Source organism: Panthera onca, chromosome A2 (assembly GCF_046562875.1).
Source record: "Panthera onca isolate mPanOnc1 chromosome A2, mPanOnc1 haplotype 2, whole genome shotgun sequence".
Lineage (NCBI taxonomy): Eukaryota > Metazoa > Chordata > Mammalia > Carnivora > Felidae > Panthera > Panthera onca.
Window position 1 is genome coordinate 156838761 of NC_138340.1, and position 121896 is coordinate 156960656.

Genomic DNA, 121896 nt, shown 5'->3' on the forward strand with positions numbered 1-121896 from the left:
TGCTGGCAGCTCAGAGCCTGGAGCCTGTTTCAGATTCTGTGTCTCCCTCTTTCTCTGACCCTCCCCTGTTCATGCTCTCTCTCTGTCTCAGAAATAAATAAATGTTAAAAAAATTTTTTTTTAAAAAAACACTTTCTCTTTCTCAGAATATGTGAAGAAGAAGGAAAGGGGGGAGAAGAGTACATGTCTTCCTATCAGTTTCCCAGTGCTCCAACTTAGACTGTCTACCTGACTGCCAGTCAGAGCCACATTTGAAAATCACAGTACAGAGGGGCACCTGGGTGGCTCGGTCAGTTAAGCGTCCGACTTCGGCTCAGGTCATGATCTCGCGGTCCGTGAGTTCGAGCCCCGCGTCGGGCTCTGTGCTGACAGCTCAGAGCCTGGAGCCTGTTTCAGATTCTGTGTCTCCCTCTCTCTGACCCTCCCCCGTTCATGCTCTGTCTCTCTCTGTCTCAAAAATAAATAAACGTTAAAAAAAAAATTAAAAAAAAAAAAAAGAAAATCACAGTACAGAACCAAAGGTATCTGGGAAATGAGAGAAGACCAATCTCTTCGGGGATCACACGATACAGACAACCAGCCCCTCAAATAAAACCCAGTGTAGAGCACAAGGCTAATAATGCCCAGCACACATATGGGAGAAAACAGGCTTCCAGTGGCCTAAAAAAAAAAAAGAGGGGCACCTGGGTGGCTCAGTTGGTTAAGTGTCTGACTCTTGATTTCAGCTCAAGTCACAATCTCCCACCATTATGAGATGGACCCCTGTGCCAGGCTCCAAGCTGAGCATGGAGCCTGCTTGAGAATCTCTCTCCCTCTGTCCCTCCCCCCCTAAAATAAATAAAATAAAGTAAAATAAAATAAAATGAAATAAAATGAAAGAAAGTGACTTTAAGGCAGGGCAGTAAATGAAGAAAGCACAGGCTCCTTGGGTTTGACTGTATTTGTGCCCCCAGAGACAGGTGACTTGGCAGCTTTTGGGGAAGATCCACATTCCTAGGGTCCACGAGCTCACAAGTCACAGCAGCATTTCTCAGACTCACTCGCAGAATAAGAACAGCTCAATCCCTCCCACCACACACCTTGTAGATCTGGCACCGAAGTAGCCTCCCTGCTTTTTCTGTCACAACCCAAAGGCTTGGAGCGCTCCTCACAGAGCTAACCTTCTCCATGATCTTCTGTGCCACTTCTGGAAGCACACACACAGAGAGGCAAGTCTTGATTTCCTCCCTCCTTCTGTCCTTCTGTCCACCCCTCCCTCCCTCCTCCCATCCCTCCCTCCTTCCTTCTTTCTCTCCTCCCCTTTTCTCCTTCTTCCTCCTTCCCATCCTTCTGATTTGCCTTCCTCCTACCTTTCTGCCTCCCTTCCCTGTCTCCTTCCTTCAACAAATTACTTATAGAGAGCCTAACATGTGGCCAGGCACAAGCTTCTTAATTTAGAAAAATAAGACTTTACTGCATCCAACTGAAAAGTAAAAAGCACCAGTCCCCAGGTAGCTCGCTACAAATACACAGAGAGAGATAGAACCCAGCTTCAGTTGGATACTTCTGCCCACCTACCTAAGGAAAAAGGAGAAATCCCAGGTCGTTTTGTTGCTGGACGATCGTGGGTAAGACTTTGGGCATGAAGACCGCATGCAGCCACAGAAGTAAGCACAAAAACAACATCCTACTTCCAATATGTGCCATGCACCTGCAATAGCGTTGGAAAAGCTCATTCCTACTTAGAATCTAGAGAAAGGTGAAGCCTGTTTAGGGCCCCTCCCTGCCCCTGCCTCTCCTCGGGTCAGTCTGGCGCCTTCTTTCTGGACCCTTTACTCCGTTCAGGGTTGGGTCCTCTTCTGTAGCTCCCCCGCATCCTGTACCGGTGTGGAAATCACAAAGTACCTTCATCATCCGCCCCACTCTACCTCGACTAGTCCACTCCACTCAGACACATCAATGACTCTCTTCCTGCACAAAACACACATCCATTTTCAGTGCTCCAAAGTCTACCCCTCCTCCCCAAAGTTTTCCTCACCTCAAATCATTATATCTCTCTTTGTGGAAAAAAATGTTGAGGACTATACTTGTCATTTTGATGTTCTTTAAATGGTCATTAAAATTATATATAAATACACCACATACAAAACTAGAGGCAATTTTGGTTTTAGCCTATGGATTGCCACTCACCATTTTTAATCTTTGTGAGTGTGGCCTGCTCTGCTGTGTTTCCATGTTCCAGAAGGGAAGGATGCAGGCTCATCCAGCCAGGACGGAAGAAACGTGGGCTTGGATTATCTAATTGGTGTCCCCAAGAAACCCATGAAAGTTTTCCAGTTATAGTTTTAGGGTTCAGGCAGGCCATACACTGACACATTGGGAAGCGTTTTCAAGTCTGACTCAGAGCCATGGAGCCGCAAGCTGCATCCCTCCCCGTGCGAGGGGCCATATGCCCCAGCTCCTCCTGCCAGCACAGATTTGAAACGCTATCTGCTTGCTCTTCCCCACGTGAATGTTGGTAGTTATCAGCCCAGGTCTGTCTACCTTTTTCCCATTCTTCTCTCTCCTTCCTCTACCTCTCTCCCCAAATTTCTAGGCAAGAGCAAGACCATCCAGCGTTCCCAGGAGAATCATGGGCCTCCCGATGCCCCCACATCTCTGCAGCCGGAAGTAGACACACTCAACACTCCCACCTCTCCCTCTCTGGGGAGAGGGTCTTCCCAGTTGTGGGGTGACACAATAGAATTCTGAAATCCTCTCTCCACCAAAACCTTCTTGCACCGGGTTTATTCAATGTACTGGATTCTATGAGGGACCAAGAGCAGTGACTTTCTCTCTCCATCACTGCCTTCAGGTTTACTGTTTAACAGCCTCCTTGCTCGCTATCCTTCCAGGTAGAGCCTGTCGCTTTCCAGACAAGTGGGGAATCAAAATAGCATAATTTTCCATTAAAAAAAAAAAAAGTTCAGGGGCACCTGAGTGGCTTAGTCAGTTGAGTGTCTGACTCTTGATTTCACTCAGGTCAGGATCTCGCCAGTTTGTGGGCTAGAGGCCTGCATTGGGCTCTGTGCTGACAGTGCAGAGCCTGCTTGGGATTCTCTCTCTCTCTCTGTCTCTCTCTCCTCTCTCTGCCCCCCCAAATAAGTAAATAAACTAAAAAAAAAAAAAAAAAAAAAAAAGTTCAGTCCCATTGTAATCAAAACCATTATCTCCCAAATGATTTCAAGGTCTCTGCAGCTAGGCCCGAGCACACCTCCACGCTGGGTTCCAGCGATGCGGAGGGGAGGGTGAGATATCTCTTTCTCACCCTCTTTTCCCACTTGGCTCAGCTGCTTCCAGTTCCTGGGAGGTGGCAGAGGGAGAAGGAAGTAGAAAGCACGAGGTATTACTTAACTAGTGCTGGTGCATCTGGCCACTCAGTGTCCTCTGGCTAGCGGGAGCCCACGTGTGGTACACAGAATGTCCTCCCCAACCATGTCCACCTCCTAATCTGTGAAGCCTTCCACGCTAAAAGGGACTTGGCAGATAGGATGAAGTTTAGAACCTCCAGATGGGAAGATGAACCTGGGCTGTCCAGACAGGCCCAATGTAATCACAACGGTCTTTTATCAGAGGGAGGCAGGAGGGTCAGAGTCAGAGAAGATGTGATGATGGAAGCAGATGGAGGTCAGCGTGAGGCCATTACTGGCCGGGAGTAGGGCACCAGGAGGTGAGGCAGCACCGTAAGCTGCCAAGGAAAGGAATTCTCCACCAGAGCTCCCAGAAGGAACGTGGGCTTGCCGACACCCTGATGTTAGCCCAGTAGGACCCAGCTTGGACTTCTGACATCCAGAACTGTGAGATCAGAAATGTGTTGTTTTAAACCACTAACTTTCTGGTAATCTATTAGAGTAGCAATAGGAAGTAGCTGACTTGTGGGACTCTTTGTGGGGTTTCCAGACCTCCACAGAGGGACTCTTGGCATTTATCTTTCCCAAAAGCAGTACTTCTCAACCAGGGTCAATTTTTTATATCCACTACCCCCCCCCCAGGGGAGATTTGATCATGTCTGGAGATATTTTGGATCATCACGACTGGGGGGAATGCCAATAGCATCTAGCAGATGGAGGCCCGAGACGCCAACTATCCTACAACACACAGGACAGGCTCCTACAACAAAGAAGTATCAAGTCCAAAATGTCAGTAGTGTCAAGGTTAAAAACCCTAATCTAAAGCAAGCAATGAACTTGTTGGCCTCTTGCAATCTCTCTCCTGTCCAATAGCCAGCACCTCTCTTACCTTCAAGAGGGTCCTTTCGGAACAGCTTGAGCCTGACTCACTTCTACAGTGTGTGCGTGAAGGGAAAGCATTACCCTTCTTTGCTCCACCAAACACTGGCAGTCAGGCAGCCCCTACACCGCCCACCTTTTCTCTGTGCTGCACCATTAGTGGCAACAGTAGGCAGCCTCTTCCCTTCTCATTTCACCAAGCAAAAGTCAAGCATCAATCTCTAGATCGCTACTGCCCTCTAAAACTGGGCAATGGTTCTTAGCCGGAAGTAATTTTGCCCCCCACCCAGGGGATGTTTAGCCATGTCTGGAGATGTATTTTGGTTGTCACAATTGTGGGAGGTGGGGACATGCTACTAGCATCTAGTGGGTGGAGGCCAGGGACACCGCTGAACATTTCTACATTTCATGGCAAAGATTTATCCACCCAGAATGTCAATAGTACCGAGGTCTAGAAGTTCAGCTCCAGGAAGTCCAGGTGAACCTCTCTGAAGAACATTCTTGCTGTCTCCTCTGACAGCAACAAGGGCAGATGGTGAGTAAGATGCTGGTCTCCCTTTCTGCCAAGGGTCTTGATTCTACCAGTGATGCCCTGGCATCTCCCAACCTCCCTTGTCTTTGTTGGGGGAAGCGGAGGACAGCATTCTAGGGACACAGACAGGAAAGCTGCATGATCTCCTCTTATACAAATTCCCTTTGAAGGATCCTCTCTTATGTAAATTGAAGGCAGAAGATGAATTAAGGATTCTGTCTCTAGATTATGTGGTCACATATCACTGACTGTATCCCACCTAGACTGCTTAGCCAAAACTTTAAAACCCTCATTTAACGTCCTGTTACACACCTTCCATAAGATGTTCAAGGCATTGTTAGGACTTAGAGATTTCCCTGTTAATTCTTCAGGGAAGGAAGCACTGTAGGCAAGCATTTTCATCAAAAATGACTTTCATTTTCTTAATGTGTCTTTCACACAAATTTATGGCACAGGAGTGGAGACATGCTCTAATAATGTAAGTAACAGAGAAAGGACATATACAAACAAAAGAAGAGAGAACAGAGAGCACAGTGGGGTTTGTGGGCTTCATCCATTCATTCATTAATTCAAACGGTCTGCTGAAATGTTGCCTTCCTGTTGAAAGCCTCCCTCATCACAGTGTTTAAATAATCTACCACTGCCTTTTGCCCACTTTCTCTGTCCGATCATTGTACTTTTTTTATTATGATGTAATCCTATGTCACAAAAATTCACTCTTTTAAGTATACGATTCAGTGGGTTTTAGCATATTTACAAGACGTATGCAACAATCACCACTATATGATTGTAGAACAGTTTGATCACCCCAAAAAGAAATGCTATTTATTTCACAGTTACTCCCGATTTCTCCCCTCCCTAGTTCATATCAACCACAAATCTACTTATCTTCTATCTGTATCATTTGGCCTGTCCTGGACATTTCATATGAGTGAAATCACATGATATGTGGCCTTTTATGTCTGGCTTCTGTCACTTAGCATTTCCCTAATGACTAATGGTGCTCAGTGTTTTTTCATGGGCTTATTAGTTATTTGTATATCTTATTTGGAAAAATGTCTATTCAAATCCTTTGCCCACTTTTTAAATTGGATTGTCTTTTTATTGTTGAGTTGTAAAGGTTCTTTATATATTCTGGATACTAAACTCTTATCAGATATAGAATATGCAAATATTTTCTCCCAGTTATATGAGTTGTCTTTTTGTTTTCTTAATAGTAACCATTGAAGCACAAAAGTTTTTTTAATTTAGATAACATCTAATTTCTCTATTTTTTCATTGCTTATGCTTTAAGCGTCATATCTAGGGAGCCAGTGCATAATCCAAGGGCATAAAGATTTACACCTGTTTTTTTTTAATTTTTTTTTAATGTTTATTCATTTTTGAGAGACAGAGTGCAAGTGGGGAAGGGGCAGAGAGAGGGAGACACAGAATCCAAAGCAGGCTCCAGGCTCTGAGCTTTCAGCCCAGAGCCTGACATGGGGCTTGAACCCACGAACTATGAGATCATGAGCTGAGCCAAAGTTGGATGCTTAACTGACTGAGCCACTCAGGTACCCCTACACCTGTTTTCTTCTAAGAATTTAATAATTTCAGTTCTTACATTTCAGTCTTTGATCCATTTTGAGTTAATTTTTGTATATGGTGTGAGGTAGAAGTCTAACTTCATTCTTTTGCATGGAGTTAGTCAATTGTAGGTATTAGTTTTTTAAAAGACTATTCTCCCCCCATTAAATAGTCTTGGCATCCTTGTTGAAAATCAATTCTTTACTTTTTTATGGAAGCTATCATCTAAAATTATATCATCTGTTAACTTGTTCATATCTACCCTTCCCAAATTCCCAAACTCTCTCACTCCCCTCTGTCTCCCCCACCCCCCAAACTAAACTGTAAGACGAAGACAGGAAGTTGTTTGTTTACTATTTATCTCTACTGCCTGGGACATAGTAGGCACTTATGTATTTGTTGACTGAATAAATGAGATTCCAGTTTCCTTTAGAAACAAAGGTCATTGTGTGTATCTATACCATTTAAGTGCAGGAACTCATTTAATTTAAGGCAAAATATAAAATTAAATTAAATTAAATTAAATTAAATTAAATTAAGTTAAATTAAGTTAAGTTAAAAAGTTGTTGAGCCCTGTGTTGAAGTGAGCTTTCACGAACATTTCTTGGATTGGATACGAAGAGCCTAATAAGGCAAGTAACTACCCATTAGTAAAGAGAGAGCCTGCAGAGAAGTTAATAGAAATCCAAAGGCAAGTTTAAAGGGACCACCAAGACCATTACCTGATACTCCAGTAATGACCTCAACAGGTGAGTGGCCCCAAGCAATTCTCTTGCCTGCTTAAGGCCTCAGTTCTCATCCCCAACACCAGCTCTCAGGTCACCTGCAGTACTAGCATTCTGATAATCTGGAGTCTTTAGAAACAGGCTCTGTAGTCAACTCAAGTTAATCTTTTTAAGGGACATAGTTTTTATTTGCAAGCTGTCTTTAAAAATAATTATTATTTAAAAAATAAAAAATAAAAATAATTATTAACAAAAAAGATGCTTTATTAAGAGACAATATGAGTTTCCTCATGAAAGCTGTCTGACCATGACCACAACTCTAACCATGAATATAAAGATTCAGAGCTCTCCCTAAAAGTGGGTAGGTAAAACTCTTAGCCAAATGCCTAAAAGAGAAAAAGGTTTTCCAGAAGCTCCTGTTGAGAAAGAAAGAGCATGCCCGCCCACTAGTGGACAAATTAAGTAATTGCCAGATTTTCCAAGAAGGATTCCCAGGCTCCACCTTACCGTGAGTGAATGAATACTGTCAGCTAAGCTCTAAACTATCACATAACTGCCCGCACAAAACACTCGTTGAAGAGGTCACTGAAAACTCCAGGGTTATAAAGGTCTATGGGTGAACACGGAAGAGGTAAGAAAAACTAACCAAGTGCCAGGAGCATAATCAAACTTTATTTTTATGAACCAGGATTACAACCATACCACATAATGCATACACATGATATTGACAATGGTAACTTAAATTCAAAATTGGAAAAAAAAACATAAAATAGAAATATTTTACTTTTAACATTTTCTTTCACAATTTGTTAACTCTTGTTTTGGAACCAGAAATCTGCGACTTTTTCTTTAGCAGATCATTGTTTAAATCTTGTACCAAGTTCCACGCGAGCACGGAATTCAGCTTTGACTGGTAGCCTTGACTTCAATAATTGAGAAGAACTGTTCACAAACGTAGGCATTTTCAAAGAGTTTTAACAATCTTTGCACAACTGTTCAGATATTTGCAGGAGGTTGGGGCTCTGGTGTCACTGTGCTAGATGTCCAGTCCTATGTTGCACCGCAGATCACCTTTCACACTGCAAGTATGTATGAAGAGATAAAGGAGCACTGAGCAGGGGAAGGTTACCTTCACAGTGCTGAAGTCAACGACAAAGTCAGCTTTCAGCATCACAGAATTTCCATCACAGGGCTCTGACCATCAGCTACAGTTCTAGAGCTAATTCTAGCACAGAAAAGAGGACCAAATAACGCTCTGCCAGATCACTGTCTCCATAATGTTTCATAACTCTAATGGATGACTTTGCAGGGCGTTCAAAGTGTTTGCCAACCCAAAAGGCCAATTCTGTGATAACAATCTTTGCTGCTTAGCATAAACAAAAATTTCTTTTCCTCCGTGATGAGGAACGAGTTCATTTCAACAGTTCAACACATCTCCTTAGCTTCAGTGGTGACTGAGCCTCCCAACCTACGTGCAGTGAGCAGACCTCTGTGTTATGTGTCCAATTCATTCAACGGCGCCTGAGATGCTCTGTGGCCCAAACCCCAGGGGGAGACCCAGCTTACAGGTGGTGAGCTCTGGGTCTGTGATGCATTCCATTTTTAACTTCCAGCAGAAAGCAATTCCTGCTGAGTAATGCAAATGAGTAGAGGTAAAGCCTGTGTCCTTGCATAACTTGCCACATGGAACTTAAGTGTTACCGCAAGTCCAATATTAGCACCATCCATCCCAGGATCATCATCTATATTAAATTGTTTGAAAGTTTCCTCTTGTTACAGAAATGAATTTCTTAATTACTTCCTAGTGTTGTGCCTGTCATGGGCACACTGTCTAAAATATTTTCAGTCGTATAAAAATTCTCAAACCCACGGTGAATAAATAGAGCTAATTATTACATCTAAGTATTACTAAATATGTCCCCTCATCAGCTGCAGAAGCAAATGTCACAATGTTTAAAACTTTTTTCACACAATTTTTCTTTTAGTTTCCTAGCCATATTTCTAGTACATTGAGCAACAGTGTTTCTGGTTACACTTCTATTTTCACACGTCTGTATCTTCTCAGGACATACAATTTCTACCCCATTCAATAGACACTCCTTTACAACTTGCTATCTGTGAAGAATTTGATGGCCCAGGCAGATTTTTCACTAAAATATATAACTGCTGATTGTACTAAAAATCAAAACAAACCTTGCTGGCTTTTCAGTTCTCTTTGCAGCTCTTAGGATTTGATCAGACATCTTTTCCACATCCTTGGTCTTTTTTCTTACAGTGGTTTGTTTCATCACGCCACCTAGGCTGTTGTCTTAAATTACATCCTTTGCCACATAAGCACACAGAAGTGGCCTTCAGTTTACAAAGTGGAACATAGGACTCTCTACGTCTATGTTCTACTTCCTCCTTTTCACAGAGACGTAAGAAATATTCGCTTTTCTAACACGATACAGAAGTGACCTTCACAAAGCACAACTCAGTTTTGCAAAATACATCTCTTCTCTGTAATTCAACCTCTGGATCTGATCTCCCTCCACCTGATGGAAGAACATGTCCTCAGTCTTGTCCAGGAAGGCATTCAGTCTCTTCCATAAGAATGCCCACACCATAAACCATGCCAGTAAGTACCCCTTGCCTGTAGTGGTTCTCAACCCTCTCTTGCTCCTACTGGAGCCACAACAGGGAGCTTTGGAAATGCCAATGCTTAGCTTTTCTCGAGCACGGTTACTCAGAATCTTTGAGGATGGGACATGGGTATGATGTCTTTTAAAGACCCACAGTGTTAATTCAGGCAATTCTGGCATATAGACAAGGTTGAGAAGGACAGATGTGGAGCAAGCAGACCTCACATGGGCTCCTCACAAGACAGCCGGTACATGATGCCTGACCCCCAGAGGCACGGATGGCCAGATGATGTCAGGGCAGTAGCAGCAAGCATAAGGGGATGAATTTACCATAGCAGCCAATGAAATACAGCTACCACCCGTCCCCTCTCCCACAGCAGCACCCTGGAAGAAGAGAGAGAGACAGGTGTCCCAGACCCACCCAGTCCCCCTCCAATCCAAGCAGATGTGGTCTCAGCTCAAACTGTGCTGGGGGTGGGAGGAGGGGAGATGGTAAGGTTTAAACCAAGCATGAAACTAAACTGGATTGAATATTAATAACCAAAAAAGACTAGGAAAGATGAAATCTGCGCAACATGTCACCATGGGATGGGAAAGGGAGAGTCAGAAGCATGGAGTTGGGCACTACAATCGAAGGAAAGAATCTTGGTCACGTTTATCCTGCTTAATGACTTGACACCACTTTATCAATGAATCATACTTCAGTGTTTTCTCAGTCACACAGGTTTAAACACTATGATTATAAGATTTTCTCAGGATTTCTTCTTCCTGTCTTCTGGGAAGTGACACCCATGTTCTGTGGGCATCAAACAGACTTGGAGGGAGGTGGGGAGTGGGGAGCCTCTTCCATGGCCATTCCTTTGTCTTTGCATTGGCTTCATCTGAACCCAAGCTTGCAAAGCCTCCTTGATAAGACCACCAGACCCCTTTGGAATCCACTAACTCCCGCAGCAAATTTTTAAGCCTTTTGTGTGAACACAAGGTTTAGTGGCTCTCTCAAGTGTGCCTGGGGAGACTCTGGAGCAGTCCTGCAGCCCCACTTTGCCTTTGCCACCCCCTGCAGCCATGAGCGGTGGGCAGGATCCTAGGTCTCTTTCATGGAGATGCTTACCTCCTCTGACTCTTCCCTGCACTTCTCATTCCTCCCCAACTGGGAAAGCATCTTCTAGTCTGCATGGTGGTGTTTGAGAGAGAAGTGGAGGAAATGGTTCCCCCAAACACATAGTCTTCCAAATCTGATTTATCTGACACCTGCACCAAAGCTTTTGAACCCAATAGCCAGGAATATGAAACCTTTGGTCTTTGCTTCCCCCATGGACCTCCTCCATAGTCTCCTCCAAAGGAGACTCCATTCTAGCTTCCTGAATGAGAAAGGATCACAGAATAAAAACCGAATTGGCCCCACATCCTTATTGATATGGCACCAGTCATATCATCAGCCCCCACTGCTCTTCCTATTAAGATCAGAGAAAAAGGTGAATAAATGCCAACAGAAGATAGTACTAGAACAGTAGAAAACAATTGTGTGCAAAAAATTTAGGGGGATATTATTTATCACAAACTGATATAAGTTGGAACAAAATACACAAAAAGATGAGTTTGGTGCATTGGAATTCACGAAAGCTGATGATAATTACTACTCTATTAGCAGAAGTAACAGAAGTTAATGACTCTCAACAGATATGCAGAACTTGTCAAGGAACCTTTTTTTTTTTTTTTTTTTTTTTTTAGAGAGAGCACACAAGCAGCGGGGAGGGGCAGAGGGAGAAAGAGAGAATCTTAAGAAGGCTCCATTCTCAGCCTGGAGCCCAGTGAGGGGCTTGATCCCCTGACCCTGGGATCACGACCTGAGGCGAAATCAAGAGTCAGAGACTCAACCAACTGAGCCACCCAGGTGCCTGTCAAGAAATCTTGTTGTTTCCTGTTTCTGGCTATTATGAGTAAAGCTTCTATGAACACTCTTGTCCAAGTCTTTGTGTTGACATGAATTTCAATTTCTCTAAACAATGCTTTCCTAATTTTGCAATATGTTGCTTTTTCTAGTGCTATGTGTATGCAACCATGATTTAATAATAAGAGGCAATTTTATAATAAAAATAAATCTCTGAGTTTAATTTGAGATAAAATTAATTTGGAGATGGAGAAATCCATTTTCATCATCTCTCCATTTCTATTAGAAAAATTACAACAGGGCCATCACACTGGCATGAAGCCTCAGAATCAAGAAGATTCTAGGAGTTGGTGAATACTGTGACAAACTGAAAAGTACATACATAACCTTGTTTTAAATGTGCAGCCACATTGAGGAGGGCACTCATTGGGTTGAGCACTGGGTGTTGTATGTAAGCAATGAACCATGGGAATCTACCTCAAAAACCAAGAGCACACTTTACACACTGTATGTTAGCCAATTTGACAATAAATTATACTAATAAATTATAAACATTTTTTAAAAGTTTAAAAAATAAAATAAAAAATAAATGTGCAGCTACTATTCTTCCTCAACCAATTCACTATGCGGTCCCAATGTTCCCCAATCTTCTAATTTTTCAAGGGCAGACAGACTTTTTGTGCATATATGCAACCTCCTAAATTTGAACGTTGACCAGCAGAAAGTAGCAAGCACTGGCGGTGGGCCTAATGCCGTCCAGTCTCAGGCTGTGCAGGATAAAACACAATGGCAGGCCAGATTTGGCCCCAAGACTCATTAATCTGTAGCTAAGATTTTGGTTCTCAGTCTGGCTTTGAGCAATATGAACTTTTAACTTTTTAAAAATACATGTCTATGGGACGCTTGGGTGGCTCAGTCGGCTGAGCATCTCACTTCAGCTCAGGTCATGATCTCACAGCTCGTGAGTTCAAGCCCTGCGTCAGGCTCTGTGCTGACAGCTCAGAGCCTGGAGCCTGTTTCAGATTCTGTGTCTCCCTCTCTCTCTGCCCCTAACCCACTCTCATTCTGTCTCTGTCTCTCTCAAAAATAAACATTAAAAAAATTTTTTTTTTAAATACAACATGTCTGGGCCCTAGCTCAGATTCTGACTTAACTAGATCAGGAATGAGGCTCGGGCATCTGCATATGACTTTAAATTTCAAGTTAACAGTGTCTGGTCACATTTCTCAACTTCAGCACTGTGTTCAGAACACCCCACCACTTGCCCAAGCTAATTCTAACCCGATTCTGAGTTGAAATACTGATGTGCATCGTGGTGTAAATTATAATCAGTGATAAACACACAAACAATGAAACTGTCACAAGGCAGTTTTTCTAGTCTCTAATTAACCCAAATGGCATCAAATTTTGGCTCTTCTGTGTCTGAGGACATTATAACAGCTGACCTTTCTGGAGGAAACTTGGGTCTAAGTAAAAATGTTTGCATACAAACTGATGGGAACTTCTTATTCATGAACATGCTAACCACAGGATAAAAACGTCTCTGCAAATAAGGGAGACAAAAAGAAGCAGGAGAAGGCAGATCAAAGGAGCTGTTGTGTTTTTACAATTTGGCAGGTAACAGGTCTTATGAAATGAGCACAAATGCGTGAGCACAAAGACTCCTAACGTGGGACTCTTGCCTGTCAGGTGTATATGGGCTTAAAGTAACTAAGGGAGAAAGATGCCATGATAGGAACCTATCTCAAATTTTTTCCAGTGAGCTTCTGCAAGCCCGAGGCAAACGGGTCTTTATGAAAAACAGAGACATCCAGTAACAAGATCCTCCCATCATTTGCCTTTCAAGCCTCTGACCTGTAGTCATGGGGCAAACAAATGAAGAAAAATTGGAAATAACCATTAACTGGGGAAAAAAATTATAACAACATTGAGCGAGGATCAGAAGACTGCATAGCAGGTACCAGGCCTTGGCATGGTACTGGGCCAGGGCCAAAGAGAATGGCGACAGTGAACACAGATGCCATGGATTGAGACACGTCCAGGTTTAAAATCGTCCTCACCGGTGCTCTCTGGAGTAGAGTGCATGACTGGCATGATTGGGAATGGCTTCATCACTGCCATCCATGGGGCCGAGTGGGCCAGAGGCAAAAGGCTCCCTGTGAGTGACTGTATCCTGTTGAAGCTGAGCTTCTCCAGGCTTTTGCTGCAGATCTGGATGATGCTGGAGAATATTTACAGCCTATTCTTCCTGGTCACTTATAACCAAAACACAGTGTTTATAACCTTCAAAGTCATCACCATGTTTCTGAACTATTCCAACCTCTGGCTTGCTGCCTGGCTCAACATCGTCTCTTGCCTTCGAATTGCAAACTTTGCTCACTGTTTGTTCTCCATGATGAAGAGGAAAATCAGAGAGCTGATGCCTCGGCTTCTGGGGCTGTCACTGTTCATCTCCTTACGCTTCAGCTTTCGCTTCTCTAAAGATATCTTCAATGTGTACATAAATAGTTCCGTTCCTATCCCCTCCTCCAACACCACTGAGAAGAAATACTTCTCTGAGACTAACATGGTCAACCTGGTTCTTCTCTATAACCTGGGGATCTTCATTCCTCTGATCATGCTCATCTTTGCAGCCACTCTGCTGATCATCTCTCTCAAGAGATACACCCTACACAAGAGATACACCCTACACATGCCACTGGCTTCAGGGACCCCAGCATGGAGGCTCACATGGGGGCGATCAAAGCTATCAGCTACTTTCTCATTTTCTATATTTTCAATGCAGTTGCCCTATTCATTTCCATGTCCAACATCTTTGACATCAACAGTTCCTGGAATATTTTGTGCAAAATCGTCATGGCTGCTTACCCAGATGGCCACTCAGTGCTACTGATCTTGGGCAACCCTGGGCTGAGAAGAGCCTGGAAGAGGTTTCAGCACCGTGTTCATCTTCATCTATAAGAGCAGACCCTGTGATGGAATCCAGAGTGCCACAGGACCGGTTCAACCAGCTCTGCCTTTCCCCCACCTAAACCTCTCTCCTCACCCCTCTTTTCTGCTTAATCTTATTTCTCAGGTAACTGGGTTGTTCCATGAATGGGACACTGAGTTTTTAACTTGAGATTCTAAGCTGAAGTAGCTAAGCAACTCTAAGATGGATTGTGGAAGCTCCTTGATCTATGTTCATTCATCTCCTGCCCTGAGCCTTAAGTAAGGAGAGGATGGCTGGACCTCTCCATTTGCCGGGGATGATCTCAGTGTGTGCCTGTGGTCACCGGGCACCCTTTAATTCTCAAAACTATCTTGGTCTGGATGAAAACTTACATGGTCACCCTACTGAAGGCACCCTACTAACCCACAGTTAAGAAAAAGGAGGGCTAGTGACAAGCATTGTATGCAGTCCAACAGGCAGAAGGGAGGCTAGCATACCTACAGGGAAAAGGGACTAAGAGAAAGCCTGGCCAGAATTACCAGGTGCTGCAGAGGTTTCAAGGAAAATGGAGGCTGTGTATACTATTAGTGCAGTGACAGGTAGCATTCATATTACAGAAGTTTCCAGAGTAGGTGATGAAAACAGTGAGGGAGTTTGTAAAGACCAATAATTTCAGGAGGTTGTCTGGAGAAAAACATGAAATACAGGGCGGCAGATGGATAAGTGGATGGTCAATTGAATGCTTTATTTTTCCAAATGGCAGGGCGGTGTGGGGGGAAGAGTGGCATGTGCAGCCCCAGGAAGAAAACAGGAAGAGTCCAGAGCAAAGGAACATCTATGTTGCTGTGCTCCTGTGTTGGGGGCAATGCAAATGGCATCTGCCTCTGGCGATAGCAGTTCTAGGTTCCCTTGATGTGACCATGGTGCCAGCGCAGGTTACCTGGCAGGGGCTGTTTGACAAGAAAGAAAATGTCACAGTTCACTGCCACTCTTCACAATGATGGCATCAGCACCGCCTCAAACAGCCTTGTACAAAATAAGACACCACTCCTAGATATCTTGGAACTAGAAAGTTAGGAACTTGGGGTTTTCTTGTATTTGGTGTTTTCAAAATCAGAATTACTGAGCAAAGTATGAAAAGAACGCCACTCACCACACCAAAGCTTCCAAATGAAAATATAAGGTTGGTAGCAAAGACTAAATGCTGAGCTTCTGGGCTCTCGAGCACATTTTTCAGAAAGAGCCCTTTATATCCGTGAACAGAAAAAAATCACACACACACACACACACACACACACACACACACACACACACAGAGGCATGTACACACTCTCACATACACCCCTTTACAGTTCCAACAGCATGGGATGTATTCAATTAGAAGGGAAACTGTATTCATGGAAACACACATTTTTCATTGTTTTCCTAATTGATATTTACTTCTATGACTATTTGAGGTTGGTATAGTTGTTATGGTGGGGCAAATTAGATTTTGAAGTTTCATTCCAGTACCTAAAGAATAGAGAAATATACATTTTCCCAATAATACGTGCACACCCATCCAATGAAAAACAGAAAATTGATTTAGAGCCAGCATGTGATTAATATGAACCACACCAAGATAACAAACTATGTAATCCCTCTCTGTGCTTATTATGAAGAAATAACATGTCATTGTTTGTAAAAGCCAAAAGCAGCAGAGAGCTAACCAGAGCTTCAAGGATGATGACATTAATAGTGTATGTTGCCTTACCTTCAACTAGGTAAAGTTCCCTCCAGTTCTCTCTCCCTCCCCTCCTTCTTTCTTTCTTTCTTTCCTTCCTTCCTTCCTTCCTTCCTTCCTTCCTTCCTTCCTTCCTTCCTTCTTTCTTTCCTTCCCTGCTTCCTCCTTCCTTCCCCCCTTCTTTCCTTCCTTCTTTTCTTTCTTTCTGTACAACCCACCTAGATTTCTATAATGGGCACCCTACCTTCCAATTGGTTGGCTTTAGACAGAAATCAGAAGTCCTAAAGGATCTGCTTTGCAAACTCTACATGACACCCCTGTACCCTGAGAGAGGTCTGAAAGTTGGTGTGAAGGGTTCCTTTACTCACAAAGTCACTCTGGACATTCACCCACCACGTGGAGCAGCTAGGGGGACTTGGGTTGCCACGGGGACTCCAATGTGGAAGGCCCAGTACAAGGCGGGGTGTCTCAAACACAGCTGAGTCCTAGTGAAGGAAGACTAGAGTAGAAGCCAGGGTCAATCTAAGGGCTGGGATTTGTGGGCACCAGAGTGCCCCACAATCCAACACGATCTTCACCTTTTAATCTGCTAAATGCCACCATGGTTCCTGCTTTTCTGGGAGTGGACTCTGCAGGAATTCTCCTTTACTATTCTCTCAGACATCCTTTCCTTTGGGCTGCTAGGACAGAAACATCTATTGAATAAAGGGAAAGGAACTGTAAATTCAACCAACCAATGAGTCTTGAGTTGGAGGGGGAGAACAGAAACCAAGGGCAGAAAGCTGAAGCAATCATGGCAGGATGGACAGAAATGGACTCCTTAGAGGAGAGGTGAGAGGTATGGAAATTCCTTACATGCTCGGGAAGGTTGGTTTTCAGGAGAGAAAGGAGGAGTAAGCAAGCCAGGGCACCAGCCCTTAGTGTTAGAAGGCTGGGGGAGCTCCCTGGACCCCTCCTTCGCTGCACTGGAGACAGTTTGCCTCAGAGAGCAAAGGTGACAGTCAGAAGGAAATGCTCATTTCCGTGTCCTTTTGGGGAAGGTAACATGCTACATGGCTAGAAAGTTGTTGATGGAAGCAGGACAGAAGCCTCTTAGAGCCTGGCATGTGGCCCAGGAGGTGAGGCCAGAGCAGAGAAGAGCAGCAAGCACAAGAGGTGTGGGGTGGGAGGCCAGGGCAGAAGGATTGGGAAAGGGAAGGTGTGAAGGTGCTGAGTGCTTGGCCAGGCTCATCTGGGGAAGCAATCTGCTTACCGCTCCTGCCTGGCCTTTGGGGGCAACAAAAGATCTTCTAAGAGCTTTCCAGAGGAATATTTCTGGGTGGGACTCTATACTGCACAGGTGCCCTGTGTCTGCAAAGCTAGCCTATCAACCAGCCTCACTGGGGAGGAAATGGATTTGGGGGGTGGGGGTAAAGTTTCTTGTTTCTCTCATTTGGTTTCCCTTAGTTTTTTAGCAAAGTGTCTTAAAAATGTTCTGTCCTCCCTCAGTTGTATCAGGATAAAATCAAAGAAAAGCCGCTCTGAAAACAGTTCAAAAAGAAAAGGAATCAACAATCCCCTGGGTTGGGTTGGGTTCGGATGTGGCAGCAGCGAAGGGAATCCAAGGAGAGAATTCCAAGGTGGAAGATTAACGGGAAAATGTCACGTCGGGTAGCTGCCTTGCCCCTCTGGCCACGCAGTTCCTGGAGTCCAAACGACTTCAGTTTGGGTCCTGGCTCTGCTACTTACTGGTTTTTGACGCAGGCATGTTATTGCAACTCTCTGAACCTTAGTTTCTGTACCTGTAAAATGGGAATAATGATAATAATCCCTCCCTCCTGGGATTACCTATCTCATCCTAAGAAATAAGTGAGATAAAACTTATTTTTGGTTATCTCAACTTATTATTGGTTGAGAGTAAGCTCTCAACCAATGTTAGCTGTTAATATTCTTAAGAGAAGGGATGTGAGGCTGAGGGGCCAGGAGTCTAGAATGAGGATATACAGGGGCGCCTGGGTGGCTCAGTTGCTTAGGCATCTGACTCTTGATTTTGGCTCAGGTCATGATCTCATTGTCATTAGTTCCAGCCCCGACTCAGGCTGGGCTCCTCGCTGAGCATGGAGCCTCTTAAGATTCTGTGATTCTCTTTCTCTCTCTCTCTCTCTCTCTCTCTCCCTCCCTCTCTCCCCCTCTGCCCCTCCCCCACTCTCTCTCCCAAAAAATTAAAAAAAAAATTTTTTTAATTGAAAAAAATTTAGAATGAGGATATTTAGAGCAGGCCAGATGTGAAAAGGCCGAGATTGGGCTGGACACACACAGAGGGGTGAGCCTGATCCACAGAACCAGGCTCGATCCATAACAGCTCATCATCTGAAGTGGTAGGTGGATGTGTGGGGCAGGGGTGCAGGGGTTGGGGAGGCATCCTGAAGTATTTGGCTCCCACACACCCTTCTGACAACATCAGAAAGACATCTACTATTCCAGGGTTTAAACCCTTGGCAATTTTGAAGGAAGGGGGGCACTATGTCACGGGTCAGCAAACTCTGTCAGGGGCCACACACAATAAATATTTTAAGCTTTGTGGGCCACATGCAGCCCCTGTCACATGAGCCATCTGAAACAACACATAAATGAATAGGAGTGGCTGTGCTAATAAAGTTTTCTTTACAGACACTGAAATGTCAATTTCATATAATTTTCACATGTCATAAAATATCTTTTGATTTTTTTTTCAACCATTTAAGCATGCAAAAAGCATTCTTAGCTTGTGGGCTCTACAAGACCAGGAGGTGGGTCACATTTCACCCCCAAGCCACAGTTTCTCCAACTCAAGGAGGCACCAAAACCCACCACAAACCCCAGTTACCTTTACTGTAAACCAGAGACGCATATCATGATAATTTTGCCATGTCGTGAACACAGCAACTTTCTGAATATTTCTGCCACTTTCAGTTTGTCCAGCTTGGGTCTACCCCTTGGTGATCCCTAAATCACAACTCTTTAGTTCTTTGTGAAAAACAATGAGGACCCTAGTCCCTCTCCTACCGCTGCCACGCTGTTAAGGACAGACACAGGGCCCCAAATAAGTTTGTATCTAAAATTTTAAAAGATACCACCTTCAGGGGTGCCCGGGTGGCTCAGTTGGTTTTGGTTTCAGCTTGGATCATGATCTCATGGTTCATGGGTTTGAGCCCCCAGTCGGGCTCTGTGCTGACAGTCAGGTGCCTGCCTGGGATTCTCTGTCTCCCTTTCTCTCTGCCCCTCTACTCATGCTCGCTCTCTCTCTCTCTGTCTCTCTCTCTCCCTCAATAAACATTTTTTTTAAAAAAAGACTCAAGACTTCACTAATATAGTAAGTGGATGGAATTTGAAGATAAAATATTATAAATAAATAAATAAATAAATAAATAAATAAAACCACCCTGAATCTATTCAGTCAGTAACAAGGAGTAAAAATCATTAAACAGGTTCCTACAGGGTCCTCAGGAATGTTTTGAAAGCTATGTCTCTAGCTCTGAAATGATCATGCTCCTACAAACTCCCGCTGTGAGACTGGACTGGATGGTAGGCTGCAGTTCCCTGTGTGGTTCTGACCCATCAGGGCAATATTTATATCTTTGTGTCTTTTTCAGCTGGTTTACTAAGACAATGATGGGAAACATCTAGAGTCAGTGTGGCACACGGGAAGAACCTAGACTTTGGTGTCAAAAAGTCTAGATTCGAGGGGCGCCTAGATGTGGGCATCCAACTCTTGAATTTGGCTCAGGTCATGATCCCAGGGTAGTGGGATCAACCCCTGCATCAGGCTCTGTGCTGAGTGTGGAGCCTACTTGGGATTCTCTCTCTCTCCCTCTCTGCCCCTCCCCCTGGCTCACTCGTGCTCACATTCTCTCTCTCTCCAGAATAAAGGGAAAAAAAAATTTTTTTAAACAGTTAGATTTGAGTGCCCATTCTAGGTGATCTTTAGAAAGTCACCAAACCTGTTTTGCCTTCAGTTTCCCCATCTGGAAAAACAGAGATGATCAGAATATCCATTTCACAGAGTTGTTTTGAGGTTCAAAGGAAATAATATATATGTGCATAATAAACTAGAAATCACCATAAAAAAGTGAGTGCATTTATTCATTCAACACACATGTACTGAGAGGACTGCTCATTAAATGAGACACAGAATTCAAAGGTTAACACAGCTAAACTTTCAGCCTCCAAGGGCTCAGAGGCTGGTAAAGAACAAGAGGTATAATTACAAGGTGGGAAACACTTCAGTGTAGGTCTTTGTACTATGGGGTCAGGGATGTACCTCACACCTCAAATGTTCACAATTAAAATTCCTCTCCAAAAAATAAAAAATTAAATCCTGAAATTTCCTGCTTTATTTCCTTCTGTGACAGAGAAAGGAGAACTCAGGATAGCAGAGAAGCATGTTCCACTGACTATCCTTCGAAATCCTCATCACAGCCTGAAGATGCAAAAAAGAAAGGGGTCCCATCACACCCAGACTTCCCTACGGAAAGCTGCTGTTTGCATCTCCTGCCAAGAGCTCTTGGAGACTGAAAACAGATTTGTGATTTATTCAAACCAGATGCTGGTGGCCCTGAGTGCAGCTGGGACCAAGAATGACAGAAATGCTTAGCCGGGACAGGGTGGCAGTCTGACTCTCTGAAGACAGGAGACCTCAGAGGATCCTAACCTGGTTTCCTGTTCACCTTACTTCTCAGTGGAATGGGACCTAATATTCACATTCTATTCATGAATGCACAGAGCAAAATTTGCTTGCCTTTGGACTCAAAGGCCAAGAAAAATACCTTGAACAAGTCAGTCTAGCCACTTGGAGGTTGTGGTTGTGTCTGTACAGGGCCTGCACCCACCCTCCATTTCCTCCTGGCCACGACCTGCTCTCCAAGGAACAATGGCAGATGTGCCTGGAGGACTCTATGGGGACAGAACGAGAGAAGCTAGGGTTTGTATCCTATGCTGAGGTTGGAAATAGGAGGAAACATGGCCTAACTCCTATCTCCACCCCCTCTCTCCCCACCAGCCACCCCCAATTGCCTGCCCTTACACTGGACGGATACCAGATTCCCCACCCCACCTGAGCAGGTCCTGATAGGCAGTGGCATCAGGAGTTAGGACTGGGGTAAGCATACATTTTCTCTGCACTCATGGAGTGTGTTCAGATAACAAAGGGAGTAGATTAAGCCAGAGGTAAGCTCTGGACATAAAATGATTGAAGTATAAGGAAGGAAAGGTCATGACACAAGAACAGACACTCAGATCAATGGAAAAGAATAGAGAACCCAGAAATGGACCCACAAACGTATGGTCATCTAATCTTTGACAAAGCAGGAAAGAATATCCAATGGAATAAAGACAGTCTCTTCAGCAAGTGGTGCTGGGAAAACTGGACAATGACATGCAGAAGAATGAACCTGGACCACTTTCTTATACCATACACAAAAATAAACTCAAAATGGATGAAAGACCTAAATATAAGACAGGAAATCAAAATCCTCGAGGAGAAACTAGGCAAAAACCTCTTTGATCTTGGCCACAGCAACTTCTTACTCAACACATCTCCAGAGGCAAGGGAAGCAAAAGCAAAAATGAACTACTTAGACCTCATCAAAATAAAAATCTTCTGCACAGCGAAGGAAACAATCAGCAAAATAAAAGGCAACCGACAGAATGGGAGAAGATATTTGCAAATGACATCAGATAAACGGTTACTATCCAAAATCTATAAAGAACTTATCAAACTCAACACCCATAAAACAAATAATCCAGTGAAGAAATGGGCAAAAGACACTTCTCCAAAGAAGACATCCAGATGGGCAACCGACACATGAAAAATGCTCAACATCACTCATCATCAGGGAAATACAAACCAAAACCACAATGAGATACCACCTGACACCTGTCAGAATGGCTAACATTAACAACTCAGGCAACAACAGATGTTGGCGAGGATGCAGAGAAAGAGGATCTCTTTTGCATTGCTGGTGGGAATGCAAGCTGGTGCAGCCACTCAGGAAAACAGTATGGAGGTTCCTTAAAAAGTAAAAATAGAACTACCCTACAACCTAGCAATTGCACTACTAGGTATTTATCCAAGGGATACAGGTGTACTGTTTCGAAGGGACACATGCACCCCCATGTTTACACCAGCACTATCAACGATAGCCAAAGTATGGAAAGAGCCCAAATGTCCATCAATGGATGAATGGATAAAGATGTGGTATATATATACAATGGAGTATTACTCGGCAATCAAAATAATGAAATCTTGCCATTTGCAACTACGTGGATGGAACTGGAGGGTGTTATACTAAGTGAAATTAGTCAGTCAGAGAAAGACAAAAATCATATGACTCACTCATCTGAGGACTTTAAGACACAGACCAGATGAACATAAAAGAAGGGAAGAAAAATAATATAAAAACAGGGAGGGGGACAAAACATTAGAGACTCATAAATATGGAGAAAAAACTGAGAGTTACTGGAGGGGTTGTCGGAGGGGGGATGGGCTAAATGGGTAAGGGGCACTAAGGAATCTACTCCTGAAATGATTGTTGCACCAGATGCTAACTAATTTGGATGTAAATTTTAAAAAATGAAAAATAAAATTAAAACAATAAATAAATATATCCAATATAAAAAATAAAAGAGAAGAAATAGAAAAAAAAAAAAAGGAAAGGCCATATGACTTTTCAGATCTCTAGCTGAGGTGTGTCTGAGAAGACAGGTCAATTCTCCAGTGAATCAGTGCCTACACAACTTTGGTGAATAAACCCTAAAGTTCAAACTGCAAACCCCACAGACTATACAGCCTGGGGGATCTCTCTACACTGCCAGATACAGCCTCCTGACAAAAAAAAAAAAAAAACAAAACAAACAAACAAAAAAACCCGTCCACAATCATATTGAAAGACCCTAACTCATCTTTCTATTCCCCAAAACCCTTAGTGCCTGGGTGGCTTAGTCACTTAAGCATCTGACTCTTGGTTTTCACTCAGGTCATGATCTCACGGTTCATGAGATTGAGCCCCATGTCATGCTTTGCACTTACAGCGTAGAGCCTGTTTGGGATTCTCTCTCTTCTCTCTCTCTCTCTCTCTCTCTCTCTCCCTGCCCCTCCCCTGCTCATGCTCTCTCTTGCTCTCTCTCTGTCTCTATTCCCCAAAACCCTTGGCCAAGGACCTCATTCATAGTGCAGCATAGCCAATGTCAAGTGGACTCAGTCAATTAACTAAGATTAGCAAGTAGGGTTAAAATTACTTGCTCTGGAGTATGTAAGTTTGCCACATGTTTATGTTTTATATTTATATTTTTAACAAATATTTGTTCAGCTTTCTGTGAAATTTATTTTAATATAGTAAAATATATATTACAAAAATTAAATACTGTGAGATTGCCTTAATCTTTTTATGAAAGAATCAGAGTATTAAATGATAAAATGCCTCTGCCTTTGCAGTTTACCTTTTCATGAGTTACTTAGCTAATCAATTTCTGAATCTGTATTCTAACATCTAAAAGTACTAGTGAGACTACATCTTTGGCACTGATTAGTTGTATGTGCTGTGAAGTGAGGTTTTGGTTTTGGTTTTTGGTTTTCAAAGGCTGGGTAACTGAAGAATATGTCTGGCAAATCCTGATCTAAAGAGGTCATCCTAGAACATCCGATTCTGTGGTCTGAGTCTCCTTCCTCTCGGCTCCTCCATGGCCTGGGGCAAGGCTGACTACCCCCTTTTTATAAACCCTCCATTCCGGCTTCTGTTATCTGTTCAGCTGCCTGTCTTTATCCTATTTCCTTATCCATCAAGCACCCTTTAAACAAAGAAGTCACACTCCGCCACCACCTTTGGGGCTTAAAACCCCAAATCCCAAATCTCAGAAAAACCTCAGTCCTGGGCAAACCAAGACAGTTTGTCACTTGAGCACCACCCAAATGACTGAGACTATATTCAGATTTTATTCATTATTGTCGTTCAACTACAGCTATGATGTTCGTTCGTCCCAATCCTTTATGAACAGACATACACAGACTTGAACTTCGAACACATACACACCCATGCCCAGGCACACATACCCCTGCTTAAAAGCCTCCAGTGGCTTCCATTACCTTTAGATTTTCAGATGGGCTTGCAAAGCCCTCCGTTCTGCGTGCATCTCAGACCTACCTCTTCTGACAGATTTTGATCCTTTATTTTATTCACTGTACTGAATACAATCATTTGAAAAGTCTGATGGCTTGGGTTTGGGTTTTTCTTCTTTAATTATGGAAAATTTCAAACATACAGAAAAATAGAGAAATAGAACAGTGATCCCTTATGTATTTTGGCCTCAACAAATAACATTCTGCCAGGACTGTCTACGGAAGGCTTTTGAGTAGGGTTATTGTATGATTCAAATACTTCTAGGAGCTTCAGCCTAAAAGGTTTTGTTCTAAAGTGGGTTCTAAAGTGGGAAGTCATGGCAACTTTGTGTCATTTCTCCTAAATACCATGGCCATTCTGTCTGTGATTTGATTCCCTTCAAATCGGCATACATGTGTTTGTTCCCTGAACTTTCTAATTCTACTTTGCCCATTTGACAGTCCTTAAGTTAGTCTGACTGTATTTAGCTTAAGTTCCTCTAAAAATGGTTCTGCTGGTTCTTCCTGACTCATCTGTTTCTTTGGCCATTTTTTAAAGTAATTCCTATGACCAACATGGGGCTCAAACTCAGGACCCCCATATTAAGAGTCACGTGCTCTACCAACGGAGCCAGCCAGGTGCTCCTCTTTGGCCATTTTTAATGTGTGATTTGCAACAGAGACCCTGCCTTCCTTCCTCATAAAGTGGTTGAGCAACTCAACATTACTCTCCAATAGACCTTCACTTTAAAGAGTTCTATACTAGTCATAAACTACCTGTTTCTATTTTAATACCAAGAAAATCAAGAAGAAAGGTCTTAAAACCTCTTTCTCTTTTTTCCCCCCAAAACTGGGTTTTAATTACTTTTCAAATCTCTTGCCCAATTTCCCTAAAGAAAGCCTAGGGCTATGTCTCTGAATTTTCAGTCCTCCTCACCTAGGGTATGTTGGCAAACCAGTTCTCTGGGAAAAAGAGAGACAGAAAGAGAAGGAGGGAGACAGAGAGAGAAAGAGAGTAAAGCTTTGATATGTGGAGTATTCTCATTGTGAATTTTCATTGTGTAAATACTCCCACCATGATGTCACTAAATGGGAAGTTGGGAAGAAATGCACACCATCCATGCTTTCTATCTGGTGGCAGCCAACTCCAGCACACCACTCCCTCTTCCTCTTAAGCAAAAGAACAAAAAGACTGAGCATACCAATTCTGTAGCCACACAGTCTAGATTTCAACAGAGTACTAGCTCTGTGACCTTGGGCAAGTTGCTTAATTCCTCTGAGACTCAATTTCCTCATCTTTACGACACGGGTAATAAATACCTCTGTCTTGTGGGTTTTTCTGTGATGTGCAAAATTCTCACAACAGTGCCTAGCTTCCTGTTGGCATCATAATATTATTTCCTGCTATTACCCAGGACGTTAGATCAAATGGTGCTGTGTGGATTTATTGCCACTAGATGGCATCCTCCTCATTTCTGTAGCACAAACCCTTTCTACAAAGGTATTTGCAACTCCACATTCAACAGTAACTGGATCAAATGAATTAACTGACACAACTTTTCCTCTCTCTCATATCCTGGCTTAAGCTTTATATTTTCCTTTGAAAATCCATTAGGGATCCAGCTATTGACCCTTGTCTGCAGCCACCTCGAAAGCTCGACGCAGAAGTTATTTTCAACCAAGAGGGTCTAATCTTATTTAGTAATTATAGGAATCAAAACAAAAGCTACAACTGTCCCTGTTACAGAAGGGGTCAGTTCCCTAATCTTTGCTTTCCTCATCTCTCTCCTCTCACTCAAAGGAAGGCAATATGGTTTTAAATGTGCCCTCCATTATCACATCATCTGTTTACTGCCCAGTCACTTTGAAAGGGGACACAAATCAGTAGAAAAATAGATCAGTTCTATAAGTATTTATTCAGCCACTGTATATGTAAGCTGCTGTGCCAGGTTGTAAGGATATAATGGTAAATAAGAATCACATAGAAGAACTTTGGAAAACAGTATGGAGGTTCCTCAAAAACCTAAAAATAGAACTACCCTATGACCCAGAAATTGCAATACTAGGCATTTATCCAAGGGATACAGGTGTGCTGTTTTGAAGGGACACATGCACCCCAATGCTTATAGCAGCACTATCAACAATAGCCAAAGTATGGAAAGAGCCCAAATGGCCATCAACGGATGAATGGATAAAGAAGATGTGGGATATATATATACAGTGGAGTATTACTCAGCAATCAAAAAGAATGAAATCTTGCCATTAGCAACTACGTGGATGGAACTGGAGGGTATTATGCTAAGTGAAATTAGAGAAAGACAAAAATCATATGACTTCACTCATATGAGGACTTTAAGAGACAAAACAGATGAACATAAGCGATGGGAAACAAAAATAATATAAAAACAGGGAGGGGGACAGAACAGAAGAGACTCATAAATATGGAGAACAAACAGAGGGTTACTGGAGGAGGTGTGGGAGGGGGGATGGGCTAAATGGGTAAGGGACACTAAGGAATCTACTCCTAAAATCATTGTTGCGTATATGCTAACTAATTTGGATGTAAATTTAAAAATATAAAATTAAAAATCATGCTCTAAAAAAAAAAAGAATCATATAGAAGGAACTTGCCTATCAGTAAATCTAGATCTTTCCAGAAATAAAATATTAATTTTTTTATCAACTCAAACAACTTATTTTAAAACTTATACAGATGAATAAAAGTCCTTGAATAACTAATCTCTTCCAGATATTAAGGCATGCTACTAAGTTATTGTTAAACTAATATAACAGGAAAATGAAGGGGCGCCTGGGTGGTTCAGTTAAGCATCTGACTTGGGCTCAGATCATGATCTCATGGTTCATCAGTTCAAGCCCCGCACCAGACTTTCTGCTATCAGCACAGAGCCTGCTTTCAGATCCTCTGTCTCCCTCTCTCTCTGCCACTCCCCGCCCCTCAAGAATAAATAGACATTAAAAAAATAGGAAAATGAACATAAAAATAGACTCATTTATACATAGGAACTTAAGATATGATAAAAAGTGAACCATATATGAGTGAGCAAAGGATAGAATATTTATTAAAAAATACTGGGCGGGGGGGGGGGGGGGGTGGGCACCTGGCTGGCTCAGTCAGCGGAGCATGCGACTCTTGATCTTAGGGTTGTGGGTTTAAGCCCCACATTGGGTGTAGAGATTACTTAACAAAATAAGATCTTTAAAAAAGTAAAAATAATAAAAAGTACTGGGAATGATGCTCACTGTTTGGAGAAAAATAAAGTTGAATCCTTTCCTCTTACTTTACACAAAAGTAAATCTAAACAGATAAAAGACCCAAATGTGAAAGGTAGTATTATAAAGTTAATAGAAGAAAATTTACAATTTTGTGACTAAAGAATAGAAAATGCCTTATTAAACAAGATCCCAAAAGCTCAAAATTGATTGCATTTCCATTCAGTGAAAGGTAGTGATGACAGTCAGGGAGAAGGCGTTTACAACATCCAAAAGCGACAGGAGACCACTAACAAGACCGTACAGGAAAACTAACACACACACACACACACACACACACACACACACACACACACACACAAACACACACACGCACACACATAAAATACAAATAGGTAGAGGAAACTCAAATGTCCAACAAAAGGTGCTCATTCTCACTTGTAACCAGGAATATGCAAATTAAAACAACAATAAGGTATTATTTTATATTAGTCAGAATAACCCAAAATTACCAAGCGTTGGCAAGGATGTGAAGAAAGGGAAACCTTGGTGCTGCTGGCAGGCATGTGAAATTGTACCGCCATTTCAGAGACCAATCTGTCAGCATTGGTGAAATAAAATACTCACATGCACTTTGACTTAGAGATCCACTCCTGGGTACATCCCCAAGAGAAACTCTAGCACAGGTTCTTTAGGGGACTAGACAGGGTGTTCCTTAAAGCATTGCTTGTGGAGGTAGTGAGCTGAAGGCACCCAAACAAGAATGGGTCATAAGGTGTGGTGGGTGCCCAGTGCAAACTAGCACACAGCAGTCAGAAGCTGTGCACTAGAAGTACAAACAGCACACTGGATATTTTCAAGAGGAAATACAAGAAGCAGAGAAAACAAAACAAAACAAAAGAAATCGAAGCAGAATAAGACCCATAGCTGAGCCCCACTTATGTATATGAAAAGCACACATCAAACAGCACTGCACATCTGAGGAGTGATATTCACGTTCAGGGACATCATCCATCACAGCAGCACATGTACCTGGGAGAGCACATCGCACAGTAGTTAAGAGCATGGCTTCTAACACCAGACCACTTGGGTTCAAATCCTGGCTCTGCTGCTTACTGGCTCTGTCACCTTGGGCAAGTCTCTTAACCTCTGTGTTTAGTTTCTTCACTTGAAAAATGGTAGATAATAATAGCAAGGACTCTACGGTGTGGTGAGGATTAGCAGAGTTAATAAAAGTACTTAAACAGTGCCTGTCAGTAAATGCTCCCTAACTGTTGTTGTTTGCTATCATTACCCATAATAACATGAGAGGGGGATTAAGAGTAGAAGAGAAAAATAAAATGAAAAAAAACAAGGGTGGAAACTTGTGTGTATGATAATAGTGAGCTATGGATTGAAGGGAATATTTAATTCAACTCTCTCTGCACCTGAGATTAACACACACACACACACACACACACACACACACACACACACATTTCCTCCCTGTACAAGCTTACAGAACAGTGGGAGATACTGAAAATTTCAATCTACTATGATAGGGGCCATGGTAAGAGAATGCACAGGGCAGCACAAGAACCCAGAAGAGAGACAGGTTAGCCTCCAGGTTCACAAAAGGATTCTGGAGGATAGGCATGTTGGGGGACAGGATGACTTCGAGTTTAAGATTTGGGATCTGAGTTAGGATCACAATTTGCCTTTCACTATTCTTTATGATTACTGGCAAGTTACATTCCCAGAGTAATCACTGTTAGAAAACACTCAGGTTCTAAGAATATACTACTAGAATTCAAAGACCCCAGCAGGACCTGGCATAATCTTAGCTATGATTAAGCCTCTCACAAGTAGTTCCTATCTCTTTAAGAACAATCCTGGAAAGTGCATATTGCCAATCATGTATAAGTTAATCTAAAGGCCTAAAGATGGCATCTCCTCAGTGGTTGTAGAGCAAGCTGTTGCCTTTTTTGTAATTCTCAGCAAAGGAAGGGTGCTAAAGGGGGTGATCACATCGAATCTTGGAAGCAGAAGGCGGGTGCTGACTTGGCTGGCCTTTAAAATCAGGAGGTAATTACCAGTCAGAGCCAGAGGGTCTTTTGAGCGACTGGCCCATGCATGGCTACCAGCCCACAAGCTATTATTGGCATGTGCACTGCAGGGCACTGCTGCTGTGTTTAAAGGAAATCCACCAGGCACACACTGAATCAGTAGCTATAATGGTATTTTGTCCTAAGAAGGTGGTTCTTGGCCCAAGAAAGGGGATTTGCTCACTGGAGAGTTTATAAATCCCAATTGCAAAACACTCACTAGGTTTGTTCATTTTTCTCACAGAAGAAACACAAAAATAAAAATACTTGAGTGCTTGATATTTGCTTAGGGAATGACCTTGGAAGGAAAGAAGAAAAAGGACATCACAGACATGCCTTCAGGCAAAATTCCCATGGATAGAGCTGAAAACAACATGTTCTCCAGCAGTTCTTAAGCCAACATCAGGTGAGGGAAAGCAGACAAACCTCATTCTTTGAAATGGAGAACAATTTCCAACCCAGAAAGTGGCCAACGAAGTTTAGTGCCAGGGTCACAGAGGCAACTCCAAACCACACAAGTTCAATTATCATTCCCACCACTTACAGGCTTTATGATTTTGTGCAAGTTTCTGCATCTCTCCATGCCTCAGTCTTCCCATCAGCAGAACGAGGACCAACGTGATAATAGTACCTACTGAACAGACACTTGGGAGTATAGTTTGTCAGTTTCTTAAAAAGTTAAACTTACCATTAGATGGAGAAATTCCACCCAAGAGAAATGAAAACATATGTCCACACCAAGACTTGTCTGCAAGTATTCACAGCAGAATTGTTCTTAATGGCCCACAACTAGAAATAACCCAAATGCCCATCAACTGGTGAATAAACAAAATGTGGTACATCCATACACAAAATACTATCCAGCAATAGGAAGTAAAAAACTACGATCCAGCAAATACTATCCAGCAATACAAAATACTATCCAGCAATAGGAAGTAAAAAAGCCACCTGGGTGGCTCAGTTGGTTAAGCATCCAACTCTTGATTTTGGCTCAGGTCATGATCTTGAGATCCACGAGTTCAAGCCCCATGTCAGGCTCTGCGCTGACGGTGCAGAACCTGCTTGGGATTCTCTTCCCCTCTCTGCCCTCTCAAAAATAAACAAATAAACTTTAAAAAATGGAAAAAAAAGAAAAATTACTGATATATGTTACAACATGGATGAATGTCAAAAATATACAAAGTGAAGCCAGAAAAAACTATATATTATGTGATTCCATTTATATAAAATTTCCAGAAAAAGCAAATCTATGAAGACAGAAAGTAGACCAGTGGATTCCTGAGATGAGGGCTGGGAGTGGCATTAATATTCCAAGACAGGATCATGGTGATGGTTGCGCAATTCTACACATTTAATAAAAATCACTGAATGGTATGCTTGTAACAGGTGAATTTTATATATGTAAACTATACCTCAACAAAGCTGCTAAAAAAAATAGCAACTACCTGGTAGGGTTGTCATGATGAGTTAATTTTCATAAAGCACTTTATAACGGCATCTAACATGCAGTAAGTAATGTGAGTTCGATGTGTACTTCCTAAATAATAAAAATAATTATTTGTGGCTATGTGATTCATCACCTGAGTAAATTCCTGACAGTTCTTATATGTTTCCCCATACCTCAAGAGGCACAACATCTGAGTACTTAAGCAATGGAATTCCTGCTCTTCTATAAAATATGTTTTAAAAACTATACTAAGCTTGAGGTCATTCAAGTAGAGACTTTGAAACTTGTCACATGACCTGGCCTCTACCTGCCACCTTCCCAGGCCACACTGCCTTCTTCGCCCAAAAGAACTTTGCTCAGTTCCTCAAGACTCTGGACCACACTGCCTTTTTTTGTACCTGTTGCTGGCTCTGGGTGCAAATCTACCTGTGCTCCCTCTCAAGGGTCTAACTCCTACTTAACCCCTACCCACCTTTCAAGTCTTCATGCAAGGTCACTTTTTCTAGGCAGTTTTTTTGATTCTTCCTCGTTGCCCCCAATGCACCCCACCCTAACACACACACACACACACACACACACACACACACACATTTATTTTTTATATCATTTTTTGAAAAATATTTATTTTTGAGAGAGAGAGACAGAAGGGGAGGGGCAAGGAGAGAAGGGGACAGAGGTTTTGGAGCAGGCTCTGTGCTGACAGCACAGAACCAGACACAGGGCTCAAACCCAGGAACTGCAAGATCATGACCTGAGCCAAAGTCAGACGCTCAACCCACTGAGCCACCCAGGCACCCCCACATACACTTTATGTTAGACCAATTTTATGCCTTTTGATTCCCACATCAACGGATGAATAATGCTTGTATCCATCCCCACAGTATGGATGGGCACTCCCAACAGTATGTGGGACGTAAGGGGCCTTCAATAAACACTAGTGCAATGATTCTCAGCCGGAGGGGATTCTGATCCCGCAGAAGACATCTAGAAATTCCATCACCTCAAATAGTCCTCTTGTACCAATTTTCAGTCACTCCCCCTCCCAGCCTCAGGAGAAACCACTGATCCACTTTCTGTTTTCTCTGAAAATTTCATACAAATGGAATCGTACAAGGTGGAATTCTTGGCACCTTATTGATTTCATAGCTCTTTTTACACACGGATAATTAGCTTTTTGACTATGAAATGAACCCAGATATTTTTCCCAGTTATTTTTTGACGTAATGGAGTTTGCCAAACGGATTTTTAAAGTTATGTATTGAATGTTAAAATCTTTTAAGGTTTCTGCATTTAGTATCACAGCTAGCAAAGCGGTCTCTACTCCCAGATTTTTTTTTAAGGTTTTTCCATAAATTCCTCAGGTACTTTAGTGGTTTCTTTCTTTAACCTAAAATATTCTAGGGGTTCCTGGGTGGCTCAGTCAGTTAAACCTTCGACTTCAGTTCAGGTCATCATGTCGGGGTCCAGGGGTTCGAGCCCCGTGTGGGGCTCTGTGCTGACATCTCCAAGCATGGAGCCTGCTTTGGATTCTGGGTCTCCCTCTCTCTCTCTCTGCCCCTCCCTGGCTCGCACTCTGTCTCTCAAAAGTGAATAAATGTTAAAAAAAAAAAAAAAAATTTAAGAAATAGCCCTTAAAAAAAACAAAAACAACAAAAAAATACTCCATCAAGCTAGAGATGTTCCTTGTGTAAGGTGTGACGTATAGGTCAAACTACGTTTTGCTTAAACCTCCCAGTTGTCCCAATACCACTTATTAAACAATCCATCTTTTACTTACTTGGAAAGGCAATTTGTCTAAAACATCTGTGGTTTCAAATACTTAACTCCAAATTACATGATTAAAGCTCTCGTGATGTTTTGAATGCAGACAATATTACTGATGAGGATTTGGTTTACATATACCAGCCCTTCTTCACCCCTCCAAAGTTTGATAATTACATCATATTTAGTTCCTTTACTAGTTATTTTTGCTACTTTAAATAATTGGCTTACATCACAATTTCTTGTTCCAATAACTCTAGTCAGTGCCTAGACACTCCCCTCAACAATATGAAATAATGGTGTAAAGAAGTGTAAATATTTTTGTTGTTCCCACTCTGTATTATCCACAGGGCCCAATATAATAATAATATTAATAATAACAGTGTATGGAGGCAGGATATAGAGACTCAGATTATGTTTTACCATGCTATGATTTGTAAAATAAATATCCATCAGTCCATATGATATAAACGAATGATTGAATAAATACATACACAAATACATAAATGGAACAATTCTCTTTTCAGAATTTCAATTAATAATTGTAGAAGAAACAAGGGAAATAGAAAATCACCATTAGAACACCACAGTAATAACTGCTGCAGGCAGAATCTACTGATGAATGATAAAACTGGTAGGTGAAAGTTTAAGGAGGAATAGGACATTTCATACCTTCAAAGTATCTCTCCCAAAACATGTCTTAAATACTATGGTGGTTTTAACATACATCCACAAATTATTTGATGTCCTTCACAACCAACCCCACCTCCAGACTGGGCTGCACTTAGCGACTCCCTTCTAAAGAATAGAGTAGGGAAAGGAAGAAACAATGATTTTTACAGTAGAGAAACTTGACAAGTTTTCTCCACCTTACCCAAATGGTCAAGGTTAACATGGGTAATAGTAAGTCATGTTGGTATCAGGAACCCCCTGACACAATTCAAGGAAAAGGGCACTTCACCTCTGTGGCATACTTCCAAAAAAAGCAGAATTCCAGCCTAGTCATGAAAAATCATCAAACCGGAAATTGAGGGACATTGTACAAAATATGTGACTAATGGTCTCCAAAAGTGTTAAGGTCAAGAAACACAAGAAAAAAATCAAGAAACTTTCATAGATACGAGAGGAGACTAAAGAGACATGACAACTAAATGCTAGGTGGTACCCTGGAACTGATCCTGGAACAGAAAAAGGACATTAGCGGAAAACATGGTGAAATCCAAATGAAGCCCATTATCTAGTTAATAGTACTGTACCAATGTTAATTTCTTAGCTTTGATCATTATACTAAGGTTATGTAAGTTGTCCACGTCAGGGAAAGCTGGATGAGGGGTATGCAGAAACTCTCCGTACTACTATCTTTACAATTCTTTTGTAAGCCTAAAATTATTCCTAAAAATCAAGGTTTTTTAAAATATGGGATATTATTTAAAATAAGATATTATCATGGAGCTAAATTTACTCTTGGATACTTTTAAATTAATATTAACTGAAGAAATGTGTAATTTTTCAGTTTCAGTGATTGCAAAGCAATTAGTTCAATTTTCAAGTAGGTGAAAATAACATTCTATCTCATTTCATTTCATACTTTCTACTCTAGGTAAATGTTTACACTGCCCTTGTATTCTGATGGCTTAGGGTTGCTTTTTCTCCTGAATATGCATGAGACGTAGAATCTTTATTGTTATGTGTTTTCCCATTCATAAAATCAGAAACATTAAGAATAATTTTAATAAAATTAAATGGAACTTTAAAAATTTGTTTCTTTGGGGGGCCTGGGTGGCTCAATCTGCTGAGCATCCCACTTTGGCTCAGCTCATGATCTCACCGCTGGGCTGGTGAGTCTGAGCCTCAGTTGGGCTCTGTGCTGTGACAGCTCAGAGTCTGGAGCCTGCTTCTGATTCCCTGTCTCCCTCTCTCTCTGCTCTTTTCCCACTTGCACTCTGTCTCTCTCTCAAAACTAAACATTAGAAGGAAAAAAAAAATTTTTTAACTGTTTCTTTGCAGTCAATGTAATCCCAATATAAGACAATACGACATATTCAGGAATACAGATAGGACACACCATTCCCCATTATTCCTCTTATTATTGTTGCAGGGAGGCCTCCTTCTCTCCTGCACTCACTCTCAGAACATGCACTGATTGTCAAATATGTTCCAGGCTAAGCTCTGAGAAATGCAAAAGAAATGTATAATTTGGGCACTTCTTACTCGGCCCTGGTCCCAGGAACTTCCTGCAACTTCCAGGTAACACAAATAACTAACACGTATCAGCCCTTTTCTTCTCACAAGGCTGTGTGAGGTAGGGGTTATCATTATGCATCCCCATTTTTTAAAAAAAAATTTCATTTTATTTATTTGAGAGAGCACATGCGCAAGCTGGGGAGGGGCACAGAGAGAGAGAGGGAGAGAGAGAGAGAGGGAGGGAGGGAGGGAGGGAGGGAGGGAGAGAGAGAGAGAGAGAGAGAGAGAGAGAGAGAGAGGGAATCTCAAGCAGGCTCTGTGCGTTCTGCGTGGAGCCCAAAGCGGGGCTTTATCTCACAAATTGTGAGATCATTACCTGAGCCGAAATCAAGTCTTGACTGACGGAGCCACCCAGATGCCCCAAGCAACCCCATTTTGGGGAGGGATGAGGAGGGGGTCCTCTGTGTGGCTCCCACAGGTAGGCTGACGGGCAAACGTGGAACTCTTGATTTCCGCTGGCGTCATAATCTCAGGATGGTGTAATCCAGCCCCGGCTTCTGGCTCTGTGCTGGGCCTGGAATTTACTTGAGATTTTCCCTTTCCCTCTGCCCCTCCCCCACGCTCGCAGGAGCTCTCTCTCAAAAAAAAAAAAAAAAAAGAAAGAAAGGAAAAAAAAGGGATGAAGAAGAAAGTGAGGTTCAGAGACGTCAAGTGGCCTGCCAAAGGAGCACAGCTAAACGAGAAACACAGTCCACACCTCAAACACCCGCCTGGGCCGTAGACTCAGGACCAGGCCAGAGACAGCCCCGCCCTCACGCGCCAAGCGCTCCCCAGGGGGCGGTGCCCACCCGCTCCCGCCAGACGGCCCCGCCCACACGACCTTCGGCCAGACTTGGCCCAGGGCTGTCTTCCTCGCGCGGCTGCGCGGCGGCGGGCGGAGGGCGGAGGGCGGAGGGCGGAGGGCGGAGGGCGGGTCTGCCATAGCACGCCTGGAATCCCTACGCGAGCTCGGCGCGCCAGAGAGGACCTCGGCTGCTGCAACATGACGCCCGCGCCGCGCACTCTGGAGCTCTTCTACGATGTGCTGTCCCCCTACTCCTGGTTGGGCTTCGAGGTGACTCTGGGAGCCCCCTCGGCCGGGGCTTGGAGGGCAAGGGCGGAGGCAAGGGCGGGAGCGGGGCGCGGGGACCGAAGTCTCGTGAAAGGCCTGGCGCTGCCGGACGGGGTTTAGGACACGCGATAGAGAGGTGAAGCGCTGAAGGTCACTTTGTGTTTTTAAACGGGATACGGTCGCTGGGTCCAGGTCGAGCCTTTATATTCTAAGGCAGTGGTTTCCCACGGCGGTTTGGAAGAAGACGGGTAACTCCAAAGTATCAAAGAGAATTCCATGGCACTGCCACCACTTTTGGGGGGCTGAGAGTGAAAAGTATGGAAGCCGTCCACAGAAAGATCCTGCGATCGATTTCTTGGGACGGAGCAAAGTTCATGGGATCGATTTCTAGCAATGAAATTTAGGGTATCCACAGAACCCCTACTCTGCGCTTAGCCATCTTCACTCTCTCCATCTGACACAGTGGCTCCCCATCTCTGTCTCTGCAGGTCCTGTGCCGATATAAGAAGCTCTGGAACATCAACCTGCAGTTGCGCCCGAGCCTCATTGCAGCGATCATGAAAGACAGCGGTGTGAAGGCGGTCGCCTTTGGGACCGCGATTTGAGGGAGGGATGGCTTCAATTGGGTCTTTACATTGGCACCTGTAGCTCGTAATCTGCCCTCTGGTCAAAACCCAGGTAGCCGGCCCCCAAGCCTGGGACCCTCACGTGGTCTCTCACCAATGTCCCCAAATTGCCATTTGCAGGAAACCAGCCGCCAGCTCTGCTTCCCCGCAAAGCCCAATACCTGCAAAATGACATCAGGCTCCTGGGACAGCATATCCAGGTTCCCATCCAGCTCCCCAAGGATTTCTTCTCTGTGATCCTTGAAAAAGGTGAAGACAGTGGGATACAGAAGGGGTATCTAGTGAAAGGCAGCGCATTTGGAAACTAGTGGCAGGAAGTAAGGGCTGGCAACCACATGAAACTGAAACAAACCTGGGGGAAACGCAGGTCAGAGTTGAGTCAGCAGAAGCTTATGGGGACAGAAGGGGAGAAAGAGCAGGTCAAATTGGCTATGAGAAATTTGGGTGGGAGGCTGAGGGCAACTGAGCTCTGGGGATGTCAGAAGCATGAAAGAGCTGGTCCTTCATCAGAAACAAGCCAGGAGAGCCCACCTCTGAGTACCTCTGCCCTGCAGGAAGTTTATCAGCCATGCGATTCCTCACCGCTGTGAACCTGGAGCACCCAAAGATGCTGGAGAAAGTGTCCAGAGAACTATGGATGCGCGTCTGGTCACGAGTGAGGACAGAACTCTGGGAACCTGCTTGGGAGACCCTGGATGGTGTTCTGACCCTCCCCAGAACCATTTCCAGCATCCTGGTCCTGCCTTTCCCTCTTGTTCACTGGCCTACTTGTCCCCCATCTCCACCCTCTCCACCTCCTTCCTGCTGAGTGTTCTCTTCTTCTCAGGATGAAGACATCTCGGAGCCCAAGAGCATCCTGGCTGTGAGTATCCTGGCTTGTCCCCACTCCTCTCATAGCAAAGCTGAGAACAATTGGTGTTTAGGGGCAGAGAGGGCACAGATTTCATATTCAGTGCAAGAGGTCATAGTTATTAGGGGAGAAAGCAGGTCTGTGTTTGGGAAGCCAAATTACTGAAAGGTTGGAACTAGGAGGACACACAGAAGATTATCTCATGGTTGAAAGGGGAAGTGCAAACTTCTGCATGGGTAGAATTTATCTCATGAAGGAGTCAGTGGGAGAGAGCTGTTAAATGGTGGCATCCCCAGATGGGGAGGGATGAAGCATTGGCAATCTTGGCCCCAGAGACTCCAACACAGACCACACCAACATAGCCAGAGTAGAAAGCAGGAGACTTTACAGACAGACTTTAAAGAGACTAAAAGAGATAACCGGCTCAAGCCAGAATTATACAAAAGCCAGAGTGAAAACAAATAGAAATAGCTCAAAACATTGGAATGTGTGCCAGCCATCGATGAGGTATATAAAAACTTAAGTTTTTCATTGGAATTAAATCGGGAAATTCAAAATAATAATTTCCCTGCAGTTTACAAAATGATAGTCGAAGCATATTCAGATTTAATACATAAGATGGCAAATCACCAAAAGTACACATACAAAGAATGGCCAATATATTCCTCCACTGTTTTTATTCCTGCAGAGTATATGCCCAGGCTTGCCTTTCCACTTATGAACAATCCTTTCCCATGCCATCATAAACTCTTTGAAAGTACCATTCTTAGTTTCTACGTAGCATTGCATTTAGTGGGCAATTTTGTTTTTTTGTTTTTTAAGCATTTTGTTTACTTAACCATTCCCCTGTTGTTGAACATTTGGTCTGGGACACAATTCTCTCATGTAGACAAGTACGAGAAAGATAGTGTCACGTTAGAATACACTGCATAACTTTGTGTTTCCTCCTCCAGGTTGAGGAGGTCAAGCAGCAGTGGTTCTCATCCTCAGCTGTATATTTAAGTCCCCTAGAGCACCTGGACACTGCCTACCAAAAGTTCTGATGTAATTGTTCCAGGGGGTGATTTGTGAATGGGATTTTTTAAAAGCTCCCTCGGGAGATTCTAACGTGCAGCCAAAGTTAAGAACCCCTAATCCCAAACGATACCAACAAACCCCATACTGAAGCCTTTGTTATTGTTAGCCATGCAGGAAGCTGTATCCCTGTGCTCTGCTCAGAAGTCCTCCAGAAATTCCATGAGAATTTGTAGCCTAGCCCTTGAGTCAGAAGAGCACAAGATATTCAAGAATTCTGAGAAATAAGAAGGCAAAAGCCCAGACTTACTGTCAGGGGACCTGGATTCTAGCATTGGCTCTGCCACTAACAAGCTCTTTAATGCCAACCAAGTCATGGACTACTTCTGGATAACAGTCCCTTCACTGGTTTCTAAGATGCCCCCTGGCTTTAAATTTCTACAGCTATGACTCTGCCACCTGTTCTTTCCACCAGTCTCAAGATTTTGCCCCTCTTAGCAAAGCTAGACCTCCACTTGTGGGTGGACAAAGGCCTTACCATGAAGATGGGAGCAGAAAATAAAAAGACCAGAATTTTCTGGTCCCACTAATTCAGACACAGTTGTGTTCCCTACCACATGCCCTCAGGCTGCAGAGAAAGCTGGCATGTCTACAGAACAAGCCCAGGGACTTCTGGAAAAGATCTCAACACCAAAGGTGAAGAACGAGCTCAGGGATACCACCAACGCAGCCTGCAAATACGGGGTGAGCAACTCCTGATGTGGGTCCCCAGCCCCAGTGCTGGAGACAGGATGAGAATCTGCTGGGTCCCCATGCACCTGTCCCAGAAGTTGCTCCCAGCATGAGTCCTCCCAGCTCCCAGTCAACCCTCATCCTCTCCCTTCCCAACCCATAGTCCATGGAGAAAAAGGGAGGGAGCTGGATGGCAAGAAGAAAGACAACATCTGAGAGTTAAAACCAGAAAACTCCTTAGAGCCAAGGAACTTCTTAGCAATCACATCTTTGGCTACTTTGCTTCTATGACCTCAGACAAGTATTGACTCTTAGCCTTTGACCCCAGCCTAATAAACACCTGCTCCATCACTGCTTTCTCCAGGCCTTTGGGCTGCCTGTCACCGTGGCCCATCTGGATGGCCAAACCCACATGCTGTTTGGCTCTGACCGGATGGAGTTGCTGGCACACCTGCTGGGTAAGTTACAGGTTCGTGGTGAGCTGCCCTTGACCCCAGCCCCACCCCATTATATCAGTGGACCAGAATGACAGATGCAGAGCAAAACATATTCTATGCATTTCCAACAATGAAGCCTCATACACAGGGGTCCTCAAAGTTGAATGGGGAGAGGCCACCTTCACCCCCACAGAAAAGAAGGAAGCCAAGCAGAGGTCTCCTTAGAAAACCCCTGAGGCTTGTGGGGCCAGCCTCTAACATATGTGATTTTCTCCATCTAGGAGAGAAATGGATGGGCCCTGTGCCTCCAGCCATAAATGCCAAAATTTAAGGATGGCCAAGGGAAGCAAAACTACTGGAGTAAAAAAGTAGATAATCTGCTTACGCTTCTTCCACTGTGTGACACTAGCATTCTGGTTTTCCTGTCTGACAGCGGTTCCTCTGTGGCCCTGGGGATGCCGGGGAGGGGGACTGCGTGTTACATCATCTACCTTAGTCTCATGACTGCTTTTACTTGCGTGCCTCACAAGTGCCTTTCAAGAGCCCCAAACTCTACTTTCTCTCAGAATAAACCTAACATCATCAGGCAGAATATTTCTGTGTCCTGTCTGGTGTTTGTGTGTTCTTCCTACTGTCATATTCTGTCCACTCTGAGTGTTTCTAAACAGCTTTTTCTGTACTGCCAGCCCCACTGCTGCCCTCAGGGCAGCTTGTGTGGAAGGAGCAGGAAACCATCCCTCTTCAGGGACCGAAAACTAAATAACCAGTTTGGTACCTACTGCCTTCTAACCAGTCATGGTGCCTGAGAGGGAGCCAGAGCATGGCTGAGCTTCTACCCAGATATTTGAACAGCTCCAGCTACACTGACCAGCAGAACAAGGGCAAGGCAGCACAGGGAGACAGGCTGGAGTTGCCATGGCCTGGGCAAGGTGCTCATCCCACAGAGTTCCCTCACCCACAAAGCAGATTTCGAGAAAATCCCAGGGCCTCTCTCCCTGGAACCCCTGTTCCTTCCCATACAAACGTATAGTTTTCCCACTCAGTTATTTATCCAAAGGCCCGGCTCTGTGCCAGCTATGCAATAATCAGAATACCCTGTGTTTCAACAATCTTTGGACTTCTTTGAGAATACTCTTTATTCAAAGCTGAAACCACACTTAGGCATCTGTTGGAAACCAGGTGTGGAGTTTTTGATGGCTCAAAGGTTGAGAGGCTTTAAGAGGGGATGCCTTGTTCCCTCCCTCTGGCTCTTTCTAATCTCCAAGCTCATTTGCCCCTTTTATTCCCCATCATTTTCTGTTTTCCTCCTCTCCCCTTTTCCATTATTCCAGCATACTCTTGGATTTCAAGTTATCCTTACTAGGCTTAGCTGCTAACTAACCAGAAGTACATTTCCAAGTACACACTCCATCTTTCAAAAGAGATATCGTGACATGTACATCTAATATTAATTTAAAATACGGGGAAATGTCCAATAGTAAGAAACCTAAGAGCAAATTAAAATGTTACGTCTCATGTATTTATGTTATATATTCAAGTATATAGAAGTTCTCATCTATGCTGAGAGGACAGTAGTGGAGACAAAGTTTTATGAATAAAGGTGCTGATCTCAGCATTGTTTGTGGTATCAAGTACCTTAAATATCTAACAATAGGCAGATGCTTGAATAGTTATGGTACATCCAGGATGTAATGTTTCATAACTATCAAAAACTACACTTGTAAAGAATTTTAATGCTGGAAATTCTTGGGATATATTATTAATTGGAAAAAAAAGATTAAACTACATGCTATGATCTCAATTACATGTTGACTTATAAAAAAATATTACAGAGGAAATCAATTTATTAATCCTGGAATAAAATATGCCAAGATGTTTCCATTTCATTTGTAGACTTTTTGAAATGATCATCTTTTCTGGCAAACAAAAATGTATATATTTAATGAAAAAATACAAGAACTTCTGGATTCACATTTGGCTACAATTGTGCATCCTTCCCATTGTTTTTGAAACATTATCAGTTGCTTAACTTAATCCCAAATTTTATCCCAGGCTAATGTGAACTAATCTCTTACTGTAGACGCAGGCATTTCCCAGGTCTGCCCAGTCTTCCTTCAAAGGTCTAACATCCTATTTTCCTAATCCAATAGTAAATGTAATCTTCTCTGGAGGAATGAGACAATTTCTAGACTAAACCTTACAAACACGCTCTGGATTATAATGTCTGAACTTCTGCCAAATAGAATCCAAAACAAGTGTATTAGGGTTCTCCAAAGAAACAGAAACAGTACTACCCTTGAAATCATTGTTGCATTATATGCTAACTAACTTGGATGTAAATTTTAAAAAATAATAAAATTTTTAAAAACATAAAAAAAAAACAAAAAACCCAGAAACAATAGGGTATTTACCCATGTATATAAAAGAGATCTATTATCAGGGGTTGGCTTACATGACTATGGAGGCTAAGAAGTTCCACCATCTGCCATCTGCAAGCTGGAGGCCTGGGAAAGCGGGCTGGTGGTGCAGTTCTAATCCAGAATCCAAAGCCTGAGAACCAGCAGCACCTGTGTCTGAGGGCAACAGAACATGCATGTCTCAGTTCAAACAGAAAGAACAAGTTTGCCCTTTGCTTTTTTGTGCCATTCAGGCCCTCAATAAACTGGATGATGCCCACCCACACTGGTGAGGGCCACCTTTACTCAGTCTACCGATTCAAATGCTAATCTCTTCTAGAAGCACCCTCACAGGCACACCCAGAAGTATTGTTTTATCAGCTCTCTGGGCATCCCTTAGCTCAGTCAAGTTGACACATGAAATTAACCATCACAGTGAGAAAGGGGAAAGCCCCCAAATGCAGCTGTATTTTTAAAATAAAGGAACACTCTTCTAATCCAAAAGCTTCATACTTAGTTCCTTCCTCTCCTCCCCTTCTGATCAATAGTTGTAGTGTAATATAAAATTCATAGTTATGTCAATACTTAGAATACTGAACCACTATCTTGCACTGGAGTTCAAATTCCAGGCTTACCAAAATAACATTATACTTCTAAAACAAACTTAGGTAGAACTTCTAGAATGGTATTTTTTGACAGACTCGAAACACAAGTGTTAACAAACAACAAAAAGTATCACATTCATGTGGTAAAACAAAACAAAAAAAAACCCAGCAAGCTATCAAGTGAAGAGTCTCCCCTTTTTCATTTCCATTTGTACTCTCTGGTTTTTTTGTGTGTACCCAGAAATGTTTGTATTTTTTAACACATGAATGTCAGCCATAAGTCAGTGATTCAATATACCCTTCATCCAGTTTCCCCAATGGTAACATCTTGCACAGCTATAGTATAGTGACACAAACAGAACATTGACATTGACGCGATCCATCAACCCTATTCAGATTTCATCGGTTTTTCGTGCACTCATTTGTGTATATTTAGTTCTGTATTATTTTATTGTGCATGTGACCACCATCACAAGATATGAAATATTTTGAGCATAAGGGATCCTCATGCTCCCCCTTTTATAGCTAGCGCCACCTGCCCTCCCCACTTCTCTAAGCCCTACCAATGACCAATCTGTTCTTCGTATAGTTTTGTCACTTCAAGAGTGCCATATAAATGGAATCAGATTGGCTTATTTTCACTCAGCATATTCCCTTCAGATCCACACAAGGTGTTGCGTGTCTCTGGTTCTTTTTATTGCTGAGTAGTAGTTCGGGTATGGATGTGCCAATTTGTTTAACCTGTTGAAGGACACTTAGGTTGTTTCCAGTTTGGGGCTATTACAAATAGACCTGGTATGAATATTCTTGTACAGGTTTTTGTGTGCACACAAATTTTTGTTTTTCTGGGGTAAATGCCCAGGAGTACAGTTGCTGAGTCATATAAGTGCATGTTTAGTTTTATAAGAAACTGCTATACTTTTCCTAAGTGGCCATGCCACTAGAAATGCACGAGTGATCCAGTTTCTCTGCATCCTCACCAGCATTTGGTGTTACTGCTATTTTTTATTTTAGCCATTCTGATAGATGTGTAGTGATAGCTCACTGTAATTTTAATCTGCATTTCCCTAAGGGCTCATGAACATCTTTTTGTGTACGCTTTGCCATCTGTACATCCTCTCCAGTGAAATTTCTGTTCGTGCCTTTTGCCCATTTTCTAACTGGATTGACTGTTTTTGAAATGTCAATATTGTTCTTAATAGTATATTTTAAAAGAATGTACATTTTAAGACAACTGAGAGAAAGTAACAGAGACTGGATATTAGATGATACTAAGGAATTAAGTGTGATAATGGCAGGGTGGCAGGCACGAGTAAGTTCTCATCAATTGGAATTGCATTCTGAAACATTTAGGGTAGAGGTGATGTGCTGCCTTTTAAAAAGTTGGGGAGGTGGGGCGCCTGGGTGGTTCAGCTGGTTGAGCATCCAGCTCTTGATTTCTGCTCAGGTCATGATCCCAGGGTTGTGGGATCAAGCCCCAGTGTTAGACTCAGTGCAAGTGTGGAGCCTGCTTAAGATTCTCCCTCTCTCCCTCCCTCCCTCCCTCTGTCTCTCTCTGTCCTTTTGCCCCTCCCCCCCAAATGAAAAAAGTGGGGGAGGTGGAAAAAATAGATGAGACGATTATTGGAGCTGAGTGATGGGTACATGAAGAGTTCATTATACTATTCTTTCCTCATTTATGTGTGTTGGGATTATTTCCATAATAATGTCTTGAAAGTGTACTGAGGGGCACCTGGCTGGCTCAGTCAGTGGAGCTTATGACTCTTGATCTCAGGGCCATCAGTTCAAGCCCCACATAGGGTGTAGAAATTACTTTAAAAAAGCGGGGGAGGTGCCTGGGTGGCTCAGTCAGTTAAGCATCCAATTCTTGGGTTTGGCTCAGGTCATGATCTCACGGTTCATGAGATTGAGCCCCACATCAGGCTCCATGCTGACAGCATAGGACAGCATGCTTGGGATTCTTCCTCTCTCCCTCTCTCTCTCTCTGCCCCTCCCCTGCTTGCAAGGTCTCTCTTTCTTTCTCTCTCTCTCTCAAAGTAAATAAATAAACTTAAAAAAAATGTACTGAAATTTAAATTCTGTGATATTACACATTTTCACATATCCCCATAGTACTGTGCACACAAGGTCAGCCTCAAGGACTTGCATCCTGTGCACTCACACAGGGCCCCATGACTGGTTTGATGCTCTGCCAGCACTGTCTTGCAATCCTTCATAATTTGGAGCAAGCGGCCCTGCATTTTCAGTTTGCACTGGACCCAACAAACTATGTACTGTATGTAGCTGTTCCTGTGAGCACATGATACATGCTGAGTAAATTCTTACCAAACAAATGGACCAAAGAAAAGAGGAGAAAGTGAGAGAAGGGAAAAAGAGATGGGAGGTGGCAAAAGAAGGAGATAACAAGGTCACAGAGGAGATGGGGGAAGTCTCGAAGTAGAAAAGGTGAACAGGGATTCCAGAAAATGATGCTGCCGGGTAAGTGCATGGAGAAAGTAGGAGTCCAACTGGAAGACAGGGACTTGGGGCCCATTATTTATCATTCTCCTTCTCAGAGGAAGCCTAGTCCTTCATTTGACTACGATTCCCAGGTATAAGCAGAAGTGAAAGCAGAAAGAAGTAGCCACTTGTACCCCAGGGAATTGGCGGCAGGGAAGCCAACTGGATGCTGTTCCTCACTCATCCCGTTACCTTAATCCCAGAGAGTTCCTTCAATGTGTTCACAAACGGGAAAACTGAAACCCCTGGCTTGGATCAGACTAATTCCCTCTTCCGCCAAGCCCATGTTCAAGGGTATGGCTGGCGCTAGCTGATGCCAGACCAAAAAAGACTGGAAAAGAGGGGGAGACAATTGAGGGAGGATCAGGGGATCCAAAGATCATGAATCACTAAATCAGTAAATATTTACTACCAACAAACGATACAAGCATTTATTGTCTACTCCACGCATAATGATGAGATGGACATAAAGAGAGTGTAGGGGCACCTGGGTGGCTCAGCGGTTAAGCATCAGACTCTTGATTTAGGCTCAGGTCATGATCTCACAGTTCTCAGGATCAATCCCAGAGTTGGGCTCTGCTCCGACAGTGTGGAGCCTCCTTGGGACTCTCTCCCTCTCTCTCTGCCCCTCCCCTGCTCACAAGTGCACACATGCGCGCACACACACACTCTCTCTCTCTCTCTCTCAAGATAATAAACATTTTTTTTAAAAAGGAGTGTAAACAAACCCCCTTTATATCCGTGATGTATTCCTGATCCCCACCCTTGTCAGCACCAAGTTTCTGCTCTCAGCAGCACTTTGTACCTTGTCTCTTTGTATCCTACCCTACGGTTAGTCATGTACACGCCTTTCCCCTTAGGGACAGTAAGCTCTTTGAGAGTGATATTCCTGTCAGATCTACTGAATATGCCTTGGAGTGTCCTGTGTAGCAAGTGAACAGTAAAAATTTATTGAACCCAAGTTTGATAACTCACTGTTGATCAGGGTGTGGGCCAATAGGTAACCCTGCAATGTGAGTAGGAGTATGAATATTTGCAACTCCTTTCGAGAGCACATGGTGGTATTTATTAGAAACTTCACTTTCAGGATTTTTTCTGAATCACACATATGAATAAAAACACGTATAGGAATATGTGAGGGCAACTGGCTGGCTCAGTCTTGATAGAGCATGTGACTTGATCTCAGGTCTTGAGACACATTGCATGTGGAGCCTACTTAAAATAAAATTAAAAAAAAAAAAAGAAATATATGAATTGCAAAATCCTGGAAACAAACCAGCTGGTTATCAGATAATTAAATGTTTATGGTTCAATAAATTGTTGTTCCATAAAACAGAAACCATTTTTAAGAATATAGTAGATGGGAAAAAAAAGCAAAACAGTGGTTGCCTATGGGGTTGACTGAAGGGGGCTTGCAGGGAACTTTGGATGATAGTAGTGTTTTGTATCTTGATTGGAATTTGGGTTCCACAAGTATAAGTCTTTATCAAAACTTATGGAATTGCCCACTGAAAATTTGTGCATTTTACTGTAGACCAATCTTATTTAAAAAGAAAACAAGTTAACTAATATTTAACTCTAGTTACTTTTATGCATGAAAAAAGGTTAAATAGCTTATCAAAGGTCACACAGTTAGTAATTGGTAGAAATGAGATTTGAAACCTGGTCTGGCCATCTCCAAAAATATGTGCTTAACCGCAACCACGATACCTTCTTGTCTTCTCTTATTTAGGGACATATTCATGTGGGACATTTTTGCCACTATCTACAGACATCTTTTATAAACACAATGTATTATTTGTACTGGGCAACAATTACACTCAACTTCTCAAATTTGAGAATCACTTTTGTGGCTTAGTGCTGAATATCTGAGCTAGAGGGACAGCCTGAACCTCATATTCACTCAGCACATTGCCAGTGAGCTTTGTGTGGTATTACAACTAGTTGCTGAGTGATAACGTGTATTTATCCTTACATACTTGAGAATTTATGATTTATCGGAAGCATTTCCATTCAAGAAATATCAATGATGCTGATACAATTCACATTAAATCATTTATCCCCTTCCCTACACATTTGAAAGAGCGGTGGGTAAGGCAGCTAACACAGAGAAAAACACTTTCAACTGAGTTAGGAGGTCAAGATTCTGAGTTTGATTCTAACTAAATAAATCATGTACTTTCTCTGAGCTGGTTTCCTCCTCTGTAACATGAAAATGATAATCAGACTTACCTACATGACTGTTATTAAGGATCAAATGAGATCGGACCAAATTGTTTCTACACATACACATTCCCACCTACACCCTTTAAAAAAAAAAGTCACCCGCACATTGGGCTTCTAGAGCTATTCAGGTAAGAGCCTTATCTTTTGTAATCACTCTTAATTAGCTCCTAAAAGATAAACATATACTGCTACAGAGCCTGAAATCTTAATTTCCATTCTTGCCTTATATGTTGATAACCTTACTTAATCTTCTCATAATCTCTTTTGCTGCCTTTGCTGTCAGAAGGTCAACCTTTTCTTAAGATGCCAAACAATGAGGAAAATAGCATCTAACCACTCCTCCATGGAAACCCCAGAGTAATGATCTCAGAATGTCATAAGTATGGGGGCGCCTGGTGTCTCAGTCAGTTAAGTGTCCAACTCTTGGTTTCGGCTCATGTCATGATCTCACAGTTCATGGGATTGAGCCCCATGTCAGGCTCCATGTCAGCATGGAGCTTGCTTGGGATTTTCTCTCTCCCTCTCTCTCTGCCCCTCCCCTGCTCACTTGTACACTCTCTCTCTCTCAAAATAAACAAATAAACTTAAAAAAAAAAAGAATATCATAAGTGTTTTGTTAAATTATCATTATTAAGGTGGCCAAAAAACAGTGTTTATAGTCAGATGACATGGCGGTTAAGAGCCAGGTTTCTGCACTGGGACTATGGGTTCAAATCTTGACCCCACCCTTGATTAGCTATATATTTTCCTCAAGTTTCTGACCTCACCTATAAAATGAATATAATAATTATAACTACCTCTTATTACACTATATTTTAAATTAATTTGTATAAAGCATCCAGCATAGTGAGTAGTACACAAAAAACACTCCACACATGTTGGCTATAAGTATAACACAGACCCACATTCAGAAACACCAAATCACAAGTATATGGAGACACAGAGAAGCACAGGGCGGGTAGACATCCATTATCATTCACAGGAAGTCTGTCAGTTATCTCTGCTTCTCCCTCCTTCCCTCACCTCCCACTTCTCTTCACCATCGTCCCCCAAAATGGCACAGTGGGCCAGCCTAGAGCGGTAATCCAACTGCTCACAAGATGATTTGCAGAGGCAGGCAAGTAGAAAACAAAATGACTAATAGTATCCTTAGCACTCATACTAAGTTGGTGAAGGAAAAGAGGAAAAGTAAAACCTTTGGAAAGAAGTTTGGCCATATGTATTCAAGGCAACAAAAGCTTTCTTTCACGTTGTCTTGATGACATTTCTTAGATTGAACCGGAGTAAATAATCCAAAAAGAAGGTAAAACTATATGTAAGAAGATGTTCATTGTAGCATTTTTTTTTTTTTTTAATTCTGAGAGAGAGTACGCATGCACATGCAAGCAAGTAGGGGAGGGGCAGAAAGAGAATCCCAAGCAGGCTTCAAGCTGTCAGCGCAGAGCCCAACGTGGGGCTCGAACTCACGAACGCTGAGATCATGACCTGAGCTGAAATCAAGAGTTAGACACTCAACTGACTAAACCAACCAGGAGCCCCATTGTAGCATCATTTTTAAAACAGATTTATAGAAGCATAATTCACCCTTTTGAAGTGTAAAATTCAGTGGGTCTTTTTTTAGTATATTCGCAGAGTTGTGCAAGCAACACTAATTTTAAAAGCTTTTCATTACCCTCAGAAGAAATCCGTTAGGAGTTACTCCCCATTCCTCTCTCTCTCAGCTCCTGGCAATCATTAATCTCCTTTCTGTCTCTTAAAGCAGTTGATGATCAACAACAACAACCAAAAAAAATAAATAAAAAATAAGAAAATAAACTCATTGTTACCAAGTAACATAACATAAAGGTATGCTAAATTATGGTACATCCATTCAGTATTATGTGGCTGTTAAAAATTACCACAACAAAGACTGTACCAAAAGGTGAAGTATATACATGATATAATGTTTAGTATTTTTTAAAGATACAAAATTATGAATACACTCTAATTTCAACCAGTGTGTGGACAGACTAGAAGAAATGTGTAGAAATTTTAAATGGCCATGTTAGAATAATGAGATAGTGGGTGTTTTTTCTTTATAGTCTTTAAATATTTTTGCAAGATTTTATATTTAAGAAGTAGAATTTTTAGGAAATCTACTTAATGTAGATTAACGTAACAGAGAATACATTGAAAGGCCCAGCCAGCCAGCCAGCCAACAATCCAGCCTTTCTGACGTGGACCCGGTTTTTAACTAGCAAGCCTCTCTAGTGTAGGCTCCTTCTGGTAACCAAGAGCCTCATGCACAAAGATCTCATTCTCCCAACTGCAAAGCCTGTAAAAGCCTGAACTGTAGACATTCAGTCTCCCCCTTTGACTCTCTTGCCTCTCAGCCTACGCTCCCTGCCATGTCCCTGTCCAGGGACTCACTCCTTAACAAAGCCCTCTTACTTATCACACATACCAATGACTCTTGGCCAATTTCCTTCTATTAATATATTAACTGCAGATGCAAATCCTTCTGATCACATACTTTCCTTTTATGGGACCAACAGTATGGAAATTGGTGTAAACAAAACAACCAGCTCCCCCCCTCCCACTCTCCATTCCCACTTCCTGTAGAGACACAGCTCATTTAGACTAGCACAGCCTTCCCATTACATCTTCTCCCTCCCTCTATCTGTGGGAGAGTCATCATTGATAGCCCACCATTGTACACACCTGCACTCCACTCCAGGCCCCTCGTCCTCATCTTCATCCTTCTTCCCTCCTCTCTCCCTCTCTCTCTCACTCTCACACACACATACATACACTTCATACATCCTCTGATGCAGCAGCCCTGGCTATGCCCCACAACTGTCCGTGGGATTAGATTTGTGCCCCACTATCTCCTACTTCTTTCAGTTTGTCCAAAGTCCCGGAACCCAGCCTCCTCTGTCCTGCTCTGTTTCTCAAGAAAAAAGTGTGCCTCCATCCTCTCTACACCTCCCAACACCTGCCTCACCTTGACTTATTGTCAGGGTTCCCCTTAAAAGACTGGGTCCTTGGGGCTCCTGGGTGGCTCAGTCAGTTAAGTGTCCAACTTTGGCTCAGGTCATGATCTCACTCACGGCTTGTGAGTTTGAACCATGCATTGGACTCTGTGCTGACAGCTCAGAGCCTGGAGCCTGCTTCAGATTCTGTGTCCCCCCCGCCCCTCTCCCCTTTCCCTGCTCATGCTCTGTCTCTGTCTCTCTCAAAAATAAATAAGCATTAACAACAACAAAAAAAAAAAGAGTGGGTCCTGGATCTCCAATGGGTGGTGAGGCCAGGCAAAATGGTAGCCTTCTAATGAGAGCATTCGACTTTGTTTAGTGAGCACCTAACATGTGTCAGAAACCAATGTCAGTTGCAGGGATTCAGAAAGTATTGAAACTAATCACTCACTTTGAAAAGCTCACAGTGGGAGCACCTGGGTGGCTCAGTTGGTTAAGCGTCAGACCCTTGGTTTTGCCTCAGGTGATGATCTTGAGGTTTCGTGAATTCAAGCCTAGCCTTGGGCTCTGCGCTGACAGCCTGCTTGGGATTCTCCCTCTCTCCCTCTCTCTCTTCTCCTCCCCTACTTGTGCTGTCTCTGCCTCTCTCAAAATAAATAAATAAACTTAAAAATTTTTAAAGAAAAGCTTACAGTGGAAGAAAGGTGTGTAAACAGAAAATTACTAAATAAACAGCTAAAGGCTTAAACAGGGGTAGGAAGGAATGCTCTAGATACACTGTGGAGGCAGCCTCCACAGTAGGCATCACCCTGGATGTGGCTTTTGAAGAATCAAGAGTCAAGTGGGCCAAGAAGCATACACCAAAATGTCTTACAGGCCTGCAGAAAACAAGTTCACAGAAACGGTACTTTGGCAGCAGCTGAAGCAGGACACGCCATCCCATGCCCACAGCAAACCATGCAAAGCACTATGTGATCTAGAGAGATTAAATAAATTGTGGCCTCCGCTCCTAGGCATTAAATACATTACCTAAATATAAGACAAACTATTCAGAATACAGTGTGCTTTGAGCAGAGGTGGAAACTGAATATAACTCTGGTCCTAAGTACAAAGATCACTGAGGTGGGGGTGGGGGTGACAGGAGCACTCTCATTAAGGCACGGGTACGGGGTGGGTGGAGTAAAAACCAAAAAAGAAAAAAAAAAAATCAAGGTGGGGCAATAGCAGGTCAAGTGGAAGCAGAAAGAGGAGGAAGCCTACGCCAGGAACTGAGGGATTGGAACAGAAAAGTGGGTGGAGCCAGTGGGCTCCACCCCCGCCTCCTCCGGCTTGGCTACAACCTACTTTCTGCGGAGTCGTTCCAGACAGGTGAGAGAGGAACTTCTAAGACCGGTGAGAAGGGTAGGGGGGGGTTGGGTTCAAGAAGGGGGATTGGAGTTAGGGTTAAAGAAGGGGGTCTGGGCCCTACCTAGAGTCTTTGGCTTCTTGATAGCAGAGTTCAGGGAATTCCTGATGGGTTGGTTTTGGGGTGCTGCTAACCAGGTGTTGCTGCTTCTCCCCACCAGCCTCCCAGTCCTTGTGGTAACTTCAGACAGGAAGTTTGAAATCTGAGCTTACGGAGTTAAGGCCCATAGAGGATGGGGTACCCTGGCAGGTGCGGAGTATAGAGAGATCAGGAGTTATCTGGGCCTCCAGTTATCCGGGCTCCATCTGGGCCTCCAATAGATGGAGGCCTTTGTAAGAGGCCCTCTCATATAGTTGTGTCCCTGTGGCTTTGTCGGGTCCATGTACATTTTCTCCATCCAACCAGAGCACGGGCTGAGTAGAGGAAATGGGAAGATGGAGTGAGACAGGGTAATGGTGCTCCTTCCCAACTTCTCTCCCCAACAGGGTCTAAGTGGGGAGACGGGGAGGTAGGGTGGAGGTCCAGTGCAGAGCAATTATAGAGAAAAGGCAGGGTTTGCCTCATTACCTGGATTCCACAGATGCTGGTGAGCACCAAAGCCCCAGGCAGGGCCAGCCAGGACTGGGTCTTGGATGGTGTAGAAAGATAGAGCTGGAAGAGACACTGCAAGGAAGAAGGAAGAAGGAAGGAAGGCAGGGCCATTACACAGTAAGTTGCATGAAAGATCCTGGGTTTATTTCCTGGCTACTCCACACGCACTGATACCCTGGCACTCTGATTGATCCTAGAGAGAATTACAAAGCTGAAGGGAACCCTGAAGGTCCTATATTTTGGCCATTTATTTGATTGGAGACTGAAGAACCTGAGACCCAAAGTTGTCTGATATGGTTACTGCGGAATCTGACCTGGCCGGGACGCCAGTTGCTAGTTTAGACACAATACCTGTGTGTCTTTTTGCAGGAGCCTGGGGAGGGGCCATGGTGCCAAGACAGTTTTGGGGGAGACTGGAGAAGCCGCTTCTCTTCCTGTGCTGCGCCTCCTTCCTCCTGGGGCTGGCTTTGCTGGGCATACAGCCAGACATCGCCCCTGTTGCTTATTTCTTTCTCACCTTGGGTGGCTTCTTCTTGTTTGCCTGCCTCCTGGCCTGTATTCTGGAATGGGGGTTCCGATCAATGCAGACCGAGAATTCGGGGGCCTCAAGCAATGCACGGTGAGTTAAGGGGCGGGCAGAATTCTAGGAATACACGATGGCCCCTTTTTCCTGGTGTCCCTCTAGTCTCTCAGGCATATAGCTCTGCTTCCCTGTTACTAGTATCAATGAGGGGGTGGGGGGTGGGGTTAGTGGAAGGTTCTTTTGCCAATAGAAGACAGTAAAGCGGAAAAGGACTCCACACAGGAGGCCACCAGTGATTTTATTTCTCCTCCCTCAGCGACAACGAAGCCTTTGAGGTGCCAACCTATGAAGAGGCTGTGGTGTTGGAATCACAGTGCCGCCCCCAAGAGCTGGGTCAACCACCCCCCTACAGCAGTGTTGTAATCCCCCCAGTACTTGAGGAAGGACAGCCTGGCCATCCAGAAGGGCCCGAAAGAGCTAGACTGGAAAGGCGAGTGGGCTCAGAGGGATCTATGACCTCAGGAAACCCTGGAAGAGCTCCAATCAGCCTTCGGCTTCGGGGACCCCGAGCTGTGTCCACTGCTCCTGATCTGCAGATCTTGGGGATGCCCCCCAAACTGGAGCCTCTTACCCCACCCCCTGACTATGATGTCAGCTTTGGTCAACCTGATGATGTTTTCTTTGAAAACAACCGGACACCCCCCTAAAAGACTATGCCAGGATATATCCTCTCTGCGCCAGACTCATTCATTCATTTGACCAACATTTCCCAGTGCCTGCCACGTATCAGGAACTCTGTTTCCACGTGGGGAACTTAACACAGAGGGGAGTCAGGCTATCCTAAGCCTCTCCCAGCTGAGATGTACATAGCACTGTTGGAGTCTTCGAGTAACATTCAGTGACCTACCCCATATCCGATATTTCCAGAGTTAGACGAGTATGAGAGGAGTGACCCAGAGAATCTGGAGAAGGAAGAAAAGAAACATCTGAGTGACAGCTATGTTGCTTCTGTTCTGGGTGCTTCATCTCTGTTAGCACAAGAAGACTTTCCCAGCCTTGTGAGGTATTACTGCCCTCATTTGAAAAATAAGGATCCCAAGGGTCAGAGGAGTTTGATAATTTGCACAGGGGCACACTGCTAGTAAATAGCATAAAAATGTTTACTCTTCTGATCCCAAAGCCTACTGTATTTTCAATACAAGGTCATCCACAAATCTCTCAATCTCTATCTTGAGCAACTGCTGGAGACAGGTGGGAGCCTTCCTAGGGACAGAGCGGTGGACCAGTTGTGTCTGCGGGCAGTGTGGGCTGATTGTGACCAGGAGTGTGCCCTCTCTCCTAGATGAGCAAAGCTAATCAAAGCCGTGATAGCCCCTGCTCCAGGTAAGGGGCAATTCCTGCCCTGGGGCTAAAGAGCAGTCTCCAGGGCAGGGTCCCCACCCCATTGGGAAACTGGAGTAAACTGCCCCGGGGGAGGGACTTCCGATTTTAAGACGAGTGGACAAGGATCAGAAAGGATGACAGGGGCTTGCCAGGGGTGGCGGAGTACCTGAGGGTCACTCTTGAATCACCTGCTATGAAGCGCTGGAGCCACATGCACGGTGTCTAACCGCTTAAGCCTCACCCCTGCACTCGGACCGCAGCATTTTACCCCCACCCCCACCCCCGGGTCCTGCTCGCTAAGATCCCAACAGAACACTAGATTTTCTGGAATCGTGCTTCGGCTGTAATGTAGGTTTTAGCCACTGGGAGCTGCTCGGCCATCGCTGACCCACCTTCCTCAGGGGTGCGCTCCCCACTCAGGCTTTCATCCACTGTGTGGTATCTGTGTAACGCCTAGTGCCCTCTATCTCCTCCTTATCCTGGCCCCAACAGTTCAACTTCAATAAAGCATAAAGTCCGCCAAAACCGTCTCAATAACGTTGCAATAGGCGGGTGAGACAGGGTGGGAGGCGCCGGAGAGGCATCCGCGATTTCCGCGGGAACCGACGACCAATCGGATTCCCGCGTAGGACGGGGTGTTTCCTCGCCTTCCCCCGCCCCTTCCCTTTCCGCCAAGAGCGCTCTCTCACCCCATTGGACGGCGTTTCTAGCGCGAGGGCTCTGTGCCTGCGCGCGCACTGGCGACGGCAGAGGCGGGGCAGCTCTCGCGTGGGGGTGGAGCTAGAAGAAGCAGCGCGCAGGCGCAATGTGCGCCGGCGGACGGGGGGAGGGATGCTGAGGGCGTGAGGGTTTTCCGTTTGTTTGGATTGTGGGCGGTACGCGCACAGCCCGGGAAAAGCGGTAAATGGCGGCGCCGAGCGCGGCCTTCCGGCCCTGTCTGCACCGAAAGGAGGTAATGGCCGCTGACAGAGGGCGCAGGTGAGTGAGGGAGGGTCGCACAGGTCCTTAGTTGGGCCCAGGGAAGGGAATACGGATCATGGCCCTGGCGCCTCTGGAAGCAGCCGTGTCCACCCGTGCAGCCAAGGGTGGGAGGCCAGGCGAGTCCCCGAGGGGCGCGCGAGCGGCGGGCTTCCTCTCGGCCCTGTCCCTCTTCTGACTGCCCCAGCCTGCTTTGACCAACCCCAGGGGTCTCTGGACATGAGGAGCTCTCCGGTACTGCCGAATCTCGGCTTCTCTTAAAGATTCTCCATCCTTTCTTTCCCTCTACTCCTGTATGAGGAACTTTGCCCCCTTAAAAGCGGATGACATCTGCAGACCTCGCAGTTCTCCCTGATGTGCATTTGATTTGGATTGACTGTATCATGACACGTATTGCTTTGGGTACAGTGATCAGGTTTTCAAAGCAGTCGACACGGGCTTTAGGGGTTGAGTACTTTGAAAGGACGAGGTGGTTCCGAGACTCCCAGTGTGTCTCCACCTCTGCCCCAATTATATCATTTCATGGCAGGCATCACCCTGGATAACATTGTAATGCCTCGTGGTCCAGACCCAGGAGATTAACTTCGGGCTTGCGAGCCAGAACCTGCAGAAAAACATAGAATCCAGACTTAGGAATTCCTTTTGTGTCCTTTTCTCCTTTTCCTCCTCCCCTTCCATCTGTGGCCTGGAGTTCTAGATGATTATGATTACTTTGGGAAAGTCCACAATTGAGACTTTGGCCTAAAGTGGAATGCAGAAAGCAGCAGGTGTGTGGAGAATGGATAATGCTTCTGATTAAACCTAATGAGTTACTGATTGACAATTTAAGTCTAGAACTTCAAAAGAGTTAAGAATTGTGAGTCAGTTAGTGAATTGTGAATATGGGTGAGATTGAATAGGGAGAGGCTCTTTGAGGGGGTTCCTAATGGAATGTCAACATTCAAGGGCAGGCTACAGATCTTGTGAAGGAACAGGAACAGTTGGCGGAGGGAGGGACTGGAGAGAAAGTATCAGGGAAACCAAGGGAGGAGAAAGTTTGAAATGCTGCTGGTAAACTAAGGGAAGAAACTTGAGGAAACCTGCTTCACCAGTGATAGGTATCTTAAGGAAATACCCAGCATCTCCAGCTGTGATGTTGTCTTGCAGTTGGCCTGATAACATTTATTTTTACCAGAGTTTCATATACGCCATCATTGTTACTGGCTTGGTGTTTTCTAAGGTGATTCTTTTATATATATATATTTTTAGATGTCTATTTATTCACTCATTAATTAATTTATTATTTAAGAGAGAACAAGCACGAGCAGGGGAGAGGGGCAGAGGGAGAGAGAGCATCTCAAGCAGGCTCCACGCTCAGCACAAAGCCCCGTGCAGGGCTTGATCCCATGACCCTGGGATCATGACCCAACCCGAAATCAAGAGTCAGACACTCAACTGAGTCATTCAGTCACCCTAAAGATTTTTTTATTTTAATTTTTTTAAAGTTTATTTATTTCAAGAGAGACAGCACAGGAAGGGCAGAGAGAGAATCCCAAGCAGGCTCCACACTGCCGGCTGAGCTGGACACAGGGCTCAATTCCACAGCTGACTCTGAGATCATGACCTGGGCCAATATCAAGAGTCAGACACTTAACCAACTGAGCCATCCAGGTGCCCCACTCTTTTTTTTTTTTTTTTTTTTTTTTTTAACTAATCTCTGCACCCAACGTGGGGCTCAAACTCACAAACCCGGGATCAAGAGTTGCTCACTCTGCCGACTGAGCCAGCCAGGCGCCCCTAAGGTGATTTCTTAAATAAGGTTTTTGATTTCTCCAGATCTATTGTAGCAGGTTTCTACTGAAGGTTTGGGATCATGGGAGTATTTCTAATAAACAGAAACCCGAAGCTTAAATGGAGTTTCAAGCATCACTGTCCCAAACCCTAAACTTAACCGAAGTTGGCTGCTTCCAATCTTGGGAATGTTTTGCTGACCACTTCCTCTGCCTTAAGGTCCACATGCCATCCTCCTCTTGGGTCTCTCAGCTCTTCCAGGACTCTGCTTTTCCTTCCTCTATGTATCTCTAACCTGGAGTTAAGCCAAGTGCATCCTATAAATGCATGGTATTTAACTGATTGATTCTAAGATGCAAATTCCTCATCCCCCCTCCCCCACATTTTAATATCTTTGAATCAGTGTGCATCTTTAAATAGGCTTTAAAGTTATAAACTGAAGCTGTTACCTCATCCCTTTCCCGCCGTCAGACCCTTACTGTTGTCATCTTCTTGGGAACTAAGCAGGCTGGTGAGCTCTGGGTTTATGTAAACTAGGCACAGAGATGATATATATTGGAAATGGGAATTTTAAAATTCATAAACAGAGCTGGTCTCTTTCCAAACCAATAGCAAAACCAAGAATCCTTGAAATAGACATCTCTATTAAATTACCAAAAGAATTTAGCCTTTATGTTTTAACTCTTTAAAGTGATCTCAAGTTATGTTGATTCTGTTTGTCGTCTGTATTTACTGTGACTTTCTGTCATACTTTCTACTTACCCAGTTCTTATTTCTAGCATCATTTTGTCACAGGAACTTAAGTTTTAAAAACCATAGGTATAAGTGGGATAGAGAGTACGTGTGTGTGTGTGTACACCTATCTCATTTATTTTGTGTTAAAGCCAGCGATTGGCTTGAACTTTTGCCATTGTATTAAATTATTTTATTCCTCACCCGGGATCATTTTAAACATATCATTTATAGCAGCCTAGATAAATAATGTAAAAGGTTTTCTGGAATAATCTTTTAATTTTTTTTTTTTATTTTTTTAATGTCTTTATTTTTGAGAGAGAGGGACAGAGCACGAGTGGGGGAGGGGCAGAGAGAGAGACAGACAGACACACAGAGTGGGGAAGCAGGCTCCAGGCTCAAAGCTGTCAGCCCAGAACCCAATGCGGGGCTCCAACCCACAAACCGCGAGATCATGACCTGAGCCACCAAAGTCGGACACTTAACCAACTGAGCCACCCAGGCCCCCTGGAATAATCTCTTAATTGAAATTGGTGTGTCAGAGGAATATTTCTTCTCATAAATATATGTGTGCTTCTGTGTGTATCATTTTTTCAAGATAGGTATTTTCCTCCCCTGGACAGACTAATTCATCTCAGAGGATGGTCTCAGTTGAACATACTCCATAAAAAATTATACGTTATTTCTTTATGACCAGTGTGTTACTGCTGAATACTGCTTTGATTTTAACCAGATTCAATAAAATATGCTTAATATTGGTTATTGCAGTCCCATCCTTTGTGTTCTGTCTACCCACAACTGTTCCACTCTACTCTTCTGTGCCAAATCTTGTACCTGACAGCCTTTCCCTCTGCCTTAAATCTGTAGGATACTGGGAGTGTGTGGCATGCATCCTGACCATCAGGAAGCACTAAAAAAGAACCGAGTGGTACTGGCCAAACAACTTTTGCTGAGTGAACTGTTAGAACACCTCCTAGAGAAGGACATCATCACCTTGGAAATGAGGGAGCACATTCAGGTATTTGGAAGCGAAAGAGAAACGCCAAATAAATAAATTGGTCGTGGGAGTATGACAAAGGATGTAGAGCCTTACTAAGGAAATGAAAATGCCCTTCTACCCTAAAGCCTTAAACAGAAAAGACATATAATTTAAAAATAATAGGAAAGACTTCCCCCCATACATGTATTTTTCCTGTAAAAGGATTCTTGAGATTACTAGGAAGGTCATCTGGAGAGAGAAGATTATAGCTGGATAAGTAAATATGATTTCATGTTGTTTTTTTTTTTTTTATCTTAGGCCAAAGTGGGCAGTTTCAGCCAAAATGTGGAACTTCTCAACTTGCTGCCCAAGAGGGGTCCCCAGGCTTTTAATGCCTTCTGTGTGGCCCTGAGGGAGACCAAGCAGGGTCATCTGGAGGATCTGTTGCTCACTACCCTCTCTGATCTTCAGCATGCAATCCCACCGGTATGGAGCCCTAGACATGTGGTGTGTTGAGAAGGATTCGTTTGGTGGGAAAGGAATTTTTGAGATGGGGCTGGGGAGACTAGATGATGGTTCTATTCAGACAGGATCATCTCCTTAAGACCTGGTATGATGGGTCCTGGTTTCTTACAGTTGAGCTGTGACAACGACTGGAGTCTCCCCTTCCCGATGTGTGAGTCCTGTCCCCCTCACAAGCAACTCCGCCTGTCTCCAGGTGAGAATCGATGGCATAACACGTCCCACAGATTGACTTGTTTCTTGACTGGTATCTGACTTTGCCCTAGCACGATTCCTATTTATATTCATACTGGGAACAGTTTCCTCGGTGAATTTGTTAGGGACTAGCAGGAAAGTTTAGATGGGGTATTGGTTGGGCCTGCTTCCTTCCATCACAGATGATTTTTCCACAGTATTTAGCCCTTAGCTCAGGTATAGGTAGGAAATTCCTACCCGAGTGGCCTGGCTCCTTAAAGCCGCTACTTTAGAACGAGCAAAGACTACATTTTGGGCCACTAGCCTGCTGACTGAGTAGCCTATTGATTAGAACAAGGCTTTTATCAGATACCCCATTCAGTATGGTATGTGGGAGGGTAATCCAGCAGTGAGCAAAAGCACATAGGGTCTCTGCCCTCCTGGATTTGACAGTTTTGGGGAGTGAGCAGAACCACTAATTATTAAAACCCCAGTTCAACAGGGTGCCTTAAGTTACAATGAAGTACTAGGATTGACACAGATTGTATACTAGTGTTTTTGGCTCTCTATGCCACAGATGCTGTGGAACACTCCCTAGACAATGGAGATGGTCCTCCCTGCCTTCAGGTGAAGCCTTGCACTCCCGAATTTTATCAAACACACTACCAGCTGGTGAGTCATGCAGAATGCAAGAGGAAGAGTTGGGAAATGGGAGACCCTTCCTGGGCATCTGAACTTAGATTGCGTATATATCTCCTTCCTGCTTTATTAGTCAGAAAGGCATTACTGATTGGTTATCTTCTCGGAGCATTTCTCTGTATTGATCTGGTGGGGTTAACAAAAATAGGATGGCTTTGTTTTCTTGAAATGTGTCGGATTTTTTAGTTGGGGAGACATAGTTTGTGTCCATAAGAAGCTCTAATTGGCCTCCCCCACACCCCCATCCCACCCCAGGCCTATAGGTTGCAGTCTCGGCCTCGTGGCCTGGCACTGGTGCTGAGCAATGTACACTTCACTGGAGAGAAAGACCTGGAATTTCGCTCTGGAGGGGATGTGGACCACAGCACTCTGGTCACCCTTTTCAAGCTCTTAGGCTACAAAGTCCATGTTCTACTTGACCAGACTGCACAGGTACATCTAATGTGTGCATTGGAGGGCTGGGCAACACTTTGGGGCCAGGAACATTCACTGCTCTTCTACCTGCTGGATAGATGTTACTCAGGTGTTACTCAAATTATGGTGGGTTTTTTGTTGTTGTTGTTGTTGTTTTTTAATGTATATTTTTGAGAGAGAGGGAGACGCAGAATCCAAAGCAGGCTCCAGGCTCTGAGCTGTCAGCACAGAACCCAGTGCAGGTCTCAAACTCACGAGCCGTGAGATCGTGACCTGAGCCAAAGTCGGACACTTAACTGACTGAGCCACCCAGGTGCCCCTCAAGTTCTATTTTCCTTTGTACCTTTTTACTCATTCTGTTCTGTGTCTTGCCTTGCAAGCTAGTTAAAAAAAAAAAAGAATTCAGGCCAGCCAGCAGCTCCAGTGTTAAGCTTAGGGTCACTGTGCTCTCCTGAGCAACACCAGTCCCAGTTTGGGTTCTTACTCTTCCATGTTCAGAAACTTGGTTCGCAGTCACTCAGGATGTGAGGAGACACTGAGATTCTCCCAGCCAATCAGGAAAGATACTTCTAAGCCATGATGACACAGGACATTTACTTCTTGGTTGATATTGTTGCTTACAAGTCCAGTTATTGTTGAAAAGATTACTTTGGCAGATAAAATTCTTGCAAGTGAAAGTTTGCTAGAACTGTCCTTGGCAGTTTCCATGAATTAACATGGAAAAATTCCTTACCCTTACCAGTTGTGTGACCACAAGACAGATCTTAGAGTAGATTACTTCCGGACTAGATTCCTACAAATCGCAAGCATTTTCATTGTGTGCTATTCCCTGTTTCCCTGTTAACCCCAATTACTGAGCCGTACTGCTGACTTAGTTACCTTTAGGTTTTTCTCTTCTGGAATTGATGATAGCCTATTGGTAAATAGATATTAATTTTCTTTTTTTTTTCCCATTTCCATCCTTTTGCTCTTTTTAAGTTTTTATTTTAATTCCAGTTAGTTAACATACAGTGTTATGTTAGTTGCATGTATACAATATAGTAATTCAATACTTCATACATCACCCTGTGCTCATCATGACAAGTGCACTCCTTAATCCCCATCACCTATTTAACCCATCTCTCCACCCCTAATTCTTCATTTTGATTCCAGAATAATAGTACTTTCTCAAATTTGCTTTTGGTAACATCAGTGGTAAAATCAAAGTTTCTAGGAAATTCACTTTGACTTGTTGAGATAGGAAATCTTTGTTTTGTCTTCAGCATTGTCTGTGGTCTTCATTTCTGTTTCTCAGCTATCTTCAATGAGAATGATTGTATACATGCTGTACTTTTGGTAAGGCCAATTTCAACAGTAGATACCTTAGTGTTGTTATTTACCTGCTCTTTTCACCACCTTTGCAATAATAGCCCATACAGAGAAGTAAACCCATCCATGCTTCAAAGCCATGGCTGGAACAGCTTCTGTAGTAATCAAGTGATATTCAAGTAGGTTATATGCTCGGGGCACCTAGCTGGCTCAGTCAGTAGAGGCTGTGACTCTTGATCAAGTGGGTTATATGCTTTCCTAAGAGGTCTACTGAGCGTGAAGGGAATGAGGGTAGGACATCAGCCGTAATTCCTACCAAGAGACCACTTAGAAGGCCACTTAACAAAATGAATGTTTATTTATGTTTCTCTAGAGCTTTTGGTCTAGCCTTTTTTTTTTCTTTTTTAAATATTCTGAGAGAGAGCACATGCACATGTAAGGGAGGAGCAGAGGGGAGAGAAAGAATCCCAAGCAGGCTCCATGCTGTTCAGCACAGAGCCCAAGGAGGGGTTCGAACTCATGAACCATGAGATCATGACCTGAGCCAAAATCAAGGGTCAGATGCTTAACCGACTGAGCCATCCAGGTGCCCCTCTAGCCATTCCTTTTACTAGGAAGTTATTATGTCATAGTTTTCCAAATTGTATGCAGTTGATAAGGGATTTTATATGCTTGATAATTAAAAATACAGTGCTGGGGTGCCTGGGTGACTCAGTTAAGCATCTGACTTTGGCTCAGGCCATGATCTCATGGTTTGTGAGTTCGAGCCCCACGTCAGGCTCTGCTGTCAGCACTGAGCCCACTTCTGATCCTCTGTCTCCCCCTGTCTCTACCCCTCCCCAGCTTGTTCTTTGTCTCTCAAAATAAAAATAAATAAACAAATAAATAAATAAATACATACATACATACAGTCCTGAGTCACCAAGTCAGCTATATACTACTGTTTTTCAGAGGCATTCAGCAGATTTGGTGTACCCATGAACCCACTTCACAAATACCATTCCCATTTATGCTAAAACTGATGTAGATTCAAGTACCTATTAGATTCTAATTCTCTGGTTACATTGTCCTAGGGGCTCCTGGCTGGCTCAGTTGGGAAAGCATATGATTCTTGATCTTGGTGTTGTAAGTTCAAGCCCCATGTTGGGCATAGAACTTACTTTAAAAATTAATCAGAGGCACGTGGGTGGCTCAGTTGGTTAAGCATCCTACTCTTGATCTCAGTTTGTGTCTTGATCACAGGGTTGTGAGTTCAAGCCCCACGGTGGGCTCCACACTGGCCATGGAGCCGACTTTTAAAAAAATAAAAATAAATAAATATTAATTTTGAACACTTTACAATAGCTGAGGCGGAACTATGTTTGCTTCTATAAATTTACTAGAAATTTTTTTTAATGTGATTCTTGAGTTCACAGGACCTCAGATGAGGTAGTCTTGACATCAGCAAAAAAAGAAGTACTTCCCTTATATTCTTAAGGACCAAGCAAGAGTAGACAAGTCTTCTACAGTAGTTAAGATAAAGAAACCATCCCCTCAGTAGATGTGGTCAGAAAGATAAATGGATTGTGTGAGACTTGAGCTGGCCTTGAAAGATAGAAGCCCCTGAAGCACAGAGGAGTGGGGGAGGGGTCCTAGGCAGGGAGAATAGCCTATAGATAGAAATGTGTCTGTGATGTTAGGGAAATAATGGGTAAAGCAAATGTGCCATGGCAAAAAAGTGCCAAAAATAAGATTGGAGATAAAGGGACTAGAATCCCAGGCCCTTGAACTTCCTTGTTTTACAAAACCGTTAGTAATTTTTTTAACAGAAAGGTGATACATTCACAGTGATGATTCGGGCTACCATTGGGAAGAGTGAAGTAGAGACCAGTGGCAGGGAATCCAGTTTGGAGTTAATATACTGGGAGTACAAGATGTTGGGATCCTGGACAGAATAGTAGACCAAGAGGGAAAGAATGTGTGTGGAAAATAGCGTAATGGCATGACTGTACTGTTAGTGCTCAGTGGTTAAATGACTGCATATAGAAAAAGATAGAAAAATTAAGTAAGGATTTGAGGGTCTCAGAGAAATCAAGACCAAACATTTGGGCATTACCTGTGCAGGAGAAATACTTTAAGTGATAAGAATATGAAATCTTTGAGAAGGAGGTTAGAGTCAGAAGACCAAAAGGCATAGAACTAAACCTTGGGGGATAGCCCTCCTTGTAGCCTGGTCCTTAGCTCTGGAGACTCAGAAACAGGAGGACGTTGCACAGTCAGTTTCCAACAGTGGCCAATCAATCAAACTCTCAGTACAGTTAAAACCAGGTAGTTACAGTGGTTGTGATAATTTGGTTCTTTGGGCATCTGCACAGAATATTTTATTCCTGGTAGGACTTCTCAAGAGACTCAACTCTTTTCTCATGTAATTATTTGGCAAGCAAAGAGAACCAAAAAAAATTAAGATCTTTTTTTCTCCCTATTATACCTTTTTGACTTTAGAAATAATTGCATTTAAAAATTTGAAATAGTATAGTCTTAGAGAATCCTCTCCACTACATGGTGCTGGACAGTACACTGGTATTCTCACTGCTCGTGGAGGTTTTCAGTTTTCCTCCTGGTCATCAAAGTCTTCTGTCACTGCACCTCCCATGAGGCTACTAGTTCTAGAATTAGTTATCGTATATTAGGAAATGAGATACATTTTATTTTTATTTATTTTTTTAATTTTTTTTTAATGTTTATTTATTTCTGAGACAGAGAGAGACAGAGCATGAATGGGGGAAGGGCAGAAAGAGAGGGAGACACAGAATCAGAAGCAGGTTCCAGACTCTGAACTGTCAGCACAGAGTCTGACGCGGGGCTTGAACTCACAAACTGTGAGATCATGACCTGAGCCAAAGTCGGTCGCTCAACCGACTGAGCCACCCAGGCACCCCAAGGAAATGAGATACATTTTAAAGTGGCAGATTTCCTTTTCCCACGTGGTATTTATTTTTTAAAAATTTTTTGTAACGTTTTATTTATTTTTAAGACAGAGACAGAGCATGAGTGGGTATGGGGCAGAGAGAGAGGGAGACAGAATCTGAAGCAGACTCCAGGCTCTGAGCTGTCAGCACAGAGCCCAACACGGGGCTCGAACTCACGAGTTGTGAGATCATGACCTGAGCCGAAGTCAGACGCTCAACCGACTGAGTCACCCAGGTACCCCACCCCCCGCTATGTGGTATTGATTTTTAACTTACATTTGGGTCACAGACTGCTTTGAAAATGTAAGGACATGCTATGGCTCATTCCTGGAAAATGCAGCTAGCCGTAAAGTTTTGCATATCATTTCTGAGGGTTTATAGGTTATTCTCTTGTGTCCCCCAACCTCTGGTTAAGAACTCTGCTATTTTTAGAAGTACTGTAATTTTATCAGGAATAAATCTAGAGATCCTATTTTAAGCTTTGCTGCTTTCAGAAAATTTTACCCAAATGATATAACCCCCATTTATCCATTTAGTACTATTAAATTCAATTACTAAGTGTGTGTTTTTACTTTGGGCTCTGTTGTCCACTATTTACTGACCTAATAGTCTCACTTAAGTTCAAAATGCTCTTGAGTAGGTGCCAAACATACATTTTTACAGCCTTCTTCCAGCAAAATGAACTTCAACTACTCTATGTTACAATTCTATTATGGTCGACTCAAGAAAAACATTCATACTCATGTATTCTCTTAAGATTATATATTCTAGAAATAAATGAATTTTGGATATCTTTTTATTACCGTAAGATTTCCAATATTATGATTGGCTTCTCTTTGCCCAGAAAATGAACATACTTTTCAATAAAGCCAAGTTCTTCATATCCAGTTTAAGTTGCAGCCTTTCAAGGCTTTTGTATAATTGTCTCCATTATCTGCAAACGGAAGTATTCTGAACAAATAGATTAGTAGTTCTCAAACTTTAGCATGTCAGAATCACCTGGAGTTTGCTAGAACCCAAGACTTTGCCTTTCTTACAACTTTCCAGAACTTGTAAGAAATATATTATACAAGTGTGCTTTTTATTGGGGGCTGTACATGGTAACTAATGTGCCTAGATAGCATATTCATTTTCATTATATTAAAATTCATAGTCAAAATGAACTTGCTTTCTCCCTGCTCATCTCAAATAGGAGGGACCATTCAGACTTCTCTAGTTGTAGAGGGAGACCTAGATTTAATAGTTTAAATTGGATTATTAAACTATTTTGTATAGCTTGCCATTGGATGGGCCAAGTGTTTAAGGTAGAGTGATAACTCACATGTGGCAACCTGGTGCATGACAAATAAGGTTCTTAAGTTGGACTACAAGGTTGACCAGTAGTAGGTTTCTTTGAGAAAATGACATCGCTACTCTTTGTAAGATATGCACATTATAATAATGGCAGATCTTTGCAGTAGGTGCCAGTTGTAATTCTAAATCCTTTCTATGCAGTATCTCATTTAATCTTTATACAAACTTGGAAAAAATTTACTCTTAATTACCCTCTTACAAAATGAGTATTAGAGCTTTGAGGGGCGAAATAATTGATTCTAATTTATGAACTCAGGGATCAAAGCTAGGTCTGTCTGATCCTGTAGCCCATGTATATAGCCATGGCCCTGTGCTTAATTATCTTTACAGCACACTCTTCCCTGAAGTGAGCATTTTGTACAGATATCGTCATTGTTTCTGGGAACTTAAAATCTCAGACAGAAAATCGCATAAAAGTGCTAGTATTCTTTATTGTCATGATCCCGTTAGCCCTTAGTGAGAACAGCTTATTTCCTTATGGCTGGGTAAATATTTGATTCACTCATAACTCACCTGGTGGTCCTCCTCGTGTCATTTTTATACAAGGGCATTTGCTAGAAGATTTGGTTGATGACTGGGGAGTGGATAAAGTTAACTATCTCATGATTAGCTTCATTAGTAACTTGCTTTAGTCCAGGAGTTCTTAACGTATCTCAGTGAGTCTGAATTTTGTGAAATTATATTCAGAATTGTGTGTCTGAAGTCATGCATTTTTGTGATGAGTCCATAGCTTTTTTTTAGCCTCTCATAGGGTCTCTGACATCTGTTATCGTTGGCCACATAATATATAGAACGCATCAGGTCTTCTAATAGCTCAGGGGTTCAGACACCAAAGAAAGATGACATTGGCGCAGACTACAGTGAACGACACTAACCAAAAGGTATTTTTCCTGCAGGAAATGCAAGAGAAACTTCAGAATTTTGCCCAGTTACCTGCCCACCGTGTCACTGACTCCTGCATAGTAGCGCTCCTCTCTCATGGCGTGGAGGGAGGCATCTACGGTGTGGATGGCAAACTGCTTCAGGTGTGTGTCATCTCGTGTCCGACAGCTGTCCGAGCTCGGTGACTTCCCCTCCTGCCTACCCATCTCTCCTGTAATGGCTGCTGTGGCCAATACAGGACTCAGGAGGCCCTGCGGGCTACTTAACCTCCCTTCTCTTTCTTTCCTTTCTGGCAGCTTCAAGAGGTTTTTCGGCTCTTTGACAACGCTAGTTGCCCAAACCTACAGAACAAGCCGAAAATGTTCTTCATCCAGGCCTGCCGTGGAGGTGAGTGCTCTAGCAGACCAGCACCCGGGTGGTGGCTCCTGGGCAGCCTCCCACCAGCTCTCACTTTCCTGTTTGCTCCTCTCAGGTGCTATCGGATCCCTTGGGCACCTCCTTCTGTTCACTGCTGCCACCGCCTCTCTTGCTCTGTAAGTGTCTCCCGATGCATGGGGTGTGCTGGGACTTGGGCAGCCCATGGCTCTCAGGTTGGTCAGCTCTCTGTGCACCACCATACCCTCTTCTCAAGACTCTTTCTCAGTGCCTTGCCTTCCTTCGTGAGAACTCTGTCACCTCTGCACTGTTAACTCTGCTGCGCTTTCTTTTGTTACTCACTGCAGTTGAGGCACTTCTGTCTGTCTCTTCTGTCTCTCTTCCACTTCCTCTTTTCCTTCCTGCATCCCTCTTCCCCTCTCGTCTTTTCACCTGCGCTCCATCGTTGCCTCTTCGTCATCCTTGTACCGGGCAGGGTTGCAGTGCAGAAGCCCCAGGTCGGGCTTTGTCTCTTACTTGTCCCTGAGACACTTCTGTCCCTCTTCTTTCTCGCCTGCAGCCAGGACTCCAGGACTAGGCTCCGAAGACATGCGGGCATACTCTTCATCCTGGAGGGCAACTCTAACTTTGGAGTCACATTTTGACTTTACCACTGACCAGTTCTGTCAAGTTAGAGAGGTTACTTGATGTCTCTCCACCTTAGTTTCCTGCATACAAAATGTAGATAATGATCAGACCTACTTCGTAAGGTTGTTGTGATCATTGAACAGAATCATACACTTGAAGGGCTTACTTAGCACAGGACCTGGCTCATAGTAAATCCACAGAAAATGCCAGCCATGACCATTATTACATGGTTAGTGCCCTCAAGGGGCTTATAGTTTGGCTTAAAGGTCACTTTGTCCTAACATACAAATAATTTTTTTTATCTGTTGTGTATTCAACAGATGTAAATGGTTAATACTGTTAATAATGTCATAATATCACCAAAGGAGATAATTTTATTAAGGTTCTACAACGTGACTACACTAGGCACTGTCACAAAGGCAAAAGAAAATGTGTGGGCTCTCTAACTGCTCCTCTTTAAAAAAAAAAAGAAGAAAAAATGTGGTGTCTCTCTAAATAGCCTACTGATGACTAGAAAGAGAAAGCAAATGTACGTGAAGTAGCTTGAGAATAATTCAGAGGCCTCAAGCAAGGGTGAAATTAGTGAGATGCAAACCATATGTGTGAAGGAGTAAGCAGTAGGGAATAGATCGTTTTAAGTTGGCTTAGTTTGAACACATTTGGTAGAGACTTAATTTAGTAAGGCTTAATTTGGACCCAAAATGATAAAATCTACATAGGTGTGGAGTAGTAAATAGGGGCTTCCAGACGAAACAGGAATACAAGACCACAAGCACACCAGGACTAAAAGGACAGCCCCCACTCTTCCCCAGATGTTGTGCTGGGCTGGAAGTCTGCCCGGATCTGATTTAGAGACTGGGTATCTATGTGGGTGTGTAGTAAGATAAGGTAGGCCGCTGATGATAAATCTTTAGTCAAACAGATTTTGGACTTCAACAGATCATTGTGTGGAGCTGTTGGTAGCTTAAATAATGTGATGAATTCTTTTCCAGGACGATTACCGTGCTAGGGAACTGCACTGAGGAAAGAGTACGTGAGGACAGGAACTTAGTGTCTGTTCAGCTGGATGCCCAGCCCCAGAGCACTGCCTGATATATGGTAGTACTTAATAAATATTGAATGAAGGGATGAAAATTAATCTCCTTAAAAAAATAGCAATAATACAGAAAACAGATGGCATATTGTGTTATTGGAAGAAGCAATAACACTTATTGATTAATAGATCTGAGACACCAAGGGAGGAAAGAAGCTTCTTTTTTCTTGAGGGAACACAGTTAGCTTGGCCTATTTCCTTTAGGAGGTATTACTGGCAAACTGAAATGAAGACACTCGTGATCATTTTCTCCTCCTATATTCAGAGATCTGTGTACAGGATCAGAGCTGGATAGGGAGAAATTGCTCTTTCCTAGGGTAATCCAAACCTTCTCTCTCAGAGTAAATCCTTCAAGAGATGACCTTTGAAGATTTGAGCTCACCTGTCTTCTCCTGTACTTAGTTCGTGTAATTGATGTCTGTGAAATCACTCTCCCTTCCCCGGTTGACCAGCTCCCAAAGTGGAATGTGAGCTCCGTAAGAGCAGGAGACTCTCCTTCACTACATCCCTAGGGCTTAATGCAAAGCAGTACCTGGCACATGGCAGTTGTTCGATAACTGTTTGTTGGATCAGTGAATTTTGGTCATTTCACCATAGTTCTTCAAGCTTCACTTGCCTTTTAGCCTCTTGAGTGTTGCATGGAACAGAAAGTACTGGAAAGGAGCATACTCTCTTAGCTTAAGTGTGTTGAGCTGGGTGTCCTCGCTCTCTGTCTCTACTACTGACCTCACCCCACCCTCCTCCAAAATAAAAGTGCAACATCCAAATAAGACTATGTCTGGGCACAGATGAGGCCTGCATCAGGAGGTTGGATATACTCAGGGTATGTTGAGGAACTGCTAAAATTGAATAATGGTGTTCTTTTTCAATTATCTAGAAGAAAATAGTCAAATTACCGCAATTTTAAGTTTTTCCTCTTATAAATTTCTCTCAGATCTTCGATGCCTGCTACAATTTGGCTTATGAAATTAAAAATACTAAAATACCTTGGAAACTGAGCATGTTCAGTTTCATAACATAGATTTGAGGTGGTTTTTACATAGCCTACATGTAATCATATTGATTTATTAACTTGTTTTTTTGATACAAAGCTGCATTATCAATATTTGTGTTTTGCAATAAAAAGCACTGTGACTGGCAGGTACATTGCTAATTGAACAAGTAAATCATGGGCATATGATTTTTAGTTCTGTTTACAAGGAGTATTTGATCAGCGCTCTGTGACTTACACAGCACGGATGGAGCTCAGACCCTGGACCTTGCACATGTGCAGGTGCTTGAGCGTGGTGCCGGGCCTCTGGGTGCTCCCCCGAGGAATGGACGCGTGCTGGGGCAGGGATGGGAGTAATGGTTTTGTTGTTTTGTTTTTTAATTTCAGCAGCCAGAAGTCGGAGGCAACAGCTGGAAATGGCTCTTCCCAGTCAAGGCCATAGGGAACTCTGGCTTGCCTGTGGCAGGCCCCAGAGCAATGGGAGGAAATAACGTTTGTCCATCCTGTCTGCCGTTGCTACAGATGAAACAGATCGTGGGGTTGACCAGCAAGACGGAAAGAACAGCGTGGGGTCCTCTGAGTGCGAGGAGAGCGATGACAGCAAGGAGTTGCTGAAGACCCGACTGCCCACGCGCTCGGACATGATCTGCGGCTATGCCTGCCTCAGAGGTATCCTGAGCCCCCAGCCGCAGTCCAAGGCTGCACCCTCTTAGACGTGCTCTTTCGCGTGCTGGGCTCTCTGACTGGGGAGGGTACAGGGTACCACGGAAGTCTACTTTGGGACACCCAGCTGCGTGAGGTATCCCGCGACCTCCACAGTGTGGTTAATACCATCCCGGTTGCAGGCACCGCTGCCATGCGGAACACCAAGCGGGGCTCCTGGTACATTGAGGCCCTCACTCAAGTGTTCTCTGAGAGGGCTTGTGACACGCACGTGGCCGACATGCTTGTTACGGTGAGTAGCCTCTGTGCGGTGTTCCGCCTTCCTCCTCGTCCTCCCTTGCACCATCCTTCATAGCCTCCCTACCCTTCTTCTTGTGCCGGGACCGTGCAAACCCCAGATTCTCAGACTCTGGACTACTGGTTCCTGTCTTTCCAGGTGAACGCACTTATCAAGGAGCGTGAAGGCTATGCCCCCGGCACAGAGTTCCACCGGTGCAAGGAGATGTCTGAGTACTGTAGCACCCTGTGCCGGCACCTCTACCTGTTCCCGGGACACCCTCCCACGTGAGGCCGTCCTTGTCGGCCCGGAGGCACGGAGGCCACCGGGCCTTTTCTCTTCGGACACATGGTTTCTGTTCCCCCTCAGGGATTGGGAATCTCCCAGGCTTGTGGCACACCACGCCCCTCATCGGCTCCTCCCTGTCTTCTAGCACCAGGGACCATAGGCCAGCGGTCTTGCTGAAGCTCCCTTCCTGTAGAGCGGGCTCTGGCTGGCCTGGCTGCCCGGAGTGTCTGGCTACTGTAGAGGCGCCTGGCGGATGATGTTGTGAACACAGGGTCTTGATGGGGAGAGGGCACGTGGGTTGCCTCGCTGCTGGTGTTTGGTTCCCGCCCTCAGGGCTTTTACAGACAGCACTTTGGTAATTGCTTTTATTAGTTGTTTTTATTAGTTAAGATGTTTCAGAGGCCATCTCCTGTCTTGTCTTTCTTTCATATCCCAACCCCGTTTCTCTCCGCCTGAGAGTTTGGAAGGTGTCCTGATTCAACAGAGGCATTTTTCATTTAGCCTCAAGAGGGCAGCCAGGACTAAAGGCACACTGTGCCACTGCGTGTGTGATTGTGACCTGTGCGCCCCTTGCGGCACCACGGGGCCACCCAGTGGAAGGCCCGTGTTCTCCACTGTTGGCTCCTTGAGGCTCAAGGAACCCAGCCTCTTGGCAGAGGCTACAGCTTGGATGCCGTGTACCTAGAACTCGTTGATCTTTGCCCAGGGAGATTCCAAAGATCTTTTAATCGGTTATTCTCTCTCTCTCAGCTTTTTTACTGAAATGAGCCTCGGGGAGAGTGTTAGCAGAGGCAGATAAGAGTGGTATGCTTCCTCATACTCCATAACCTGTCCCCTTATCAACTTTTTCTTCCTCTGAAATGTCCCTTTTAAAAAGCGTCCTAGTTGTTATCTCCCTACTTCCTGTTTCTCCCCTTTTCTCCTCTCTTCCTTTCATGGCTGCCACCAAATCTGTCTAAAATACTACTTAATTGGATCATTTGGCTCCTCAAAGATGTCATGTAGTAGTTTGTTCCTGCTTTCTGTTTCAGTATCAAATCCCCTTTTGATTTTATATGGCCTGTTTCCCCTTGCCATATGTCTCCATTTTAGAGAGACTGTTGTTACATGCGTTGTTTATCATGTGTGCCATATGAAGCTTCCCTGTTCTTCAAGGCCTCTTCTTGTACTTCCATTCTTGCCCCCTCCAATCTAATCTCTATATGGCAGATTTTGGTTTGGGGTCTTTATAAATCTGATCAGGTCACTCTCCTGCTCGAATTTCTGTTACACCTCAAGTAATGTCCAAACTCCTAACCTTGGCCTGCAGGGCTCCTACTCCCCCACCCCCCCCACCCCCCCGCTTGGACCTCACAAAATGCTGATTTCCCTCTAAGTGACAGCCCAGCCCCTTCCTCAGTTTCTCAAACATTCTGAGCTCTTTCCCTGCCCTGGACCATCCCAGACACTCTTCTGGGGTCTCCTGAGCTCCACTCCTCTCAAGTCGTGGCCTAAATGCCACCTTCCCAAGACCTTTCTATCTCTAAATAATCTTCCATGTTTCCTTATTACTGTATCCTGTTAATCCCCTCATTGCACTTAGCACAATTTATAATTACGTGTTTGCTTGCTTCACTTCATTTCTGTCTCCCCAACTAGGTCATAAGCTCCCTGAGGGTGGAAACCTTGTCTCTTTTGTTCTCCAGTATGTACCCAGTGCCTGGCACAGGATAGGTCTTCAATAAATGTTTTGGGACAAAATTTCCCTTTAAAATATACACAAGTTTAGTATTTATACTCTAGATTTTTCCATGTGTTTTGTTCACTGATACTGTTGGCTCTTGAAGACAGATGCCCTCTATCTCCTGTGGTACCTGGCATAGTGCCCAGCCTGTAGTAGTTCAGGTGCTCAATAAATACCTGTTCGGTGAGCCAGGTGGTTTGGAGACTTGTTGCGGAGTTCTACCCTTGGGTCGAAATACGGAAGTATTCGGGTGATAGAACCTTTCCACTTCCCACTGCCGGGATTTTATATGCCTTCAGGTGCCAAATAAACGCTCATATTTATTACTGATGTATGCCCGACATCTCTGTTTCCACAGATAATCTTCTAAAGCCCACGTATTCTCATTTCCTTAGCCCCTTACAGCATTCCTCACCACCTTACGAGCTGGACACAGAGCCGAGCACCTTTTGTTACTCTGCTGCATGATCTTTATTACATACGCAGATGTGGGCCCATCTGAGTTGTCTTGGCCACAGGCAACTGCCCAAAATGTAGTGGCACTGGGATTTCTTATTGTCAGATGAGACCAAAGAGTCATTAAGCAAGCATTGTTGCTTCTGGATTATGTAGATTATGGGATGAAAGCTGGAGAAAGAGATTGGACTGGAATAGGAGGATGGTCACGATTATAGAATTTACATGGTCCCAAGTTGGATTTAAGGCTTTGTAGCACGGACACGGATTTTAAGAGAATTCAGGGCAGCATGAAGGAGATCTAAGCACTGGGCTCTGTAGGTTAGAAAATTCTTGGGGCGCAGTGTATCTAAAGTGTGTGCCTGGAGAGGCAAGTGTGCGAGTGCATATGGGCCCAGTGAGAGATGAGAGATTCTGCAGGAGCCTCGTGGTGGGAGGCATCAGTGGGACCTGGGGGGAAGTGGTGAGGGATATGGAGGGGAAAGAGCAAAAAGAGTTGAGCTGAAGCACCTCACCAGGGGGAGGGCGGGAGTTGGCTGAACAACAGGGAAGGGCATGAAAAGCCTGCTGACCCTGGTTGGCTGCACCCCAAGGGAAAAGGGGCCGTTCTCAAGAGAGGAAGGGATACAAAGTTTCAGAGAGGCTAGGAAATTACTGGAACAGTGGGAGTAAGCAAAGTACCCATTTTCAGCAGGGGAGAGCTTCTTTGTGGGGGTGCTACATTTGGGAATTACAGCGCAGTAGCGAGGTTTCTGACCTGGATTGCATGTCCTTCCCGCCCCGCCCTTGAATGAGTATCAGGTTGAATTTCACAGCTCCCCTCCCTTCCCCCCTGCTTACCTCTGCCAGGGATTCTCTGCTAAAATTATCCCCTCCCTGAGCTGGGGGCTGCCCTTCTCTGCAGCTCTCCTCCATCCAGCTTCCTCTTAAGGGGGAAGAGGAAATTGGGCCATGAGAGCAGAGTCGTGATATTAGGGGAGGGCAGGGCAGGCGCCTGGACCGAAGAGGGAGACAGGAGCACGTGCACCTTCACAGGCCACCCTCCCCGCGGGCGCATGAGCTGGTCATTTTCCACTTGTTTTCTCAGATGGGGAAAATGAGGCTCAGACTTCAAATAACACAAAAAAGGGAAGAAACGTAGCTTGAAGGCCATGAAGTCTACAATTAAATAGATTTTGAATGCTGGCTCAGCCTTTTGAGGTATTGGAGACCTTGGCTAAGGTACCTAGCCTCCTGGAACCTCGGTTTCCCTTAGCTGAAAATGAAAAGTGTTCTCCCTTAAAAGGTCCCCATGAGGATTAAGTATGATGTGTGGTGACACAGTATTAATGCATTACAAATGCTTGAGAATTGTGAACTCTGGCAGAATGAGCTTCAGTTCAATAATATGCATTCATATTCAGTGCTTGCTATGAGGGCAAACACTAGAAGTTTTTTGCATGCATTCTCTTATTACCATAACCCTCTAAGTTACTGCCTTTCTAAAGAAACTGAGGTCAGGATGTGAAACAAAATGTTAGCTTTAATGTATGCTCTTAACTAACAGTATGACTTCTGTGACTTCCTAGCATGAGATTTTTTTTTTCCTCTTCACTTTTTTGGGTTATAGATTTTTCCCACTGGGCTGGGAAAATAAGCCTGAGACCAGAGACTATCCCATCTTTGCACTATTTTAGGTAGAGAATAGAGAACAAGTGTATCATGTTTGAGAAACCAGAAGAGAAAGAGACCTCTCCAGTGCTATCAGGAAGGCCTCATGCAGGCCTTGGAAGGGACCAAGTATTTGTAAAGATCTGGGGGGGCGGGATCCAGTGGGGAGTAGAGAAGCTACTACTACCAGCGAGTACAATTAGAAGGTGTGTGCGGCTTGGGGGGTGGTGGACGCAGAGTTAACAGTTGCCTAGGTGAAACAAAAGCATGTGGTCATGGGTTTGATGCTAGACTAGATGTGCAGAGGGAAAGTGATGTCTGGAGGCCGTTAAAGACAATGTAATGGTGCATTGTCCAGTGGGCTGGGGGGCTGGATTTGAAGAGGTCTGAAAACAAGGGTGTAACCCAGAGAGAAAGTTCATGCTTCAGTTGATGGGAAGCTGTTGGGCGAGGGGGCGGGCAGTGGCTCGTTCACACCCACCTGTACTCCAACACACACTTTCCCCTGCACATGTGTCCCATATGGTCATTTTTGGCAACCTCCCTTCAAATAGCAATTCCATAAGCCTATAGGTTTTACTTTTTAGTATCGTAGACCCCCAAGAAAATCTCTTCAAGGGGCACCTGGGTGGCTCAGTTGGTTAAGCGTCCGACTTCAGCTCGGGTCATGATATCCCGGTTCGTGGGTTTGAGCCCTGCATCAGGCTCTACACTGATGGTGCAGAGCCTGTGTGGGATTCTCTCTGTCCGTCTCTCTGCCCCTCCTCCACTCACTGTCTCTCAAAAAACAAAAAAATAAGCTTAAAAAAATATATTCAAAACCCCAGAATAATTCATTCCTTACACAGTATACATACCTTCTAGAATGTGTGCATGCTTATAAATTTGTTTCCAGATTGTAGAGCTTTTCACAGAACTCCCCAGAAACCCATCTTCTAAATAAGAACCCAAGCATTGTACCTATGGGTAGGGGGTGGTCATAGTTTACATGTTCTTTTCTCCGTTTTAAAGACTTTAGTTAAGTATTCTCTACAGTCAGCATGGGGCTTGAACTTACAACCCCAAATCAAGAGGTGCACACTCCCCCAACCAAGCCATCCAGGCACCCTGACATTTTATTTTCTTGTTCTCTTAAAGATGGTAACCCATGAGATATTAACAATTTCCGATGTCAGACTCAAGTTACTCACAAATCCCTGCCCTCAGCGTTAGCAGCAGTAGGTTGCCTTGACTCTCCCAGTTTCAGAATCTGGTTTTTCTACTTCACAAGCTGGTGTTTCTACTTGGCTTGGTGGAGTGTGGATTTTCCCAGTCCCACTGATCTCTCTGCCTTCAAATCCTGGAATCTATAACCAGGTCCTGATTTTCTAAGGAAGCATGAAGAAACAGTAATTGTGTTAGATACTTGTTTCTCAGGATTATTGAGTGTCTATAGAAACTGGCTACATTCAGGAGAGCCCTTCTCAAATGTGACAACGTTTTCTGTTTCTAAAGTTCCCGCCTCCCCCAAAGAACCTACTTTGACTTTGGCACTCTATTCTTTCATCTTACACCAAATCATTAGATCTCTTTCCTTACGTTCTGCCTGCAGAGAAGGCATCTGTCAGCCTTCAGGCCCTCACACCAGCACACATTTGTAATCATTGGTGGTGGATTATAAGCCTTCGAGCTCATAGGGTTGGTGTTAGAAAACGTGCTTTTAATGGCATCCACCTCCCCTGCTTTGGACAGTGCCATTTAGCCGAGGTCAAGGTTTAATTGCAGAGCAAGTGATTGGTGTCAGTACCCTGCAGTCCCTGAACTTGGAATACCCTGGGGCGGACCCCACTTGGTGACAAATTCTAAACTATGCGTTGGCTCATGTTTGTAACTTTTCTTCTATAGTGAGGAGTTCACAGGGGAAGGAATGTCCTAGGAAACTTGGCTTAAAAAAAAAAAAAAAAAAAGACACCAGATAGGGTAGTTGGGCCTTGGCCAAAACTTATTTATTGACCCGAAAAAGGAGGAGTAGCAGAGAACTTCCCCGTCATCCTTTTTGTTTGTTGGGCTCATGATGAGAGACACTCCCTTCCCCCCCCCACCCACCCCATGCCCCTGACCCACTTCTCCTTCTCCCGTGTTATCTAACCTGCCCTGACAGACCTAGGCAGGTGCTCCATAGTCTACATGGAGGCTCCGTCCCTCCCCAAGAGTCCAGGCTTCTGGTGTGACTGACATATCTGTCTGGGAAGTGGGAGAAAGGCCAGAACCCAAGGCTGTTACCCCTGCTTCCCACACCCAGTGGGTAATAAGAGTGGCGTCATGGGGATGACACCAAAGCATTATTAGTGGCCTCTGGCAGATAGAAATAGCAAAGCTGGAGGGGCAACCTGAAAACTGGCCGGGATGGGAGAGTTGGCCCCACAGATGAAGACTCAATCTTGGGAAGATACTGAGCTGGGAGCAACTGGACAGGGAAAGATGGCAGAGAGGCACCAGTTACTCTCTCACGTGAGTTATCCTCCAGATCCCTCCATCCAGCACCCACCCCTCACCTTTCCTCGGGGAAGCGAGGGCAGGACACCCTAAGGGTGCAGGTCCGGTGCCCCCGGGAACACACAGGTCTGAGTGTGCAGAGCCCCTCTCCATGCTGGTCTGGGCGATGTTTATAGGGGGCCCAGTGGCTTGGGGCTGGAAGCCTCCTTGTGACTATGGAGGGGATAGGGCTGCTGGCCCCCGCCGAGGGAATTCCCTGCGGGCTGTCCCTCAGGTTCTTGTCCCAACCCCTCCCCCGCACCCCTCTCACACCTGCTTCGACCCCAAGCAGATCAGATGTGGCAATGGGGGGGGTCATGTGACGGAGAGATGGCTATAAATAGCTGGGGGTGGGCATGCTGCCCCAGACGCCTTGGGGACAGGCAAGAGGACGGGCTTAAGGAGCTGTACTGGGGGAGGCCCCGGGGCGAGCAGGCCAAGGCCTGGCCCAGGGAAGGAACATGGAGCGGTCGGAGTCCCAGCGGCGTGGGGGGGAGCAAAGCTGGTGGGGTAGTGCCCCCCAGTACCAGTATATGCCTTTTGAGCACTGCACCAGCTACGGACTACCCTCCGAAAATGGGGCCCTTCAGCACAGGCTCCGGAGGGACGCAGGCCCCCGTCCCAACACCCGCCCCACACAGGTAAAGTCCAAGGGGGAGGGGGTGGTGGAATCCGGGGACAGTTGTGTGACGGCTGGGGGTGGGGGAATGAGGAATCAGGTGAAAGCGGGAGAAGTGTTGTGTTAACTTTAAAAAGTACATGGTGATGTGTTCAAAATACGAAAATCCTTCAAAGGGCTGAGCTCAGCTAAGCGTGCATTTATAGAGATCCCATCCCCTTTTTTTATATAACCCTGACTAACAGGACACCCGAATCCTAGGGGGGAAAGGCATAGCCACACAGGCTTGACTAGCCCGTGCTTACATAACCTGCCCAGAGTGGTTGGCGTGGGAGCCCACACCTCTGTGTGAAGCTGCCTCTTACTCCCTCACCCCCACGCAGACACCACCAGCTCTCTCCCTGCTGACCCTCTGCAGTGCGCGCACAAATAAACGCTTCTGCACAAGGCAGAAGAAAGGTGCTGGGGTAAGTGGAGAAAACGAACTGGATTGCAGATCAGTGATCAAAGGTACACCAGGGTCAAAATGAGCAGAAGAACCGCAGCCTAACTTTTGGGTGGGAAGGTGGATCAGGTAGGAGCCCATCAGGTTGCAGGTGCCCCGCCCCGGGGAGGTAGAGGTGTGCGTGCCTAGTGAGCTCACTGCGGGCGTCTGGATGGGTGGGCTGTGGACATCTAGCACGGAAAAGGGGACTGACGGCACAACTATGAAGGAAAGCTTGCGAGGTTGCCGCAGATAAACAGGCAGGTGATCCGTGAGGAAGTGTGTGTGCACATGTTTTAGCTAAAGATGGCGGGGAGGGGTGGGTGATGAGGGGATGCAGACAGGGCAGGGAACCAAGGGGTGGCTGTGCAGGTGATGTCAGCACTGGGGGACGAGAGGATCCACGCAGCAGTTGGCATCATCCCCGGAGATGGAGATGGTTACTAAGGGCACCCCTGGGGAATCAGTGGGGGCGGGGACACAAAGTCAGGAGAGATGGGAATGGTGAGTGCGGGGAGAGGGGCTTCCCGGAGAAGGTGGGGCCTGGCCTGGCCTTGCAACACCAGACGGGATTGGACAGAAAGGCCCCTCCTCAGGGCCCTGCTCCTCTCACCGGTCACCACATGCCACCACATGCCTCCGTGGGGCGAGTGAAATGCCGTCAAGGTGCGGCGACAAAGTAGCAGGAAGCTTCCTGATGGAGAAGAATGGTAAATTAATTTCAGAAGTAGAGCTGGCCTGAAAGTAAAGAAGAGAGGTTTGGACTTAAGTTTTTCTTTGTTTCATTTTTATTATGGAAAATTCCAAACTTAAAAAATAGACCCGTGTAATGAACCCCCAAATGCCCCTTACCCAGCTTTCAACAATCACCGATATTGTGTCTACACTGCTTCACCTCTCCTTCCCATTCCCAGCCTCACCCCTACACACCCGTGAATCCCAGCATCCCCCTCACACTTGAGCTGTCCCTCCCTTCCCCGAGCTCTGCTCTGATGCGGTGCCTCACCCTGAACCACCCGGCACAGATTTGGCTCTCTCAGGTGTTTCCCAGCCAGGGTTTGGTCTGGAGCACCCCCTTCCTCACCTCCACACCCCCTTCCTTGCCTCCACCAGCCTGAGGCCCCAGACAGCTGAAACAGCAGGTGGAGGGACATGCACTGAGCCACAGGGGGAGTGTCTGCTCTCTGGGGCCAGGTAGCGCAGGGAGGGACACACTGTCTCGCTCAGTCACCCATCTCATCCCAGAAGACAGAACAGCCATGAGCTGGGCAAAGAGTGTGCTCCTGTCCAGAACTGGGGCGTAAACTCTGCTGCTCATATTGTGAAATCAGATCTCTCCCACCCAGGCTCTCCCAGAACTGGCAACACGACCTGGCCTGACCCTGGCCCCAGAGGACGGAGCTAGTGAAGGGGGGGAGGACAGACCAAAAGCAGTGAGAGCCCTTGCTCCCCTTGCCCCAAACACACGTGTTCTCCATGGGGATGAGAGCAGAGGGCTCCCAGATCTGAGGGGCGCCGCTCTGTCCTCTCCCCGTAGTGTGAGCGTCTAGTAATCCTGCCATGGGAAGTCCCTTACCAGGTCTGCTTCCTGTTTGTGCACATGAGCACAGGGAGGTGAGGCGGGTGGGCTTCCTCTGAACTTGAGAGAGCATCTGAGGGGCCTCAAGAGAGGCCAGACACACCAAGGCAAAGAGAAACCAAGAGTCCCCTGCTAGTCTGTCCTTGCTGGTCCACGTCAGGATTCCTAGGAGGGAGGCCAGGCAGAGAAGGGGGGTCTGGGATAGTAGGGAGAGGCTGACACACAGTAAGCTGGGTCACACATAAAACACCTGATTGACACGGATGCCCCGTCTTAGCAGAGTTCCTGTGTCTCCACTTTAGAGTAGAAGCTGGCCTCCTTGCCATCCATCAAGATGAGGACAGAGATGGGGTGAGGATGGGTACAGGGGTAAAGGCGTCCAGAGTGGGAGCGTGTAGATGGAGCACCGAGGGCAGGGACCACCACAAAGTGACCCTACGTGAGGCTCTCAACGCCCAGGAATTTAAAAAGCTGTTTGTTTCCCCTGTGGGTCTGGGTGCTTCCCTCCGTCTATTCCTTCGGACTCCAACAAAACAGACGTTTCCCATTCCCCCCGTGTCCAGATTTATGGCCATCACAAACAGCAGCCCCCGCACAAGGAGCAGGGCATGGGGATGCCCCCGAAGACGGGCTCCAGTGACAGCCTGGACAGCAAGGATGAGGATCACTCTTCTAAATGTCAAGGTGACGGGGACTAAGGAATAAAGGGATCTGGAATGGAAGGAGACGCAGGGATTAGGAGAACTGGGACATCCCCACCGCCTGTAGCTCACTCTCTGCCCTCCCCTCACCCACACCCAAGTCCCCCTCCAAGCAGTAGGGAAAGGCATCTCTCTCTGCCTCCTCTCACCCTGCCTGGCTCCCTCTTCTCCCTCCCAGCCACCCCCAGGAAAGGAGAGTTAGAAAGAACTCAGGTATCCCATGGGCAAACCCAGTGAATGAGGTGCAGAGATAGACAAGACCCCAGGGGCCCAGCTCCTCCGCTCCTGTCCTCAATCACAGCCCAGAGCAGTGACCGGTTAGCCGCTCTTTTTGTCTTTCCCTCTTCCCAGACTGTATGCGCCGCCTGGGACACATGGTAAGAAGGAAATTAGGAGAAGACTGGATCTTTCTGGTGCTCCTGGGACTGCTTATGGCTCTGGTTAGCTGGAGCATGGATTATGTCAGTGCCAAAAGCCTTCAGGGTAGGTTTAACCTGGTCCTTTACCCTCAGCCTCTCTTCGCACAGCGGTTCCTAGAGTTTCTAGAGTTCCTGCCTAGGATAAGCTGGGCGTGTTTGGGGGAGAGGGGGGCGCTGCACAGAGGAGGTCTGGCCCAGGAGAAGACCAGACCCGGACCCAGATCCACTTCTGCCCCTTCAGCTGCTGCCATACAACCTGTGGGTGCCCCTCTAATAGGGTGACCAGCTCATCCCCATTTCCCCAGGGCTTTTCTGGTTTGGGCACTGACCACCCTGAGTCCCAGGCACCCTCCCCCCACCCCAGGTTCTGGGCAAACTGGGGCAGCCTGCAGTCCCAGCACTCAGAAGTGGGGTTCGCAGATTCTACCTCCTACAAGTGGTGGGAACTTGGACAGGTCACGGCACCTCCCACAACTCAGGCTCCCTTGTGTCCAGTGAGAACAATACCGTGTGGTGAGGTCAGACGGGATGGCCAGGCCGTGAGGACGCTCCTTGCACACTGTGATGTGCTGCACCGTGGGGGTGCGGTGACATCCCGCCACTCTGGGACTGAGCTCAGGCACGTGTCTCTGCAGCCTACAAGTGGACCTATTACCAGATGCAGCCCAGCCTGCCTCTGCAGTACCTGGTCTGGGTCACCTTCCCGCTAACTCTCATCCTCTTCAGCGCCCTCTTTTGCCACCTCATCTCTCCCCAGGCCGTTGGTGAGAACCTCCCCCCTCCATCCGCTCACCACCCTACCCCTGTCGTGTCATCAGTGTTATCTCTTTAGCCTGTAGACCCTTCCAGTGCCCTTCCTCCCTCGCTCAGCCCCTCAACCCGACTGACGGCCCTTTCCCCTGTCTTGCCATCGTCTCCCCACCCACGCCCATCACCACGTCCACCTGTCTGGATGTTTGTCTCCCTTTTAACCTCTAGCTGGAAGCGGCACATAATCACTCTTTGAACCTTTTAGGCTCCGGGATCCCTGAGATGAAGACAATACTCCGTGGGGTCATCCTGAAGGAATATCTCACCGTCAAGGCCTTTGTGGCCAAGGTTGTGGCCCTGACTGCAGGGCTGGGCAGTGGCATTCCTGTGGGGAAGGAGGTAAGTCCACTGGTGCTCCGGCAGAGGGCAGCACTGAGCCCAGAGGGAGCTCTGGGAGCCTGAGACCAGGGGCGCTGGGAGAGCCCGCGCCAGGGTACGTTAGGGAGGGGAAATACTAGGGAAGGTCCTAGTCCTGGAGTAGAATAACAGAAGTCTGAGCCGGTAGGGCCTTAGAGCAGTCTCCCAGACTGGGCCCTGTTGACATTTTGGGTCGGGTAATTCTTGGTTCTGGGGGGCTGCCCTGTGCATTGTGGAAGGTTTAGCAGATCCCTGGCCTCTACCTCCTAGATGTTGGTAGCGTCCCCTAGTTTCGAGAATCAGAATGCCTCCAGATACTGGCAAATTTCCCTGGGGGGTGGGGAGAGGGATCTCGCCCGGTGGAGGACCACTGCCTTGGAGGCACTTCAGACCAGTTTCCTTGTTTTAATATTACGGAAGCTGAACCCCAGAGAGAGGCTGTGTTTTTTCAAGGTTATACTCACGTGCATTCTTGCCCGGCCACAATCGGGAATCCACACGGCAGCCAGAGTCTTTTCAAAATGGAATCAGTACTGGCAGAACCTCTGCTTAAGAACTTCTAATGGCTTTCCAGTCTTCTAAAAATCAAGTACAAACGTCTCTCTGGGGCCTAGGAGACCTGTGCTGATCTGGCTTCTTTCTGTCTAGTCTTCTGCTCTCCCAAGCTTCCCTTGTTCACTGCGTTTGGGTGACAGGGTCTTCCTGTCCCTCAATCGCACAAGCTGTTCCCGTCCCAGGACCCAGCGTGGAGCGTTCTTCCTCCTGACACCCACGTGGCTCACTGCCTCATTTCAGTGGAGACACTACTCAATTGTGGCCGTCCCTGAGTGCCTTCTCTAAACCCACATCACACCCTAGTCTGTCTGCCTCTCTCTATCCCCTCACCCTTTCTCATTTTCCCCACCTGTAGCCTGATTGAAATGCTGGTCCATCTCCCCCCCCCCCCCTCACCCCCCACCCCCTTCCCCTCTGGAATGAAGTTCAGGAGGGCAGATCCTCTGTCGTGGTCACTGCCGCATTTGTGGCACCCAGCTCAGTGCCTGGAGCCATAACGCTTGTCCAGTGAAGGACGCACAGCCTCCTGTCTGGACCCCTGCTGCTGACCCCTCACCTCCCTCTCTCTCCCAGGGCCCATTTGTGCACATAGCCAGCATCTGTGCTGCTGTCCTCAGCAAGTTCATGTCAATGTTCTGCGGGGTATATGAGGTAAGGTTGAGAAAGAAAATGAGGGATGGGCTGTGTGTGCTTAGGGCGTCGGGAGGGCTGCCTTTGCTCTGGGCTGGCCATGATGCTGAAATGGGGCGTCGCGCTAACCCACGCTCCTTTATTCTACACACACACCGCGCCCCGCCCCCCCCCCCCCCCCACCCCGCCGCCACGTACCCCAGCCTTTTCCCGGCCGCCCTTCTCGATCTGCTCCCCGGCTCCTCCAGGCCTGCAGGCCCACCAGCTCCCATGCTGCCCCTCGTCAGTGCCCCCCCCACGCCCCCACGCCCCCACCCCCTTGCCCCATCCAAGCTCCGCCCTTGCCTCCTGTACCCACCCTGTCCCTCTGTTTTCCTGGTCCTCCCCACCCCATCTCTCACAAGCACTGCTGCTGGCCCTAGCCCTCCACCTTCCACGTCCTGCGTGCTTCTCTGTTGCAGACCGTGTCTGGGCGGCTTGATCTCCTGGTGCCGGCCTGTGCGGTGGGCGTGGGATGCTGCTTTGCAGCCCCTATCGGAGGCAAGTCCCACTTCCTCCCTACCCCGGAGCACGACCTGGAAGGGGGTTTGAGTGGCTGCCTAAGCTTTGGGGTGGAGAGGGTGCTCGCTGAAGGGACTGGTGGGTGGGCATTCAAGGAGTGACCCCGGATCGCAGCCCCTGGGTTCCAGGCACCCACGCTTTTCCACCAAAGGGCTATGTGTTCTTTCGCGGCTGGCGGCTGTTTTATGCAGGCTTTTATTGGTACGGTCTGTCTGAAGTCCTCTCTGTTTCTCTTCCTATTGACACTTCTTGCCCGGGTTGTCCCCATCTCCAGCCCCTCTCTGATGATCATTTATTGGCTTACCTGCCTTGCATATATTTACCTTTTATTTCTAAGTTTGGCTTGCCCTATGAGGTCACTTCCTGTTTGCCAAACTAACTGAGTATCTCTTGACCTGGGAATCACTGGGGAGATGGGACCACTGTGAGTCTCTGTGACTTAAGCCTCTCTTTCTGCCTTATTCCCCACCCTTGCCTGTTCTCCGTTCCTCTCTGCTCCCCTTCCCTGCCCCACCCCCCATCTCTGTCTGTCTCTCTCTCTCCCCTAGTAGCAGCCATACTATTACACTGACATGCTGACTGTGGGCTGTGCTGTGGGAGTTGGCTGTTGTTTTGGGACACCACTCGGAGGCAAGTGATTTACCCCCTCCTACATCAGTCCACTGCCTGGCGATACTGCCCCCCAAGTGCATCCCCAAGTGCGATACTGCCAGTTAAAACCAAAGTATGACAAGAACAGCAAACTTTAGTGAGCATTTACCATGTGCAGGTGATGTTCTAAGCACCTTACTCCTGCTAAAAACTGTATGAGACCGACAGCACAGAGGAGAGGGAGGAGAAAACTGATCACAGAGAGGGTAAGTGACATGAGCAAGGCCAGCCCATTAGCAAGAGGTAGAGCGGGGAATGAAAACCAAGGCAGTCCCCCCAGTCCCCCTACTTGTAACCAATAAAGCCTGTCAAAATTGTTGGACACCTTTGCCCTCCACTTATTACGTCCTCTAACAGGGGACCTTATGTAGTGTGTTCTCCATGGGAGAGCTTCCATTGTGCGTGTTATCAAGGACACGGGGGTCTAGGTGTGGTTATTCAGACTAATGGTCAGCTTTAACGAGGGCTGCGGACAGGAATTAAAAGCACCTTTGCTCCCTGACAGCAACATAAACCTGAGATTAGTTCTCCCCGCACATGAAAGGCAAAGGGCAGCTTTTCAGACTGTTTTCTTTGTCCTGGGTCACTAACAAGTGGGCACGGACAGAGAAAGCAGCCATGTTTACTTAGTGGTGAGTCCGTTGTAACAAGATTAACACAGGAGGGACTACATGAATCATTCATTCATTGGATTCATTGGTGATAAAAAGGGCACCGAGTTGACACTGGGGAAACAAAATTGCCGGAAAAGCATATGCTCCTTAAACGTTAGAGGTAGCTTTTCAATTATGAAAATGTAATCAGTCCCTTCATAGAGGAGTGCGCAGGTAACTCCCACGTCTCAGCTCAGGAGTGACTTACGAGTAAGCGTTCAGAGGGAGCAGAAAGTGTGTCATACCCGTTTGTCCTGATGCTGTGCCCAGCGTAAGATCAGCTAGCATCCTGTCTGTACTTCTGGTGTCAGCTCTTGTCATTAAAGTCACCAGTCTCCACGAGTGAGGGGTGTATTTGAGTTTCTGTACACACTTCAGTGCGTTTGAATTTCTGTACACGTTAGACATTCACACTTAACATTTGTACCCACTTTCACCTTTCTCTTTTTGCCTTACAAATCCAGAAGGTCTGAAAAGCATTTTCAGACAGGTGGGCTTTTTAATTTTTTTTTTTTTTAATCAGCCAGATTATTTTAAAATGAAGAGAATGTGTATTTTTTGCATAAAACTGGAATGTCTAGGATGAACGAGGAAGGTTTCTCTTGGTCCAGTGTAGAATATAGGGAAGGTGGTAAGGGAGCGACAGGTAAAACATGGCTCTTGACCTTGAGAAAAGGTTCAGTACTGAAAAATTAAGATGCAATTTTCAGGGGGCGCCTGGGTGGCTCAGTCAGTTGAGCATCCAGCTCTTGATTTCAGCTCAGGTCATGATCCCAGGGTCTTGGAATCAAGCCCAGCATTGGGTTCTGTGCTGAGCATGGAACCTGATTGAGATCCTCTCTCCCTTTCTCTGCCCCTCCCCCACTTGCGCACGTATGCACACACTCTTTCTCAAATTTTTTAAAAATTAAAAAAATAAATACCCTGGAAGGTAGGCTTATTTGATTATTTTTCTTTTTTTAAGAACATAGAGTAATTCTGAAAGAAAACATTAGTAAAACGATAATTTATTCATTATATAGCCAACTCTTAATTCCTTACACTGATGAAAGAAATCTGCTTCAACAACCTGCTAAAACGACAAACATCTTTTTGCTTCTACCGTGTGCCCTCTGTGCTGTGTGCCCTCTGGGTGTGCTGGATCCCATACTCCCAGGGGCTCACAGCTGACGGGGTGGATGGGCAGATAAACCCATCATCATAGCCCACCCAAAGAAGTGTCTTGATGACAGTTTGGGCAAAGTGCAAGGAAGACAATGAGGACAGGGTACTTTGGACAGAAGAGACAGCATTGCAAAGTCAAGATCTGGGGGCTGTAATCACAGTAGATGAGAGCATTGTTAAGAGAAACAGGAACAGGAAGTGAGTCTGCACAGGGAAACCATGAAGGAAGGAAATCATGAATCGTGAAGGTCCAAATGTGTTTTACAGAACATGGTTCTCCATGGCATTAATAGAGGTAACATGTGAAAAGTGTTCCAAGGTCAAATAAGTTGGAAAAACACTGTGTTAAACAGCTAGTTCTTTAAACTGGAAGAGTTATCGGAATGTTGGATATGCTGGCATGCTTTGTGAATATGCAAAATGTGGCTCCAGTATAGCATTTCCCACAGAATCCCTTCTGCAAGGAACTTCTCATAAGACTCAAAGGACCTCACAGATCGGGCTTTTGGAAATGCTGTCACGGGGGAAGGGGAGCCATGGAAGAATTCTGTACAAGGAAGGGAGTGACACACGACAAGCCCGGCACATCCATCCAGTCCCTCCAGCAGATGCGTGCAGAGTTGGACCAGCCTGTGGATTAACAGGATTAAGTCTAAGATTAAGAAGAAGGCTATTGTCAAAGCCCTGATGCCAGATGATGAGAGACTGAACTGGACAGAGGAAGAAGAGAGAAGAGGATGATACATACGGATGATAGAAAGTAAAATTGATGTGACCTGGAGGTTGATTTTATGTGAGGCTATACAGGATGAGACAGAAAGAGGAATCTGGGCCAACTCCCAAAGTTTATTCCAAGGAAAATTGGGTGGACAGCGGTGCTGGTCAGCAAGACAAGGAATATGGGACGTGAAACGGGTCTGGAGGAGTTGATCCATTTTACTTTACATCTATTGAGTTTGAAGATCCAGTGGCATAGCCGAGTGATACCGACCAGACAGCTGGACTGTTGAGTCTGAAGTCCAGGAACTGAGCTGAACACATGGCTTTGCTAACAAGTAGCCTGTCGGTGGCAGTTGAAGCCATGAAATCGAGAAAGTGTGTCTGTGAGTAGCAAGAGCAGGAGACCAAGGTCAAGGCCCTGGCCTGGGCAGGGGCAAAGGAGCCAGAGGGGGAGAACAGGGAACATCCAGGGGGGCAGAAGAGAGCTGTACCACGGAACAAAAACCAGAGAGTTTCCAGAAGCTGTTTGTGTTTTTAATGCTTTGTTTGCTCTTAGCGGCACATTTTCTGCTTGGCTCAGACTAATAGTAAAATCAGTTCTCATTCCTGAGTATAGAGTGACAGACTGCTGGGGAAAGCATTCCCAGAACCACATCATAGGAAGAAAATCTAGCCCAGGGTTTCAAAATATGGTCGTAAAATATTCATAAGTTGGATAGCTTACACCCCAACAAATCAAAGCTGACTTTGTTTTATTACTGGTAAAGAAAAGGAGAGAGACTTCCTCCACCTGCTCCCCACACTGTGTCAAATCCTCCTTTCAGCCCGAGGAGACAGCAGCCTTACCGGCCGTGATTTGAGGAGCAGGGGCAGAAAGGGTGGCTGGCAGCTCCAGCTGCCCCAAATTCCCCCTTCCCTCGCTCCGCTCTCTGAAATTTCACCCGTTCTGTTCTCTCTTGTTCTCTCTCCTCCCCTTCCTCTCCCGTTCACCCATAGAACAGACAGAAAGCCCCGACGATGTGTCAGGCATTGTATTAGGTGGTGGTTTCCAAGGAACTTTTGATCCTAGGGGGAACTCAGAGATGGAAACACATAACAAGTGCTCAAACAGTCCAAAATTCTGAGACAGTCAGCTGTTTCCACCTGACGAGGGGCACCTGGAATGCCTTCCCAGAGAAGGTGACTTTTGAGCTGACCCCTAGGGACCCTCACCCAAAATGCTGCAGCTACTCTGTGAGGGAGTAACCGGCAGGCCACTATCCTCTTGGCGCAAGTAACTTACTCAACTATTGACTGTCACCTGTGAAACAGAGCGGGGCAGTCCCGGAGGAGTCCAGAGTTGTGACTTTGCATGTAGAACAGGGAGAAAAACATTGACTCGGACGGAAGCTGCTACCTGAGGGGTCTCAGGCCAGCAACCGTTCACCGTGGGGGAAAAGGAGGAGACGCACCTTATCTGGTTCCTGGTTGCTCTTGGGCCCAGGCCCCTCCTCCACTCATCTAGTTACATGCTGCATTTTTCTGGTTTCTCTTCCTCATTTTCCATAAAGATGAGGCTTAGCTAGCTACTTCTTCTTGCCATCAATTTTTATCCTGCATCTAATCAAAGTCCACTCCCGTATTCTTAATACGTTCAAAGGTTATTTTCCTTGCTGTCTCTTGAATCTCGCTTTTAGGCCCTCATTAGCGTTCCTCACTTTGTCCCTCCCTCTGCTTGCTATCGGTCTGTGTATCGACCTCCTCATTTTCCACTCCAGCATCTGCTTAGAAACAGTGCTATATAGGCCTTTTAATTAGCTTTCCTTCTGCCCCACTCACCTTTCTGAAACAAAATTGTTTTTGACTCCTAGCCTCTTGGTTTTTCCCCTTGTTTTTGTTATTTTATGTCAAGTTTTTAATGTTAACTTTTTTTTTAATTTGAGAGAGAGCACGCACAGGGGAGAGGGGGAGGGGGAGAGGGAGAGAGAGAGAGAGAGAGAGAGAGAATATTAAGCTGGCTCTGCACTCAACGTGCATGCACAGGGCTCAATCTCATGACCCGGGATCATGGCCTGAGCCAAAATCAAGAGTCAGACACTCAGCCGACTGAGCTGCCCAGGCGCCCCTAATATTAATTTTTAAACACTTTGATGAATCCTCTTCTTTTCTTGGAATATTGATTATTGTCAGCTCTCATGAAGGCTTCTCATGTTCATTTTTCTTATTTGTTCCTTATAAAGTTGCCTCAAGGTATGTGGTACCTGGGAGGAGGGGGTAGAGATTGGAGGGAATGTGAAGGAGAGTTCCCATGGGTCCTGAGCTCTGCCTCACAGCTCTGCTGAGCACCTGCTCTGGAAATGTTTTCTCTCATAACTTCCCTGCAGAAACTTTGCAACAACCCTTAAGTCCCTGTGGCTGACAATCGTGAATCCCACCCAACCCTACTTTCTAAGGGAGAGAGAGGGTGGGACCACCTGACCCCCTCTGTCTGTGGGTTGAGGACCACACTCCCCATCCCCCACCCCGAACTCCTCTCTGTATCTTACTGGACCACATCCCCGGCCTGCAAACAACCGCCAGCGTGGGCAGGTGTATGTTTTAGAGCGTGAGGTTCCAGGAGACCATTACTTCCCACTGCTGCTTCCCCTCGTGATTCAGGTTTCAGCAAAAGCACCTCGGGGCCACAGGGTGGGGGCTGGGGGAGAGCCTCTTACTCTGTCTGGCCCTGACCACCCCCACGCCCCTGCAGGAGTGCTGTTCAGCATCGAGGTCACCTCTACCTACTTTGCCGTGCGGAACTACTGGCGAGGATTCTTTGCGGCCACGTTCAGTGCCTTTGTTTTCCGCGTGCTGGCCGTGTGGAACAAGGATGCCGGTAACAGGGAAAGAGGGAGGCTGGTAATGGGGCGTGTAGGGAAGTTCCTTAGGGCGGTTTAGAAAAGGAATGGATGGCATTATTTCGGAAGTGGGCCCGAGGATATAGAGCAAAGATATAGGTCCTGGATCACGGAGTAGAAGGGCAGTGTTCGGCCATAAAAACTGGAAATTCAGTGGAAGAGGTGACATTGGCCTCGGAAGAAGGAAGGAATTGACCCTCGGCTGATGACCCTGGCTTCCCCTTGGGTCTCTGTGGCGCTCCCACCATGCCTTTCCATCCCGTAGTCACCATCACCGCCCTCTTCAGAACCAATTTCCGAATGGATTTCCCCTTTGACCTGCAGGAACTCCCAGCCTTTGCCATCATCGGGTCAGTGGAGTGCCCTGGGAGTGGTTAGCTGGGGGTGGGGGCAGGGCAGGGTGCAGCTTTGGGCTGGGAGGGCCTCAAGCTGAAAGCCTGGGGGCAGGTGTGGGTGAGTGTGAGTTGCTGGGGGAGGGTGGGCGCCTGGTATTTGTTTCCCTGCCACAGCCAGGTCTGGGATGAGGGTTCCATTGCTGTACGACTTGCGCCCTCAGGATTTGCTGTGGGTTCCTGGGAGCTGTATTTGTGTATCTGCACCGCCAAGTCATGCTTGGTGTCCGAAGGCACAAGGCCCTCAGCCGGTTTCTGGCGAAGCAGTGAGTCACTGCCCTTCTGTGTCCTACCCATTTACTTTCTGCTTTCTCCACGAGCCCCTCCCTTTTAATCTTTCTCAAAGGCTGTAAATGCCAATACATGACTTGTGATAAAACATAGGAGCCCTGATATTCCACATAGAGAGAGAACATGGTGTGGTTTGCCCGTTAAAGATTGCTTTTTGGTGGCAAGAACATTCTGTGTTTAAAGAGCTGAGGATGGGATGCCTGGGTGGCTCAGTGGACTGAGCATCTGACTCTTGGTTTCAGCTCAGGTCATGATCTCACAGTTCGTGGGCTCTCTCTCCTCTCTCTCTCTCCCTCCCCCCCACCCCACCCCTCTCCCTCACTCACTTTCTCTCTCTCCTAAAAAAATAAAATAAAAACAAAGAGCTAAGTCTGCAGTGGGCTACTAGGACCCAGCTAGCCAGCTCAATGTGACATCCACTGTGGCTAACTTGGGGGGGCTTAAATCTGTGTCTTTTTCAGTCGCCTGCTGTATCCCGGAATCGTCACCTTTGTCATCGCTTCATTCACTTTTCCACCAGGAATGGGTCAATTCATGGCTGGAGAGGTCAGCTCCAAAGAGTCTGGGGAGGGAGGTGGGCATCAGGTCACTGAGCTGGGACTAAGCCAGGGCAGGGCGACAGCACAGACATCCCTCCAGCTTCTGAGCACAAGTACTTTTACCCAAGTGTAGAATCTCTCCCCAAGAACAGACAAGAGAGACCCTTGAAAAATGAGACGAGAGAATCCACTTGTATATTTGTTTGTTTTTTGGGAGAGAGAGAGGGAGGGGCAGAGAGAAGGAGAGATAGAATCCCAAGCAGGCTCCACGCTGACAGCAGAAAGCCCGATGCAGGGCTCGAACTCATGAACCATGAGATCATAACCTGAGCTGAAGTCGGATGCTTAACCGACTGAGCTACCCGGGAAACCCCAGGAGAATCAGTTCTGTACAAAGTGCTAGCACCAAACATCCTTGGAGACCTGCCCCCTTTTGCTTCTTCCTCTCACAGCTGATGCCTCGTGAAGCCATCAGTACCCTCTTTGACAACAACACGTGGGTAAAGCATGTGGGTGACCCTGCAAGCCTGGGCCAGTCGGCTGTGTGGATCCATCCACAAGTCAACGTCGTCATCATCATCCTCCTCTTCTTTATCATGAAGGTACCCCTTCCTGCACTCCTGACCCCCTAAGCTTCTGTCTGTTTTCAACCTGGAACCCATGGTTTGCATAGGGTAGAAAAGAGTAAACTTCACGTGGACCTAAAAACAAGTAGCTGGAAACCATAGCACAGGTAAGCTGCCCATCTATAGGAGTGAGCCAGTGTCTATTCATGTCAACTTAGTGATGTTGCCATCATTACCATAAGCCTGCTAAAAGTTCCACTTGCTAAGTGCTTAAGATGTCACAGCAGCCTGGTAAACAAGGACAAGACGGGGTTGAGCAGTATAGATGACTGTGGGAACACCTAAGATAAGCTAACCAAATCCCACCACATATTAGATAATTGTATACTTCATTCTCCATGCGTCTGATTATCCATTTTTGGATGATTTGCATATCCATTTTCCCCCTGTCTAGTGGGTAATCTCTTTTCTAGAATTGCAAAAGAGATAAAATATTTAAATCAATTTTATTAGTGACTGTATGTAATTTTTATACATGGTATTGTTCCCTAGTTAGGTAGCAAGGCCATGAGGATTTTACCACTCTCAAGCCTTTTTCTCCTACTTTCAGTTAGGAAACCACAACTGGTCTCTTACATCCGTTCTCTTCCATGTCTGCCCATCAAGGACCATGTATTCCTAAGCTTCTCAGTCACCGCCTTATACAAAGATATTTTTATTTCCACCCCTAGTTGTGACATCTCTTCTGGCTGCTGCTTGCCTTTCTTATTTCTCTTTTGATGATTGCCTTATTACTGATGGTGCGTGTTGCCTGTATGTTCCAAGATTTCCTCTGTATATTAGGGTTCTCAAGTAAAAGACTGTCCACACTGAACCTTCATGCTTTTGAATACCTTGCTATTAACTTATTCGTGATAATTTTTGTGAATCTATATTTTCGCAGGATATGAGTCACTAAGTTATATATGCTTATGGTTGAAAAAAATGTCTTTGTTTTTTGCTGCTCCTTTAATGTACTTGCCAAGGATCCCATGATTAAAGATACCAGGTGCTTGACGTACCAGGTTCCAAGTCTGTGACTTACATTCTCAGGATTTGCTCTGGGTTTCTGGAAGCTGCATCTGTGCATGTTCTTTCCCATTCCACTCCATGTGGGTTCAGTGGGTCAACAGCTTCCATATTTTGCACACCTACTTTATTAATTAGGTCTGTTGTTGTTCCTTCAAAAGATTTGATATTTTTATTGTAAAAGTAGTCTCGCTGTCTTGTTAGGGATTTGACTTTTGGACTTCCAGTACAGCATTCATCTTCTCTCACTTATAAATCCCAGCTTCCTGTAAGTAACCGAGGCCAAGTTTTGATAGCATCTCAGAATTTATTGTTCAAGGAAAATAATATAGACTGAGCTGTATGGTAACTTTGGGATCATATATACTTTTTTAAAATTTTTATTCAAATCCAAGTTAGTTAAAGTAGTGTAATAATGGTTCCAGGAGTAGAATTTAGTATAACACCCAGTACTCATCCCAACAAGGGCCCTCCTTAATACCCATCACCCATTTAGTGCTTCCCCCCACCCAAGCCCCGCCTCCCATCAACCCTCAATTCGTTTTTTGTACTTAGGAGTTTCTTATGGTTTGCCTCCCTCTCTGTTGTTTTTTTTTTAAATTTTTTTTAATGTTTATTCATTTTTGACAGAGAGAGGGAGACAGAACGTGAGTGGGGGAGGGGCAGAGAGAGAGAGAGAGGGAGATCCAGAATCCGAAGCAGGCTCCAGGCCCCAAGCTATCAGCATAGAACCCGACGCGGGGCTCAAACCCATGAACTGTGAGATCATGACCTGAGCCGAATTCAGACGCTTAACCGACTGAGCCACCCAGGCACCCCTCTCTGTTTTCATCTTATTTTTCTTTCCCTTTCCTCTATGTTCATCTGTTCTGTTTCTTAAATTGCACATATGAGTGAAATCATATGATATTTATCTTTCTCTGACTTATTTCGCTTAGCATAATTCATTCTAATTCTATCAATGTTGCTGCAAATTGCAAGATTTCATTCTTTTTGATAGCCAAGTACTATTCCATTGTGTATATATACCACATCTTTTTTATCCATTCTTCAGTCGATGGACATTTAGGCTGTTTCTATAATTTGGCTGTTGTTGATAGGATCATATATACTTTTAAAATGTCAAGGTTTTGGGGCGCCTGGGTGACTCAGTCAGTTGAGCATTTGACTCTTGATTTCAGCTCAGGTCATGAGCTCATGGTCATGGGATTGAGCCCCACGTCAGGCTCTGTGCTAGCTGTGGAGCCTGTCTAGGATTCTCTCTCTCCCTCTGCCCCTCTCCCTTGCTTGCATGCACCCTCTCTCTCTCTAAAATTAAAAAAAAAAACAAAAACAAAAAAACCCAACTTTTTTTTTTTAACAGGAGAACAAATCTACATCTTTATTTATTTACTTTTCAGTTAGTTTAAATCCTTGAGGGGTACAACGTCACACAGATTCTGTGGCCAATGGCTTTAGTAGGAAGGTTGCTTTGGAATTTGGCACGAACCATGCCACTGTTTCCTGGAGCATGAGTTACTTTTCCTGAGTATTCTGGTTTTGTTCGGTTTGCCACCAGGAGTCACTGTGTTGTTCTTTGCCTTGTACACAGAAGCACATCTCTTGCCTAGATAGAATTCAGTTTCATCTCGAGCATAAACACCTTCAATTTTAAGAAGAGCTGTGTGTTCCCTCTGGTTCTGGAGACCCCGCTTATAGCCAGCAAAAATGGCTTTGGACTACAGCCTTCCAGACATACTTGTCATTTTCAGGAGTCCTGTTCCCAGCAGGCCTCCACAGGTTCCAAGATAGTAGAAGGAGCAAAAAAATAATAATAATAAAAAAATAAAAAAATAATTAAAAGAAAATGTCAAGCTTTTGAAAAGTTTTGAAGAAACAAAATACTGTATATTTTTCAACATTTCCCCTACACCTCACTTCACCTCATCTCAGATTCCCAAGTATATATCTGGATTCAACTTCACAGATTAAAGTTTATTCTAAGAAGCCTAATTGGATTATATAGCAGGACTCAACTGTATGTCACTATTATTAATTTCTCACTGAATTACATCCTTGATAATGTGTATATCATAAGCGTGTCAGGGGGAGAAACTCATATACTTCCTGGGCTATGTTTCAAGCCCCACAGTATGTAGCAGGCCTGTGCTATTCTATAATATTTATACACATAAAACCACTCACTGCTATAAATCTGATATTGTCTGATTGATTATCATTGCTTCCAGCATTTTCACTGTTCTGCTATTGGACACATACACATCCCTTTATTCTGAAGTGTAGGTAATGGTCTCTCTGTCTTAAAAATAAATTAAAAAAAATTTTTTTAAAAAGGGTGCCTGAGTGGCTCAGTTGGTTGAGTGTCCAACTTCAGCTCAGGTCATGATCTCACAGTTCGTGAGGTCGAGCCTCACGTAGGGTGTGCTGACAGCTCAGAGCCTGGAGCCTGCTTCGGATTCTGTGTCTCACTCTCTCTCTCTGCCCCATCCCCACTCATGCTCTGTCTCTCTCTGTCTTAAAAAAAAAAATTTGGGGCGCCTGGGTGGCTCAGTCGGTTGGGCGTCCGACTTCAGCTCAGGTCATGATCTTGCGGTCCGTAAGTTCGAGCCCCGCGTCGGGCTCTGGGCTAATGGCTGAGAGCCTGGAGCCTGCTTCAGATTCTGTGTCTCCCTCTCTCTCTGCCCCTCCCCCGCTCATGCTCTGTCTCTCTCTGTCTCAAAAATAAATAAACATTAAAAATTTAAAAAAAAAAATTTAAAGTGTAGGTAGTAGGTTACCTATACACACACACACATATATATATACACATACATACATACATACATACATACATACATACACAGGCAGTATCCATACAGGTAGATAAGGTTCTCAGCTAATGATGAAAGGAACTTCTGTATTCCTCAGTCTTAAGACATAGAAAGTATCACCATGCTGTAAGTCACCAGCTCCCACAATGGGTATGAATATTACAACTTCTCAGTTTCCCTTTTTAAGAGTCCAACATCATTACCTGGTATCACTGTTCAGCATAGCCCAGGGTTCAGTAGAATTCTTCATAGCACTCCTTCTTGTGGAGGGTCTAAATAAAGTGACATCTGTCATAACGGGTGTCTAGTTTCCCAGTTCTCTAGAACTGGGTGTTTAAATTCTTGGGAGTTATTTGTGTTCCACGTTACTTACATTGCTTCTGGATCCTTCCTTTCATGTGCTAATAGCTCAGAAAGTTTGCTAACCTCATATGTCATTCTTTGTGCTACAGGGCTTGATCACTTCCATGTCCTCTGATCCTCATCTGTTCTTACACATATCTTGGGGGATAATCCAAACTTTGTCCTCTGAATTCAGCCCTATTATCCACGTATTATCTGTATTACTGGAGCGTTCAGGTAAACCCAAGCCAACAAAATTCTATATGGCTTTCATGTGCTTATTCCAAAAAGATGGCACAGAATAGTTCAAAGGGTCTCCAATTGTCATATGTCAGAATCACTTATGAAGGTTAAACTAGAAGGGTCTAGAACTCCATGTCCAGACAGACTGACATGGTGTCTGGTCATCTGCAGTTTCAACCAGTTTACCAGCGAGCATTTCTGTTGGGTGTTGCAGCAAATATTAGCTCTGAGAAGCCTTTTCTGTTTTGTATGGACACTATTTGCACGGACACTTGCATGGACCAAGCAAACTCTCTTCTTTCTTTCCTTCCTCCCTCCTTCCCTCCCTCCCTAGTGACCTACCTACATCTGACTTGCATTTATGAGCACCATGCCAGTGCTGAGAGCAGGCAGAGAAGAGGTATGCGGTTGCTTTCTACTCAAGGAGTTCTTAGTTTATATCTCTTCACTTGACTTTGCAGTTCTCAACTGTTTTACCCACTCATATTCTGACCTGAAGAAGTATGTATGCATTTTGCATCAACTCAGAGCTTCTGGAAAGAAACCTTCCCAGAGTTTTTGTCATGGCTCTTGACACTAGCCCTGTCTCAATGGAATCTTTTTTTTTTTTTTTAATTTTTATTTATTTTCAGAGAGAGAGAGACAGAGAATGAACGAGGGATGGGCAGAGAGAGAGGGAGATAGAGAATCCCAAGCAGGCTCTGTGCTGTCAGACACAGGGCTCGAACTCACAGGCCGTGAGATCACGACCTAAACTTAACCGACCGAGTCACCCAGGCACTCCTCAAGGGAATCTTTCTAAGGTTCAGAATATTAAGAAATTTATTTCTTACCAGCTTACAGTAAATTTGCATAGGTTTTTAATTGTAAATGTTTCATCCTGTCAATTTGTTTGGACTTAGCTGCTACCATCTTTCACCAAATTAGTTTGAGATCCTTTTGTAAGATTAGCTGACGTACTTTGGAAGTGATACGTAAACCTAATTCACATGCTATGTCTCACATTTTTATTTCTTTCACAGATATTCCAAAAGCTCAACCAATACTCTTTTCTCCACTCTTATTTCTCAATTCTTCTGCATTCCTTGCCACAGAATGTACCTATTGCTTTTGCTAAAATTGTTCCAATTTCTGTTGGAATACTTCCCGACAGAGTTGGCCTTGGAGATTGGCTAGGTTTCTCAGTGTGCCCTTCCAGGATGGCCAGGACAGATCTGATGTGTTTTGAATCTCTGCTTAAGGTGATTTGATGTTAGGAAATGGCTCCGGCAAGACAGGCTTCACTCCAGACTCCCTTGTGAGGTTTACCATATAAACAGCTTTGTAAATGACCACCTCAAAGCTACATTAGTCATGTAGTAAGTCACTAAGACTTCAAGGTGTCTGCCACTCAGAAATGGGCTCTTTTTCAGAAACATAATCTGACTGGGAAAAGATATCTTCCAGCTTCAAGACTTTTAGGCTGTTCAGCTGAGGTGACCTTTTCAGGCTAAGAGGGTACAGTATAGGCCAGGAGCCTTCTGGAGCAGGGACAGGAGTCTTCAGGGGCTCCACTCTTCCTTCTAGATTGCCTAAAGGCAAACACAGTCACTCCAAGTCAGAACGATTTGAGTTAACGATCAGGAGGAACTTTCTTATAATGTTGTCTTTGGTTGTCTCTTAGACTGAGCACTCCACATTTTTTTTGGTTCTGGAGGAAGGGTGCAGACAAAATGGCTTCCAAAAAGATTTGCTATCCCAGGGTTTCTGTGACTCTCGAAGCAAGAAGGAGGGTTGGAAGTGGGGAGAGGGTGGAGTGTATGCATGTGTATTGGGCAGGGTTGAGAGGGTGTCCTGATGCCTCTTTTTACCCCAGTTTTGGATGTCCATCGTGGCCACCACTATGCCCATACCCTGTGGAGGCTTCATGCCTGTGTTTGTGCTAGGTAAGTTCTGGTGGGAAGCCTGGGATCTTACTGAGAGCTGCAATCTAGGGTACTGGGAAATCAAGGAAAGGTCTGGATGCTTGGGGCTTATGTTTGGTCTTAGTGCCCAAGCAGGGATTGGCTCTGAAAATATAGAGGATCTGGAACTTGGATCTTTCAATACCTTCGTTCCTTTTGTCTTTCCTCTAGGAGCTGCATTTGGAAGACTGGTGGGAGAGATCATGGCCATGCTATTCCCTGACGGTATCCTATTCGATGATATCATCTACAAGATCCTACCCGGCGGCTATGCAGTAATTGGTGAGACACATTCTACCCTCCGGAACCCCTAATAGCCACACTCAAACTCTCCCATGACATCTTTATTCCAGGCTCCACAATGAGGTTTTAATTTTATGCTATTTGATTCAACTTTTGTTCAAATAATCAGCCCTTGGCTCTGACTCTCATTAGCTCTTATTGAACGTCTTTGAGCCTTAGTTTCTTTATGTAGAAAAGGGATTATTATGGGGATTAAACAAGATAAGAAGGAAAGCACCTAGGATTGTGTCTGAATGTTTGGTGAGGGTTTTTCTTTGCTTCCAAAGAATCAGAGAAACAGCAGTGCAGGTGACTTGCTTGGATACTCCCAACCTGCAGATGTACCAATATTGACGGGACTTAAGAGTACATGACTAAGACCTAAGAAACATGGGCTCTGTGCTCATCCCTGCCACTTGTCACCTGCATGACTACAGAGCAAGTTAGCTACCTTTCTGCACCCCACTTTCTTTGCCCTCACGTGACTTCTGAGATATCTCACGGTCCTAACATTCTGATAATCTGTGATAATCCAACTGAAACCATCCAACTGAAACCATGTCTAACACAGAAGCCAGTGTAATCCTCAAAATTAGTATGCCTCCTCCCTCCTATGTTCTTCACCAAAATCCCATAACATCTAAGGCCATGCCTCCCTTAAATATAGAAGCCTTAACCGGCTTTACATTGCATATGGCGACCTTACTCCCCAATCACAGTCCTTTACAAAAGCCTCTTTCATCAGTAAGAGTCATCTGCTCTTATTCCCCATCAAGTAAGCTGTACACCCAACATGGGGCTTGAACTCACCACCCCGAGATCAAGAATTGCACGCTCTACTGACTGTGCCCCTCTCTTTTGTAAATTTTTCTTGTTCTCTTTCCATGTATACCTTCTAGCAACTATTTCTGTTGATGGGAAAACATAACTAAAAACAAATAAGACAGATTCTGTTTTCAAAGAGTTCACAGAATCATAACATTGTAGGTCTGCAAGGGCCTTACAACTTATTCAATACCTCATTTACCTCAGAGATAAGAATATGGGATTCCAGCAGCATCAAGTTCTGTTCTCACAGTTGAGAAACTGTAGAACCAGGATCTGACACAGGTGTCATGTTCCAAGTCCACAGCCTGAGTCCTGGGTTTGACCCTCTTCATTCATAAATTGTTGACATCAAAACCTGAGGCCCAAAGTAAAATGCTATCACTGGGTTTTAAAATGCTCAGTTAAGAACAGTCCAAACTTCTGGGGCGCCTGGGTGGCTCAGTCGGTAGAGCATGTGACTCTTGATCTCAGGGTTGTGAGTTCAAGCGCCACACTGGGTGTAGAGACTACTTCAAAACAAAACAAAACAAAACAAAACAAAACAAAACAAAACAAAACAGAATGATCCAAACTTTCTAAAGCAAGGAATAGATAGGACATCACTGTCTTCATTTTATAAGTGAAAATCCGGGCACACACAATGATTTTGCAAATTGCCAAAGGACATCGAGTAAGATTAAAATGGTTTTCTAATACTTGAGCATTCTCACCACTACTCTTGACAGATGATTATGTCAGGAGTGTTGGTACTGACTGGGGTCATGTCTCCCCATTCTACATCACTCCCATGGCATCCTCACGTGCCCTCCATGCCAGGAATGGCAACCCTAACCCACCGCTTCCTGTGTGTCATTCTAGGGGCAGCAGCGCTGACTGGCGCAGTGTCCCATACGGTCTCCACAGCTGTGATTTGCTTCGAGTTAACGGGTCAGATTGCCCACATCCTCCCCATGATGGTGGCTGTCATCTTGGCCAACATGGTGGCTCAGAGCCTGCAGCCCTCCCTCTATGACAGCATCATCCAGGTCAAGAAGCTACCCTACTTGCCTGACCTTGGTTGGAACCAGCTCAGGTCAGGGGCACCAGCTGGAATTAGTTCAGACTTGATGGGGTGGGGGTGGGAGGTTCTGAGGTTGAGACCAAGGTTAGGGTCAACATTTGGAAACACTGCTTTTTACTTACTTTTATGTTCCCATGTACTTGATGAATATTATGAGTGATGGAATGCCTGGGATGGCAAAGGAACAAGTGTATGGTGGGGCTAACCCCCATGCTTTCTTCCTCCGTAGCAAATTTACAATCTTTGTTGAGGACATCATGGTGCGTGATGTGAAGTTTGTTTCAGCTGCCTGCACGTATGGGGAATTGCAAACCCTGCTCCAGACCACCACAGTCAAGACTTTACCACTGGTTGATTCGAAAGGTCAGTGGGAAGGAAGGAAACAGACTTCTGAGCTAGCGACCTGAACAAGGGCTCCACAGAGGTGGAAGAGACACTGTAGTGTGGGCTTGTCATTAGGGACCATGCATTTGTGCCACAGCATACCCAGCCTGTGTTCCTTAAGGAACACGATCATCTTTGAGAAGGAAAAATACAGTCCTAACACAAGCGCAAGAAGATAGTTAAAAATCCAATTAGAGAACTATAGCTGATTCTCATTAGTCATTGTAGTTATGTTCTCTAAAGTTGCCATGAACACTGAATTAGGGATATGATACTGAACCATTGCCCTGGAGGAAATACAGGGTTAGGTTCCTCTGGTCACATTTTCTTCGACTAATCAATGCATAAACTTGTTTTATGTGTGTTTCTCTTTAAAGACAGCTTATTTCATGTATATAGTGTTGATTCACTAACTAGAATTCATGGCCGACAGGGCTATAACTCAGGCCTGAACGAAGCTTGCCTAGCACACGGATGTTCTCCATAAGGCCCATCACAGCCTTCTTGCTTGGGGAGGGGGAGGGGTGGGGTGGGGTTTAAGCAGCAAAACCACCAACACAGAACCAACAAAAATGTGAAAATGTGGCATTAAACAGACCATGGAAAGAATGCTCGTTCACAATATGGGAGCTGAAACAAGAAGCAGAGCATCGCTTTTGCAGCTTAGCTGGGAACACGTGCACAGGGAGGCCCCCGGTCATTCGCCGCTCTGTACAGGTCTGTGAATGACGGCGAGGGCACCTTGAGCACTGATCTGGGGGTTACAAATATGCCTCCGTATTTGAGACAGGAGACAAATTTGCAAACAAGGAATCCATGAACAGTGAGGCTTAGCCCCTTACGTGGTTCTCTTTGCTACTTCACTAAACGGTAGCTGTTCTTTAGTGCCCAACGTGAGGGGCAGAGGAAACCGTTCTGTATGAAGGAGTGAATGGTTTATCCTTTTTAATGTTTGTTTATTTATTTTGGGGGTGGGGGCAAAGAGAGACAGGGAGAGAGAATCCCAAGTACTCTCTGCACAGTCAGTGCAGAGCCCTGCTCAGGGTTTGATTTCACGAACCGTGAGATCATGACCTGACCCAAAATCAAGAGTCCACACTTGGGGCATCTGGGTGGCTCAGTCGGTTAAACGTCCAACTTTGTCTCAGGTCATGATCTCACAGTTAATGAGTTCAAGCCCCATGTCGGGCTCTTTGCTGACAGCTCAGACCCTGGAGGCTGCTTCGGATTCTGTGTCTCCCTCTCTCTCTCCCTCTGCCCCTCCTCTGCTTTGCTCTCCCTCTCTCTCCCTCTCTCTCTCCCTCTCTCAAATAAATGAACATTAAAAAAAAAGTCGACACTTAACCGACTGAGCCACCCAGGCGCTCCGAGGAGTGAATGGTTTAAAGCAGTGATTTCACACACTACTTTATTTCATCATCCTTTGGCATTTAATCCTGCTGTGTATTATTTCTTGTGTAGTTTATATATCTATGTCTCACTAGATTGGGAATTCTTTGAGGGCAGGCACTGTAACTTCTATCCCCTTCAGGCTGTCTCCCTGTAGGTATTTACTAGATATTAAATCAATACTCGCCTAGTGCTTGAATTAGTGTAATTAAGAAGAATCATGTACGGCCATTTGGAGCCATTAAATTTGTTAGTTCCTGATTTCAGATAATCAGAGTATCCAAATTGTTCAGGTTAGACTCATTTTAATATTTTCCCCAAATCCCAAATACTTTTTAAGTCGCCTCTAAAGCAGTGGCTTTTCATTGGAGTCTGGGTACAGCCAATGAGATACAAGGTTTTCATAATAATGACAAAAACTTAATGGTAAGATTTATCTTAATAACACTGCTGCAATTTTATGGGCTTACAACTTAATGAAAAGGTTCATTATGGTAGCAGAAATTTCCGTATATGAAACACCTTCCCAGGAAAAGTAGGCGTTTTGTTTATATCCTAGAAGGACCCAGAGTCTTTAAGTGATTAAGCATCAGATATCCTTGTACACTTCTTTCAAAGTATATTCACATCTCAGCCTATATAAGTGGATTTTAAAGAGTTTTGGTGTTTTGTTTTTTTTTTTTGAGACAGGGTTGATTAGCTATTTTGATGCCAAGTTCACCTATTTACAAACAGCCTGTATAAGGAAGGGCTGCATTCAAATAAGTACAAATTAGCACTAAGTAGGATAGTATCAATTGGGTCTCTAAGTGCTGAATGAGTGAAATAAAAGGGATTGGGTGAGGTCAGTCCTGGCAGATGTTTGAAATGAGTTTTCAGAAAGAGAGGGTAAAAGCTGGGAAATGAAGCAGGGGTGCCGGGCTTCTGTCCCGGACTGGATCCTGCGGAGCGGGGAGTGGAAGGAGCGGGCCCTCAGGCTGTGCTCCGCTCTCCCCCAGATTCAATGATCCTGCTGGGCTCCGTGGAGCGGTCAGAGCTGCAATCCCTCCTGCAGCGCCACCTGTGCCCTGAGCGGAGGCTGCGGGCAGCCCAGGACATGGCCAGGAAGCTGTCTGAGCTGCCTTATGATGGAAAGGCGCGGCCTGCTGGCAGGGGGCACCAAGGCATCCCATCCGAGGGCCAGGGCCGGAGGGAGTCCTTTGCCTTTGTGGATGAGGATGAAGAGGAGGACCTCTCTGGGAAGCCCGAGGTGACCAGGCAGGGGTGGGGCTGGGGGAGCTGGATAGATTGGGGCAGAGGACAGAGAGGACATGCTGATCACCGAGAAGGTCAAAGAGACCAGTGTCCCTGGGGGCCAGGGGTTGAAGGAGATAAGGTTGCAGGTGATGGTACCAATGAGAACCCAAAGAGACACAGGAATTCTGAAAGGGGAGAAAGAATAGAGGTCGAAAGATTTCCCAGGACACCAGCTGATAAGGGGAGGAAAGTGCTAGGCAGCCTCTTCCCCAGGACTGAGAATTTTTACTGTTCCTTACAGCTGCCTCCTCTCCCCGCTCCTCGCTCCTTTCCTGCCGCTCCATTGTCCCCAGAAGAGCCCAATGGGCCCCTGCCCAGCCACAAACAGCAGCCAGAAGCCCCGGAGCCCGCAGGTGAAGATTCTCCCAGCATGCACCCGCATTCATGCCTGTGGCTTCTCTCTGGGCTCTCCTCAACCTAACAGCTGCTACTATAAGGAGGGGGGCGGGGGGAAGGGATTCCTATTCATTGAGTCTCCATATTACCGTCCCAGGGAAGGGCAAGAGCTGATTTAGGAGGGTAGGAGAGAGGGTGTCCATGGAGGTGACGCATCCGGGAAGTACACACCTTGTTTGGCAAAGTGTCAGGGGTCCCTCAGAGCCTCCCCAGCTGGCCGTTTCCTCCTAGGACAGATACCGCTCTGTTTCCGTTTCCATCCACCTGCCACTCCCCTCAGGTCAAAGACCCTCTGTCTTCCGGTCCCTGCTGCGCTGCTTACTGGGCAGACCTCGCCCCACGAAGAAGAAAACAACCCAGGTGAGAGCAGATGTGTCGCGGAGGGTGGACAGGGAAAGGGGCATGCCTCTGCGAACTGAGACATCCATGGTCCGCAAGGCAGAAGTGAGAAGGCCCCACCATGGAGAAGGTTCATATGGAAGGAACCATGACTAGGAAGGCAAGCATCTGTGGCCCTGGCCTGTGAGAGATGGCTAATGGCCAAAGGAACCATAACTGCCATGAAAAGGGAAAGAACTTGGACCTATGTCTTTCTTCTCTAGGAGTCAACGGATTTGGTGGACACCATGTCACCTGAAGAGGTAAGAGAAACAGGAACAACTTGGGGTGGACTGTTCTGCCAAATGGAGACACTGTTCCCTTTCTTCATTATGTTGTTGTAAGAATAAGATGCGAGTCTAGGCCAGAAAGCATTGTGCGAGGTTGGGAATGAGATACGACTATGGAGGGAGGGCTGGGCACATCGCTCAGAGGTAGCTGTTCTCAGAGGGATCAGAAGAGGGAAATTTTGAGCCTCCAGGCATGGATGGGACCGTAGTGCTCAGATGAGTCTTAGATCTTATAACATTTAGACATTCGGGATATTGTGGACCAGGCAGAGACTGTGTAGGAAGCATGAGCTTCACCTGAAGTAAAATGGCAGGCAGCCAGCAGTTACACATTCCAATGCAGAACAGCATGGAAGCTAAAATGGTCCGTGCCTGCTGGAGGTTACGATGCTGGATTGGTCAGGGTCCTGAGACAATGGACTACAAGAAAATGCCAGTAAACTAGATTGGAAAGAACCAAAAACCTAGGGCAGATATTGACAGCAGTGCCCCACTGGGACAAACACCTATTTCCTAAAAAAGGTAGTTATTGAGTCCATGGGAGAGAAAATCCGACCCTGAATAAGCCTGGCTGTGTGGAGTGGACAGACGGGGAGCAATGATCTGGAGGAGAAAGCTGAGCAGTACCAGTCCAAACAGACCCTGGGGTTGCAGAGACACAACAGAGTCCATTAGCAGCCATTCCATTTAGCAAAAGAATGCAGGCCCACCATGGAACTGAAAAGGTAGAGTTTTTTAAAAGTAGGTAGATGACAACCATAATGGATATTATTTTAAAATAAGCGTCTTTTTTTTATAAAGTTTATTTATTTTGAGGTGGGGGAGGGGCAAAGAGAGAATCCCAAGCGGGCTCTGAGCTGTTAGTGCAGAGCCTGACACAGAGTTCAATCTCACGAACCATAAGATCATGACCTGAGCCGAAATCAAGAGCTGGAACGCTTTAATCGACGAGCCACTCGGGCACCCCTAAAAGAAACATCTTCTTGGTTGTCCAGACTATATGGGGGAGGGCATGGGACATCACAAGAGAGGAGGGAAGTCTGTTCCTTCTCTCCTTGTCATCCCTCAAAACACACACCCTTCTGATCAATGCCTTATGGACAAATGGAATAGATGAGCACAGAGGAGAGAACAGCTACAGCTTTTGCCCCCAGGCAGGAGTCAGATGGGTCATGACAGTGGTTGAGGAGGGTTTCGCTGGAGTTCAAAACCAATAATAATACTCTTCTAAAAAGTACCCCAGAGGGAAAGCTAGCTAGTTGATCAGTGGGGCTATTTAATGACCACTGGAAATAAAGTGCCACCAGGAAGCATGTATTTTTAGCTTATGTCTTTCCCAAAAAAGACTTTAGGGATGTAAACTCCCACATGACCCACTGGGCCATTCTAGGAGGGTAAGATCCATAGGAGTAAAAATTCAGGATATTCTGAACATGGTTTTCGGATAAGATCAAGAAGGCACTCTTGGCAATATCAAGGTGACACCTTCGGAAAGAGCGGAAGAATTCACTAACAGGTCACCAGAGGTCATGTTTATCTGCTCCTCTGTTAGGAGTACACACAGTTAGAGCCCCAGTTTGTTACCTTTATAAGTAGTGGGACCCTAAAGCAGAGATCCCCTGCCCCTTGGACACAAGCTGGGGGTTCCTGGAACTTGATCAGCAGTCAAGGTCGGAAGCACTGCTCTACCTCTGTGTCGTCTTGGGCAGGCAACTTATGCACCCTTTTCCTCTATCTCCTCATCTGTAAAATGGAGGTAATGATAGGTCGTTGGAGAGGATTCAGTGAGTGAAGACACATAAAGCCACCCGAATGATGCTTGGCACAGAGGGAGTGCTTGGTGCATGTATGCTGGAAATGGTTCTGTTAGTGTTGTTGTTCCTTAAGGGAAGACAAGAATGGAACCAGGGAAGGCAGGAAATGGTCGTAGAAAGATCCAGGAGGACAGGATCAACCAAACCAGGGTTGGCAAGGGCCCTACAAATAAATCATGTCTCCAGCACACCTGCTAAGTGGTCATCCATCCTGTGCTGTGAGGACCAGCCAAACCCTGTGTGAACCTCCCGTCAGGAAAGGGGGGGCCTGGAGGAGGTGTGGTTGCGGTCCAGAACAACCAGAAAGGGACAGATGGAGAGCACACCAGCCTGGACCATACACCCGCCACGAGAACCAGGACGTGGCCTTCAGAGACCTTCTCCGGAGCTTGAGACATGGGGACTTGGACAAACAGAAAAATAAAGGAGCACAGCGATCGGAAGGTGCTGACTGAGAAGAGATTTCAGGAAATTTTAGATTCCATTATAAAAGTCAGAGCTCTCTTGGATCATTTGGAATCTTGGGGATTTGGGTGCGCGTATCTAAATCAAGAGGAGATTAGGACCTTCGTGCCTTAATGCTTCTGTGATAGACAAAACAAAACAAAAATGGTTTGACTCCAGCCAGTCACATTGGGTGCCATGTGAGTTGGTATAGCTCTTCTTCACGCCCAACAAACAGTCCCCGCAATCTGGAAGAGACGAATGTGCTGGTTTCTGCACAACACGCGGTGGGCAAACGCACGTAACACTCCTAGGAGTTTACGTCCAGGGCGCCTGGGGGGGCTCAGTTAGCTGAGCAGCCAACTTCAGCTCAGGTCATGATACCGTGGTTCCTGGGTTCTAGCCCCACACGGGGCTCGCTGCTGTCAGTGCAGAGCGTGCTTCACTTCAGACTCTCTGTTCCGCCTCTCTTTCTGCCTCTCCCCTGCTTGCACTCTGTCTCTCAAAAATAAATACACATTAAAAAAAAAAAAAAAAAAAGAGTTCTTCATCCCTGTCCTGTAGGCAGAGGTAAGACAAACGCCAGTAAAAGACTGAGCACGATCCATGTCATCTCTGTAAAGGAGGGCTCAGTAATGTGCTATAGGAAATGAAAAACCTGCTCCTGGGAGGTCAGGAGAGCCTGTGCAGGCAGGGTGGGGGCAGTAAGGGGAATCCAAGGGGCGAGAACAGCAAACGCAGGTTTGGGAAGGCACGTCTGGTTTCCCTGAGCAATGGGTATCACAGGAGTGGTGGAAAATAAGACTGGGCAGTTGGGTTGGAAATTACAAATGTATGGGGCACAGGGAGTGGGGAGGGGAGGGGGTAGAGGACAAGAAGACAGAGAGGTGCTCTTCGTGCCTGAGAGACAAGGTGATGTGGGGCCTGATGAGGGAGGAAAGGAGAGGGTGCTGGCCCCTGGTGGGAAGGGAGAAGGGCTAGTATTGGGGGGGGGGTGTGGTCAGTGACACTCCATTGCGTATTTCAGGGTCTGGGCTGGCTAGGAGGGCTGTTTGGGGCCCGGCTGTAGATCTGAGGCTGAAGGGGGCCCCGTGATACTGAGCGACGGCCCTACTCTGCCCAACAGATTGAGGCCTGGGAGAAGGAGCAGCTGAGCCAGCCGGTGTGTTTTGACTACTGCTGCATTGACCAGTCTCCCTTCCAGCTGGTGGAGCAGACGTCTCTGCACAAGGCGAGTCCTCGCCCACCACCGCTCGGGGCTGCTGTGGGCAGGGGAGGTGTGGGGCGGCCGCGCACTGACCTGCAGCTCTCTTCCTGCAGACGCACACGCTCTTCTCGCTTCTCGGCCTCCACCTTGCTTACGTGACCAGCATGGGGAAGCTCAGGGGCGTGCTCGCGTTGGAGGAGGTAATGACATGTCCCACTGGAGCAGCAGGAGGAAGAAGGGGCACAGGATAAGAGGGTGGGGAGGGGGTGGCTTGACATCTGGGGGGATCCTCCAGACTTCCCACTCTGTTTCTCATGCGGAGACTGGAGGGGGTGGGTGGCGCAAGGGGCAGGTGGAGAGGACCGCCCCCAGGGTCTTCGTGGACTGCTTGGGTTTGGGGTGAGGGTTCAGGGCGTGAGTCACAGTTCCATGTGTGTGATCTGTGGGAAAATGGGATGGGGTGGGATGTGGCTGAAGGAGGCCTGAGGGTCACCAGGAAGGGGCCCAGCCAGAGGAGCTGGAGACTCGAGGCCCCGCGGGTGCGCCTCTTCCCCAGGCCCCGTCTCCTGCCTCTCCATGCGTCCTGTTCCTCCTCCTCGTGCGGGTCTGTTCTCTCGCGCCCGTGTCTCTCACCTGCCCCATCTTCGTCCTCTTCCCAACCGTGTACCCTCTTTCCCTCTCCCCGCAGCTGCAGAAGGCCATCGAAGGGCACACCAAGTCCGGGGTGCAGCTCCGCCCACCCCTTGCCAGCTTCCGGAACACGACGACAGCTCGGAAGAACCCTGGGGGCCCGCCCCCTCCCACGGACACGTGGAGCCTGCCTGAGGACGGAACCAGGGCGGCCGGGGCGGGGGACGGGGCTCCCGCCTCCCCAGAGACCCCCGTGCCCTCCCCCTCCCCAGAGTCCCCTCTCTCGGTGGCTCCAGCCAAGGTGGAGGGCGAGCTGGAGGAGCTGGAGCTGGTGGAGAGTCCCGGGCCGGAAGAGGAGCTGGCTGATATCCTGCAGGGCCCCAGTCTGCGGTCCACCGATGAGGAGGACGAGGACGAACTGATCCTGTGACGCCTCCAGGACCTCCTCCTCAAGACTGTCCAGAGGCCCCGGCCCCAGGCTGGCTTTGTGTGGGAGAGGGTACGTCCTGAGATTGGAGGGATCAAACCGATGTCCTGCCCCCTCCTGGGAATTGTGAAATGGGATAGTGACAGACTTAGAGGAGGGTTCCTTGCAGCAGAGAGTAGCCTTGATCAGTTATTTAGGCCACGTCCCCCCATCCAGACAGGCAGGGGCTTCTAACCCCAGCGGAGGGCCTGATAGTCCGTGGGGTTTCCCGAGTCTCTCTGGTGTGTGGGGTGGGACATACCCTGCGACTTTCAGGCCTCCCCTTATTCTCCGGGAGCCCCCTGATGTTTTTGTCCCAACACCTTCCTGGCTCTGCCTGTGTGTCTGCCAGTCTCCATGGCGGGGACCCACATGACTGTGGCCTGTGGAGGAGATGGGAGGCCCTCATGACCTCGTGGACAGATGGCCCTGGAATATACCCCAGAACAGTCCGCACCCCTCTCTCAGAGCCCCCCACCCCGTTCTCCCACTGGCTCACACCGGCTCCCTGAAAGTTGCCCCCTACTACCTGTCACGAGGCAAGGGTCATCACTAGGGCACTGAAAGGCCGGTCCCATCACCTCCTCCTTTGCCTCAGACTTAAGCAGTGCAATGTGGATAAAGGAGGGGCAGCCTGACAGAGAAAAGTTCTCTGTGGAGGAAGCAGGGTCACTCCTACCTCCTTCAGGCAGAAATCAATCCCATACCAATTTCCTCACCCTCCAGTTTCCAGGTCACTCCCTGGAAACATACATCCCCCTCCCCAGTGTCGTCACTGATCTGTCCTGCCCAAGGGTCAGCTGTGCCCTCCCGCTGCTGTGGCTGTGGTTCTTCACCCGGCACCAAGGCTCAGGGCAAGGTCACTGGGTCACTCAGACACCAGCCTTTAGACTGGTTCTTTGTGTTCCTCTCCTAGAGGTGGAGAGAGGAGGGTTCAAAGTCAAGATGGCAGATGTCTTTGATGCTTCCCACACTGGGGAAGTCAGATCCGTACCCTCCCCCAATCGGCAACAGGGTGTCTGCTGTTAGCCTGTCTTTCTTACAAGTGGTCTCGGGTGCTCTGAGCCTCCACACCCAAGGCTTTCCTCCCTCCCTCCTTTTATGCCTTGTCTGGTTCTGCAGTTTTACCCCTTTCCGACATTTCTCCTTCTCCTCCCCTGTGCCCAGTCTCCGTCACCCCCCAAATAAGACACTCATAGTCAGATGTGCCACCACATTCTGTTTAGTGCCATTGAACACAGCCTGTAGCCCTCTCCAACATCACGTCCCTTCCACCTCCCCAGGCCGAGAGAGAGAGAGAGAGAGAGAGAGAGAGAGAGGGCACAGCCTGGGGAGGGGGTTGGCAGTGGGCATGTGAGCCCGTGCCCATGTGTAAATAATCTATAATATTTATATATATATATTTATATATAATTCTCTCTGTAATATATGTCATAGAATCTCTCTTGGGCCTGGGGTGGGAATGTCACATTAAGAAAACATGCTAAGACTGGCCATAAAAATGAATTATTTCCCAGACCTGGAAGACACAGAATGGGATGTAGAAGTGGGGGCAAAGAGAAGGGCATACACTCATTCACCAAGAGCCCCTCCTCAGCTGAGGGGCAAGAAGGAAGGCGTGGGGGGCAGTGGGGCAGTGGAAGGGGAGGAATGGGAGATTTGGATTTTTCTTTAATAAAGTGATTTGAAAATGAAAGTGCACCCCCCTCCCCCCCAAAGGAAAATCATTGAGCAAGAGCAGTTTCATTCACAAGAATATAAAAACAGCCCTGTTCCAGGACTGTCGTAAAACGTGCTGCACAGCCTTTAACCCCAAAGGAAAAGCAACCCCCCCCCGCCCCCCCACAGCCTCTTCCTGCACATGCCCCTCCCCTCCCCCTAGAATAGGCTATAAGCAAACCCCATGCACCTGCCCCCAGCACCGGAGAGCAGTTCCTCCCTCCACCAGAGTCCTAAGAGGGTCCCAGGGCAGGTCCTTGGTTCTTCTCCCTCTTCAGAGTGGGAAATGCAGGCCCCCACCTGACCTCTGGTCTGCAAGCCCCCTCCTCGTGCAAAGTCTGCTAGACTCCCTCCCAGTTCCAGCCACTGTTTCAGGGACCATCTGGCTTCCTGGGGGAAGGGAGGGAGGAAGGGAGGACGGGGAGAACGCCGCTTCAGTCCACCTTTCCCGACTCCACAGGCCCTGAGCAAAAAGGAACTGTAATGAACGAACCCGCTGGACTGGATGGCCGCCGCGGTCCGGGCATGGGGGCAGAACATAGGCACGAAGGGGGTGAGGCTAAGAGGGAAAGGTGGTGCGCTGAGACGGCAGGTGGCACAGGCGAGGACACAGGGACTCGCCAGCATGCAAAACCCCGAGGACCCGCAGCAGGAGTCTGGCGTGAGGGCCACGCGAGGCCACTTCCAGAGCTCCCAGCTACTGGTCCTGCCGCCACCTGAGGCAGGTCACATTTTCAAACACGCGAGGGGTCTTCTGTTGAGACAGTTGTAGAAAAGGTGACTTCGCTTACGTGTGCTCACCGTGCCCACTCCTGGGTCCTCCAAAGACCGACCCCAGGAAAACCATTCTCCCCTCCCCTGGAGGACACGGGCCCTTGTTCTCGGCTGCATTTTAGGAGCGCAGATGAAAGGGTGAACTCCGTGGGGGTGGGGTCATGGATGGACAGAAACACCCCGACTCGCAGCCTCCTCACTCGAAAGAAATAGAAGTCTGGGGCATGGGGGGGGGGGTGCAGTTCTGCCCAGGGTCTGGGACGGTGCTCCCTTCCTGGCAGAGGAGAAAGTGGTAGGACCCCTGACAAACTTTGGGTGGGACACAAGGCCTTGGACCCGCAGCCTTCGTCGGGCACGAGGAGAGGCAACAAGGAAGCTCTCAGCTTCTCTCTCCTACCCACAGTGTCCCTGTGTCACTGCAGCAGGGAGGGCAGTGTGCCGTCCAGCTCCACAGCTGCAGCGGCCTTCGCTCTACCCCCGGCCCCTGCTGTCAGGATCTCTCACAGAAGTGCCACAGAGAGGTCCCCACCACAGTGGGAACTGGGTGGGGGAGGGCACGCTGTTCCAGGGGCGTATGCCTCACGGTCACCTGTCCTGGAAGGAGGAATACTCCGATTCTCCTCTCTTCCTCCACAGGAGGCCTGGGGAGGGAGGGAGAACACCTGTGAGGCCCTCTTTGGAGTCCTGGGAGCAGCTGAAGAAGGGGCAAAGGAACCATGTGCCCACACTGCTCCTTCACAAACAGCCCACCCCGGCTGGGGCCTGACAGCACCGGCCTCCTCCCTCCACCCCACTCAACCCTGAGTCCCCAAGAAGTTATAAAAATGTAGAAAAGGCAAAGAGAAAAGTGTAAACAGCTCCAGAGAATTAGAGGGTGGGTGGAGGGAGACACAGCCCTCATGCTTCCCCGTTTGGCCAGGACACCTGCATTCTGTGTCACCCCCTCAGGGCCAGGGTTCCCAGAGCAGGAGCCAGAAGAAGGCAGAAAAGGAAGCAAGAGCTGGAGCAGCCAGCCCCGGCCCCAGATCCTTGGCTCCTCCTTCCAGCCACGGGATAGTCAAGGTCCCAGAACAGGCGGCCATGTTTGTTCTTGGTCTCATCAGTGACTTTCTGGGCTGTGGGCAGGCCTTGATGTAAAGAATCGTGTTCGAGTCCCTGTGCATCCCAGCTGCCACACGCACCTCCCCCATGACTCCCGATCTCAGAAGCCAATTTTTCGCCGAGGGCAGATTCTCCACCCTCTAAGGACCTGTGCCTTTCGGTGGCTTCCCCTGTGCCTGTCAAGCCAAACCAATAGCCCCTGAGGTCTGTTCCTCACGGTGGGGATGAGCTGGGGCCACAGCCAGAGAAAACACAGAGTCGGGAAAAGCAAGAGTGACATGGAGAAAGGAGGCATTCCCACAGCCACAGTCAGGGCTCCTGGAAGACGAATCAGAAAGTGAAGAAGTGAGATCCCCATCGACGGCTACAAGCCGCTCTGTGCTCCCGACCTCGGGAGACGCCCTGGAGCTTCATCATCACAGACCCGGAAGCCCGCAGCCAAGCAAAGTTCACGGCCATCTGGTTGCCTGGGCCTCAGTTCCCGGACCTGTGGTTCTACAGCATATGCCTGGATTAAATCCCACCCTGGCTCTCCATTTTCCTGGCGAGGACAGGCAACTCCTGGGTTCCTCGTGGTCTTCTGCCCGGGTCTCAGCTGTACTGCTGGGGGAAGGGAGGGTGTTGTTGCAGCCAGGCCCCTCAGCTGGGAGTGGAAGGCTGGGCGTGGAGTGGGTGGAAGCTAGTTGTTAGCCTCGCCCTCCTCCTCATCAAAGGACTGCACACCTGAGGACGTGACATCAGACACCTTCCGGCTGAGGGCAGTGGCCATCTCAGGGTCTTCTCGTGGGGAAAGTGACTCCAGGTCCCGGCATCCTGCATCCTCTTCCTCCTCGGGGGCCAACGGCCTCTTCTCCTCCTCAGCAGGGCCCCTAGCCAGGTCTACCCCACCGCCCCCCGGAGCCCAGTCAGCGTCCGCCCCCAGCAAAGGTGGAGGCTCCTGAGCAGAGTACCCGGAAGCAGGTTGGGAAGGCCCCATTTCATGCAAGCTAGGCTGTGAGTCATCGAATGCAGGGCCAAGATAGGATCCTGTGGCCGGGGAGGCGATGAGGGACTGGTCACTGGCTTCCCAGGCATCTGACGACCCCAGACAGTACATGCCCTGGGACACATAGGAGTGAGGCCATCCATCCATGGGGGCTTGAGCAAGGGCATCTGTGAAGAGAATCACGGAGGTCGGCAGGGTTACAGAACGTCAAAGGCAGTAACAACAGCACAGAGGATGAGAGGGAGACCGCGGGGAGGAGAGTAGGAAAGCTGAGATGAACAGAAAGTCTCAGAAGAACAGAGAGGAACAGAGGCAGCCTAGATAGCAGAGGAGGCCTCCTCGGCCTGAGAGGAACCATCCCTCACCTTGACTCTCCATCAGCTCCTGGTAGTTGTCACTGTAGTTGCAGCCCAATGGCTCCTGGGCGGAGTTGACGCTCATGTCCTCACCATCCATGGAAGACCAGGCCATGAGTGTGGCCTCGGAGATGGCAAACTGCTCCATGACACCTAGAAGAACAGTGGTTGGCACGAGATACCTCTGGGAACCCTTAGACACATGCAGGGGATAGAGGGACAGCGAGGCAGCGCCGTTCAACAGAAATATAATGCAAGCCACTTTGGTAATTTCAAATGTTCTAGTAGCCATAGTAAAGACACTTTAAAAGAAACAGATGAAATTAATTGTTATAATATATCTTACTTAACCCAATATATATTAGATTATCTTTCAACACTTAATCCACATAAAAATGATTAATGAGATCGTTTACATTATTTTATTTATACGAGTCTCTGAAATCCAGTGGGTATTTTATACTGACGGTGCATCTCCATTCAGACTGGCCACATTTCAAGTTCTCAGTAGCCACCATGTGGCCAGTGGCTACTGTACTGGACAACACAGACTTTGCATATGACCCAAAATAGGGCAAAACCGCATGAGATTTCCCAGAAGGTCAGATTAAGAATTCCTAGAGTTGGGGCACCTGGATGGCTCAGTTCGTTAAGCAACTGACTCTTGATTTTGGCTCAGGTCATGACTTCACAGTTGTGAGATCAAGCCCCACGTCAGGTTCTGCACTGAGCATGGAACCTGCTTAGGATATTCTGTTTCTCGCCCTCTCTGCTCCACCCCCATTCCTCCTCCTCCCCGCCCCCCCCCCCCCCCGCCAAATAAATAAATAAACTTAAAAAAAAAAAAAAAAAGAATTCCTAGAGTTAAGGGGTCTTCTGGTAAGATATCCAAAGGGATTGAAATGAGGAATTCCCAGAAGTTTATCTTTGGAAGATTTTAAGAATGTTAGCTAGTAGTCAAAGACAGAGGAATCTAAATGAGAGGGTTCAGGTTCAACAGAGAATCCCCGAAAGAGTACCATGGGCTTGTAGGTCCATAGTAGTATTAAGTGGAAAGGTCAAGAGGGGTACCTGGGTGGCTCAGACAGTTGCATGTCCAACTCTTGATTTAGTCTCAAGTCGTTTGTGGGATCGAGCCCCACATCGGGGGCTGCACTGACAGCATGGATTCCTCTTGGGATTCTCTCTTTCCCCCTCCCCCACTCACACATATGTGTGCACTCTCTCTCAAAAATAAAAATAAAATAAACATTTAAAAAAAAAGTGGAAAGTTCAAGAAATTGGAAGGAGAAGGGAGGGAGAATAGACTAGGGAGGATGGGTAGACTTGGGAGTCCCCATCCCAGTTAAAGTCCTAAGTTGAAGTTTACATTGCCAGCTGCCCTAAACTACTCCCTACCCACTACATGTTTGGCTCCCCTCCTCATGGAGAGTTCTTCCACCATCCACACCACCAACACCGAGAGCCCTCTCTTCTCTTCTGGATCTCATTCTTCCTACATATCTATGGAGACGTGTTAGAGGGGCTTGGTCACTGTTGTAGGTATGCTATATGCCTGTCTTGTAGCAATACCACTTTCCCGGAAAGAAACCTCTTCTGTATACGACCCTCTCCTCACCCAGGCCCCTTGACCTAGCAGCTGTCACAAGGAATGAGCCAAGTAAGGGAATCCACTACTGCAAGGTGCTGAGGAGCAAAGGCTAGAAGGGATCCCCACAGCCTTCTGTTCTTTTTCCTCAAGAATCATGGGTAGAGGGGGGCCTAAATGGTTCAGTCAGTTGAGCGACGGACTCTTGACTTCGGCTCAGGTCATGATCCCAGGGCTGTGGGATGGAGTCCTGCATCAGACTCCACAGTGCGCATGGGGCTGCTTGGGATTCTCTCTCTCTCCCTCTGCCCCTCTACCCTGCTTTCATCTGCTCCCCACCCCCCTCCTTCTCTCTCAAAAAGAAACAAAAAGAAACAAAAACAAAGAACATGGGTAGAAGGAGAGCCTTTCAGAGTCAGAGGCCCCTGCCCTTCCTTCAGGTACTGACAGTCCTCCCATGTAGAAGAGAAGGCATCCGGAACAGGTGGACCCACAATCCCAGGTAATTCTTCTTAACTTCTGAGATGATAATGAAAATAAGTTTGAAGACCCTTATCCGAATCAATTAAGTCCAAGAGCCTGAAATCAGAGCTGATTGGGAAATTAAGTCTTATGGTCACGATATGGATAGAGCAAGTCCTGCCAGAGGGGATCAGGTTGGAAGGTCAGTCTCTGGCCATCCTGAACACGTGTCTCTTGAGGGTCCCAAGAACAAGTACCTGCTAGGAAGCGTGCCTCCTTCTCGCCATCGCTGAGGTCGGAGTAGGCATCGGTATCCCTGCGCACCGCCTCGTGGCTGTGTTGCGGCTGAATGGCTGGTGCCTTCCCCCAGCCCTGCCACTCAATCATGTGGGCCACCCGGCCTTGCCCCATGGCTGTGGGCTTCGTCACATGGTCCTTCATGCTGCGAGAAATCCCTGAGGGGCCAGACATTCCCCACATCCTCCAGAATATCACAGGATGCCCATACAAGACCCAACCGGTATCCCCACCCGAGTCCCATGGGGCTCCGCCCGATGAGGGAAGGGATTCCTTAGGCCTCCCTATGAGGGGCAGCCTGGACAGGAGGGCATGAAGGAAAGGGCAAATAGGTCAGGGGTGGGGGTGGGGGTGGGGGTCTTCTTTAGATCCGAAGGAGCAAGGAGATCGAGACCAGGAGTGTGTAGGGATTCTCCTCTCTGGACACATCCCCAGGTCGGGAGTCTCACCTGAGAATGATGATTTGGCCAGGGCCCCAATGCCGTAGGCATTAGAATTTCGCTTAAGCTTCGGCAGAATGGAAGTGGTGTCCTCCATGGAGAGCTGGGATAGAGAATGTGGGAGGAGGGGCAGAGGAGAGTTCACGGTTTCCAGGAGGAAGGAAGGGCCTAAGCCAGGGCAGGTGATAAGGGAACCATTCATTACACCCAGGAGTCCCAAGGAAGCTCATCCCCTAACTGCCCTTGAAAAGCATGGCAGGTCGGTAGGGAACCTAGGACAGCTGTGTTCTGTAGCCAATCTAAGGGAGAATATAAGGGAGAGGAGCTAGAGAAAACCGGGGGGTGGGGTGAACTCACATTGATGCCATCCCAGGAGAAATCAGTTCGGGTTTGCTGTGAGGAGAGAGAAAAGGGAGCGGGGATCACAGGCACTTCCAGAAATGCAAGCAGCCCCCCCCCACCCCCACCCCCAGGGACTTCCAGAAGTGTGTGAAGTAGAGAGGTTTTTTTTCTACCCTCCCCCCCCCCCCCCCCCAGCTTAACATAGGGAATTAGGATCTCAGAGTAGAACATTTGGCCTGTGTTTTGAGGAAAGGAAATGTTCTGTAAAAGTGTCAGTCTGAAGGAGTGTCTGGGATGTTCTCTTGGAATTTAGGAAGATAATTCAAGGATCGGGCAACCGGGCGGCTTTGTTCAGGATGGTCTCTGGGGTCTTCTAAAAGTCCTTTGGTTAGGGGGGCAGCAGGGCACGGGGCCTCACCTCGGTGGACGGCCGGTGGAGGCTGCTCCCGTGCAGCGAGCTGGTGCTGTCCATGTTGATTTGGTCGACATCCTTCAGGCCCTTCCAATCCACTGCAATCACCTCATTCCCTGCAGCGGCCACAGGGTTACTTGCTTGACCTTCAGCCTCCCTAGGTCCCAGCCCACAAGCCCCTCTTGGGTCTCACAATGCTGAGGCCACACAGGGGGCAGCCCCTCCAGACCCCTCTCTTCCCTCCAGCCACTGCTCCGCACGGGCCCTTTTACATCCCTCCTCTCCCCCAAATTTTTGGTAGGGACAAACTGTAAGGTTGAGCCAAAATATTCCCTCTCAGGAAAGTGTTATATGGCCTTATTTGTTGTTGTCAAAACGGAGGGGGTCCGTGGTTGGGTTTTAGCAGGAAAACAGTTCTTTATTCTGTCCTGAGGAATCCTGGAGTGTTTCTAGATGGGAGAGCATGAGAGCTATGATGTTCCTACAATTAAGGGCAGAACTTCTTTAGGGGTGAGCTTCCCTCCAAGTGGGCTTTACGGCTTGTATCTTGGAGTTGGCGAATTTGTCTGACAGGGAGGGGATGTGGTGGGGATAGAGGCAGGAACTGTGTGTGTTCACCAGGAAACGGTGACAGGAGAGGAGGCCAAGAGTGAGGTATGATCGTTTTCCCTCGCGGTTGGGAGGCAAGTGATGGATGGGAGAGGAGCAAAGGGGGTCGGAGGAGGAGACAAGGGAACTTTTTAAAACTGGACCTAAAAGGATAGGCATTCAAGTCAAAGAGAAGGCAAAGACAATGGGAGGGGTGGACAGGGTCTGAGGGCTGACTGGGAAACTGATGGTAATTGTTCAGGTGAGAGCATGTGGCCAAGGCAGACGCTGGCAAGAGGGCAGGGTGGTGCCTCTCTGGGGAGGCAGGCGGGGGAGGAACCGCCTGAGCAGTTGGAAAGGGGCTCAGGGATCAGATGGCTGTGGAATCTGACCTTATAGATCTTTCCTGCACGCGAGTTTTGTGATTCTGAATTTGGGGTTAGGGGCCCAGTCTTGGGAAGGAGTGAAGGGAAGGGAGTCTGGAGCAGGAGGAGGCATTCAGCATGCATCCCCACCGCTAGTGCAGAGGGATTGTGGTTAATGGGTGGGAAGCAGGCAGGACCCCTCCTAGGTGAAGCCCTCTCCCTCAGGGCTACAGGGGAGTGAGGAGATGGGTCAGATCAGGGGCTGTGGCCGGCAGGGAAGAGGAAATGAGCCTCTGGGCGTAGAGAGCAGGAACAGGGCGGACAGAGAGGAGAGCAGGGATGAAGAGGGCAGAGCAAGAGACAGGGGAGGGGGAGGTGGCCTTTGTAGAGGAGGGAGAGCTGAGTCAGAGCCCTGGGGGGGCAGGGAGGGGGGGAGAGAGAACCCTGGGAAGAGGTGAAAGCAGAGGAGGGGGGTATCCATGGAAATAAACCGGGTCTCAGAGAAATCAGGCTTCCGGAGAGTGAGTTTGTTTGTAATAATAATACGAATTATTCTCTCAGCCTGAGGTCACTGGGTCGTGTAGGCGGGAGAAGTGGGGGAAAATTGGGGGTTTGGGGAGAGGGCTGGACTCATTCGTTGAGCCGTGAGCGTGGAGTGGGTGCGTGGGCCGGGGGACAGGGGGGTAGAAGCGAGGCAGAGGCTGAGGGGAGCGAAGACTTAGGAAGCGCCCGTGCCCGCCCCCAGTCCAAGGTAAATAAAGAGACGGCCCCGCCCCGCCAGCCCCCGCCGACAGGTGCAGGTCCGGGCTCCTCGGGCCGGCCCCACCCTCCCGGGAGCCGGCTCCCGACCCCGGTCCGTCCCCCTAAACCCCCGCCTCCTCCCCGCGCCCCCCAGCCCTTCCCTCCAGCCCGGCCCGGCGCGGCCCCATTTTCTCCGGGCGTGGACCCCGTTCCCCTCCCCGAGGCACCGGGCGCATCCCGCCCCCGCCCCGGAGGGAAAATGCACGTGAACAATGCGAATCGGGGGAGGCAGGAACGACAGAAAAAGGCAACAGAGAAGCAAAGAGGTGGGAGCAAAACACCCAAGCCAGACGGAGGCGGTGGGGAGGGGGGGGGGCGTGAGAAGGACTCCTGCCGGGGCGGAGGCCGGGGGTCCTCGGGAGGGACTGCCCCAGAAATGGAGGGGGAGAGGCGCCGGGGAGGGCAGAGTCGAGGCGGAGGGCCTGGAGGTGGCGGGCGAGGGGACGCGGGAGTAGGGAGAGCGGCCGCGGAGGGAGAGGAGGCCGGTGGAGAGATGATGGAGAGGGACCGCGCCTGGGGGAGGGCGGCGCAGGGAGGCCGGAGGGCGACGAGGGAGCGGAGGAGCGGAGAGGGCGGCCGGCCCCGGAGGCGCGAGGGGCGAGCGGGCGCGGAGGAGAGCCGAGCGCAGGGAAAGTGCGGGAGCCAGGCCGGGCGGGGCGGGGGGGGCGCCGGGAGCGGTGGGGGAGGGGGGCCGGGGACCGGCGCAGGCCGAGCCCGCCTCCGCCCGCCCCCGCCCCGCCGCGGTACCCACCCACGGTCCGGGAGCCGATGCAGCCCATGGCTCCGGCGCCTCCGTGGCCGGGCGCTCACCGCCGCGGGGCGGGCGCCGGGGGCAGCACCGGGAGCCGCGCCGCCGCCCCAGCCGCTCTGCAGCGCCGCGGCTGTCTCCGCTCGGCTCCGCTCCCCCCTCCCCTCTCCATCCCTCCCCGCGGCAGCCTCCGTCGCCGCCGCCGCCGCCGCCGCCGCCTGGCTCCCCCGCCCCGGCTCGGCTGGCGGCGGCGGGGAGGGGGCGGCCCGGGGATTGGCTGCGCGTGGCGCCTCCCCGCCCCTGCCCCCGACCCCGCCGCCGCGCGCCCTGCGCACCTCGCGGCGCTCCCCTCCGCCGGCCCTGCCCGCGGCGCGCGCGCGGGGGCTCCTCGCCGACTCCCGGCCGGGCTCGCGCCCCTGGGGGTGCCGGAGACCCGGGGGACGCCCGCCTCGGGTCTCCGGGAGCCGGGGAGAGAACCCCGCTCCTGGAGGATGGATTTCGAGGGCCGCGGTTGGGGATGCCCGGGGAGAAAGGCGGGGCGGTGCAATAAAGCCCGGGTGGAGGGCCGCGGCCGCCAAATTCCGCAAACACTTGTTTTCTTCCCGGGGCGGCAGCTGGCACGCGAGCGCGAGCGCGATAGGATACGGCCACGGTTGCTCTGCGCTTCCTGTGCGCTGTTTAGTGCACCCAAACAGATCGCGAAGTGTTTGCGGGTGTGCTGGGCGCTCGCGGGAAACTCGCGGATGGCTGTGGGGGTGGGTGCAGATCATCTCCGGGCCCGACTGGGGCTGGGGGAGTGGAACGGGGCGATTCGGTCCCAGCTAGAGGGAAGTGAAAATCGGGACTCGAGACCGACCAGAAGGCATAGTTTTAAATCCCGTTTAACTTTCTGAGCCTTGGTCTTCGCTGACAAACGAGAGCATGGATGTCAGGAAGGAAGCAGTCAAGAGAGGAGAGGATTGCCCCCTGGCTAGCCAGAAGGGGTCAGGTAGGTACCCAGGGCCTCGTGGGTAAGAGATGGAGAGAGATGGGGCGCCTGGGTTGTGGCCCAGGTCATCTCACGGGTCGTGAGTTCGAGCCCCGCGTCAGGCTCTTTGCTGACAGCTCAGAGCCTGGAGCCTGCTTAGGATTCTGTGTCTCCTTCTCTCTGTGCCCTCCCATGCTCAGGCCCTGTCTCTCTCTCTCTCTCAAAAATAAGTAAACGTTAAAAAAAAAAAAAAAAGACTGAGAGAAAGCGTGATGTACGTGGCAGGGGTCAA

At 46.7% G+C, this 121896-nt stretch overlaps 6 protein-coding genes, 2 long non-coding RNA genes and 1 pseudogene across 17 annotated transcripts; 5 read left to right on the forward strand and 4 right to left on the reverse strand.

Annotated features, from left to right (window-relative positions):
* Positions 1 to 7720: 7720 nt before the first annotated feature.
* Positions 7721 to 55080, reverse strand: LOC132679654 (uncharacterized). Of its 2 annotated transcripts, none has more exons than XR_009610259.3 (5): positions 54799 to 55080; positions 53931 to 53985; positions 52477 to 52572; positions 42277 to 42397; positions 7721 to 8699 (listed from the first exon to the last, which is right to left on the reverse strand). It is a non-coding gene; the product is annotated as an uncharacterized LOC132679654 (long non-coding RNA). The 2 variants fall into 2 exon arrangements; XR_009610260.3 differs by having other exon boundaries at positions 7721 to 8149; positions 54799 to 55077.
* Positions 13581 to 14558, forward strand: TAS2R40 (taste 2 receptor member 40). Its single transcript, XM_060633369.3, is given in 3 exon segments — positions 13581 to 13642; positions 13644 to 14259; positions 14262 to 14558. Coding segments are annotated over 3 exon segments (975 nt in total).
* Positions 15239 to 35812, reverse strand: LOC132679655 (uncharacterized). The gene is made up of 2 exons (XR_009610261.3): positions 35431 to 35812; positions 15239 to 15464 (listed from the first exon to the last, which is right to left on the reverse strand). It is a non-coding gene; the product is annotated as an uncharacterized LOC132679655 (long non-coding RNA).
* On the forward strand, positions 36005 to 40418 carry GSTK1 (glutathione S-transferase kappa 1). The gene is made up of 8 exons (XM_060633376.3): positions 36005 to 36168; positions 36654 to 36735; positions 36912 to 37040; positions 37346 to 37446; positions 37618 to 37653; positions 39283 to 39399; positions 39752 to 39845; positions 40106 to 40418. The coding sequence occupies exons 1-8, from the start codon at positions 36097 to 36099 to the stop codon at positions 40153 to 40155; spliced, it is 681 nt and encodes a 226-aa protein (XP_060489359.1). The 5' UTR covers positions 36005 to 36096; the 3' UTR covers positions 40156 to 40418.
* On the forward strand, positions 50520 to 54195 carry TMEM139 (transmembrane protein 139). 4 transcript variants are annotated; one of them, XM_078438354.2, is made up of 3 exons: positions 50520 to 51896; positions 52870 to 53119; positions 53340 to 54195. In XM_078438354.2, exons 2-3 carry the CDS (start codon positions 52887 to 52889, stop codon positions 53728 to 53730), a joined length of 624 nt encoding a protein of 207 aa, XP_078294480.1. In that variant the 5' UTR covers positions 50520 to 51896; positions 52870 to 52886; the 3' UTR covers positions 53731 to 54195. The 4 variants fall into 4 exon arrangements, 3 of the variants coding, with proteins under 3 accessions (XP_078294480.1, XP_078294477.1, XP_060489358.1); XM_078438351.1 differs by lacking the exon at positions 50520 to 51896 and adding an exon at positions 52504 to 52617; XR_013552335.1 differs by lacking the exons at positions 50520 to 51896; positions 52870 to 53119 and adding an exon at positions 52497 to 52617 and having other exon boundaries at positions 53340 to 53449.
* Positions 55081 to 55197: 117 nt separating the features above from the next.
* On the forward strand, positions 55198 to 73532 carry CASP2 (caspase 2). Of its 3 annotated transcripts, XM_060633365.3 has the most exons (11): positions 55199 to 55384; positions 58754 to 58904; positions 59184 to 59351; positions 59502 to 59583; positions 60139 to 60233; positions 60516 to 60692; positions 67180 to 67308; positions 67462 to 67552; positions 70774 to 70920; positions 71097 to 71206; positions 71351 to 73532. In XM_060633365.3, exons 1-11 carry the CDS (start codon positions 55311 to 55313, stop codon positions 71480 to 71482), a joined length of 1356 nt encoding a protein of 451 aa, XP_060489348.1. In that variant the 5' UTR covers positions 55199 to 55310; the 3' UTR covers positions 71483 to 73532. The 3 variants fall into 3 exon arrangements, with proteins under 3 accessions (XP_060489349.1, XP_060489350.1, XP_060489348.1); XM_060633366.3 differs by lacking the exon at positions 60516 to 60692 and having other exon boundaries at positions 55198 to 55384; XM_060633367.3 differs by lacking the exons at positions 70774 to 70920; positions 71097 to 71206; positions 71351 to 73532 and adding an exon at positions 67638 to 67702 and having other exon boundaries at positions 55198 to 55384.
* A 3885-nt stretch (positions 73533 to 77417) lies between these two features.
* On the forward strand, positions 77418 to 110952 carry CLCN1 (chloride voltage-gated channel 1). Of its 3 annotated transcripts, XM_060633361.2 has the most exons (23): positions 77816 to 78463; positions 81068 to 81188; positions 81557 to 81688; positions 82260 to 82388; positions 82640 to 82773; positions 83920 to 83997; positions 85089 to 85167; positions 90454 to 90579; positions 90867 to 90951; positions 91158 to 91259; positions 91746 to 91830; positions 92276 to 92425; positions 98708 to 98777; positions 98967 to 99077; positions 100764 to 100977; positions 101195 to 101328; positions 103737 to 103987; positions 104276 to 104387; positions 104711 to 104790; positions 105033 to 105071; positions 108483 to 108587; positions 108677 to 108763; positions 109252 to 110952. In XM_060633361.2, the coding sequence occupies exons 1-23, from the start codon at positions 78284 to 78286 to the stop codon at positions 109621 to 109623; spliced, it is 2976 nt and encodes a 991-aa protein (XP_060489344.1). In that variant the 5' UTR covers positions 77816 to 78283; the 3' UTR covers positions 109624 to 110952. The 3 variants fall into 3 exon arrangements, with proteins under 3 accessions (XP_060489343.1, XP_060489342.1, XP_060489344.1); XM_060633360.2 differs by lacking the exon at positions 77816 to 78463 and adding an exon at positions 77418 to 77798 and having other exon boundaries at positions 108483 to 108763; positions 109252 to 109348; XM_060633359.3 differs by lacking the exon at positions 85089 to 85167 and adding an exon at positions 84438 to 84516 and having other exon boundaries at positions 77815 to 78463; positions 108483 to 108763; positions 109252 to 109348.
* Positions 94846 to 95513, reverse strand: LOC132679653 (large ribosomal subunit protein eL33 pseudogene; annotated as a pseudogene).
* Positions 110953 to 111535: 583 nt separating the features above from the next.
* Positions 111536 to 121071, reverse strand: FAM131B (family with sequence similarity 131 member B). 2 transcript variants are annotated; one of them, XM_078438331.1, is made up of 7 exons: positions 120973 to 121071; positions 118142 to 118251; positions 117739 to 117774; positions 117391 to 117484; positions 116902 to 117099; positions 114604 to 114747; positions 111536 to 114405 (listed from the first exon to the last, which is right to left on the reverse strand). In XM_078438331.1, exons 2-7 carry the CDS (start codon positions 118193 to 118195, stop codon positions 113933 to 113935), a joined length of 999 nt encoding a protein of 332 aa, XP_078294457.1. In that variant the 5' UTR covers positions 118196 to 118251; positions 120973 to 121071; the 3' UTR covers positions 111536 to 113932. The 2 variants fall into 2 exon arrangements, with proteins under 2 accessions (XP_078294457.1, XP_078294456.1); XM_078438330.2 differs by lacking the exon at positions 120973 to 121071 and adding an exon at positions 120641 to 120944 and having other exon boundaries at positions 111537 to 114405.
* Between the last annotated feature and the right edge of the window lie 825 nt (positions 121072 to 121896).

Excerpts from the sequence above, each read along its gene's own strand:
- GSTK1 (XM_060633376.3), top strand. The coding sequence starts at position 36,097 with ATGACGCCCGCGCCGCGCACTCTGGAGCTCTTCTACGATGTGCTGTCC. Across the intron at positions 37,654-39,282 it reads AGCCCAAGAGCATCCTGGCT|GCTGCAGAGAAAGCTGGCAT; the intron begins GTGAGTATCCTG and ends ACATGCCCTCAG. Across the intron at positions 39,400-39,751 it reads ACGCAGCCTGCAAATACGGG|GCCTTTGGGCTGCCTGTCAC; the intron begins GTGAGCAACTCC and ends TGCTTTCTCCAG.
- TMEM139 (XM_060633375.2), top strand. The coding sequence starts at position 52,794 with ATGGTTACTGCGGAATCTGACCTGGCCGGGACGCCAGTTGCTAGTTTA. Across the intron at positions 53,120-53,339 it reads GGGGCCTCAAGCAATGCACG|CGACAACGAAGCCTTTGAGG; the intron begins GTGAGTTAAGGG and ends CTCCTCCCTCAG.
- CASP2 (XM_060633365.3), top strand. The coding sequence starts at position 55,311 with ATGGCGGCGCCGAGCGCGGCCTTCCGGCCCTGTCTGCACCGAAAGGAG. Across the intron at positions 55,385-58,753 it reads GCCGCTGACAGAGGGCGCAG|GATACTGGGAGTGTGTGGCA; the intron begins GTGAGTGAGGGA and ends TTAAATCTGTAG. Across the intron at positions 71,207-71,350 it reads TGGCCGACATGCTTGTTACG|GTGAACGCACTTATCAAGGA; the intron begins GTGAGTAGCCTC and ends CTGTCTTTCCAG.
- CLCN1 (XM_060633361.2), top strand. The coding sequence starts at position 78,284 with ATGGAGCGGTCGGAGTCCCAGCGGCGTGGGGGGGAGCAAAGCTGGTGG. Across the intron at positions 90,952-91,157 it reads CCAGCCTTTGCCATCATCGG|GATTTGCTGTGGGTTCCTGG; the intron begins GTCAGTGGAGTG and ends TTGCGCCCTCAG. Across the intron at positions 103,988-104,275 it reads ACCTCTCTGGGAAGCCCGAG|CTGCCTCCTCTCCCCGCTCC; the intron begins GTGACCAGGCAG and ends TGTTCCTTACAG.
- FAM131B (XM_078438330.2), bottom strand. The coding sequence starts at position 120,668 with ATGGGCTGCATCGGCTCCCGGACCGTGG. Across the intron at positions 117,485-117,738 it reads TCTCCTGGGATGGCATCAAT|CTCTCCATGGAGGACACCAC; the intron begins GTGAGTTCACCC and ends TCTCTATCCCAG. Across the intron at positions 114,748-116,901 it reads GGAGGCACGCTTCCTAGCAG|GTGTCATGGAGCAGTTTGCC; the intron begins GTACTTGTTCTT and ends CTGTTCTTCTAG.